Source organism: Pecten maximus, unplaced genomic scaffold, assembly GCF_902652985.1.
Source record: "Pecten maximus unplaced genomic scaffold, xPecMax1.1, whole genome shotgun sequence".
Taxonomy (NCBI): domain Eukaryota; kingdom Metazoa; phylum Mollusca; class Bivalvia; order Pectinida; family Pectinidae; genus Pecten; species Pecten maximus.
Genome location: NW_022982135.1, coordinates 699136 through 843314, shown reverse-complemented (window position 1 = coordinate 843314; position 144179 = coordinate 699136). Strand labels below are relative to the sequence as shown.

Sequence of the window (144179 nt, the reverse complement as noted above, 5' to 3'; positions counted from 1 at the left end):
AATCCATGAGACTATGCCATGAGAATGTTGTAGGTTCCAACACTGGTTTTCATACGGGAGAGATTTAGTCTATTTTCGATTATGATGATACTATATAATATATCATTTTTTGAATAAAGTAAGTGTCATTCATGACTAAAAGCGGATTTCGTATAGAATATAATGCATAAGTTGAATGTACGTGTGTATCGTTTTGTCTCATAAACCATAGTATCCAGAACTGTTGGTATGTTTATTTGAATACTAATATGTGAATAAAATGGCACATTCTTTTATAAAAAAAAGTGTTGATGCTGTGTTTCTTTTAACAGTATTAAAGTAATGAGTAAAAAATGGTAAACACATACCGTAACTAATATACATTTATTGGTGATTGACTGATTATTGGATTATTGCCAATGTGCAATCAATATTATGTGTATATATATATATATATATGCATATTGATGTACATGAAACATGACGGTATAGGTTAAGTCATATGACATAAAAATCTTAAATTCTTACTTTACATGCTTTAATCATATAAGGATCAAGCCAAACCACATGAGAATGGTCGTAATGATGAGGTAAATTGACGTTAATAAGTGGTCTTTGGGACTGTCCAAAGTGGTTGATATACAGAATAGCGGGGTGATCATGTAATATATAGTAAGACAAATGACGAGGACATAAAATTTTCATGAGTCGTGCCCCAACAGGGTCTCAACTCATGATCCCTTTAGAACCGGAACAAGGACGTTTAGTCCCATCAATCAAACTAATAACACATGCTATGCTTATATTACACATGTTTTGCTATACGTTATGCATTGTAAAAATAAATAGAATAAAATCGAACGAGCATCGACTTTGTGATCTGTTTATTTCGTTTAAAACAATTTATTATCAAGTAAAACATGTATATACACTTACATAAAGATATAATTAAATGGCTTATCATTTACTGGTCCTTTCCAAGAAATCTGGTTATCTGATTGTTGTAAAAGAAAAGAAACAATGAGGAATAGAAAGATATGTATTACATAGTATTGTGATACACATTGATTTGATTGTTATTTCATTAGGCCGGGTATCAGTCATTTCATGCGCGAATACTGCGATATGGAACAATTATTATGCATAGAATTCATTCTATTTCTATCACGGGTTCATTGTTTGCAGTTAACATTATCATTTGAAGACCAATATGAATAATTGCAAAGTCTGTACTATCTTGAAAACGACACATTTTATGATATTACTACTTCCGCATTGCCAATGTGCAATCAATATGATGTATGTATTATATATATCGATGTACATGAAATATGACGGTATAAGTGAAGTCATACGATTAGATAGTGAAGAGTATACAACATTGATTTTGAGCAATTTTTTGAAGTTATAGAATCATAATCCAGTTATAATTTTTACTTGTGGTAAGGCAGCGTCACTGAAAAGCGCGCATGCCGAGATGACCCCTGTTTCCCTAGGCACTGATCTGAGATAGGTCATCACGCATGACTGCTGTCCAGGTAAAGTAGGAGGCAGCGCGTATGGCTGGCTGTGCTGGCGTTGCTGGTCGATAGATTAACCCGAGGCTAACAAAACTACACCCCCAAAAACTGAATGGTGGGTCATGAAAACTTTATGGTGTTGCCAAAACTGAACGATATGCCAAAAACTGAACGGTGGGTCGCAAGAACTGAAAGATTTCGTAAGACTGAATACTCGAATTCAAAACTCAGCGATAGACCTGCAAACAGAACAGCATCCGCGAGGTATACACCGTTCCTTCACACGAGAACGCTGTCCATGAAAAATAGATACTTTCTGAATACTGAACGGTACAACTTGAAGACTGATCGGTAGAATGTTAAATGAACAATGCACCGGGAGGGGTGAACACTGATTTGAAGAATTAACAGTAGATTGCTAGATTGACGGCAGACACGAACTATGAACGGTACATTGTCATAAATTAACAATTTTCTACAACAGGACGTTTTTTTAACGTAATAGAACGGTCTAGGGCCCTCAGTGTATAAGTGGCAGACAACAAGTCTTGCCTCCTTATATCGTCAGAACTGGAGACACATATCTGCTCTTTGATATGTACCTGTCTTCTGATCGTTAATGTCATCTGTATGCTAATTTTCACTTTTGTTAAATATCATAACTTCTCCCTCACACTACTTTATATACAGTTTTGTACTGTAAATGGTAAATTTAGTTTATAAAATAATTATTATTATCAAGAAAGTGAGGGGGTAGTTAAAATGATTGTTTTCCATTAGAAAAAAAAAGAAAAAGGAAAAAAAACCTGGCACGACTTATTCCAGGTGTGTCTTGACACGGACGACCCCGTGACCTGTTCTCGTGCGTTGCCAATCAGACCAAACGTTCGTCGGCTAGTCAATTTTTGTCAAAAGTGTTTTGGCATTTTCTGATCAACACCAGTCAATTATATACGTTTTTATGATTTTGTTACTATATTTGATGATATTGAATATTGATGTTGGCGTAATATGGGGAGTACAAGTGTCATTATCCACCTTAAGTACATGTACCAAATGTTTCCAAACACTGACAAGGTCAATGGAAACACGTGTAAAAGACACATTATCTACATGTGTGTTCCGACATCCAATTATAGATACGAATTCATTACACAATACGACAATCACGTGAACAACTTTATAATACAATTTTACAATATAATTAATCACTTGCGTGTAGCTAGGGCACGTGACTCGTTTTTCTACGAATAAACTACTTTCTAAATGAACTATTTTCTGCAATTTTTGAGGAAAGTCCCTTGCGGAATGTGGCTTTACTTCAAATGTCAGAAAACAGGTTAAAATCTGTTGATATAGGTCATTAAACTGGTCCAGGTGGATGGTCGGTGACCAGGTAGCGCAATTTGAGAGCATAATTCGGCTAGTGTTCAAAGGTCCGTGGTGCGAACCCTGGTCTGGCCGTATATATCTCCTCTCGTGTTACATTTGGCACTCAACTAAATACCCACGGAGGTGGAATAGGGTCAAAGACTTGGTTGAAGGAGGGAGGAATGTAGTGGGACTGGACTGGGTTGATCACCAGCATCTGGCTAGTGTTCGGAGGTCCCGGGTTCAAACCTCGGTATGGCCGTGCATGTTTCCTTTCCTATTACATAAACATACATGTACAATAAATATTTTAACACCGCCACCAAATGGGGACTAAAAGTGTTTCAGGGTAAATACCAAGGTAATACCATATTTATAACTTTAATACTTGTTTGAAAGAATTTTCAATTGCACATGTTAACTACACAGGCCAGGATTCGAACCTGGATCCCTCAGTCTGAGAACTCTTCATTGAGCTACCTGTGTATCAAGTTCAAATGATTACACAATTGATAATTTCGTTTGTCTCAATTTAACGTTATGCTATTCAAACATCAATTTTATTGTGATTAAACAGGATTAAAAGGCTAAACAAAAAACTAAAACAATTTGAATGACAATGAGATTATTTTGTGTTGAAGCAAAACCAAACAATCGGGGTACAGATATTCGCTCTACTTCAAGGAGATGAACTAAAAGTGGAACGGTATAAATATCATTAAAATCTTTTAAAACACCTCTCGTAAAGATCAGCGATGTTTTTATACCGACCAGATCTACAGACGTCAACCAAACCGTCCTGACAGACAGGTGTCGAGGTGAACCGGTAAGACAGGTGTCGAGGTGAACCGGTAAGACAGGTGTCGAGGTGAACCAGTAAGACAGGTGTTGAGGTGAACCAGACAGACAGGTGTCAAGGTGAACCGGTAAGACAAGTGTCGAGGTGAACCAGTAAGACAGACGTCGAGGTAAACCGGTAAGACAGGTGTCGAGTTGAACCAGTAAGACAGGTGTTGAGGTGAACCGGTAAGACAAGTGTCGAGGTAAACCGGTAAGACAGGTGTCAAGGTGAACCGGTAAGTCAGGTGTCGAGTTGAACCAGTAAGTCAGGTGTTGAGGTGAACCAGTAAGTCAGGTGTTGAAATGAACCAGTAAGTCAGGTGTCGAGTTGAACCAGTAAGTCAGGTGTTGAGGTGAACCAGTAAGTCAGGTATTGAAATGAACCAGTAAGTCAGGTGTCGAGGTGAACCGGTAAGTCAGGTGTCGAGTTGAACCAGTAAGTCAGGTGTTGAGGTGAACCAGTAAGTCAGGTGTTGAAATGAACCAGTAAGTCAGGTGTCGAGGTGAACCAGTAAGTCAGGTGTCGAGGTGAACCAGTAAGACGGGTTTTGAAGTGCACCAGTAAGACAGGTGTCGAGGTAAACCGGTAAGACAGGTGTCGAGGCCATCCCGACAGACAGATGTCGAGATGAACCAGTTAGACAGGTGTCATGATGAACCAGTAAGACAGATGTCGAAGTGAACCAGTGTCGAGGTGAACCAGTAAGACAGGTGTCGAGGTGAACCAGTAAGACAGATGTCGAGGTGAACCAGTAAGACAGGTGTCTGGTGAACCAGTAAGACAGGTGTCGAGGTAAACCAGTAAGTTAGGTGTCGAGGTGAACCAGTAAGTCAGGTGTCGAGGTGAACCAGTAAGACATGTGTCGAGGTAAACCAGTAAGACAGGTGTCGAGGTGAACCAGTAAGACAGGTGTCGAGGTGTCGAGATGAACCAGTAAGACAGATGTCGAGGTGAACCAGTAAGACAGGTGTCGAGGTGAACCAGTAAAACAGGTGTCGAGATGAACCAGTAAGACAAATGTCGAGGTGAACCAGTAAGACAGGTGTCGAGGTGAACCAGTAAGACAGATGTCGAGGTGAACCAGTAAGACAGATGTGAAGGCCATCCCGACAGACAGGTGTCGAGGTGAACCTGTAAGACAGGTGTCAAGGTGAACCAGTAAGACAGGTGTCGAGGTGAACCTGTAAGACAGGTGTCAAGGAGAACATGTAAGACAGGTGTCGAAGCCAACCTAATGGACATGTGTCCAAGCCGACAAGTTAGATGGACATCGAGGCTGACCAGTTAGACAGGTGTCTATTCGACAAGTCAGACAGATGTCGAGGCCAACAAATTAGACAGCCAGATGGACAGGTGTACAGGCGTATCTTGGATGTTGTGATGATGAGACATCTGGTCTATTGCTAAAAAGAACATTTTTGTAGCTAGGATGTTGTGATGATCACATAAGTCTATTGCTAAAGAGAACATTTCTGTAGCTGGCATGCCTACATTCATAACATCCAGAACATCATTTGAAAGCCCCGAGACTCTGCTAATGCTGTTCGGGTCCTATACAACAGCTTAATGTCCTGGGTTTCTGATCATCCAGGAAGGGATTTGTCAAGGGGTAACAGTGATAGTATGCGTGAGTATGTAAGAGTGTGGCAGGGTATTTCATAGTATGTTTAGCGCATGTCAGAGTATGACAGAGTATGTCAGAGTATGGCAGATTATGGCAGAGTTTGGCAGTGTATGGCAGGGTATGTCAGAGAATGGCAGAGTATGGCAGTGTATGGTAGATTATGGCAGTGTATGTCAGAGTATGGCAGAGAATGGCAGTGTATGTCAGAGTATGTCAGAGTATGGCAAAGTATGTCAGAGTATGGCAAAGTATGTCAGAGTACGGCAGGGTATGGCAGTGTATGCCAGAGTTTGTCAGGCAGAGCTACTAGTATGTCACAGTATGGGAGGTTGGGGTTATGGTAAAATTATGGCAGAGTATTTTCAGGTATCCCGAGGGCTTGGAAGTTTTTCAAGTATGGGAGAAATTTTGGCAGTGTATGGGAGGGATGGAGGTATGGGAGATTATGGCAGAGTATGGCAGGGGATCCTTATAGGAAAGGCGGTAGGGGAGTGTATGGTAGATTTGGCGAGTTTTGGTTTAGAGGGATGTCGGGGTAGGCGGTATGTAGGGTAGCAGAGTATGGCAAGGGATGGGCCAGAGGCGGTAGGGGATTCAGGGGTATGGAGTTAAAGGGCCCGGTTTTGGCCGGTAGGGGAGTGTATGGGAGATTTTTCGGGGTATGGGGTAGGCAAATTAGGTTTGATTTTGGGGCAGAGTAAAATTCCCGGTATGGGAGGGGTATTAAGAGGGCAAGTTTTTAATATGCAGGTATGGGAAGGTTTGGGAGGGGTTATGGAGTTATGGCAGATTGGAAAGATTCAAGTAAAGGGAGGTTTTGGGAAGGGTTTGGAGATTTCCCGAGTATGGCCGTTTTAATTTCTGGAGGGTATGTCCGGGATATTTCCCCCCTTTTCAAAATGGAATTTTTTGATAACAAATTAATGGTTCGTAATGGGACCGGATCATGATGCCAAATAGGCCGTTGATGCCCGGGGGGTCAATTAATTTTGGGATCCCGGATGCCATTATCAAGTAACCCCATTTTATTTCCCATTCAGGGGATTTTCGAAAAACAAGAAATGAGATTAAAATTGTTCCTTTTTTAAAGGGGTTTTTCATGTTTTTTAACAAACAAAGGGCCCCTTATCAGAATATTTTTGGCAAAGTTGGGAAATTCAGGTTTTAACAAATATCCAAAATGTCCCCGAGTAAAACCCCTATTTAGCATGTAGCTAGGGCAAAAACACTTCCTTTCAACTGTAATTTTAAACAAAATTTCTAATTCCCCAAAACCCCCCTTAAACCCCATACCCACGGGGTGAACCTTTTATTTCCCCCAAACAACATACCTACAAAATGTACCCCACCTCAGTCAAACAAACACTACCTTTTTTACAAAATGTTACCCACCTCAGTCAAACAAACACTACCTACAAAAAATGTTACCCACCTCAGCAATCAAAACCACCTCTACCTACAAAATAAACTACACCACTAACTCCCTATACCTTTACATCCACTTTCCCCTACTTTCTCCACTCACTTTGACCCACCTCAGTCAAACAACACTACCTACAGAACATTACCACGCAGTCAAACAACCCTACCTACAAAATGTACCCACCTCAGTCAAACAAACACTACATACAAGAATGTATACCCACTCAGTCAAACAACACTACTACAAAAATTTACCCACCTCAGTCAAACACCTACCTACAGAAGTAACATCAGTCAAACAACACTACCTACAGAAGTACCCACCTCAGTTCAACAACACTACCTACAGAGAATGTACCCACCTCAGTCAAACAAACACTACCTACATAATGTACCCACCTCAGTCAAACAACACTACCTTACAGAATGTACCCAGCTCAGTCAAACAACACTACCTCACAGAATGTACCCACCTCAGTCAAACAACACTACCTACAAAATGTACCCACCTCAGTCAAACAACACTACCTACAAAATGTACCCACCTCAGTCAAACAACACTACCTACAAAATGTACCCACCTCAGTCAAACAACACTACCTACAAAATGTACCCACCTCAGTCAAACAACACTACCTACAAAATGTACCCACCTCAGTCAAACAACACTACCTACAAAATGTACCCACCTCAGTCAAACAACACTACCTACAGAATGTACCCACCTCAGTCAAACAACACTACCTACAAATGTACCCACCTCAGTCAAACAACACTACCTACAGAATGTACCCACCTCAGTCAAACAACACTACCTACAGAATGTACCCACCTCAGTCAAACAACACTACCTACAAAATGTACCCACCTCAGTCAAACAACACTACCTACAGAAATGTACCCACCTCAGTCAAACAACACTACCTACAAAATGTACCCACCTCAGTCAAACAACACTACCTACAAAATGTACCCACCTCAGTCAAACAACACTACCTACAGAATGTACCCACCTCAGTCAAACAACACTACCTACAAAATGTACCCACCTCAGTCAAACAACACTACCTACAAAATGTACCCACCTCAGTCAAACAACACTACCTACAAAATGTACCCACCTCAGTCAAACAACACTACCTACAAAATGTACCCACCTCAGTCAACAACACTACCTACAAAATGTACCCACCTCAGTCAAACAACACTACCTACAAAATGTACCCACCTCAGTCAAACAACACTACCTACAAAATGTACCCACCTCAGTCAAACAACACTACCTACAAAATGTACCCACCTCAGTCAAACAACACTACCTACAAAATGTACCCACCTCAGTCAAACAACACTACCTACATAATGTACCCACCTCAGTCAAACAACACTACCTACAAAATGTACCCACCTCAGTCAAACAACACTACCTACAGAATGTACCCACCTCAGTCAAACAACACTACCTACAGAATGTACCCACCTCAGTCAAACAACACTACCTACAGAATGTACCCACCTCAGTCAAACAACACTACCTACAAAATGTACCCACCTCAGTCAAACAACACTACCTACAAATGTACCCACCTCAGTCAAACAACACTACCTACAAATGTACCCACCTCAGTCAAACAACACTACCTACAGAATGTACCCACCTCAGTCAAACAACACTACCTACAGAATGTACCCACCTCAGTCAAACAACACTACCTACAAAATGTACCCATCCTCAGTCAAACAACACTACCTACAAAATGTACCCACCTCAGTCAAACAACTACCTACCACCTCAGTCAACAACACTTCCTACAAATGTACCCACCTCAGTCAAACAACACTACCTACAAAATGTACCCACCTCAGTCAAACAACACTACCTACAAATGTACCCACCACAGTCAAACAACACTACCTACAGAATGTACCCACCTCAGTCAAACAACACTACCTACAAAATGTACCCACCTCAGTCAAACAACACTACCTACAAAATGTACCCACCTCAGTCAAACAACACTACCTACAAAATGTACCCACCTCAGTCAAACAACACTACCTACAAAATGTACCCACCTCAGTCAAACAACATTTATACATCGTACAAATTTTGATCAATTTTGGCAGTGTAGGGTAAAACTTAGGTAACATATACTGCCACAAGCTGGCCAGCAACATTTCGTCAGTTTATAAAAGCAACAAGTATTAACAAATAGCCAAGGTTAACTGCAGTGTATAATTATACTATACACACATATACAACTGGTATTATATCATTTTTACAGTGTATAATTATACTATACACACATACACAACTGGTATTATATCATTTTACAGTATAATAACATACATGTATATATTAGTCATGTATACCATCTACAGTTTGGTTTGGTTTGTTTTGTTTAACGTCTTATTAACAGCCAGGGTCATTTAAGGACGTGCCAGGTTTTGTAGGTGGAGGAAAGTCGGAGTACCCGGAGAAAAACCACCGGCATACGGTCAGTACCTGGCAACTGCCCCACGTAGGTTTCGAACTCGCAACCCAGTGGTGGAGGGCTAGTGGTAAAGTGTGGGGACACCTTAACCACTCGGCCACCGCGGCCCATCTACAGTGTACACAGTACACAATAGAAGTGAAAACACAATGATTGGAACGATACTGTTGAACAACTAATTATCACTTACCTTGTTCAGGTGTGTTGTGATACAAGGGAGACAATTAGTTTTTTTTTTAAATTCCTTAGTTGTCTCCCTTAGAATCTTACATTTCCATATTAGGTTGATGTGTACATGCTTGTATAATCTACAAATATTTTCTTTTTAAATTGTTAGAATCAATTTTCAAGTACACAAACAGAAAATTTCCAGAGGACATTCAATGCCAACCTGAATGGATATACATGTACTTTTAATTTGTTAAATATTTTGGAATCAGGGGTGGGGACATAACCTCATTTACAGAACAGGATTAGAACCTATGGCACACCCTGAAAAGTTGTAACTTCATAGGTCACTGGCTTGTCACATTCCGGTGAACTACCAGCATTATAAATTCACATATTACAGTAAAAGCATGGAACACATTCCACATGTAATGTACTTAACAAAATGAATTTAAATACAACAGAATACGTATACTTCTCTGTTATTTTAACATGACACGTACACCATCCCTCAGAACCCTATCACAAGTTTTCCTATATCAATCTCTCTACTCTGTATAGAATTGACTATAGTTTGTGTATAATAGGTTCATAGCAATTCTGCAACACGGCTCTACCACAGTGCTAATGAATTTGATCTTGTATGATGGCTTGGCCATGATAAAGATGTATCATCTCCTGGTCCTAGGCCACAGTGACAGTCCGTGAGATGATATCTCTAGTGACATCACCTGGTCCTAGGTCACAGTGACATTCTGTGAGATGACATCACTAGTGACAGACTGGGCCACAGTGACATTCTGTGAGATGACATCACTAGTGACATCACCTGGTCCTAGGCCACAGTGACAGTCCGTGAGATGACATCACTAGTGACATCACCTGGTCCTGGGCCACAGTGACATTCTGTGAGATGACATCACTAGTGACAGACTGGGCCACAGTGACATTCTGTGAGATGACATCACTAGTGACATCACCTGGTCCTAGGCCACAGTGACATTCTGTGAAATGACCTCACTAGTGACAGACTAGGCCACAGTGACATTCTGTTAGATGTCATCACTAGTGACAGACTGGGCCACAGTGACATTCTGTGAGATGACATCACTTTAATAAGTGACAGACTAGGCCACATTGACATTCTGTGAGATGACATCACTAGTGACAGACTAGGCCACATTGACATTCTGTGAGATGTCATCACTAGTGACAGACTAGGCCACAGTGACATTCTGTGAGATGTCATCACTAGTGACAGACTGGGCCACAGTGGCATTCTGTGAGATGACATCACTAGTGACATCTCCTGGTCCTAGGCCACAGTGACATTCTGTGAGATGACAACACTTTAATAAGTGACAGACTGGGCCACAGTGACATTCTGTGAGATGTCATCACTAGTGACAGACAGGGCCACAGTGACAGTCCGCGGGATGACATCACTAGTGACACCTCCTGGTCCTAGGCCACAGTGACAGTCCGTGAGATTAGATCACTAGTGACATCACCTGGTCCTGGGCCACAGTTTCATTCTGTGAGATGACATCACTATAAGTGACAGACTGGGCCACAGTGACATTCTGTGAGATGACATCACTAGTGACATCTCCTGGTCCTAGGCCACAGTGACATTCTGTGAGATGACAACACTTTAATAAGTGACAGACTGGGCCACAGTGACATTCTGTGAGATGACATCACTAGTGACACCTCCTGGTCCTAGGCCACAGTGACAGTCCGTGAGATTAGATCACTAGTGACATCACCTGGTTCTCCCTTACAAAAATACATGCTGGTCACTAGCTAGAAACAAGCTAGAGACTAGCTAGTTTGAAGCTATCAAGCTCGCAATTAGCTCGAAATATGTGCATGGTATGGTAGTACTAGCTTGCAAAGATTTCAGCGATCATTTTGCGAGCTTGTCTCATTCTGCAATGAGCTAGTCACGAGCTTGCGCGAGCTAGTTGCAAGCTAGTCACTTTTCTGTTTATTCACAAATAGCTAGTCATTTTCTGGTATGCTCGCAACAAGCTAATTTGTTATCACTAAATTTGAAGGTTTTCATTCTTACAAAACTTGGATGTATAGTTTACCAATTATATATATTCAACATGAGCATGCCTAAAACTTCCTTCTAATATTCTGTCTGTAAAATAAACATCTCTAGAAAGGTAAACTATTAAACCATCTTTCAATTCCTCTTTTGTAATTATAACACTTTTGAAAGAGGCAGCAAATTGCCAAATAAAAACTACTACTTAGAATAAGATTAACTGTTAAATTTATTCAACATTTGTTTAATTCATGTAACTGAAAAGCAAGTTACAATAATATACTCAAGTATATATAAGCTTATACATGTATCATGGATGTCAGCTCATTCAAATTCACTAAAAAAGTTTTCAATAGATCATTTAAAAAATTGGTACCAAAATCAATTTCAGACCTCCTGTAAGAAAACTGCATCATGTTCGATGTGATCAATTGTACAAAACTCCTTTCTGTTATATACCGTTAATAACTGAACTAATGCATCTGACAAAAGTCAAGTGTTTTTTTCACGTAAATTTACAGCAAAAAAATAAATAATAAATAAAAAATAAAATTACAAAACAGTGGAAATAAAAATATCAAAAAAAATATCTGCAACTGATTTAACTCATTTAATTGACATATAGTATAATACAAACCCGTCCGATCAGATTAAACAACTATCAACACGTTACGTAATCATTATCGTAATGTGAACAGTCCACGTGTGTTAAAACATTACAATGCCGTAAAGTCTAGATGTATGTGTCCGCGTGCTAAAAACAAAATACTTCGCATCAGGAGCGTTCATTAATTAGCAACAGTCGAATGATATATATATATCGTATGACCATGCTTGATTGCATTACCTGTGTACGTAGGCGAGTCTCGCCTGTACACAGCTGATGTGCAAAATAAATGGCATAAGCGGCCCGATTGGACTTTAGGGCCGCTTAGGAAAATACGTTTGTAACGTTATGCATATTGTGGCTTGTACAAGCATGTTATGTTCATATGTTTGTAGAAGTAATCTTTTAAAAAAATAAGGCAATTAAATAAAACAACAAAATCGAGAATATTAAACACGAATAACATCGACTGGATTTAGATTTTGAACAGATTCCGTATAAGCTTACCGGAAGCGAGATTTTAGCGGGAACTTCGGGAAGAAACCGAGGACTAGAAGACGGTAGGCCTATTTTGCGTTTTAAACAAATCACGTTTTAGACTGAACATGTTGTGCTGAAGAAGATCGACTAATGGAAAAACAATTTCACCGTTCTTGATGTTTATGGTGTGCAATTATCAAAGGAAATCTTTGTGCAGTAAGTTTACAATATTCTATTTGAAATTGAATTTTGTCGTCGGCTGTCAGTGTCACCTGTCAGTAGGCCTACTGAGTATATAGCTACATACCATTCGATCCTGTTACACCATTTAATTATGAGTATTTATATTAACTTCATAGGAGTGGTCTTTATTGTTTTTGAGTTTTAGTCATGTATTCACCGGTAATCACAGGCCATGCACGTACAGCCGATCTAGATTCACTTGCACATATACCGACAGCGAGTACGGTGTTTGTTGACACACATAAGGGGTCAAATTAAATTAAGGACGCATTTATATGTGCATCCATTTCACATTCTGGCGTGACGTAGTTTATTTCTGAATTCAAAATCATTGATTTAGATTAAAAACCTGTAGGATGATCATGTGGCCTAGATCGTTTTTGTGCGCGTTTTTTCCCCCATATTTCTACTAAATGAGTTCATCGGTATCTATATTAAGATCTTAATAATTAAGATACTGCTTTAAGTTTTCATTCACACCTGATCATGTTTTGTCAAGATGATTTAATCAATATTAGATAATTGTTGTTCAATTATTATAATTGTATTCTTTTGCAATCTCATTATCACACTTACACCAGTTGATGCTAGCCTAATACAGGGCATCCAGTTGACCCCTGAGGGTATGTTTTTGACTCCCAAAATTGAGATCTGACTCTTGAGTTTGAAGGGACATGTCTATTTGACATACGTTTTGACCCTTCAGATTGTTCAGAAATTGTGATTTGACTTCTGAAATTGCAAGAAGTCAAGGGTCAACTGGATGCCCTGCTAATACAAATTGTTATATCATAGAATTTCATGTATTTTCAGGTTTCTTTGTCCAGTCTACATACGTTTTCATCGTATACTAGAGGAGTCTGACCAGTTTTATGGCTTAAAAGCTAGCAAGTCCAACAGTCAAAGACAAATGAAGTGAACTGAAAGACACAGGGACTGATTATTAAAAGTACTGATGTACAGAGGTCTAACTTGCTGTCAAATAACTGTTGATGATAATGTAGAAACATTATTATGAATCTTGAAGATGAAGTGTGTGTGCATGGCTAGGATGCCAGAAGTATACCGTATATATATCATATTTTTGACAAAGGCAGATATATTACACAAGGAAATCGCTGGATAACAGGTCCCCAATTATGTGATAATAAACTTTGACCAAACTTGTGATCATATAGTAGACATTTCCTCGAAGGTTTTAATTTATGGAACATCTTCAAGAATTTATGGTCCACTTTACTGTTAAAGATCATATATTACATAGAATAAATAAAGATAAATCAATTGTGGATGTCATCTCCTTGTTTTAATTATGTACAAAATATGAAGTAAGCATTCTGCTTTTTTATTTTAATTTCTGTATCAGAAAAGGTACTCTTCAGCTCAGTCTTGTGTTGAATTTGGAATGTGCTGTATCCAACTATAAATTGGAATGCCAGTGGTAAAATCTGTCTGTATTCAACTGGTAAAGGCATTGGGGTACTCAAATGAAATATAAATCTTACATGAATATTATAGAATCAGCATGTTGCTTTTGTTTTCTGTTTGATTATGGATAGATTTGTGTGTTTACAGAATTAGTGTTTTATTACAACATGCATTCACTTGTGCATTTACATATTTTTTGCAATCAATTAAATTAAAACCAGTCTGGATTAGTCTAGAATTGTCTTCACTAATCCAGATTAATCCATTGTATAAGTCTTGTAATATCCATAGATATCTGTGAGGATTTCTCTGGATTTTACAAGATTTAAGGAACAGGATATCTTGGAATATCCAGGGAAATCCAGACTTTCCTCATCTCTGTTGAGTCCAGACTAATCTCTGGATAACCCATGACGGTATTGGAACTGGAAATCTTGGAATATCCAGGAAAAAATCCAGACTCTCCACCCTGGATTTTTCCCTAGATATTCCTAGATATCCTGTTCCAATACCGTTGTGGGTTATCCAGAGATTAAATCTTGTGAAATCCAGAGAAATCCTTACAGATATTCTATGGATATCACAAGACTTGGATTACTGTTGATTATCCGGGGATATCCTTGCATATTTTCGCAGGGTAAGGAGGCATGTGTTACATCAGGACTCATGCAGGTTAATGTATGTGTGCTGAGAGCTAATGCCACATGCTAGTCGCGAGCTTGTCACTAGCTAGTCTCGAGCTTGTCACTAGCTAGTCTCTAGCTAGTTGCGAGCTAATTGGTAATAATCATCATGCAGTGTTTTAGTTCGCAAGCTAGTTTTAAGCGCGTAAAAAGGTTCCAAATATTTGCTAGTTACTAGGTAGTGAAAGCAGCGTGCGACTAGCTTGCTGCGAGCTATTTTGACGAGCAAGTAAATAGCTAGTTTTTTCTGTTTGGGCTGGGCCACAGTTTCATTCTGTGAGATGACATCACTAGTGACAGACTGGGCCACAGTGACATTCTGTGAGATGACATCACTAGTGACATCTCCTGGTCCTAGGCCACAGTGATATTCTGTGAGATGACAACACTTTAATAAGTGACAGACTGGGCCACAGTGACATTCTGTGAGATGACATCACTAGTGACATCTCCTGGTCCAAGGCCACAGTGACAGTCCGTGAGATTAGATCACTAGTGACATCACCTGGTCCTGGGCCACAGTGACATTCTGTGAGATGACATCACTAGTGACAGACTGGGCCACAGTGACATTCTGTGAGATGACATCACTAGTGACATCTCCTGGTCCAAGGCCACAGTGACAGTCCGTGAGATTAGATCACTAGTGACATCACCTGGTCCTGGGCCACAGTGACATTCTGTGAGATGACATCACTAGTGACAGACTAGGCCACAGTGACATTCTGTGAGATGTCATCACTAGTGACAGACTGGGCCACAGTGACATTCTGTGAGATGACATCACTAGTGACATCACCTGGTCTTAGGCCACAGTGACATTCTGTGAAATGACATCACTAGTGACAGACTAGGCCACAGTGACATTCTGTGAGATGTCATCACTAGTGACATCACCTGGTCCTAGGCCACAGTGACATTCTGTGAAATGACATCACTAGTTTCATCACCTGGTCCTAGGCCACAGTGACATTCTGTGAAATGACATCACTAGTGACAGACTAGGCCACAGTGACATTCTGTGAGATGACATCACTAGTTTCATCACCTGGTCCTAGGCCACAGTGACATTCTGTGAAATGACATCACTAGTGACAGACTAGGCCACAGTGACATTCTGTTAGATGTCATCACTAGTGACAGACTGGGCCACAGTGACATTCTGTGAGATGACATCACTAGTGACATCACCTGGTCCTAGGCCACAGTAACATTCTGTGAAATGACATCACTAGTGACAGACTAGGCCACAGTGACATTCTGTGAGATGTCATCACTAGTGACAGACTGGGCCACAGTGACATTCTGTGAGATGACATCACTTTAATAAGTGACAGACTAGGCCACATTGACATTCTGTGAGATGACATCACTAGTGACAGACTAGGCCACATTGACATTCTGTGAGATGACATCACTAGTGACAGACTAGGCCCGGTGACGTTCTGTGAGATGACATCACTAGTGACAGACTAGGCCACAGTGACATTCTGTGAGATGTCATCACTAGTGACAGACTGGGCCACAGTGACATTCTGTGAGATGACATCACTAGTGACATCTCCTGGTCCTAGGCCACAGTGACAGTCCGTGAGATTAGATCACTAGTGACATCACCTGGTCCTGGGCCACAGTTTCATTCTGTGAGATGACAACACTTTAATAAGTGACAGACTGGGCCACAGTGACATTTTGTGAGATGACATCACTAGTGACATCTCCTGGTCCTAGGCCACAGTGACAGTCCGTGAGATTAGATCACTAGTGACATAACCTGGTCCTGGGCCAAAGTGACATTCTGTGAGATGACATCACTAGTGACAAATAGCGCCACAGTGACAGTCCGTGAGATGACATCACTAGTGACAGACTGGGCCACAGTGACATTCCGTGAGATGACATCACTAGTGACATCTCCTGGTCCTAGGCCACAGTGACATTCTGTGAGATGACAACACTTTAATAAGTGACAGACTGGGCCACAGTGACATTTTGTGAGATGACATCACTAGTGACATCTCCTGGTCCTAGGCCACAGTGACAGTCCGTGAGATTAGATCACTAGTGACATCACCTGGTCCTGGGCCAAAGTGACATTCTGTGAGATGACATCACTAGTGACAAATAGCGCCACAGTGACAGTCCGTGAGATGACATCACTAGTGACAGACTGGCATGATTCTACCTTATGCCAGCTGTGGCCTCTTCTCCACTAACAGCCATTTCAGGTGAAACCTTTAGGATAGACCGTCACTTTTTTCCCGGATCCACAAACTTAGAATTGTGTAGCTGCTCTGAACGATTTAGCGTCCTCTATTATTAATTTATGCCTCTGAAGTTGAAGTGACTTGTTCCAATGGAGCTTGATCTGTGAATAATTATAGTATATCTGGTCCCAACAAGTTACCACTGGACAGGTCGACATATTCTCTGTCGAGGCTGGACAAACATCATTATCAGCTTCTCTCTCTCCTGGGGCGGAACCATTATGTCAAGTACATCCATACTGTAGTCTCTCTTTAATATCAATCTGCCAAAAATAACAAATGGCTTTAAACAGGTCAGATTCGAACTCATAACCTTATTCTATCTATAAACGGATACGATACCAAATATACAAATAAGTTCTGTTATAAGCTGGTAAGCTTCTATTTGTGTATTGTGGTCATGTTGTAGGTGTACAACTTCTACACATTTAGATAAATAATCCCCTTCCAGTAATTCCATATTCTGTCGTCTCTAATGTCCCAGAATGTCTATTGCTATGCGGTCTAATTGAGCTTCTACTGGAACAGATGGAGACACTGAGGAGCTCAACCCTTTATGGACCAGCTTTTTTTGCCAGGAATCGGGCATTACACCAATTTTTGATATCCTCCACTAGTCCAGGCCTGGCTTAGAAGACACAACTGGTTATGGGAGTCTATAACTTGGTCAATTAACCCTGGATGCTAGACACCTGGATACCCTGAAATTTCATGTGCATATAAACAAAGATCAGCCTTCCATTAGAAATAGATTTATATTATTATTCAATGAAAGCATCAAACATTTGTAACTTAAATGTAGCACTGGTAAAATGGTATGTTCAGCCTGTATGATTTAAAAGGAACTTCAGTTATACTATAAGAATGAAAATGAACATTAACTACCAAGCAATGAAATGTTCAAGTCAACTATAGGTCTGATATTACCTGGTAAATTTGTAAACTAAAGAGTGGAAAACATACATGTATCCATTCCAGGAACACCAGTTATGTTTAAGATGTAATACGCCACACTTCTAATACTGTCATCAGGATCTAGCTTTCCACATATGAACCCCACAAGCAATGGATCTGGAAAATATAAATCAATTGCTTTAGATGAACAAAGATCCTATGTATGTGTACATCCATTGCCTATATGTGATATATGATTTCTAATCTATCCAACAATCCAACAATCCAATACATTATTATTGTCTCTATGATAGTAGTGATGGACAAACACTCGGATAATGAGGAATTTAATGATGTATATGTAGGTCATTTGGAGGAAGTGGTCGAAATCTTAAGGCAATTAAGTTACAGCTTATTCTCCATCAAAAGACTGACTATGTCCATATTCAGGGCATTCTTTTTCATTCGCGAGTGGCTAGGGTGAAATAAACAAGGACTTCATCTCATTATTGACTTGTAATTACCAAATTCATTAATACACGAAGTTTTACAACTGTTTCATGACTCCTCCCTTTACAGGTCAATGTGGTACCGTAAACGTGGTTATTTTCGCAGGGGGTTCATTTCACGATTTCGATATGCAAACTACAGTGAATATGCGTGGGGTTAATTTTCGCGATCAATCCACCCGGGCCCATGTGTATTTCGAGATTACGCCAATTGATATCCTGATAATATGTGTGGGGGAAATTTTCGCGATCAATAGGACTCCGTGTAATTGGCATCAATTTCTCCCTCACGTAAATCTCCACTATGCAGTGTACATGATACTACTGATTGCTTGTAAGAACAAGATTACTTTCCTCGACACACAACAATCTACTATCTCTGGTGTCTACTGAATCAGAAGTGTTGTCCTGTTGGTAAATACTATAACAATTGGTTCTACATTACCCAACACATTGTTCCTGCTTTGAGAGCATGACATTCTACAATGGTACATTTTTATCTCTGTTTGTCGTTACCAGATTGTCTTTGTCAGATGTAACCAGAGACAACTTCCTATTACCAGATTGTGTGTGTCAATTCCAAATTCTCAAACAAATTCAAAAATATAATTCCTGCAATTAGTTTCCATGTATACAATTATGGTAGAAAACTGAGTAAAAAAAAACAGGATTCAGTCAATATGGATTATGAGATAACCCATCAGTTATTTTGAGTTTGCTGTATAACATCAAACAATTATCAATTAACACTAATTCACTGAATATTATGTTTATAACCCACCTTTAAAATATGAAACAGATAAGTGAGTTATCTCCCTTGGATCATCCAATAATGACAAGATAGGTGTGTGACAAGTTTGATATTGTTTTGATTTGGTTTTGAGCAATAAAGAATGTAATTCAAACTTATAATCAAGCATCAAAAATACATTGATAAGGTAGCAGTGTACAGTAAAATTGCTCATTAAAATAATGTATATGTGGCAATTAAGACAGTCATACATTTGTATACAGACTTTGGTTGAACCTGAACAATGCTAAATAGTTAGTAGTCTAGACAAGATTTTGTGTATGACAGAGTGACACCAGTAAACCTCTGTTTGCTGTGGAGGCCATAATTAGGACCAGTTCTAAGTCACAATGTTCTTATCTTCGTACTACGTATACCTGAGGGGGTGTTATCCAAGTATTGTTGGCGATGTCCCTAATTAAGTCAACCCAGTCTTTGGGCAGATACCTTCAGCCATGACCTGTGACAGACAGCAGCTGTGGTAGAATGTTTGGCTGTTTTAGGAAGTTTGCTGTGTCCAAGTTTTGTTGAGGTTGTTCCTTGGTGAACCCGTCTTTGGGGAGCGGAGGCGTCGTCAGACTGTTACAGCAACTGTACATGTGGTAAAAATCATGTTCTGTTTTAGAAAGTTGTTAGTGTCCATGAGATGGAATTCTCCAAGCTAGCTAGTCCTTGGTGAGGTCGTTTCAGAATATATATTATAAGCTCTGTTCTACACTCAATCTATCAAAAATAAACATACATGTATATTGTTAGATTATCATTAAATTACACATAGTATTGTGTACATGAATTGAAATACTTGATCTGCAGTGGTTTCACCAAAAAATACTCAATCAATTACTTGTTATATAACATCAAATATTATTTGTTTAACACTAATCACTGAATATCATGACTGTAAACAGATAGGTAAGTTATCACCATTCAATCATCCTATCAAGATAGTTTGGTTTGGTTTGATTTTGTTTAACTTCCTATTAACAGCCAGTGTCATTTAAGGATGTGCCAGGTTTTGGAGGTGGAGGAAAGCTGGAGTACCCAGAGAAAAACTACTGGCCTACGGTCAGTACCTGGCAACTGCCCAACGTAGATTTCGAACTCACAACCCAGAGGTGAAGGGCTAGTGATAAAGTGTCGAGACACCTTAACCGGGCACTCCGTCAAGGTTTGAACAATAATGAAACGAGGAATTAAATGATTAAAATGAACTCAACTAAGCATGATCAAGTACATTTTTCATTTGTTTTCAATCCCTTATAAGGATGTTTCTGGCCAAATTTGGTCAAAATCCAATAAGAACTTTTTGACTAGTAGCGATTTGAAGCAAGGACGGACGACGGGCGCCCCGCGATGGCATAAGCTTACCGGACCTTCGGTTCAGGTGAGCTAAAAATCAAAAATGTGATTTCTCTATATAAACTATAGTTTCATTTACCCCCTCCCCAGGGGTAAACGTGAGACCCCAGGGTTATGAAATTCACAATTTTGGTAAAGCACCTTAAGACCCTTCCATCTATGTCTTCACCATATCCGAGAGAAGAGAAGAAGAATTTTGAAATTTTAGTCATTTTGACCCTTTTTGGCCCTGTCCCTCAGGCCCCTGGGGGTGGGGACCATATAATTCACTATTTTGGTTGACCTTCAGCCATAGAAACTTTCTGCCAAATTTCATTGAATTTGGTTAAGCAGTTTTTGAGAAGAAGTCGAAAATGTAAATTATTTACAGATTCATGACGCACGACGGACGACGACAGACAAAAGGCAATTTAATTTTTGAGAATAGGTCACTTGAGACTTCTGAAAAAGCCAGAATTATTACCCAACAATTGCAGAAATCCAAGATTCCTGGAGCTGGTGCTGTTGCCTTCCTCTATTCTGCTAAAACAAAGAATTCAAGGAAAAGAATTCCTCAATAACTCACTTTCTTTGCCTTTAAAATATCTATTTTTCTAAGTCGGAAAATGTTACCAAGTCACTAAATCCTGTTGGGTTGGACAATTCAAAATACACTTTTTTATAGGTCTGAAGAATTCACTAAACTCTTTCTGGCCTGAACGTCAAAAGTATCCACGTAAAACTCACCCTAGTATTTTTGCACAGTCATCATAATACTTTATGGAGTTTTTCACGAGGCTGAATCTGTTAACATCACAGACATAAGATTTGCTGCTAGCCCTGAAGTCAAATCCACACATTTTCCTGTAACAGAAAAAATTCCCCGTGTTAGCGTCATCATTGATTTATCTAGTTGTGGTCATTACTGACTTCTAAACATTAAACAAGGACTGAATTCCAACCTATACACTCAACTCAAAAAAACCTTGGACAGTTTAATCTCCCTTAAGTTTCTGAGTGGATCATAATTGTTTGTTGTGAAATTTACTGCACAACAATGAATTAGAGTCATAACTACCAAGGCATTGGGATACTAGACCAAACATCACAATCCTAAGATGAAAGGCTGCGCATTGGCATAAGCAGGAAAGAAAACACCACAGGTCTTATTACCCAATACACAGGTGTATATACCAACTGTACAGGTATGTCTTATTACCCAACACACAGGTGTATCTACCTACAGTACAGGTATGTCTTATTACTCAATACACAGGTATATCTACCCACAGTTCAGGTATGTCTTATTACCCAACACACAGGTGTATCTACCCGCCGTACAGGTATGTCTTATTACCCAATACACAGGTATATCTACCCACAGTACAGGTATGTCTTATTACCCAACACACAGGTGTATCTACCTACAGTACAGGTATGTCTTATTACCCAACACTCAGGTATATCTACCCACACCACAGTACAGGTATGTCTTATTACCCAACACACAGATTTATCAACCACCCAATACAACATTTAGGAAGAACAGACATATGTACAAATCATTACCCAATACACATACCTAACAGACATATGTACAAATCATTACCCAATACACATACCTAACAGACATATGTACAAATCATTACCCAATACACATACCTAACAGACATATGTACAAATCATTACCCAATACACATACCTAACAGACATATGTACATATTATTACTCAATACACAACCTAACAGACATATGTACATATTATTACTCAATACACAACCTAACAGACATATGTACATATTATTACCTAATACACAACCTAACAGACATATGTACATATTATTACCCAATACACAACCTAACAGACATATATATGTACATATTATTACTCAATACACAACCTAATAGACATATGTACATATTATTACCTAATACACAACCTAACAGACATATGTACATATTATTACCTAATACATAACCTAACAGGCATATGTACATATTATTACCCAATACACAACCTAACAGACATATGTACATATTATTACCCAATACACAACCTAACAGACATATGTACATATTATTACCCAATACACATACCTAACAGACATATGTACATATTATTACCCAATACACATACCTAACAGACATATGTACATATTATTACCCAATACACAAACCTAACAGACATATGTACATATTATTACCCAATACACAACCTAACAGACATATGTACATATGTACATATTATTACCCTATACACATACCTAACAGACATATTACATATTATTACCCAATACACATACCTAACAGACATATGTACATATTATTACCAAATCACATACCTAACAGACATATGTACATATTATTACCAAATCACATACCTAACATACACATGTACATATTATTACCAAATCACATACCTAACAGACATATGTACATATTATTACCCAATACACATACCTAACCGACATGTGTACATATTATTACACAATACACAACCTAACAGACATATGTACATATTATTACCCAATACACAACCTAACAGACATATGTACATATTATTACACAATACACAACCTAACAGACATATGTACATATTATTACCCAATACACATACCTAACAGACATATGTACATATTATTACTCAATACACATACCTAACAGACATATGTACATATTATTACCCAACACACATACCTAACAGACATATGTACATATTATTACCCAATACACATACCTAACAGACATATGTACATATTATTACCCAATACACATACCTTACAGACATATGTACATATTATTACCCAATACACATACCTAACAGACATATGTACATATTATTACCCAATACACATACCTAACAGACATATGTACATATTATTACCCAATACACATACCTAACATACATATGTACATATTATTACCCAATACACATACCTAACAGACATATGTACATATTATTACCCAATACACATACCTAACAGACATATGTACATATTATTACCCAATACATATACCTAAAATACATATGTACATATTATTACCAAATACACAACCTAACAGACATATGTACATATTATTACCCAATACACATACCTAACAGACATATGTACATATTATTACTCAATACACAACCTAACAGACATATGTACATATTATTACCCAATACACAACCTAACAGACATATGTACATATTATTACTCAATACACAACCTAACAGACATATGTACATATTATTACTCAATACACAACCTAACAGACATATGTACATATTATTGCCCAATACACATACCTAACAGACATATGTACATATTATTACACAATACACATACCTAACAGACATATGTACATATTATTACCCAATACATATACCTAAAATACATATGTACATATTATTACCAAATACACATACCTAACAGACATATGTACATATTATTACCCAATACACATACCTAACATACATATGTACATATTATTACCTAATACACATACCTAACAGGCATATGTACATATTATTACCTAATACACAACCTATCAGACATATGATATTACAAAATACACATACCTAACAGACATGTGTACATATTATTACCCAATACACATACCTAACAGACATATGTACATATTATTACCCAATACACATACCTAACAGACATGTGTACATATTATTACCCAATACACATACCTAACATACATATGTACATATTATTACCTAATACACATACCTAACAGGCATATGTACATATTATTACCCAATACACAACCTATCAGACATATGATATTACAAAATACACATACCTAACAGACATGTGTACATATTATTACCCAATACACATACCTAACAGACATGTGTACATATTATTACCCAATACACATACCTAACAGACATATGTACATATTATTACCCAATACACATACCTAACAGACATATGTACATATTATTACCCAATACACATACCTAACAGACATATGTACATATTATTACACATACAATACACATAGGGATTAGAAAAGTGGAAATTCGCTCGCCAAAGTGGAAATTCCTTCCACTTTTGGCTTAACCTACCGGAGTTTTTTTTTTTATTTCCACTTTTTTTTTTGTATTTCCGCAAAATGTTTCCTATTACCACTGCTTTAATAGTCTTTCCACGGATTTATCATTCTTACCACTAGCTGCTTATTCTTTCCAGTACAATTTAGTAATTACCACTAATTATATATAATTTGGTTTAATTGGTAAAAGTAGACCGCTAGTAACTATAAATCGTTCATCTGTTTCAGAATACTTGCCGATGGCCTCGTCACGGCTGAGCGTGTGTCAAACGTGCCCCGTGACGATGGCAAGTAAAGGCTTCATACAGTGAACTCGCTGTAAGTTTAGCTGAACCATAGCTCTTGACCATGGAATTATTAAATGTATATGAACCAACTGATTTATGGTTGTTTTGTTTTCATTTCCATCCACTATTTTTACAGTTGAAATCAAAATCATTTGATGATACAGCGCTGCGTTTGCTGCGTACATATCTGACGGTAGGTATCTAGATGTGCTGCTAAGTGAATTAAAATCACCTTGTAAAACCATATGACTATCTTCTGAGAGATGTATTTACCGAAATTATTAAAATGTCCCACACAAAGTTGTATTACGGTGTTTGTTTTCACTTTCAACGGAGAGATCTCGACATATGTGTCTGTGTGTTGATAGCAGATCGAGAGCACCAACACTGTTACGTAGGTGTGACACGTGGGAACACACTGTAAGTTTAGCTGAACCATAGCTCTTGACGACCATGGAATTATTAAATGTATATGAACCAACTGATTTATGGTTGTTTTGTTTTCATTTCCATCCATTATTTTTATAGTTGAAATCAAAATCCTTTGATGTGCAGCCGGGGACGTCGTCCCCGATTCAGCGCTGCGTTTGCTGCGTACATATCGGTAGGTACTAGATGTGCTGCTAAGTGAATTAAAACCACCTTTAAAACCATATGACTATCTTCTGAGAGATGTATTTACCGGAATTATTAAAATGTCCCACACAAAGTTGTATTACGGTGTTTGTTTTCACTTACAACGGAGAGATCTCGACATATGTGCCTGTGTATTGATAGCAGATCGAGAGCACCAAAACTGTTACGTAGGTGCAGAGACCTATATACTAGGGATTCGCAACAAGCTCATTGGCTTACCAAACGTCACCGCCGAGCGGAAGTTCGGGTGATTTATCCCAGAGTGCATTGCTGCTCCTACTGTTTAGACGCCATATTGAAAGTACGCCTGAAACACGGTCAGCTTTATCACAGCTCATAGAAGACTATTGTCCGATAACAAATCACGGGAATCAAACGTAAGTGCATTTTTTTTATGTAAACTAGTGTTTCAAACGTATTCCGTCGTACTTTATGTTCGGAAGACTGCACATGTGACCGTTCAACTTCTTTTCACGGCGATTACCGCGCTGGTTAGCTTATGTCGGGCCGCTTAAATGTCTGGTGTTAAGGACAGTGCTACATGGTTTCAGTTTAACTCCTTTTTTATTTATTGACCAATTTTAAAACGGTTTTCAAATAATTGTTGCTCCATAGTTACTTTATCGCGTTTAGTCAAATTTGTTGTGTAATTCATTGTGAATATTTAGTTAATGCCCAGTGAAAATAAGTAAACAAAACAAATTATGGTTATAAATCGTGAATGGCTGGTGTACATGTTAAGGACAGTGCTACATGGTTTCAGTTTAACTCCTTTTTTATTTATTGACCAATTTCAAAATGGTTTTCAAATAATTGTTGCTCGATAGTTACTCTATCGCGTTTAGTCAAATTTGTTGTGTAATTCATTGTGAATATTTAGTTATTGCCCGGTGAAAATTGGTTAACAAAACAAGAGAAAAAGATGGCTGGTATACTATCGTCTATTTTGTTTTTAACTGGAAGGTGTATATAATTTAAACTATCCATTAATTATATTCAATTCAACTTTAATATCATATTTATGATTAGATTAGTGATTTGATAGCTATAATCTGTAGAATTTTATATAGTATAATCATGACTTCTGTTAACATTGATCTCATGAATAATTAAGCCATTATTGAAAGAAATGCATTAATTGAAACTAATCGAAAAAAGCATAAATCAGTCTAATGTAAATAAAATAAAATATTATACTTTTTGTAAATTATTTAGTGTTTCAAAACAGATATTTGATACAGAATTGCAGGGATTGATCGAGGAATGAGTGTGTTGGAATATAATAGCTATGATATCTTTTGCACATAGCAAAACATTAAATACTGCGGTATATATTTTATTGTATTGTGTGGGAAATTAATAAAATCAAAATGTTATATATTTTTTCCCCATTATGACCGATATATATCCCCCCCCCCCCCCCCCCCCCAACCTTTGGGGCATTGATCACACACCTCACCTTTGATAAAAACATTAACACCTAGTCATGGGGCATCTCCTAATAAACTCAAAGGGGGTCCATTCAGAATATATGTAGAGCATGTACCTGTATGTACCTGTACTTCTGGGTCTACAGAAAAAAATATTGTCATGGTGATCACCTGGGCTCCCCCAATCCATCCAAACCATAAGGACATTGGCCACACCTTTATTACCTTTGAGATATACATCAATCAACAGGTGTGTCTCATTGTCAACACCTGCCCTGAGGCTGGCCATGTCCATCTCCCCAAAATACTAGAGTTCACTAAAGGCATGCTGTGCAGTATACAATCTAAATATTTACCTGTACTCTGGAAGACAAAAATCCCTCAGGTGTGTCCTCATTTCCTAATTAAACTTAAATGGGTCCATTCATATTTAGATATATATGTTTTTAGGTTAATTTTGAATGTACGAATCTGTTTAATCAACATTTGGGGTATATGAATTTACTGCAGGGTATTTGAAATTTGAATGTTTCAATTTTAAATCTTACCATATACCATAATGTATCAATACTTATTAAACTTTATTTTTTTTCAGAATGCCAAAGAAGAAAAGATCTACCATTGGTACATGACCTAAGTACTATCAAAGTTTTCAATACTAAATAATAAAATATTATCAATCATCAAACATGACAGTGTTGTTGTTTTTTTTTTTTCATTTTACTTAAGACTTTTGCTATAGCATTTGTCTAATAAACAAGAAATATCTCTAAAAAAAAGATAAAAGGCATAGTTTTAATGCTGGTTTTTATACTGTAAAACTGCTGGTGAAATAAATCAACGAATCACTGGTCTAGTGGTGGGTGCAGATGAGCTCTAAGGCCTATAGGTATACAAGATATATAACATTAAACAACTACAGATGTGTACAGGAGAGTGTTACATAAACTGTACATGTACATGAAAACTGTTCAATATAAAATTATCTACACTAATAAATTTTGTCTTTTGCAAGCCAAGTATAGATAATAACCTAAATTTGACAACTCTCTAACATTAATTAAATATTATTAACAGATAATAGTTGGATTAATTTAAAAACAGAATGTCTTTTGTAGTAATATTGTTTTATACATTTTACCCTCAGACCTGTATATAATGGACATATCAAAATAAAATGAAACTCATCCTCAATGTCGCCCAAATCACAATTGTTACAGGTTCTATTTCTTTGGGTAATATTATTATGTCTATCTATTTCTATATTTAATTTGTGTGAGGATGCTCCACATACATTTATATTTAGTTTCTATAGGTTTAAAACTGTACACAGTGGCTATCTATCAGATATCGATATATAATATACCTTTCGACGAACTAGATATCTGTTAACATGTTTTGTTTTGAAACATCAGTCAATATCTGCTCAATGCTTTTAAAAGCATAGTCTACTGGTGAATACGAATAAAACATGTACTCAATACCTAAAGCAGCAAATTCATTCTTAATGTCACATATCCACACATCATTCTCATTTACCATTTCATCAAGACATGTTTTCAATACCAGATTATCCGACTGTTTCACCAATATTTGAACACTCTTAATTTTCTCATAATAGTTAATGGTAATCTACCCAATTCACAGTAAACGAAGTCATTGCAAGTTGATTTAGGCACCTTATTAAGTTAAGTATTTTTTTACAGAATTTCTAATGTACGCTTTCGACATCCGGTGCTTTATGAAATCCCCATATTTCCGATGCATAACGTAAAATACTATTTACATACGAATCAAAATTAGAACAATAAGTTTCTACATTCAAGCTATGATTTCTAAGAGAAGTCAGAGAAAATAAAGCTTTTCTGCCTTGTTCTGCAAAATGTTTTTGTGTTTTGTAAAACTTCCCATTGTAGTTGAACAGCATACCTAATAATTCAAAACTGTCAACAATTTCTATATTGTCATTATTATTCATTATTATATTTCCATGGCTCATTATTTCTTATTTGTCCACAATTTCTAAACACCATGATTTTAGTTATATCAACATTGACCTCCAGATTCCATTTTATGGTATATGCATATACAGAATCCAACATAATTTGTAAATCTTCTGGGCAGTTAACAAATAAAGCCATGTCGTCGGTATATATACATTAGCAAGAAAAGATCAAGCATCTGTAATTCAATACTTGGACAGTTGTCATTAATAAAGCGTATTTAGATACAAAGAAAATAACAGGTGATTATATTTCCCCTTGTGAGAGTCCGGTATAATTAGGGAAGCACTGACTGAAGTCAGTATCACTATCGAAAATATAAGAATCGTCGTCAGTATATTTCTCTATACATCTAAATTTAGATCATCGGCTAATGGCAGAAAATCGAACGACATTTATATGAATCTTTAACGGAAAATGGTGCTTTTTTCGGCGGACACTACGTTAAATATCGTTGTTCACATCTGCCGATATACATTACAGTGAATAGGTATAACTATCGCCAGTGTGAAGTTATCTCAGACACACAGTCGTCCGTCGCCATCTCTTGGCACGGCACATGTCACTAATATAAACAACTCCGATATCCACCTATTGCGCAGCCGCAGCGCTTGGTCTCGCTAGATCTCGTGCTAAATATACTTCCGGTCATGAGAACAAAAGGTGAGGTCGTGACTCTGCGAGAAAAGCGGTTGTTGCGAGTCCCTAGTATATAGGTCTCTGGTAGGTGTGACACGTGAATCGCGGCCGAGTTGTGGGCGCTAGACTTTATATTTTGCTGAAACTGTAATAGATTCTACTGGATTATTCGATTTAAAACGACAATACATTGTAGATATCATTTTACTGTTTTGCATGACTTCTGCATGTACGGACTATCCGCGTTGTCTTGGATGACCTTTCACCTTCAATAGATGGCGCTGTGTTTGGGAACGTTTGAGTGCTTTTTTCTCGAGTTATATTTGGTGAAATAGTGCGGTAGCGCGATATTGTATTGAAATTTGTTTGGTACAACAATCAGACTACTACATTATAACGGTATTGTAAACAATTCCATGATAAAAGTGGACTAGATTCTACGTCCCGGATTGAGGTACAATGTGGTTAGCAGTAACTACAGATTGGTACTTTTATTGTAGGTTAGTCTACATCATCCTGTCGGATACAATGAAGTGTACGGGTAATAGGATTATCTGCGACCGACATGCAATCCAATGATTATTGGTAGTTTCTTTATTATTATCTTGAATGAAATATGTCAACGGGAAAAAAAGGTACGGTTGATAATCAGAAGTATCATAGATTTTACTTCAGGAACTGGAAATTGGATGACGACGGGTCCATAGTTTCATTTTATTTTGGTATGTCCATTATATACAGATCTGAGGGTAAAATATATAAAGCAATGTTACTACAAAAGACCGCCGGTTTTATTAAAGAGGCTTGCCCGCAGAGAGATCAGAAAAATTGGCTAATAGAAAAGGATTTTTTACACATGACAGATTGTTGGAATTGTTGAGTTTTTCATTTTATTTTCCTTATAAAACGCTGAAAAGTGATATTAAAACCTCATTTTTAAATATTTTTTATTTAATCGCAACCCGCAATAAGTCTAATTTGATTGACACATCAAAGAAACAAGCACGTGCACAGTGCCGCACAGTGATAACTTCAAAGTCAAAGGCAGCGATGATTTATAAAGAAGATTTGCCGTTATATTCCATACATTTCCCTCTCAGGTTGAGTTTTAAAACGTTTTTTAAATACATATTCTGTAATTGTTTTCAAGAAATAAAGTCGGAAAGCCTCTAATTTTGTCACATAGAAACGTGTACTGAAGTTTATTTAGTGATCGGAGATGTGCCGTTTACCGGTCCGTCTGCGGGTAAGCATCTTTAATTAATCCAACTCTTATCTGTTAATAATGTTAGAGAGTTGTCAAAAGGTAAATATCTATACTTGGCTAGCAAAAGACAAAATTGATTAGTGTTGATTATATACCGAACAATTTTCATGTACATGTATGCAACACTCTCCTGTACACCTCAGTATTTGTTTAATGTTATACATCTTGTATACCTGTAGGCCTTAGGGCTTTTGGTAAATAAAAAAACGGGACGGCACCATCCGCATTCAAAAAGACAATTGTTTTATAGATCATTCGATTGGGAATTTTAACTGGTCGGATTGGGAAAAATATCCAATTTTACCATGGGAAATGGGGCCAAAATTCTGCCCCAAATCGGCCCCCAAAAACATGTTAGTGTGTTACTGTCGTGGGAGGGCGATCAGGGCTAAGAAGATCAACAAGATGTAGTATAGAAATATATTTTGTGCATATTAAAAAAAAAAAAAAAAGGAGTGAGAGAAAAAAAAAATGTGTAAACAGTTTAATTTCTGTTGGTGTATGTGTTGATATGTGTTCCTATGGTTGTCCGTTTACTGCCCCGGGTCTAAGCAACCGGTTACACTGGACATTCAGTAGTTCCCACGAGGTACAGTATAAGTATTTGTAAGGTTTTGTCGGAAGCTTTGACCGTCCGGGGTGTCTCTATGGTGTGTGCTACTTCATGTATTGTCCAATAGTGTACATGTATTAATACAGTGATAGAGAGTGAAAAACCAAAAATACAAAAAAAAAAACACTTTATTCACAAGATGTTATGTCAGATATAGATTAATTTGCAAAAGAAGTTGACAAAATTCAGGTTTTGTAACAAGTATGCGTTAAAAACGTATCAAGATTCTAGTTAAAATATCTTCATTAAGAGTATCATTTCATCCGCACGTCCAGATTAAAAATTACCTGTACCCAGCTCTGAAAGGCTCCATGCAACTGAAATGTCATACGAGAGGCCCCTGTTGTATACCCCAATAGGAGGAGCTACTAAATAAAAAAACACTTTCCCTTTTGACTTTCATGCTAAGTTATCGTGTGAATAAAATCAATGGATCCCATTTTACCACTATTTTCAATAAGGGTACAGTGGACCCGCGATAATCCGGACGCCGATAGTCCGGAAAACTCACAGTCCGGACGGAATAGCACGGGAACGGATTTCCGTAACGTTATTTGTACTCACCAGTCTGGAAATTCGGATTCCGTTTCCGGAACCCTACATTGGGAATGGAACGTACTTTTCATTAGTAAATTCACCCAATCCGGACGATTTTTTCAACACGTGCAGAGAAAAATGCCCGGTTAATAAGTCAACCGTGTCGACAGCTGTACAGACTATCGCTTGACACTGTGCGTAGTCATAGCGACCGCTGCCAGGTCATAGCCCCGGGTGTTTACCTTTGTTACAATGTTAGCTCTCAACTTCTATAACGGTAGAGCTTTTCTTTACCGGGTCTTTTATTTCAGGTTTTTAACTTACGTAAGAATCATAAAATCATGGACTGATCGTAAGAACGTGTCTTTTTATTTCAGGTTTTAAACTAATGTAAACAAAATCAACAACAAAAAACGAAAAAAAACACGGACTGCTTCGGTGACAAATACAACGAGTATCATCTTACTAATTTCTTATCATAACAGGTTGTTTATAACTTGTAACATTTGATTCTACCATGTTTGCTATGCAACGCCAGTTTTGATTCGTTTAAAACCATGTTTTATTTTCCAATAATACAAGCTCGTAAGTCAAGGCTGTAATATTCACCCAATTGGTAATACCAGAGACCTATATACTAGTATACTGAAACGAAAAAGAAACGCAACTTCAAATTGTAGGTTTAATAAAATAATACTTGTGAGCATTATGTTTAAATTTCATATGTAATAGTTAATATTGAATATTGATGTAACATCCTTTAAATGTTTAGAGATTTTTAAGAACAGGTCACTTTGCTAGAAGGTCATGATTGGTAGTACCCTACGTGAATCCAAGTTGAAATGGCAGCAGTTTTGAAACCGTGCCCTAATATCGTGTGTGTCCTCCTCGAACAGTTATCACATCTCTAATTCTTTGTTGCATTGAGTTCATCAGGGCATTGACTTTCCGTATTGGAATGTTATTCCATTCTTGGACGAGTGCATTTGCTAACTGAGGGAGGGTATTTGGGGGGTTACGGCGATTTCGAATTCTTCTGTCTAATTCATCCCACAAATGCTCGATTGGGGACAGGTCGGGGCTATATGGAGGCCAATCTATAGGAACAATGTTCTGTGTCGCAAGAAAGTCTCTACAGACTCTTGCAACGTGTGGTCTCGCGTTATCTTGCTGAAAGGTTAGATGATGCTGCCTAACAAACGGCACAACATGGGGCCTAAGGATCTCATCCCGATAGCGTACGGCCGTTAAATTCCCATTGACTATCACCAAAGGCGTCTTCAAACCATGGGAGATTCCCGCCCAAACCATAACTGATCCACCCCCAAATCGGTCGTGTTCCAAAACACAGGCGTCAGCAAAACGTTCGCCTCGACGCCGGTACACACGTTGACGGCCATCTGCTCGAAATAACGTGAATCGAGATTCATCGGTGAAGAGCATAGACCTCCAACGTCTCATAGGAAAACGTCTGGGCATATGTGCCGTTGCCCATTGCATACGACGTGCTCGACGTTGCGGTGTTAGTGGTAAACCAACGTACTGTCGCCTTGCACGCAAATTAGCCTCACGCAGTCTGTTGATCACTGTTTGGGGATGAATTCGACGGTTATGATTACCAATCGTATTCCTTGCCGTTTCAGCGGCCGTTAATCTCCTGTTACGCAAGTGTGCCAACCTAAGAACCCGGTCTTGACGTCGCGACGTTACGCGTGGACGTCCTGATCTCGGCTGGTCATCGACTCTTCCTGTTGCGTTAAGACGTGAAACTAATCGACTAATAGTCGATTTGTGAACTCTGAATTGTCGAGCGACGTGAAGTTGCGTGTTCCCTGCCAGAAGCATCGCTATAGCACGTCCTCTATCAACCTTTGATAACCGTGGCATAATTGTAAAAGGAATTATTGTTTGCAAAAGTATTGGCGATGATGTGGCTCAATGTTAGTGATGAATTGATACTGGTTTGAATGAAAAAAGAACGCATATGTTTGTACAGGCACGGTTTTTGATGTTTTTACCGCGCCGGAAGTGCATAGGTCTCTAGTCACACTTGGGTGATTTTGAAGATTGGTATGGGTGTTAGGCAGGGTGCATGTTTATTTCCGCGATTTTTATACAGATATGTATATTTAATACAAAATTAATCACAATTTTCCATGTTGCGTTTCTTTTTCGTTTCAGTATATATAGGTCTCTGGTAATACGGTTACTTTAGCTGAGTGGGCTAACGGGTTAGTCTCTCAATGACTTTTTATCAAGAAGTGTATGATAGATGTTCTTGATCATGGTACTGTAGTGTCTGTACAAAGACATGTATATGTTATAAAAAAAAAAGAAAAAAAATGCGTTTGATTTCAACAACCTGAAAGTGAATTCCCTATAGTATAAACGCAATTCTTAACAGAATTCAAGTTCAATTAACGCACAACCTGTAAAAGCATATTTCGGAATTTTTTGAAGTGCACGGAAACCAAACGCGTCAACTCACAAGTAATTATCGGCGCGTGCCGATTAGAACGCCAGAAATCACAGACACCTGTGGTGAAGAGACAGGTGTGACGCGCGTAATCTCACACCTGGCAATTGTTTCTCTGAGCTATTTGTTTATTTATTAAAGTCCTGTTGACTTGCGACACACGAATTGAAAGTAAAATTACAAGGATCTCAATCAATTCACGATTATTACACTATTACAAAAAGTCATACACTTAACCATTGCGAATTCATAGGTTATGTCTTTCTCAAGCACCGTGACATGTAAAATAAGGGATAAAATCTGTATAATTATGTAGAAGTTTGTTGGAGGCTTCAACACGGGTTTTCATTCGGGAGAGATTTAGTCTATTGTAGATCATGATCTATACAATATATTACTTTCTGAATGAGGTATCCTTCATGACTAAAAGAGGGTTTTATATAGAATACAACGCATATGTTTACTGTACCTGTGTATATCGTCTTTTCTCACAAACCAGAGTATCCAGAACTGTTGTATTTTTGTTGGTATGTTTATTTGAATATTAATATGCGAATAAAATAGCACATTATTTTATTAAAAGATATATTGATGTCGTGTTCCTTTTATAGTAACGAGGAAGAAATGGTAAACACATAACTAATATACCTTTATTGGTGATTGACCGATTATTGGGTCGTGTATGACATCTGTTTGCCCCTGGTATAATACATTTGTCTTTGTTACCCAAGCGGTCATTTTGAGAGTCCATTTCAGTAAAATCGTCTTCTTCTTTTTGAACGCTCAAACTGATATTGTTGGATTTCGACTTCTTGTCGGCAATATTCGCCAAAATCATCAACCTCAAATCTCGTGTCCAGATCGTATTCAGACATGCTGTGTTGTTACTGTTCACACTGTCGTCTATACTGCTGGCCACCATTTCAGTTACTGTTAAACCTGTGGCGTCATAGACTTCAAAATCAGCGTGACTGACCGATACGCTGATTAGCAGTCGACCGACAGCGCTGTAATAAACAAATGAACTAACAACTGAAGGCAATCGTCATTTTAATGGCCACGTGTTTCATTGACAATCATTCATCCTTCTGATATCAACCTAGGAGGTTCTTAAAAGAATTTTTTTTTCTTTCTCAAATTAATCCACCGCAACTGAGGGACCTAGTCCTACATAAGTTGCGATGTCGTAGCTGAAGACGACGGGTGCATGCTTAGTGCAAGGATATAAGTACTTCAATGTAATTTGGCTATCTAGGATATGAATCATTTGATAAATCTTTCTGCCATTATTGCATCACAATGAATGGTACAATATATTAAAATTGCGAAATGCGCTGATAAATGACCTACACGCGACGTTATGGACACGTTTACGTTTCTGGGCATGACGATATGACAACTGAATGTAGTTTTTTAATATATGCTGGAGTATTAATCACGTACCCGTCCTTCTAGTACATGTTTTGTTTTAAGTACAGCATTTTAAATGTTGCTACAAAATGACAGTTTAGAACAAAAACAAAAAACAAAAAAAACAAAACTGATAAACACATGGGACCAATTCAAATCCGATCATTCAAGCCTTTCCAGTAGAAACAATATAGGTCAAATCATCTTACCTTAGTTGGTCACCGAACAATTCTTTGCTTGCAAATAATTGATAAAAGTGGGTACCAATGATGATCAGCCTCTTGATTATCCCATTTTGATTGCGGACTCTGTCTTTCGTTGTAATTCATTGTGATTAGACGTTCCTTCTGGAGATCTTTTTATTAACAGGTGACGGTGGGTCCACGCGAGATTTGTATACTGGTCATAGTATAAGTTGTTGAAATCGGCAGGCGTTAAACAAGTGAATACATTTCTACGTCTATGGACCTGGTACAAATGATGGTGTTTACCTTTAAAGTTAAATGAATGTTAATAAAACCAAAAATATCAATTCCAGCGGTATTAACAAATCAGTGTCACTTCAGTTCATTTAATTTCGTAGACCTATCGGCCCACAAGTCGCTACTTTCACTGTACTTGAAGAAATGTATCGAATGTCGCCACCAGACATTTTGTGGTAACAGAAAGGTAAGAACTCATTGTTATCTTTCGTGGGATGATGAAAATGACTGACGTCGCCATTTTTTGTACCCTATAATGGTAAGTAATAACATCATGAAATTACTAGAAAAGTTCCGTTGCGTTAATAGATCGTTTATGTATACCCTGGTACCAGGGACCTATATATTGTTACCGGACAGATGACACAAAGGCAATCTTCTGAAGGCATGTTTTATTCGTCGCTGGAAGGCTTCCAGAGTTCCCAAGTACAGGTTACATAGATGCTGAGTACTGACCGGAGCCTGCGGACCGGAGATGTTACTCGGTCGGCGATGTTCTACAGACTAGAGCTCAACTCTCAGACAGTTCTATTTATACATAACAATTAAGAACCATCTGGAATAACAACATCTGGCTCATTAAAGTAATAAAATATTTCTCCCCATTAACGATCATTATTTAGCCATTCTTAAACACTTGACTCCGCTCAAACTTCCGGATGTGATCCATTAATATGCTAATTACAAATGACCACATGTACTCGCCATCGTTATTCCCCATAAGTGATATTAATCCCCCATTTTTATTGGAATCAAATTAGGGAGCGAAAATTATATTCATTTGTCATTATAAAACTCCAACCAGACCCCCATTCCTCTATTAACTGCCACCTAATCAACAAATATGAATTTTGTCTTGACCAGTAATTTCTCTACACCAACCACGTACGTAGCAGTATTCAAACTAATATTTCAATATTTTTAACATTGTCAATATCCATAGTATAACATAGGTCTCTGCTGGTACTGTACATTAAATCCAATGGAGAGATCATTTTTAAACAAATGATAAAATTTAAGACGATGCATTTTGAAAAAAAAAAAAAAAAAACAACTGAAATCCACTAAAGCAGCCGACTCTTTTTAAATGGCGGGGACCTTGCAATATAACGTGGACAACAGAATGCAGGTGTTGGGATATCTGATTTCCTAGGTGTGTAATGTGATTTAAATCGTGTTTTTATTTTTTGACGAATTTATGGTCACTGGGTTATTTCGGTGAATCCAAGTTTCAACAATCAAATTATTTTGTCACATGTAAAAAGATTGCAATAATACTGTCTTTGAAAATATGTCTGTCAACCCACCGTAATAGTTAATTTGATAGACTTACGAATCTTGGTTCATAACGGACTATCACACGTTTATCAGTTAACTTGATTGACAGCTGACGCTTTTATAAGACGAGTCCGTACCCGACCGAGCAAGGTACGTGTGTAATAGGACTATAGCAGGGTTATACCAGGGACATAGATATAGAGTACTTCTGGAGAAAACTTGCTAAAAACCGACTATACATTATTTGATACAACATTTATTTCAAATATTTAATGAGTGAATGAGGAATGTATTCCGCTTTTTACATAGTTAAAACGCTAAAAGAGAACAAACAATAATCGTTTTGTTATTAAAACAAAAAACTGTCTTGATGATAACTTGTAACCCATCTTGAAAATCGAGTCGCCGCGGGTAAACTTTCAGACGCCTACTTTTACCAAAATCATGTGATATAGGACCTATATACACTTTAGGTCCGACACCCATATGATCTACGAAATGACTTAACCCATGGATGTAATGAAGACAAACTATTGTTTTCACTTATTTGACCATAGACGTGCATATCAGTTAATCACGTGTAATAACAGGTCTCTGGTTTGACGATCCTTCTGAAATGAATTGAGAACAAATATCGTAAGATATCCCATCCTCGCTGTCGCTGGCCGTATTTTTCAAGGACTAAATACCAAGTACGTGGTTGGAGGCCTAGCAGTCTGATTGCTCTAATCTACAAATATCAAAAAACAAAAGCTTGCCTTTTAAACGTGACCGTTGTGTAGACTTCCTGAAGTTATTAAACACAGCGCCGTCTATTGAAGGTGAAAGGTCATCCAAGACAACGCGGATAGTCCGTACATGCAGAAGTCATGCAAAACAGTAAAAACATATCTACAATGTATTGTCGTTTTAAATCGAATAATCCAGTAGAATCTATTACAGTGTCAGCAAAATCTAAAGTCTAGCGCACACAACTCGGCCGCGATTCACGTGTCACACCTACGTAACAGTTTTGGTGCTCTCGATCTGCTATCAATACACAGGCACATATGTCGAGATCTCTCCGTTGTAAGTGAAAACAAACACCGTAATACAACTTTGTGTGGGACATTTTAATAATTCCGGTAAATACATCTCTCAGAAGATGGTCATATGTATGGTGGCATATTTCTGCCATCGTGTTATTTTAGGTCGCGTTACGGTAACACGACTTGTCGAGATAAATACGTGGACACGTCGTGTTACTAACACAGTAAGTCGTGTTATTATGACGACCTGTCGCGATAATTTATCACGACCGGTCAAGTTAGGTTATCGCGGATCTCGACCTAAAAAGTGTTTTTGCGCAGATATGCCATCTACTTACGTTGTCGAGATAGGTTATAAATACTAATTAAAACTTGTTTTAATGTAATTTATGCAGGCAAACTAATAGTAGACTATTATAAATCAAGTTGATCATATTGATATGGAAGGACGCATGTTTGAGGGATGTGTGAAGAGGTCAAGCTTCATCAGTGTCGCGCATTAATTTGTCGCTATTTTTAGACTGCTATATATATAAACCGATGACGCAGTTGTTTACACACAGAAGCTGAAGAAAACATGGCGGAACAAGGTGCGTACGGTCAAGGCCAACCTATTTTATTGTACTTTTGCACCAAGTATTTTAACTACTTTGACTAAGTTCTATTTTGTATGTTACCGTTAGTGAAATGGCTTCTGTTTTGGTTCTGGGTCACAGTTTTGTTAGACGTTTAGATGATACATTGTCGGGTTCATGGACGAATCTTGGATTCGACCCGGACAAAGTTCAGATAACTTGTGTTGGAAAAAGTGGAGGTAGACTTCGTCACATGTATGCTAGATGGATATCTAACATTATACAGGACGTTAAACCTTCAGTAGTGTTACTCCAGATTGGAGGAAACGACCTAGATCGTTTTGACTTTGATACGGTGAAGGACACAATAGTGACCGACCTAATTTCTATAGCCGAGTGGTTGTTGGCGGGATTCAGAGTACAACAAGTTGGCTTTATGCAGTTGTTTTATAGACAGTCTACAAGATCTATGCCGGTACATATTTATAATGAACATGTTGACTTTGTTAATAATGCTCTGAAACAGCGGTGTGTTGGTTCGACTGACTATTTTTATTGGAGACACAAAGGTCTAAAAGATGGCGTGTTCGAAGATTTGTGTAGAGATGGTGTTCATTTATCTGCTAATGGTATGCGCAAGTACAGTTACTCTGTGCGGGGAGCCGCCCTGCAGGGCCTACGATTGGCTGCTGCTTCCACGTGATACACTTCCATTTCCCGATAAGGTAATGTCATGCATATTCATTACTTAGTGTCGGGGCTGAATATTATGGGATTAACAGTATTGTTGTCTTGCCCATGCGCAGAATCATGTTTTGTATTTCCGCCCAACTTGAGGCTGGCTACACGTGTGTTAATTGAAGACCGTGTGTTTATACTTTGGCTCTTTTCTTATATAAGCTGTCTTCCAAATGTAAGTCTTAATGACTTTCCTTTTCGTTGATGCAGTATTATTTTCATTTCATTTTGTCTGGCACATGATCTTATTTACGATTATAGTGTTTTTGTTGTTATGACACGTGTGTACATGTAACATGAGACACGCCACGACACGTGGATAATCGCTGTAATGGAACAGTTGAATTCCTATAATATGTACACTGTCGTCTGTTACCTTACTTTCTAAGTAAGTGTGTTGGGTTTATTTATAGATAATGCACAGCTATGTCCAACATCCCGACTTTTGTCTGGGTTTTGTACATGTTTCAATGTTTTGTACACTAGTAAATATAGGCCTATATCTAGGTCACGTTTGTTTACATGTGAGTTCACATGTTTTGTGTTGACACTAAGTCTATGTTCAAATTGTTGACGCGTGTTTTGTGTACAAGTGAGTTCACTTGTGTTTTGACTCTGTTCCGTTATGGTTTTTTGCGTGTTACGCAAATTCCTACACATGTGAGTTCACATGATTGTTGACAGAGTCGACGCCTGTGATAACAGGCACACGCACAGTGTTATACATGATGTATTCAAGTTTTCTTGGTCAGAAGGTTAGCCTTTTTCCTATTTTCAAAAAATTGTAGCTTGGCTAGCCAGGGTCTGTTGTAATGTTAATTGATTTGAAGACAGAACTTTTACTAGTAGTGTTGTGGTTGTATCCGGAAATATAACCCGGTGGCAGGCTTCGGCTTATACACTACCTGACGACTTCCGGTAGGGTAAGTTGTTGTTTAAACCCCAAACGGTACGGACGTGTTCCCCCATCCAGAGGTGCGACAACAGCTTCACAGGGCCGTCTCGGCCTAGACAGGACAGGCCTGACATACAGGTAATCCAACCCACAACATTTGGTGTCGGAAGTGTATTTATTTGTTCTATTTTTCTATATTGCCGGTTGTTTATATAGGGAACTGTAGTCGAGATCTACTCACAGTCGGCGCCATATTTGAAATTGTTTTTTGGTTTCGTCGGGCATATAGTTAGGTGGGGTTTATCTCATCAACTATCGTGCGACGAATGTATGTTTGTGATAAAGACTGCTGCTCATATTTGATCTTTCTATGAAATCATTACAACAAATTCGTGAGTTTATTCGTCGGGAACGAAATAGTTTTTCTCCAACGAGTGTGCCGATCCTGGTATCGGATAGCAAGGGGTTTTCACTTAGAAGACACTACCCAGATATTAAAAATGAACGGTTTCCGTTGGAATTATGGTGTATCTCTGGAGCAGGTAGCTCAGATCTCGTCGACCTGATTAATTCAAGGATAGAGAAAGCTTTGAGGCGTCACAAACGGATAACAATTTATTTTTGGGCAGGCACATGTGACATTACACAGAAGAATGGTAAGTTTATAAATATTAGGGACTCAACTGAGAACAGGACAGTGACAAATATTGTTTCGGAATTTAAAAGAGCTGTAGACATTGTAGGGAAATATATTGGTACAGCAACAATTAAATTTATTGAAATACCTACTATTTCAACGGCTAACTGGAACAAGATTAAGGGTCATAAAAACCCAGAAGTGTTCCATAATGATGATCAATGTATAACTGGCCAAGTTGATTTGCTGAACAGCGAGGTGAGGAAGATAAATTCTCAGCTTGGACATAACACGTTGAGATTCGGTAGTTTCTTGATTAGGAACAGGAAATCTCGTACTAAAACAACGGCGAGGTATTCCCATAAACTGTCATTATTATCTGATGGTGTACATCCGGGACAGTACCTATGCTTGGCATGGATAGAGTGTCTGCTGGAGGACATAAACAAGATTCCTGCAGAGATTAACAACAACGAGGAGGACATACTGGACATAACAGTGGACAGACAGGAGATGTTGGAGCTGCTGTAATGCAGGTAAGCACATCTATAGTTAGTGATTAGGTGAGGTGTCTCATCAGTCATTGACATTAGCTGCTTATATTATACTCTACTGAGTAGATATATTGTATTAAACAAATACCCTCCAATAAAGTTGTTAACCCTTCCTGTAACAGTGGTTTGTAAGATTTGCTAGGTGAGGTTACTCATCAGCAGTTATAAGTTAAAATGACGACACCGGGCGCTATGGCGGCTGCCATAAATATGAACACGGCCACCATAGAAGAATTGAAAGGAATCCCCAAGATACAAGAAGCTCGTGCTACTGCCATTGTACAGAAAAGGAAAGAACTGGGACGGCTGACGTTAGAAGACCTTAAGCGGATTACCAACGTACCTAGTAATATTTGGGACCCTCTTGTCAAACAAGGAGTTGTGGTATTCGATGAGCCAGAATCAAATATTGACGATACATCGAATCCAGAAGAACATGATGCAGAGGCAGTTACTGCAAGGTATGAGGCGACACTTGCTAGACTGGAGAACGAGATGAAAGAACGAGAACATCATCATCGACTGCGGATGGACAGATTGAGGCATGAATTTGAAGAGAAGATAAGGAAGCAGCAGGCTATGCATCTGGAGGAAGTAGCTGCGTTACCAAAGGAAGAGGTGGGTGCTGACATCAAACCCCCAACAGGAGAGGGGGCGGTGAGTATTGGTGACATGGTGGAGAAAATAGCTCCTGGAGGATTCTATAGGAGGGGCCGGCAATCAAATGAGGGAGCTATTCCCAGAAACGCTGGGAGGACAAGAGAATCTCAAAATGAGTCGACCAGAGTAACTGGGAAGTGGGAAGGTCCCCCACCACCGAAAATGGCACTTTATGATGGAAAGTGTGACTGGCGACCATATTTCCTCCAGTTTTCTCATATCGCGGATCGGTATAACTGGTCAACAGTACAGCGACTGGACAAGCTCATAGAATGCTTGAGAGGGAGTGCACTAAAATTCTTTACCACTCGACCACGCCCTACTCAGCTGGATTATAAACTGGTGTGCAAAAAGATGGAAGACCGGTTTAGTACTAGGGATCCACCAAATTTGGTAAGAAGACAATTACAGGATGTAAAGCAGGAAGGGGAAGAGAACTTACAAGAGTTTGCTGAGAGAATACAGGAGTTAGTCCTTGATGGCTACCCTACAGCGCCAGAAGACTTTGTTCAACTCCTTGGTGTGGACGCATTCCTGAGGGGTTGTGCAGATAAGCGAGCAGCTCTTTCCGCTATGGACAAAGATCCTGAGAATCTAGACCAAGCTGTAAAGATGGTGAAGTTGGCTTTAACCAATCAGCGTCTCATCCTCGGGTCCAAGAAGTCAGAGGTAAGAAGGGTGACCTTTGAGGGTGAAGACTGCCAAGGCCAAGTACGAGCCACGACATTGACTGATTCTTCTATGGGTAAATTTGAAATGAGGCTTAACAGGACAGAGAAGGCTGTAGAGGAGACTAAGGCGTCTATTGAACAGATTTTGGGCATCCTTAAAGAGCGAAGGTCTTCTTCAGGCAGGTATTCCTCTCCGCAAAGGCCCATTAGCCCTAATAGGAGCACTAAGTGTTTCCAATGTGGTAAGGAGGGTCATTTTGCTAGAGATTGTTTGGCCAGATCCCCACAGCGAGACCGTGCACGGTCACCATCGCCAGTACGAGAGGGGTCTTTAAACACCACCGGGGTAAGGCAGTAGGCCAACCTTCACCCCAGGAAGAAGACACTGGCCGACCCCCTCCAGAATGTAAATTGTCTGAGGTTGTCCTATATGAGGAAGCCGACAGGAATATTAGGCCAACAGTATATGCTTCAGTTATTCTGGGCGATCAAGGTAACGTTGAAGTCCCGGCAGTGGTGGATACGGCAGCACAGGTTTCCGTGATGAATTTGGCAACCAGCCAGCAATTAGGGATTGGGCATTCCCTTAAGGAAAAAATTGTACTTCAGGGAGCAGGAAAGGAGTCGAGACTGGTTGCTTACTGGGCTCGGAAGGTGCCAATTAAATTCGGACTAAAGAGCATGCTATGGGATTTTGTGGTGGCGGACATTAGCGATCAGGTTCTTGTTGGTATTGACCTACTGGAACATGGGAAGGCTGTTATTGATTTATCAGCTATGGTGTTGACCCTCAGTTCGCAGTCATTACCGTTATCCTTCGGGGATGGGAGGTCATCTGTTCCCCCTTGGGGAATTTACAGGCTTGGATCGGCACAGAAGAATATAATTCCCCCCTTCTCTGGGAAGTTCCTGGAAGTGCAGTTTTCAGGTGACAAGACGGGTGCAGACATCGTGTTTCAGCCAAAGGTTAGTGACACCTCCCTAATATCCCCTAACCAATTACTGGACCCAGGAGGAACAATGTTGGTGTTGGTGCGTAATCCCTCTCCTAATTTTGTTACGGTTGATAGGGGGACATATCTGGGAAGTGGTGTGGAGCTAGCGGATATAGTAAGGGATTCTGTGCCAGAGAGGGACGTCCGCAGGTTGTCAACTCTGCAAGGACAGTCAGAATTGCCAAACCACCTTCAGGCGTTGTATGGTCGGTCGGTAAATGAACTTTCTCCAGAGGAAGCTGAAAAGCTGAAATGCTTGTTGAGTGAATTCGAGGACATTTTTGCGAAGGATGATCTCGATCTCGGAAGGTTCACTGGAAACATCAGGCATAGGATTGATACTGGAGATGCCAAACCCATACGTCAGCCTTTGAGGAGGACACCTCTTGGTTTTGAGAAAGAGGAGGAAAACCACATTAAACAAATGTTGGATAGAGAGGTAATCCAGCCTTCCGCCTCTGACTGGGCTTCTGCTCACGTATTGGTCAGGAAGAAGGATGGAGGGCTTCGCTACTGTGTGGATTTTCGAGCTCTGAACAATGTCACGGTAAAGGATGCCTTCCCCCTTCCTAATATCTCGGATTGCATTGACACACTCCGGGGGACAGTCTTCATGAGCACCTTGGATATGGCCTCGGGATACTGGCAGGTGGAAATCGAAGCGGAGGATCGCCATAAGACAGCGTTCATAACCAAATATGGGTTGTTTGAACATAAGCGGCTTCCGTTCGGCCTCTGTAACAGTCCTGCCACTTTCAGTAGAGTAGTTCAACTCATGTTGTCTGGCCTGTCTTGGAAGGAGTGTTTATCTTATCTAGATGACATAATGGTACTTGGTTCAGATTTTGATGATCATCTGTCAAATTTGGTGAAGATCTTCCAAAGGCTCAGACTATATAACCAGAAAATCAAGCCTTCCAAGTGTCATCTATTCCAGCGGGAAGTGAAGTTTCTGGGCAAGGTTGTTTCGGCGGAAGGTGTGGCGGTAAATCCCGAACAAATAGAGGCTGTGAAAGAGTGGCCAACTCCCAAGAACAAGAAGCAGCTGGAGTCCTTTTTAGGCTTCATCAACTACCATCGGGATCATTTAAAACATCTGGCAGAGTTGGCATGGCCCCTTCATCAGCTGACCGCTAAGAAGAGAGAATGGATCTGAGCTGACGAACATCAACAGGCTTTTGATGAACTCAAGAGTGCTCTTTGCAACACGGTGGTTCTAGCCTTCCCACAACTGGAGGGAGTATTCATACTCGACACTGATGCGTCGGATAGATCTTTAGGTGCTGAGTTAAGTCAGATACAGGATGGACAGGAGAGGCTAGTATGTTTTGCCAGTAAGACACTAACGCCTCCTCAAAGGAAGTACTGTACCACTAGGAAGGAACTGCTGGCTATTGTAACTTTCACTAGACAATTCCGGCATTATCTCCTTGGGCGGCCTTTCATTGTCAGAACCGATCACAACAGCTTGACCTGGCTACTTAACTTCAAACATATTGAAGGGCAGCTCTCGCGTTGGATAGAAGAGTTGTCGCAGTACAACATGACCATTCAACATCGGCCAGGGAGAGCGCACGGAAATGCTGATGGGTTATCCCGTATCCCTGATGATTTACCATCTTGTGATCATTACTCCCCGGTAGTCCCTTTGAGCGCACTGCCCTGTGGAGGTTGTCCGTATTGCTCCAGAGCTCGCAAGCAATGGCAGGTTTTTGAAGAGGACGTCGATTATGTCGTACCATTAACTGTGAGGCGGGTTGAAATCTCCGGGGTTGGCGGTCAGGAGTCTGGTGGAAATTGGTTGAGCAATGACACACCTCAGGAATTGAGGATTAAGCAAAGGGGAGACCCTACTCTTTCCAAACTGGTGAGTTGGATGGAGTCTGGTGTTGTGCCCACTAAACAGGAGCTTAGGCTTTCCGGGCCAGCGGTTCGTCATTGGTGGTCTTGCAGATCCCAACTGGAGTTAAGGAAAGGGGTAATGTACTACCGTTGGGAGGATCCTCTGGACAAAAAATTACTGTTCATGGTGCCATCCGCAATGAGGGATCGAGCATTTCAACAGTGTCACGATGTGGAGTTGGCGGGGCATTTAGGTCGTACCAAGACACTGGAGAGACTGAAGAATTCAGTCATATGGTATGGGATGACAGAGGATTGCAGGCGGTATGTAAAAATGTGTGGAGTGTGCAATCGAGCCAAGAAGCCAAGCACAAGGCCAAGAGCTGCTCTAGGAGCTTATCATGCCGGATTTCCAATGGAAAGATTGCACATGGACATTGTAGGACCATTGCCAGTGACAAGGCATGGAAATAAATACATACTGGTGATCATAGACCAATTCACCAAGTGGATAGAATGTTACGCTCTCCCCAACCAGGAAGCAGATTCTGTGGCTAGGAAGTTAGCCGAGGAGTTCATTCTGAGGTTTGGCTGTCCCTTGGAGCTGCACACAGATCAGGGGAGAAATGTGGATGGAAACGTTATCCGAAGCTTGTGTGAGGCGCTGCAAATTGCCAAAACGAGGACCACCCCATACAGGCCCTGTTCCAATGGGCAGGTGGAGCGATATAATCGGCTGATTCTGCAGATGTTGAGGTGTTATACTGGCAATAAACAGAATACTTGGGATGAGCATCTCGGGCATTGTGCTTCGGCTATCCGAGCAACCCGCCACCGGCAAACTGGCTTTACCCCAAATCTCCTGATGTTAGGTAGGGAAGTTACGCAGCCAGTAGACATTATGTTTGGGACAGTGGTCAGAGAGGACAAAGGGGAGACGGGATATACTCAAGATCTTGTAGAGAAGCTTGCAGAGGCTCATTCTCTGGCGAGGGAGAACATCGGGGAAGCACAGGTGAGGCAGAAGAGAGCATATGATTTGAACCTCAATTCGAGTCGATACCAGGTTGGGGATGCTGTCTTGAAATTGGATACCTCCAGAAAAGTGGGGCAGAGCCCGAAACTCAAATCACCATGGGTGGGACCCTACCTGGTGGTACAATGTTTGTCCCCGGCTCTATATCGCCTTCGCAACCGGAAGTCAGTACAAGTGATGCATCACGATCGGTTAAAAATATGCAGCGACCGGGAATTGCCTGTCTGGCTGTTGAGAATGAGGGGCAGTCTGGGTGATACTTCATTACGCTGGGATGAAGAGGAGGAGGTGGCGCTGACGGAAAGCGATGACCAAGATGCCTCAACGCCTCAGAAGGGAGGAGAGGAGGAGATGACAGTCCGATTGCAGGATGACCCAGAGGATGAGGACGAGAATGAAACGATCGTTCCCCTGCCTCTAGCGAGGAGTCGGAGACCACCAGTTTGGTTATCCGACTATGTTGCTGAGTAAAGCGACCTTTATGGCGCTAACTGTATATATGTAAATAGTCCGAGAATGTCAGAACCCTTATGTTTGTTTTAATTTGCACCTGTGGGAACAGTGTGGGGAGGTTCCTCATTTCTGAAAAAAGGGAAGAGTGTTGTGGTTGTATCCGGAAATATAACCCGGTGGCAGGCTTCGGCTTATACACTACCTGACGACTTCCGGTAGGGTAAGTTGTTGTTTAAACCCCAAACGGTACGGACGTGTTCCCCCATCCAGAGGTGCGACAACAGCTTCACAGGGCCGTCTCGGCCTAGACAGGACAGGCCTGACATACAGGTAATCCAACCCACAACAGTAGTTTAATTGTGTTACATAGTAGCTATATGGTGTGATGGATAATTTCTAATTCAGAATTGTATGGCTATTGTGTCTTGAGTTCTAGGCACTAAATTTCTTTACCTTTAGCAATACATCAGTATAATTTGATATACATTTTGTATATCATTCGCATATATATTCACATTAACAGATTGGATATGTTAGTTTCACACCATTTTTATAGCAGTCTACAAAAAAGGACCAATCCGCAGAACCCGGAGAAGGGCTGCATTACAACATAGTCTCGTGGGCAGTAGGACAAGACATACAGAATCGTCTGCTCCTCCTGTCCAAATTTTGCCAACCGCAAATGAAAATGCTCAGGATGTTTCAATGGTGACAGGCCATGTTAACCCGTCGCCCAACAATACAACACAGACAGAGGCTAATTTGGCTAATGCCTTGCCAGTTCAACCTCCCACACCGGTCAACATGTCCTCTGCCTTGCCCTCAACACAGGCGATTGCTGCAGAACTTTTTCGGCAGATGAAGGAAGAGGGTTACATGATGAGGGTCCCTACCGGGGACAATGTAGCTTCTCAAGCAGACATATTAAATAACAGACTGTCAACAGGATATGTCCCCGCTGCAGCTGCAGGGGGTCCATCAAGTGTACCCACAGACCCCATCAGAATGGCAATGCAACAAGAGGGATCAATGCATATGGACAGTTCCAGTTTTCAGAGTGACACACAACAGAGAAGGCCTGGACAATTTCGGTCAGACAATCAATTTCAAATGCCAATTTCTGCAGCTCTAGCAAATATAACTGGTGAGGGAGCATCTACCTATACTAATAGCAGCATTTCCCGGCCTCTTGACCTTCACGTTGATACTAAAATTAAAGCAAAAATACTTGCCGATGAATTTGTAGATTTTGGAATTCTACTCAACAAATCCTCTGAAAGTGAACAATTCAAGATCCAATTGAATGGGTCGGAATTGGCCATTGTGCCAAAACAAAAGAGTTTTAGTATCAAAACAATTGAGCAGTGATTATCTGCATTCCATGTTTTTGTCTTTATTTATGTAGAAAACCATGTTCAGGCTATTTCATCGCTGATGAAATATGCTGACATAGTGCAGACGTTAAACAGGAGGTCGGGACTTGCTGCTGCTATGTACTATGATAGCCATTTTCGCCGCTGGCATCAACTTTACCCTTTTATGTCATGGGGGGATATGCACTCAGAATTTTATTTGGAGGCGACAGCCATTGGGTTGAAACAAGCTACACGATCGCCCCAGTTGCAGCAGCCCTTTCTTGCTAAAGGAAATACCTTCCCAAAAGGAATTTGTTGGCCATTCAACAAAACGGGAAATTGTAAAAAGGGCTCCCGCTGCAAATTCCCTCATGTCTGCTCCAATTGTGGAGGAGGGCATCCCGTCAAACAGTGCAAGTCGCCGTCCTCGGCCACTTCAGACTCCTCCAAAGGTAGTCCAAACGGGCAGGGCAATGCCAACCCCAATCAGCGTACACAAACTAAACCTCCCAACAAGCAGTAACCTTCCAACTCCCATTGATGTCCCACAGTTTTTTGCTCATTTAAAAGGTTATCCAGATGAACAATTTCAATTTTTATATTCAGGTTTCACATATGGTTTTTCATTACAATATCAAGGGCTGCGTTCTTTTCGGCTTTCAAAAAATCTTAAATCTGCACTTGACAATATCCCAGTTCTAAAACAAAAAAATGATAGTGAAAAGGCGCAGGGCCGTATTCAGGGCCCATTTGATAATCCACCCTTTCCAAATCTCCAGGTTTCTCCATTGGGTTTGGTCCCCAAAAAAGAACCAAATGAATTCCGGGTTATACACCACTTGTCATATCCTGAGGGATCATCCATCAATGATGGTATTGACCCAGACGACTCTACTGTTTCTTACCAAACTATTGATAATGCGATAGCCCTCATAAAAAAATTTGGGTCTGGAGCTTTACTAGCGAAATCTGATATCGAGTCAGCTTTTAGGCTGATCCCTATCCATCCCAATGACTATGAGTTGTTAGGTTTCCAGATTGATGGAAAATTTTATTTTGATAAAGTATTACCAATGGGTTGTTCGATTTCTTGTCGATTATTTGAAGCTTTCAGCTCAGCAATACACTGGATAATGGAAACTAAGTATCAGGTGGCAGGTATGGTGCATATTTTAGATGATTTTCTGTTCGTTGGTCCACCAGCAGGAAATACTAAATGTATGGAAGATATTTCAAATTTTCTAAAATTTTGTAGTCAGACCAACATTCCCATCAAACAAAGTAAAACGGTTCACCCTTGTACTCTATTAACTTTTTTAGGAATAGAGGTAGACAGTGTTAACATGGAAGCCAGACTTCCTATGGAAAAAGTTATCAAAGCTCGGCAATTATTACAGAAGTTTAGGTGTCGACATAAAGTAACTTTAAGAGAACTACAATCCCTGATTGGAGTGCTTAACTTTGCTTGTAAGGTAGTATCTCCTGGCCGTACATTTTTACGGCGTCTGATCAATTTGACTAGAGGTCTCCAGAAGCCCCATCACCATATTCGTTTGAATAAGGAAGCAAAAGCTGATTTGGCAGCTTGGAAACTTTTCATTGACTCATTCAATGGTGTTTCCATGTTTTTGGACGATCAAAGGGTCGCATCAACACATTTACAATTTTTTACTGACGCCAGCGATCTGGGTTTTGGGGCCCTTTACCAAAAATCTTGGTTTTACGGGTCATGGCCTTCATCTTTTACTTCTTATCATATTACAGTAAAAGAGTTTTTCGCCATTGTTTTGGCAATTGAAATATGGGGCCCATCATTACGCAATGGATGTGTTGTTTTGCACTGTGACAATATGGCTGTAGTTGATATCATCAACAAACAAACTAGCAAAGATCATATTTTGATGATCTTGACGCGTCGTTTTGTAGTAGCTGCATTGCGTTTGAACATTCTTTTCTCTGCAAAACACATTCCTGGAAAAAAGAATATTTTGGCTGACCATCTGTCTCGTTTACAGGTGGACTTATTCCTGCAGGTGGCTCCTTACATGGAACAACACCCAACACCAATTCCGGGTCACCTTCTGAAAATTTGAGCAGGTCGTTGGTACATCTGTTGTCAAAATCATCATCACCACAAACAAGGCGTACATACAACAGAGCGTACCAGTTGTTACAACAGTTCCTGGTAAATACCAATCAAGCTATTCCCATTATACCTACTAATGTTGGTACATTAGCCTATTTTGTCACCCATTTATATGAAATCGGTCTAGCCTCTTCTACGATTTCTACTTACATGGCTGCTATAGGATATCTGAATAAGCTTGCTGATGGTTCTGATCCTACTCAGTCATTCATCATTAAAAAGCTACTAACGGGGGTACAACGTGTCTCATCACGGTCTGACAGTCGTCTACCTATTACCCCAGGCATTTTATCTAAGTTAGTGGCATCACTGCCACATGTTTGTCAAACAAATTATCAAATACACCTCCTTAGGGCTATGTTCCTCCTGGCATTCCATGCATTGCTTCGCGTTGGGGAAATGACCTTAAATAAGTCAGCATCTCATGTAATCCAGTTGCAGGATGCTAAGTTCTTATATAATCCCAATGGCTGTCCCTCCGAACTTGAAATTACGTTTCGATCATTTAAAGGACACTATAACATCCGTCCTATTACACTATCGATACAATGTAAACCAGCTAATGCTGCCACTTGCCCAGTCGTTGCTCTTCATGAATATTTAAAGCTCCGTGGTCAGGCGGAAGGGCCACTGTGTACCAGTCACATACTCTTACTTTAGTAATTGTCTGCAGAGCTCTCTAGCTTGGGCTGGCTTAGCCCATCTTCCTTATTCCAGCCACAGTTTTAGAATAGGGGCAGCCAGTTATGCTGCTGCTATGGATGGGGGGGGGGGGGGGGGGGGGGGGGGGGGGGGGGGGGGGGGATGATTTCTGTAACACCAATATTACAGGTTTATGTACATGTGTTTACAGAAATCATTGTGGCGGGTTTTGACCCCCATCTAAGACTTTTAAGGAAAGAATTGTTATCTATGATGTTATATTCTTAACATCCGTCGTTTAATATAATAAACGGCCATTTTCAATTCAACATTAATTGTCTTTGTTCTTATTTAATTTGCTTGTAAAAGTCTTACAAGCTTGCCTTGATGGTTGCCCTGTATAAATGGACACCAACCGTTTCGGAACGTCTCGGGCTTTACACCGAGACATGGGTATATCAGCTCAATTATTTGGTTTAAAAGTATTGATAATAATATTTCAGATCTGATTATTGTCAAAAACAACATTGGACAGAGCACACATTATGTTTAATAAATAATTCTAAAACGCATTCAATCATAACTAAATTATCCATCAATTTTATTTCCTTACTGTACAGTATCTAAATATACTCACAGTCTGATTATTTATCCCAAATGGTGACCTGTATGATTTCATTTATTTTTTTTAAAGCAAATCTGAAAGGTATGGAAAGAAATTACAAAACACATTGGAATAAAATTAAAACAAAAGTTAAAGTTCAATAAAATTTAAATTCCAATCAAAATCTGAAGAAACAGAATTCAAACCAAAAAATGAACCATATAATGTGTTCTACGTAGGAATGTTATCATTGATCAAATGTTGCATACCAGCCTATATATATATATATTTATATAGTTAAATACCTGTGGAAATCAATAACTTGTCAATAACTTGTTAATAGTTTTGAAAAAAACCTGAAAGTCATCAGTATCAATTCAAAGCTATTTTTAGCTCACCTGCCCGAAGGGCAAGTGAGCTTATGCCGTGGCGCGGCGTCCGTCGTCCGTCCGTCGTCCGTCCGGCCGTCCGGCCGTCCGTCCGGCGTCAACTTTCCATTCAAGCAACTTCTTCTCAATAACCAAAAGGCCTAGAGACCTAATATTGGGCCTGTAGCATGCTGGGGTGAAGGGCTACCAAGTTTGTTCAAGTGAATGACCTTGACCTTCATTCAAGGTCACAGGAGTCAAAAAGGCTAAAATCTTCAAACGACTTCTTCTCAACAACCAACAGTCCCAGGGAGTTGATATTGGGTCTGTAGCATGCTGGGGTAAAGGGCTACCAAGTTTGTTCAAATGAATGACCTTGACTTTTATTCAAGGTCACAGGAGTCAAAAAGTCTAAAAAAAATTTAGACGACTTCTTCTAAATAGCCAAAAGACCCAGGGACTTGATATTGGGCCTGTAGCATGCTGGGGTGAAGGGCTACCAAGTTTGTTCAAATGAATGACCTTGACCTTCATTCAAGGTCACAGGAGTCAAAAAGGCTAAAATCTTTAAACGACTTCTTCTCAATAACCAAGAGTCCCAGGGACTTGATATTGGGTCTGTAGCATGCTCGGGTGAAGGGCTACCAAGTTTGTTCAAATGAATGACCTTGACTTTCATTCAAGGTCACAGGGGTCAAAAAGGCTAAAATCTTTAAACGACTTCTTCTCAATAACCAAGAGTCCCAGGGAGTTGATATTGGGTCTGTAGCATGCTGGGGTGAAGGGCTACCAAGTTTGTTCAAATGAATGACCTTGACCGTCATTCAAGGTCACAGGAGTCAAAAAGGCTAAAATGTTTAAACGACTTCTTCTCAATAACCAAGAGTCCCAGAGGCCTAATATTTGGCCTGTAGCATGCTGGGGTGAAAGGCTCCCAAGTTTGTTCAAATGAATGACCTTGACTTTCATTCAAGGTCACAGGAGTCAAAAAGGCTAAAATCTTTTAAACGACTTCTTCTCAATAACCAAGAGTCCCAGGGAGTTGATATTGGGTCTGTAGCATGCTGGGGTGAAGGGCTACCAAGTTTGTTCAAATGAATGACCTTGACCTTCATTCAAGGTCACAGGAGTCCAAAGGCTAAAATCTTTAAACGACTTCTTCTCAATAACCAAGAGTCCCAGAGACCTAATATTTGGCCTGTAGCATGCTGGGGTGAAGGGCTACCAAGTTTGTTCAAATGAATGACCTTGACCTTCATTCAAGGTCACAGGGGTCAAAAAGGCTAAAATCTTCAAACGACTTCTTCTCAATAACCAACAGTCCCAGGGAGTTGATATTGGGTCTGTAGCATGCTGGGATGAAGGGCTACCTAGTTTGTTCAAATGAATGGCCTTGACCTTCATTCAAGGTCACAGGGGCCAAAAAGGCTAAAATCTTTAAACGACTTCTTCTCGATAACCAACAGTCCCAGAGACCTAATATTTGGCCTGTAGCATGCTGGGGTAAAGAGCTACCAAGTTTGTTCAAATGAATGACCTTGACTTTCATTCAAGGTCACAGGAGTCAAAAAGGCTAAAATCTTTAAACGACTTCTTCTCAATAACCAAGAGTCCCAGAGACCTAATATTTGGCCTGTAGCATGCTGGGGTGAAGGGCTACCAAGTTTGTTCAAATGAATGACCTTGACTTTCATTCAAGGTCACAGGAGTCAAAAAGGCTAAAATCTTTAAACGACTTCTTCTCAATAACCAAGAGTCCCAGAGAGTTGATATTGGGTCTGTAGCATGCTGGGGTGAAGGGCTACCAAGTTTGTTCAAATGAATGACCTTGACCTTCATTCAAGGTCACGTCGATCAAGTATGCTTAAATCTTTAAATGACTTTTAGTGAAAAGCCAAAGTGCAGAGAGACATTATATTGGTCCTGTAGCATGCTTTCAAATAACTGCAGGATCCATATATGAAAAGATCACTGCATTGCAGGTGAGCGATTTGGGCCCATTGGGCCCTTGTTAACCATTAAAATATATATGGAGTATCTGCGAATAAATCACACAAATTTGTTTGTGTCGGTTATATCTAAAATATCTTAAGCCCGAGACGGCTGGGTGTCCATTTATAACCTATCTCGACAACATAAGTAGATGGCACATCTGGGCAAAAGCATATTTTAGGTCGAGATCCGTGATAACCTAACTTGACCGGTCGTGATAAATCATCGCGACAGGTCGTCATAATAACACGACTTGTCGACATAATTATCTCGACAAGTCGTGTTACCGTAACGCGACCTAAAATAACACGATGGCAGAAATATGCCACCATACATACGGTTTTACAAGGTGATTTTAATTCACTTAGCAGCACATCTAGATACCTACCGATATGTACGCAGCAAACGCAGCGCTGAATCGGGGACGACGTCCCCGGCTGTACATCAAAGGATTTTGATTTCAACTATAAAAATAATGGATGGAAATGAAAACAAAACAACCATAAATCAGTTGGTTCATATACATTTAATAATTCCATGGTCGTCAAGAGCTATGGTTCAGCTAAACTTAGAGTGTGTTCACTGTATGAAGCCTTTACTTGCCATCGTCACGGGGCACGTTTGACACACAGGTGAACGCGCTCAGCCGTGACAAGGCCATCGGCAAGTATTCTGAAACAGATGAACGATATATAGTTACTAGCGGTCTACTTTTACCAATTAAACCAAATTATATATAATTAGTGGTAATTACTAAATTGTACTGGAAAGAATAAACATCTAGTGGTAAGAATGATAAACCCGTGGTAAGACTGTTAAACCAGTGGTAATGGGAAACATTTTGCGGAAATATAAAAAAAAAAATGTGAAAATAAAAAAAAAACTCTGGTAGGTTAAGTCAAAAGTGGAAGGAATTTCCTCCCACTTTTAATAAGCGAGCGAATTTCCACTTTTCTAATCCCTAGTGTAATCTAAGCCAATATCGGAATTGCTAAGATACACTATGAAGGATACAATGGTAAATTTGAGATACTGTAGATCTAATATTTGATACATTTTGACATTTCAGATTGAGTCGGATATTAAATGAACAAGAGTGATTATTTCTGCGATGTCACTAGCAGCAAATTCAGATATTTGTTTCCGTTTGTCTGTTTCAGTTTGAGAATGAAAACAAGGATCGAGTGGAAGATTTTATAGATGGCGCTGCAGACTATGTACAAATGTCACCCCCTCGATCACCGTCAGGAGTCGAGAGTCAGTCAGATATGTCTGTGTCTCCAGCAGATCAAGTTGTCCCACAATTCAACTTCCTTCTGGAGGAATGTCAAAGAGAGGCTTTCATCAGCACATTCAACCTAGCCAAGAAGAGAAATAATGGCGTGGGATTCGATATCTAGTCAAGTATAAACATTTCCTGGGGTCATTTACTGTTGGACTGGTGAAGAGGAGAAATCAGGGCCTGTAATTTACCTGCCTGGTGAAGAAGGGCCAAGAAAATGATGACTGTATGATACTGTTAGACTTCTCTTGAGGTCATTACTGTAATTTATCAACCTGGCCTGGTGAAGAAGGGCCTGGGATTTGATTACTGTATAATACTTTTATAGACTTCCCTTGAGGTCATTACTGTAATTTATCAACCTGGCCTGGTGAAGAAGGACCTGGGATTTGATGACTGTATAATACTGTTATAGACCTCCCTTGAGGTCATTACTGTAATTTATTAACATGGCCTGGTGAAGAAGGGCCAAGGATATGATGACTGTATAATACTGTTATAGACTTTCCCTTGAGGTCATTACTGTAATTTATTAACCTGGCCTGCTAAAGAAGGGCCAAGGATATGATGACTGTATAATACTGTTATAGACTTCCCTTGAGGTCATTACTGTAATTTATTAACCTGGCCTGGTGAAGAAGGGCCAGGGATTTGATGACTGTATAATACTGTTATAGACTTCCCTTGAGGTTAATACTGTAATTTATTAACCTGGCCTGCTGAAGATGGGCCTGGGATTTGATGACTGTATAATACTGTTATAGACTTCCCTTGAGGTCATTACTGTAATTTATCAACCTGGCCTGGTGAAGAAGGGCCAAGGATATGATGACTATAATACTGTTATAGACTTCCCTTGAGGTCATTACTGTATTTTATCAACCTGGCCTGCTGAAGAAGGGCCTTGAATTTGATACTGCTACATACTTCACTGTGATCATGTCAGGGTATCGGGCCGACCATCACTATGATCATGTCAGGGTATCTGGCCGACCATCACTATGATCATGTCAGGGTATCGGGCCGACCATCACCGTACGTGATCATGTAAGGGTATCAGGCAGACCAACACTATGATCATGTCAGGGTATCAGGCAGACCAACACTATGATCATGTCAGGGTATCGGGCCGACCATCACTTTGACCATGTCAGGATAACGCGCCGACCATCACCGTACGTGATCATGTCATGGTATCGGGCCGACCATCACTTTGATCATGTCAGGGTATCGGCCGACCATCACTATGATCATGTCAGGGTATCGGGCAGACCAACACTTTGACCATGTCAGGGTATCGGCCGACCATCACTATGATCATGTCAGGGTATCGGGCCGACCATCACCATGATCATGTCAGGGTATCGGGCCGACCATCACTGTGATCATGTCAGGGTATCGGGCCGACCATGACTATGATCATGTCAGGGTATCGGGCCGACCATCACTGTGATCATGTCAGGGTATCGGGCCGACCATCACCGTGATCATGTCAGGGTATCGGGCCGACCATCACTGTGATCATGTCATGGTATCGGGCCGACCATCACTGCATGTGATCATGTCAGGGTATCGGGCCGACCATCACTGTGATCATGTCATGGTATCGGGCCGACCATCACTATGATCATGTCAGGGTATTGGCCCGACCATCACTGTGATCATGTCAGGGTATCGGGCCGACCAACACTATGATCATGTCAGGGTATCGGCCGACCATCACTATGATCATGTCAGGGTATCAGGCCGACCATCACTATGATCATGTCAGGTTATCGGGCCGACCATCACTGTGGTCATGTCAGGGTATCGGGCCGACCAACACTATGATCATGTCAGGGTATCGGGCCAACCAACCCTATGATCATGTCAGGGTATCGGGCCGACCATCACCGTGATCATGTCAGGGTATTGGGCCGACCATTGCAATGACCATGTCAGGGTATCGGTCGACCATCACTATGATCATGTCAGGGTATCAGGCCGACCATCACTATGATCATGTCAGGTTATCGGGCCGACCATCACTGTGGTCATGTCAGGGTATTGGCCCGACCATCACTATGATCATGTCAGGGTATGGGCCGACCATCACTGTGATCATGTCAGGGTATCGGGCCGACCATCACTATGATCATGTCAGGGTATCGGGCCGACCATCACTATGATCATGTCAGGGTATCGGGCCGACCATCACTGTGGTCATGTCAGGGTATTGGCCCGACCATCACTATGATCATGTCAGGGTATCGGGCCGACCATCACTGTGATCATGTCAGGGTATCGGGCCGACCATCACTATGATCATGTCAGGGTATCGGCCGACCATCACTGTGATCATGTCAGAGAATCGGACTGTTGTTTCTGTGGTGTGAAACTTAATCACCTCATAAGGATGTCACCTTATTGCTGTGGAGGAAGCCATTTTGGATTTGCTGAGTAAGGACATTTACATCCAGCTCTTTTCCTTCCTGAAGTACTTTATTATTTGTTTTTATAGATGATGATGTTTGAAATAGGTATGAACGATTTCAATGGGGAGGAAGTTTTGTTATAAATTTGTATACTTTATGTTGGATATACATGTATAACAGTAATATCAGAGTAATTGTGTTACCATTATTTATCTGGGTACCGAATGGTGATTAAACTTGAATTATTACAATATAATACAGTGTTTGTCTTGTCTTCTCATCGAACATGATCTAATTTTACAATTATTGGAACTCTACGCCTTGAAACTTCAAAAAGTACACTAATACATTCATTTGAACAACTATGGTAGCCCACCATACCACCAGCACAATATTAACTGTGCCTTTTGGTCATTGAGAAGTCGTTTAAAGGGAAAAGTTATGATGACAGACTTCACATCACGACATAAGCTCACTCCGCTAGGTATATACAAGATAGATTAATGTGTGTACTACATATATATGACAGGCAATAGAGGGTCTAAATAGGGCTGGTAGCAATCACTTTTCCAGTCGCCCTGATAATTAAACAAGAGGCCCAGAGGGCCTGTATTGCTCACCTGGTTTCATGAGATATGAAACAAGAACTATGCTGAAGTATATTTGTCACTGGTATTGCTATGTCAATATATCATAAGCATTTTATATGGGTACATGAACATGGGTTTGATTGTAATTCTCAAAATGTCAATTTAGCCAAGTTGATCCCTTTTGGCCCGGCCCCTCAACCCCACCATTTGTACAATTTTGAATCCTGGCCCCAAGGGGATGCTACCAGGCAAATATGAGCAATATCCATTGCTTGGTTTCAGAGGAGAAGTCGTTTTTAGCTCACCTGCCCGAAGGGCAAGTGAGCTTATGCCATGGTGCGGCGTCCGTCGTCCGTCCGTCTGTCCGGCCGTCCGGCGTCAACTTTTTCATTTAAACAACTTCTTCTCAATAACCAAGAGGCCCAGGAACTTCATATTGGGCCTGTAGCATACTGGGATGAAGGGCTACCAAGTTTGTTCAAATAAATGACGTTGACCTTCATTCAAGGTCACATGGGTCAAATAGGCTATAATCTTCAAACGACTTCTTCTCAATAACCAAGAGGCCCAGGGACTTGATATTGGGCCTGTAGCATGCTGGGATGAAGGGCTACCAAGTTTGTTCAAATAAATGACGTTGACCTTCATTCAAGGTCACATGGGTCAAATAGGCTATAATCTTCAAACGACTTCTTCTCAATAACCAAGAGGCCCAGGGACTTGATATTGGGCCTGTAGCATGCTGTGATGAAGGGCTACCAAGTTTGTTCAAATAAATGACGTTGACCTTCATTCAAGGTCACATGGGTCAAATAGGCTATAATCTTCAAACGACTTCTTCTCAATAACCAAGAGGCCCAGGGACTTGATATTGGGGCTGTAGCATACTGGGATGAAGGGCTACCAAGTTTGTTCAAATAAATGACGTTGACCTTCATTCAAGGTCACATGGGTCAAATAGGCTATAATCTTCAAACGACTTCTTCTCAATAACCAAGAGGCCCAGGGACTTGATATTGGGCCTGTAGCATGCTAGGATGAAGGGCTACCAAGTTTGTTCAAATAAATGACGTTGACCTTCATTCAAGGTCACATGGGTCAAATAGGCTATAATCTTCAAACGACTTCTTCTCAATAACCAAGAGGCCCAGGGACTTGATATTGGGCCTGTAGCATGCTGTGATGAAGGGCTACCAAGTTTGTTCAAATAAATGACGTTGACCTTCATTCAAGGTCACATGGGTCAAATAGGCTATAATCTTCAAACGACTTCTTCTCAATAACCAAGAGGCCCAGGGACTTGATATTGGGGCTGTAGCATGCTGGGATGAAGGGCTACAAAGTTTGTTCAAATAAATGACATTGACCTTCATTCAAGGTCACATGGGTCAAATAGGCTATAATCTTCAAACGACTTCTTCTCAATAACCAAGAGACCCAGGGACTTGATATTGGGCCTGTAGCATGCTGGGGTGAAGGGCAACAAAGTTTGTTCAAATAAATGACCTTGACCTTCATTCAAGGTCGAATGGGTCAAATAGGCTATACTCTTCAAACAACTTCTTCTCAATAACTAAGAGGCCAAGGGACTTGATATTGGGCCTGTAGCATGCTGGGATGAAGGGCTACCAAGTTTGTTCAAATAAATGACGTTGACCTTCATTCAAGGTCACATGGGTCAAATAGGCTATAATCTTCAAACGACTTCTTCTCAATAACCAAGAGGCCCAGGGACTTGATATTGGGCCTGTAGCATGCTGGGGTGAAGGGCTACAAAGTTTGTTCAAATAAATGACGTTGACCTTCATTCAAGGTCACATGGGTCAAATAGGCTATAATCTTCAAACGACTTCTTCTCAATAACCAAGAGACCCAGGGACTTGATATTGGGCCTGTAGCATGCTGGGGTGAAGGGCTACAAAGTTTGTTAAAATAAATGACTGTGACCTTCATTCAAGGTCACATGGGTCAAATAGGCTATAATCTTCAAACGACTTCTTCTCAATAACCAAGAGACCCAGGGACTTGATATTTGGCCTGTAGCATGCTGGGGTGAAGGGCAACAAAGTTTGTTCAAATAAATGACCTTGACCTTCATTCAAGGTCGAATGGGTCAAATAGGCTATACTCTTCAAACAACTTCTTCTCAATAACCAAGAGGCCAAGGGACTTGATATTGGGCCTGTAGCATGCTAGGGTAAAGGGCTACAAAGTTTGTTCAAATAAATGACGTTGACCTTCATTCAAGGTCACATTGGTCAAATAGGCTATAATCTTCAAATGTCTTCTTCTCAATAACCAAGAGGCCCAGGGACTTGATATTGGACCTGTAGCATGCTTGGGTGAAGGGCTACAAAGTTTGTTTAAATAAATGACCTTGACCTTCATTCAAGGTCACATGGGTCAAATAGGCTATACTCTTCAAACAACTTCTTCTCAATAACCAAGAGGCCAGGGACTTGATATTGGGCCTGTAGCATGCTAGGGTAAAAGGCTACAAAGTTTGTTCAAATAAATGACCTTGACCTTCATTCAAGGTCATATTGGTCAAATAGGCTATATTCTTCAAATGACTTCTTCTTAATAACCAAAAGGCCCAGGGACTTGATATTGGGCCTGTAGCATGCTGGGGTGAAGGGCTACAAAGTTTGTTCAAATTAATGACCCTTGACCTACATTTAAGGTCACAGGGGTGAAATCGGCTTAAATCTGTAAACAATAATTTTGTGATAGCCAAGAGCCTCCTAGACCAGATATTAGGCCAATAAAATGCTGGAATGAAGGACTAGAAAATTTATTAATATGAATAAACCTAGCTTACTATGATAATCAGCATAGTATCTGTAGAAATGACCTCAATCAACTTCAAAGTTGCTGTAGAGCCAGGTGAGCGATACAGGCCCATTGGGCCTCTTGTTATCAATTTAGCTAAACAGGTCCTTTTTGGCCACGCCCCTTAGACTCCCGGGGGGTCAGCCCCACCATTTGTACAATTTTGAATTCCTACCCCATAGTGATGCTACCAAGGAAATATGAGTGATATCCATTGCTTGGTTTCAGAGAAGAAGTCGTTTATATCAATATAGCTAAATTAACCCCTTTTGGCCCCGCTCCAGAGGCCCCCAGGGGATCAGCCCCATCATTTTTACAATTTTGAGTCCCTTACCCATAGGGATGTTTCTGACAAAATTTGGTGAAATTCCCATCAGCGGTCATGAAGAAGTCAAATAAGTTAATTGTTGACGGACGGACGACAGACGCCACGGTATGGCATAAGCTCACCTTGGTCCTTCGGACCAGGACCAGGTGAGCTAAAAAATCAATAGGGTGACATTATACTCCATCCAACTGGTTCTGAAGAAGTTGTTAACAAATTTTATTGACAAGGAGAACAGTATTTCAGTTTTAATTCTTTATTTTTTCTCTCAAATACAATTTATTTGTTCTCTCATATACACAGTCAACAAATATTATACAGGAGGAAGTAAACACACCAGTAACTTATATAACTGGACATCAATGTCACAATTTTATGCTGAAACACAATATGAAGAAGTATTTTAAGTCCACACTTTCATCAATTTGACCCCTGGAGACCCCCAGTTTTACTTACTATATATAAAAGAATGTGACTATAAATGTATCATTTTTCTCAACCTTTGACCTATGTGACCCTCAAAGAAAGTCAAAGTTAACATTTTAACAACATTTGTAGCCCTCCACTCTAACATGCTCCTGGTCCAAAATCATGAACACGAGTGACACTGAATTATCAGAAGATTTTTATACATTTGACCCCTTTCACCTTAAAAACAAGAGGCTCAATGGACCTGTATCGCTCACCTAGCTCTACAGCAACATTGAATTAGATTGGGGTAATTTCTACAGATACTATGCTGATTACCAGTTTATTTAAATATCAGAGAAGGCTAGGTTTATTCATATCAATAAATTTTCTAGTCCTTTCCAGCATACTATTGGCCTAATATCAGGTCTCAGAGACTCTTGCGTATTGCAAAATTTCACCCCTGAACAAACTTGGGAGCCCTTCACCCCGACATGCTACAAGCCAAATAAAAAGTCCACAGGCAACTTGGTCATTGAGAAGAAGTCATTTGAAGATTATAGCCTATTTGACCCATGTGACCTTGAATGAAGATCAATGTTATTGGAACACACTTGGTAGCCCTTCACCCCAGCATGCTACAGGCCCCAAAATCAAGTCCCTTGCCCCCTTGGTTATTGAGAAGAAGTCAGTTGAAGATTATAGCCTATTTCACCCATGTGACCTTGAATGAAGGTCAAGGTCATCCATCTGAACATACTTGGTTGCCCTCACCCAAGCATGCTACAGGACAAATATCAAGTCACTTGGCCCTTTGGTTATCAGGGGCTAGAAGTCGTTCAAAGATTTTGGCATATTTGACCACTGTGACAACAGATTAAATATCAGGTCTCTGGGCCGGTTGGTAATTGAGAAGAAGTTGAAAACGTAAATTGTTTATGACGCACACCACACGATGCACGACAATGGACAAAAGGCTATCACAATAGGTCAACTTCGTCTCAAACAATCCCTTTGAAATCGATAGCATCTTTTCTCTAAAAATTAATACGCCACTATAACAGCCAATCAAAAGCGACGTTACAAAAGGCGATGTCATTTCATTTATGTTGTGAGCTGATCACATGCATTTTGAAACACATACAATCACTTTCATTCCTTTCAGTCATATCTAGTCTAACAACTATTTATACAAACAATAGTAACACAAAACTTCATTCTATACAATCACTTTCTCTTCAGTCAGGTCTAGAAACTATTTATACAAACAAAAGGCAACTAACAACAATATTACATAATATACAACAAACTAAACTTACATATAAATATGTATCAAAGTTTTCTGTCAATCAACACACTGTAAATACAAACCCATTCTCATTGCTCTGTTCCTGGTATCACAGTGATTTATAGTAAAACCAGTACCAGGTACCAATATTGATGTTATAACTCAGTCTCATTGCTCTGTTCCTGGTATCACAGTGATTTATAGTAAAACCAGTACCAGGTACCAATATTGATGTTATAACTCAGTCTCATTGCTCTGTTCCTGGTATCAGTGATTTATAGTAAAACCAGTACCAGGTACCAATATTGATGTTATAAAATAATTATGGTTGTTATTTTTTAACAAATATCTTAAATATTGATACCACACAAACAAAAATAAACAAATTACCAGGATTTTAAAACAATTGTATCAGCAATTATAACAACAACAATACACTTCATATTGTATTACATGAGATTTTCACCAGATAGAATAAAAAAAATACATGCATTGGCAATCTGACTTACAAAATGTAATTTACACAATGTATGTACTATTACACATGAAAAATTATAACATCTGACTGCTGGAACGGATAATCAATGTTTCCCCTGCCAGATCATATTAAGGTTGTTTTGTTTATAAATATTCTACCATACGTTGCAAACTGTACAAATGATACCAGTGTAAAATTGTTGACAGAGAGGGACATACCGAAGTTGTTACAACTTGTGTTCACTTCCTGTTGAATATTTCAAATAAAATGTTAAAACTCAACATAAGTTTGAGATCGCATTTGTACATTTTCTTTCCTTTCTGAAAATCAAACAAAAATAAATTGTGTATCACTTTGAAATGCCAATAAAAATTCTCCATCAAATAATTCTAAGATATTTCTTAGAAACTTATCTCTAAAACTTAAACTCACTTTACATTAATTTAAAACATTTCAATGGAAGAACAAAAATGCAAATAAGCCAGTACAAGATACCAATATTGATATTGTAAAACAATTTGTAGTTGGATCAGGTTTTCTAAACATAGAATGTATGTTAAATATAGAAACCAAAACAAACAAAGATAACTAAAATACTAGGAATGTACAAAAAACAAACTTCAGGATTTTTTTTTCTTAGTTTATAAAAGTTTTGAGATTTCATTCAAAATCTTTTTGTTAAGAAAACCAAACATCTTCCTTATCTATTACTTTGAAAAAATAGTTAAAGAAACAATTTTAAGATTAGAATAAATACATTTAAACAGAAATCTCTCTCATAACTTAAATCAACATTTTATCTATATATTAATTGGCAAAAAACTCCAAATAATAATAATTAAAAAAAAAAAAAATGAAATAAATAAGATTTAAAAAAAACCTCTACATAAATGAACCAGACATAGCAGTCTATAAAATACCTGAAAATGATGTCTTTAGTTGTGTGAACTATTAAACTATTTACAGTCTTAAAATTCTAATGATGTGGTTGATAACAAAAAATATTTAACAAATGGTTTAATATTTACATTTAACTAATGATTCAATATTTACATTATAATATTTCCCTGCCCCGCCCGCCCTGCCCTGCCCTGCCCTGGCCCTACCCTCCAGTCTGTGTTGGGCCCTACCCTACCCTCCCCTCCAGTCTGTATTGGGCCCTACCCTACCCTCCAGTCTGTGTTGGGCCCTACCGTACCCTCCAGTCTGTGTTGGGCCCTACACTACCCTCCAGTCTGTGTTGGGCTCTACCCTACCCTCCAGTCCGTGTTGGGCCCTACCCTACCCTTCAGTCTGTGTTGGGCCCTACCCTACCCTCCAGTCTGTGTTGGGCCCTACCCTACCCTCCAGTCTGTGTTGGGCCCTACCCTACCCTCCAGTCTGTGTTGGGCCCTACACTACCCTCCAGTCCGTGTTGGGCCCTACCCTACCCTCCAGTCTGTCTTGGGCCCTACCCTACCCTCCAGTCTGTGTTGGGCCGTACCCTACCCTACCCTCCAGTCTGTATTGGGCTATACCCTACCCTCCAGTCTGTGTTGGGCTCTACCCTACCCTCCAGTCTGTGTTTGGCCCTACCCTACCCTCCAGTCTGTGTTGGGCTCTACCCTACCCTCCAGTCTGTGTTTGGCCCTACCCTACCCTCCAGTCTGTGTTTGGCCCTACCCTACCCTACCCTCCAGTCTGTATTGGGCCCTACCCTACCCTCCAGTCTGTATTGGGCTATACCCTACCCTCCAGTCTGTGTTGGGCTCTACCCTACCCTCCAGTCTGTGTTGGGCCCTACCCTACCCTCCAGTCTGTATTGGGCCCTACCCTACCCTCCAGTCTGTATTGGGCTATACCCTACCCTCCAGTCTGTGTTGGGCTCTACCCTACCCTCCAGTCCGTGTTGGGCCCTACCCTACCCTCCAGTCTGTGTTGGGCTCTACCCTACCCTCCAGTCCGTGTTGGGCCCTACCCTACCCTCCAGTCTGTGTTGGGCCCTACCCTACCCTCCAGTCTGTGTTGGGCCGTTCCAGGCGATTATTAGTATTACGCCGTAGGACCTGAACCACACCAGAAAACGGATATATACATGTTTATGTATAAATATATATTTTAAACGCACAATTAAATGGAAAAATATGTTAAGCGTCTGAAGATATAATGCAAATGCTTATTTACAAATATATTATGGATTTTAGTATGTTAATTAAAAAGCATCTATTCTTGGAAACCATATATATTTCTTCTTACATTTATCCTTTGCAAGGATTTTACCTCACTTATATTTTTATATATTTGTATGCAGATACAAATAAGTGAAGTAAGATCCTTGCAAAGGATTAATGTTAGAAAAATAATCTTTAATTAACATCCTAAATATATATCTTCCCCTATAATGAGTACATAGTATGTTCATAAATTATAAATGAGATGTAACTGTGAACACTGGTTAGCAAAATACATGTATAAATTAAAAAATTAACACATTATTTGACCACTCTCATTCATAATGAAAAACAATGTTCACAAATTGTTCAACATGATAGGACTGAGTGTATAGGTGAACAGTGTTAAGTCATTAATACCTTTAATTATTTGAATAATATTAAGACACACACTGCACAGGTAAAGGTATATATACTGAAACGAAAAAGAAACGCAACATGGAAAATTGTGATTAATTTTGTATTAAATATACATATCTGTATAAAAATCGCGGAAATAAACATGCACCCTGCCTAACACCCATACCAATCTTCAAAATCACCCAAGTGTGACTAGAGACCTATGCACTTCCGGCGCGGTAAAAACATCAAAAACCGTGCCTGTACAAACATATGCGTTCTTTTTTCATTCAAACCAGTATCAATTCATCACTAACATTGAGCCACATCATCGCCAATACTTTTGCAAACAATAATTCCTTTTACAATTATGCCACGGTTATCAAAGGTTGATAGAGGACGTGCTATAGCGATGCTTCTGGCAGGGAACACGCAACTTCACGTCGCTCGACAATTCAGAGTTCACAAATCGACTATTAGTCGATTAGTTTCACGTCTTAATGCAACAGGAAGAGTCGATGACCAGCCGAGATCAGGACGTCCACGCGTAACGTCGCGACGTCAAGACCGGGTTCTTAGGTTGGCACACCTGCGTAACAGGAGATTAACGGCCGCTGAAACGGCAAGGAATACGATTGGTAATCATAACCGTCGAATTCATCCCCAAACAGTGATCAACAGACTGCGTGAGGCTAATTTGCGTGCAAGGCGACAGTACGTTGGTTTACCACTAACACCGCAACGTCGAGCACGTCGTATGCAATGGGCAACGGCACATATGCCCAGACGTTTTCCTATGAGACGTTGGAGGTCTATGCTCTTCACCGATGAATCTCGATTCACGTTATTTCGAGCAGATGGCCGTCAACGTGTGTACCGGCGTCGAGGCGAACGTTTTGCTGACGCCTGTGTTTTGGAACACGACCGATTTGGGGGTGGATCAGTTATGGTTTGGGCGGGAATCTCCCATGGTTTGAAGACGCCTTTGGTGATAGTCAATGGGAATTTAACGGCCGTACGCTATCGGGATGAGATCCTTAGGCCCCATGTTGTGCCGTTTGTTAGGCAGCATCATCTAACCTTTCAGCAAGATAACGCGAGACCACACGTTGCAAGAGTCTGTAGAGACTTTCTTGCGACACAGAACATTGTTCCTATAGATTGGCCTCCATATAGCCCCGACCTGTCCCCAATCGAGCATTTGTGGGATGAATTAGACAGAAGAATTCGAAATCGCCGTAACCCCCCAAATACCCTCCCTCAGTTAGCAAATGCACTCGTCCAAGAATGGAATAACATTCCAATACGGAAAGTCAATGCCCTGATGAACTCAATGCAACAAAGAATTAGAGATGTGATAACTGTTCGAGGAGGACACACACGATATTAGGGCACGGTTTCAAAACTGCTGCCATTTCAACTTGGATTCACGTAGGGTACTACCAATCATGACCTTCTAGCAAAGTGACCTGTTCTTAAAAATCTCTAAACATTTAAAGGATGTTACATCAATATTCAATATTAACTATTACATATGAAATTTAAACATAATGCTCACAAGTATTATTTTATTAAACCTACAATTTGAAGTTGCGTTTCTTTTTCGTTTCAGTATATATCCTTGAAACAACAAATACCTGTGCCCAGTGTTGTGAATGGTTCTATAAACACTAGTCAGCTGGATAGGTGTTCAGGTGATCCTGTATATTGTCACCTCATTATAGTCAATTAGTGTCAGCTTGGGTATATCACTCAATACAGCAGCCCTGTAGTTTGTATATAAACTGTGTATAGTTTCACTGCAGACATAGCCACTCATAGTCTCTGCTTTACTAGTGCTTTACTGTTAATCTTGTATATAATAATTCATCATTTTTAATACTTATTGTTAGACTAGATATTTTTCCTACATTTCAACAGATAATTTTACCAAGTAATTGTGTAGTGCTAATAGTGTTGTTAGTTTATTTTCATGATGGCCACCTTAGTGTTTGGCAATTCTCAGATTAGGTATTTTTACCAACATTTTGAAAATGGAAATGAATGTGACATACATGTTATTTCCAAAAGTGGATTAACATTTCAAAACGCTTGGAATCAGTTGAAGAACTTGGTAACAACATTTTGGTCCTCCACTTGGGTTATGATGAATTGGCTAAAAGGGAAACTGATGAAGAAGTTCTTTCAAAGTACCAAACTCTTGTAGAAAATATCTGGAAAATCAATCCAACAATACATATAGTGATTTCAGCAATACCACCAAGAGGTGACAATAAATTCAGCAACATTCTTGTGAAATATTCCTATATTAGGTCAATCAATGAAGAGGCTATGTCAGTTAATCAGGGACTTTCTGCTGTTTCAGCACTTATTGATCAGCTACATTTTACAGGGCATGGCTATTTCATGACAAATGGTTGTCTAGACAGGTCACTTTTAGGTAGGGATGGTGTTCATTTCAGCATGTCAGGTGTTAAGACAGTTTTTAAATCAATCCTAAGTTGTGTTAGATATGTATCTGGACAGTTTATGAAAAGCAAGCAGAGTGATAGGTCAGGCAAAGATACTAGTGTAGGTAAAGATGTCTGTATCTGATGTTGATACTCCCAGTAGTAGTGATAGGTCAGACAAAGATGTATGTACTGTATCTGATGTTGATACTCCCAGTAGTAGTGATAGGTCAGACAAAGATGTATGTACTGTATATCTGATACCCCCAGTAGTAGTGATAGGTCAGACAAAGATGTATGTACTGTATCTGATACCCCCAGTAGTAGTGATAGGTCAGACAAAGATGTATGTACTGTATCTGATACCCCCAGTAGTAGTGATAGGTCAGACAAAGATGTATGTACTGTATCTGATACCCCCAGTAGTAGTGATAGGTCAGACAAAGATGTATGTACTGTATCTGATACCCCCAGTAGTAGTGATAGGTCAGACAAAGATACCAGTGTAGGTGAAGCGAAGATTTGTGATCGTCAACATGGTGGTGGAGTCGAACCATATATGGTGAGAAATAATGAGCTGCATGTAAGTGAAATTATTGACATCTTACAAAATTGGTAAGTACTCCAGCAGTTAAACCGTCAGGTGGGGAAGCTTTTATGATTCAAGGGAAACATGTTGATGATAGATATTCATTAGTGCTTTAAATAATAAATAGGTTTTCATCTGCAGCCCGCCTTGTGCGTATAAATGCTCGGATGTAAATCATTAATTAGTGGTGTTTTTTAGATATTTATTTAGATGTTTACTAGTGCTTTTGTATAATATGTTTTATGTTATTAGGGCTAGACTGCAAGAGTGCAATTATGGGGACTGCTCTGCGTACCTTTGGACATTGTCCACACCCTTGTGGCTAGTTCACATAACTTTATAGGATATATACTATTTAATTGTGTAATTTAGAAATAAAATAAATTAATTCTGAGAGTCTCATTTTTTCATTACACTGATTGAAACACATATTCACATATATTTTCTTGTCACTTGATCGGTACTCAAAATATTTTCTATAATAAAATTATATGGACTCATTATAGAACCACGTCCTCGTCGTTGAGTCTGGAAACATTTCAAATGGCCAAGAGTTCTACATCATTCTAATTTGTTTTTTCAAATGAAAATGGTGTTTCGACATGTAATAACACCCATTCTTGCATAAAACACCGAGAAATAACACATTAATAATCAATAAACACCTTTAAAACCCATTCAGGTCCAGATTCAGGTCCTTTCAGGTCCATTCATGTCTTTAGGAGGACCCGTATTACCACCTTCCTTTCACTCGCACCTACCTGAGGACACCCCCTATCGTCGAAGAAAATTTCTAAAACTGGCGACTTTTGTTTGTTTTTGTGAACAATGATGAAAATAAATTGTTTCTTCAACTTAATCTTTGTTTAATTATACACCATGTTATACAAGTTAATGTATAGAAGGTTAAGAAGTATGTGTGAATATTTCTAAGTACTTTTATTTACAAATAAACTTGACAAGATGATCCTACAAAAGGTTTCCACAGTGTTCTGTTCGTTGCTGTTTATTTTGTCATTATGTTACACAAGTAAATGTATAGAAGTGTGAATATTTAATACATTTACTTATTATAAACACTTCGACAAGATGGTCATACAATGGGTTGTTATCTAACTTCCTCCTCTCTGTCCATTCCTTTGCCAGGTCTAAAACAGATTGCCTGTATTTAGTAAGTATGGTCGTGATGTCATACTTACCTCCTGTTTTCTCTACGTTCTGTTTTACGTGACGTTCACAATCAGTGAACATGTCTACATCTGATGTCCACATGGCTATGTAATGTAGACAATTATACCCGTCGTTAGTTACAGCTGTAGTTAGTGCTGGGTATAACTTACACAGCTCTAAACTAAGCTCCCTGTGTCCCTGACCACAACTCTCATGTAATATTGTACACCCGCCGTTATCTACAGCTGTAGTTAGTGCTGGGTATAACTTACACAGCTCTAAACTAAGCTCCCTGTGTCCCTGACCACAACTCCAATGTAATATTGTACACCCGTCGTTATCTACAGCTGTAGTTAGTGCTGGGTATAACTTACACAGCTCTAAACTAAGCTCCCTGTGTCCCTGACCACAACTCTCATGTAATATTGTACACCCGCCGTTATCTACAGCTGTAGTTAGTGCTGGGTATAACTTACACAGCTCTAAACTAAGCTCCCTGTGTCCCTGACTACAACTCTCATGTAATATTGTACACCCGCCGTTATCTACAGCTGTAGTTAGTGCTGGGTATAACTTACACAGCTCTAAACTAAGCTCCCTGTGTCCCCGACTACAACTAACATGTAATATTGTAGACCCACGGTTAGTTACAGCTGTAGTTAGTGCTGGGTATAACTTACACAGCTCTAAACTAAGCTCCCTGTGTCCCTGACCACAACTCTCATGTAATATTGTACACCCGTAGTTATCTACAGCTGTAGTTAGTGCTGGGTATAACTTACACAGGTATAAACTAAGCTCCCTGTGTCCATGATAACAACTAAGATGTAATATTGTAAACCCGTTGTTAGTTACAGCTGTAGTTAGTGCTGGGTATAACTTACACAGGTATAAACTAAGCTCCCTGTGTCCATGATAACAACTAAGATGTAATATTGTATACCCGTTGTTAGTTACAGCTGTAGTTAGTGCTGGGTATAACTTACACAGCTCTAAACTAAGCTCCTTGTGTCCATACATACAACTAAGATGTAATATTGTATACCCAAGTTTATCTACAGCTGTAGTTAGTGCTGGGTATAACTTACACAGGTATAAACTAAGCTCCCTGTGTCCCTGACCACAACTCTCATGTAATATTGTATACCCGTAGTTATCTACAGCTGTAGTTAGTGCTGGGTATAACTTACACAGGTATAAACTAAGCTCCCTGTGTCCCTGACCACAACTCTCATGTAATATTGTACACCCGTCGTTATTTACAGCTGTAGTTAGTGCTGGGTATAACGTACACAGCTCTAAACTAAGCTCCCTGTGTCCCTGACTACAACTACGATGTAATATTGTAAACCCTTCCCAGTCCACTAACTGTGACATGTACTGTCCACACACACAACTCCTATGTACAACACGACCATCTTCTGTCTCACACTTATGTTGTACATCCTCAACTCTACACAATGACTTAAGTATCATTCTCTCCACTGTCTGAAATATACCAACGTTTCCTGTCTGTGCCACAAGATGGAGCATGCTTTGTCTCTCGTCATCAGTCTCATGTACCAAGTCTGGGTAAGTGTCACACAACATGGTCACCATCTCTTCTCTCTCAAACAAACACGCCTCGTGTAGGACATTGATATTCTCAGTATAATATGATGATCGTGACCTGCGTGCCCTCGCTGTAGGAATGACGTCATTCATTAGTATTTCCGTCAGTAGTCGTACATTCCCACCCTTCACTACACAAAACGGTGTATCGTTGTCGGTTGTGGCACCCACAGAAAGGAGATACGAGAAATGATCTTCTAAACCAATAGAGCAAGCTCCATTTAACAAGGCACCTTTTATCAGTTGGTGTAAGTTTTTGTCATCATTCTGACCACTTAGCCATCTGATAAATCCCTGTAGAAACAGTGTGTCTGTCCATACATCTAATGTAGCTAAATAGTCATACTCACTCAAATACAAGTCACTTTTAGGATCAACAGATTGAAACTCTGTCACTATACGTTTATACATGGCATTGGTTTGATTATCAGATGATATAACTCTCCTGTTTGGGGTGTTTTTTGTTGTAGTTACATAACTGAGGAACTTTCTGGGACAATTCAGCATGTAGCCAATGGGAGTTTCCTCTCCATACAGAAGTGCCACTGTTTCCTCAATGGAGTCGTGGTTGAATTTGAAACAAGGATAATATTCTCCATTTTTTTTTTTTTGTATAGAATCTTTTTTCACCAGCCAACCCAAAAGGCATTTTAATGACTTCTTTACAAATTCAGCTTTCTTTTTCTCTATTTTGTGAATAAGCTCAGGTGTTAGGTTAACTTCTACTACATCAAAAGCAAATGCTGCTTTCATTTTCTCACTTTCCTCAATATTTTCAATGGAAGGGTCTAAATCATGTTCTACAACTGAGCCGCCATTGAGGAACAGATACAGCAGACCATGAAATTTCCCGTCTTCTAATTTAGATAAAGAGGATTTAAAATAATGCAGAGGTCTTTCAAAGAATTTGACTCTCTCTGTTTGTAAACTAGGTGTGTCCCTAAATAATCTACAACACTGTGGAAACCCAATGTCTGGGGCCGAGGCCACAATCTGTTTCTCCTCATCATCTGTCCATTTAACAAATTCAGTTTTTGGTTGATACAACCTTAACAATGCAAGTTTTTCTTTTTCTTCTTTGTACTGGCTAAGGTCAACAATGTTTTCTTTAGTAAATAATTTTCCAAGGCCACTTAAAGAATTAAAAATTCCACTACGAATTGTAATGACCAGATAATTGGACTCAGATTCATTTCCACAAAGTTTTGCATTAATTTCTTTTTCTCGTTTCTCCCATTCTTTCACATCTTCCTGACACACAACATTCTTTCCAAAGATGTCATCAAAATAAATAACTAATTGTGATTTTGGTGCCACCCAATCCATGTCTTTTATGTCGTGTAGTTGTAGTGGTTGTCGACATCGTTTATGTTGCCCCTCCTCTTCATTACAGCACAGCAAACGGAGAAGTTCAAGTGCAGTAGATGATTTCCCGTCCCCCGAGTTTCCCTGGATTATAACGATCTTGTTCTCTAGAAGTTTTTGATGGGCATCTTGGAGACTTTTGGTAGGAAAAAACTGGTTGTTTTCTTTTTCTGTCTGAATTGTAGACTTTGTTGTATCTGCAAGGAAAGAAGATTAAACTTATAAGAACAAACATCAGCATGACAAAGCCAAAATTTATGAGTTCCCTGGGAGCATGAGACAATATTTTTTTACATAAAAAATGACAGACCCCCTACCACGAAAAAAAGGAATAACAAATAACTACAATACAATGTATATAGATACGTATAACTTGTCACATATTACTGAACCTAATATTACATCATGTACATGAAAGGTTTCTCTATCAGAAATACATGTACATTTTTCCTGATATGGTTTATGATTATTTTAAATTTCCTTATTTTAATGGATACAACCTGAAATCTTGTGATGTTAAATCACTCAAGGGGATTTGGGTGCCAACCAAATCATGATCTTGTTGGTTCTGTGAAAGACTGATCATTTCTTTACTTTCGCTTCATTCCTATTTCAAATCCAAGTACTTCTCAAGAATAAGCAAGAACAAATTGAAAATGTCAAAATATCCTTTGTATACTGTCAGCCATATTGATTTCCTTATCAGTCTCAATATCAAATCGGACAGAACTAGGGTCTATGGGACCTACATTTTAGTTGAGAATTACTGCTTTAGTAGCTTTCCAATATTTCTCAAGAAACTTCAAGCTATAAAAATCAAAGAATTAAAGATGGCTGCTGTTTGCTGTTTTGTTTTTCCAATTAGGCTCTCTTTGGAATGGGCATATTTAAGAACCTCCATGAAAAGTTTACAAAAGATCCGTGCCCTATTCCCCAGGAAATCACAATTACAAGGATTTTATGGACGGACAACGAACCACAGAATAGGTCTATTTGAATTGTCATTTTTGAAATACAGTTAATTTGACCCCATTTTGCTCCAACCCTCAGGCCCTGGGAGGTGAGGACCATATAATTTACACTGTTGGTTGACTTTGACCATAGAAGTTTCTCCAAAATTTCATTAAAATTGGTTCAGGGATTTCTGAGACGGCAAAAATGTGAATTGTTAATGGACAGACGACACCTACTGCACAACAATGAACAAAAGGAATTAAAATGGATGACTTCAGACTTCGACTCAGGTGACCTAAAATTTGACAGACGACAGAAGCTGGCCCTGACAATAAGACAACCTGTTTCCATCAGTCAGCCACAATGACTATGTGACGTATCAGATAACATGTGGCCTTGACCTTTGATGGATAATTTCATCAACAGTAATTGTTATATCAAAATCAAGTATTTTGTGTGTTCTTTAAACATGTAAACATCCAATGTTTCAAATGTTTCAGTAGCTGTCGTCCCTGATGAAGTTTGGTCCATATGGGTGTTATGTTGTATCCCTCCAATCTCAAGACTCACCTATCATAGCCGTCAACTTAGGATCCCTCCCTGTAAAATAAAATGATCCATGTCATGAGATATTTCACATAACTATGATTTACAAATTTACAAAGACAACAAATAGAAAATAGTTTTGATATGTGAATCACAGGAAATTGAACTCCCTTTATGTGGAATGGTGGATAAATTGCGTTTTTATTCAGTCAAATGTTAGACAGAGATTTATTGGTAAGGTACAGATTAGCACACATAATTATAAGTTATGACATAAGAACATTGTCCCCGGGGCCAACATGTGTGGGACACTGTGACTCCTCCGGGTAATCCCTTCTTGTCCAGCATTGTTTATGATTATAGGGTGAGGATCTTATCTTTCCCAAGATATGGAACATGAAGTAGATTACCAGGGACTGGACTAGACTTTTGGTCAATCCTGACAATGAACTAAATTACCAGGGGCTGGACTAGACTTTGGGTCAATCCTGACAATGAACTAAATTCCCAGGGACCAGACTAGACTTTGGGTCAATCCTGACAATGAACTAAATTACCAGGGGCTGGACTAGACTTTGGGTCGATCCTGACAGTGAACTAAATTACCAGGGGCTGGACTAGACTTTGGGTCAATCCTGACAGTGAACTAAATTACCAGGGGCTGGACTAGACTTTGGGTCAATCCTGACAGTGAACTACTGAAAGACTGTTGGCTACCGCAAAATAATTTTTTGCAGATTATAGCATATTTGACCCAAGTGACCTTGAATGAAGGTCAAGGTCATCCATTTTAACATACTTGATAGCAATTCACCCCAGCATGCTACAGGCCAAATATCAAGTCCATGGGCATCTTGGTTATTGAAAAGAAGTTGTTTGGAGATTATAGCCTATTTGACCCATGTGACCTTGAATGAAGGTCACCTTGACTTCAATGGGTCAAGGTCACATTGATTTGAACAGACTTGATAGTCCTTCATCCCATCATCCTATAGCGCCAATATCAAGTCTCTGGGCCTTTTGGCTATTAACAGGCTGTTTAAAGATTTCAGCATATTAAACCCCTGTGACCTTGAATGAAGGTCAAGGTTATTTGTTTGAACAAACTTGGTACCCTTTATCACACCATGACACATGATCAATATCAGGTTTCTAGGCCTCTTGGATTTTGAGAATAAGTTGTTTGAAGGGAAAAGTTGAAGCAGGTGAGCTAAAAACAATATACAATGTAGTGCATTTGTGAAAGTTATTATGCATATATACAAAAAGAAAGGTTTTTCCAATGACGTCACACAGTTAAAAAGTAGTCCCGGACATGAGGTCACACGGTGCATCTATTTGGGATTGCGATATTCCATATGAGTGTTCCACATGGGGACAAATGTATCTTACATATGCAAGGGTGTGGGAAATATATATCATACATAATTGTCTGTTATACCTCCATTTTGGGCTGAAGTTTGTCTCATGTCACTGACATCTTTCTTCACAGCATCAACGTCTTCACTCACAGCAACAACAGTGCCTTAAAAATAAATCTTTTAGGTTATCTATGTCTGTTGTCACACATGTACAATCATTTCATCTTAGAACATCCTACATATCCTACCTCTTAGGTTATCTATGTCTGTTGTCAAGTTTACAAGCATTTTATGTTAGAACATCCTACATATCATACCTCTTAGGTTATATATGTCTGTTGTCACACGTGTACGATCATTTTGTTAGAACATCCTACATATCCTACCTCTTAGGTTATCTATGTCTGTTGTCACACCTGTACAATCATTTTATGCTAGAACATCCTACATATCATACCTCTTAGGTTATCTATGTCTGTTGTCACATGTGTACAATCATTTTATGTTAGAACATCCTACATATCATACCTCTTAGGTTATCTATGTCTGTTGTCACACCTGCACAATCATTTTATGTTAGAACATCCTACATATCCTACCTCTTAGGTTATCTATGTCTGTTGTCATGTGTGTACAATCATTTTATGTTAGAACATCCTACATATCATACCTCTTAGGTTATATGTCTGTTGTCATCTTAGAACATCCTACATATCATACCTCTTAGGTTATCTATGTCTGTTGTCACACATGTCAATCATTTCATCTTAGAACATTCATTGAGTGATCTTTATTTGGTCTTATATGTTAAGACTGGTTTTTCTACTGATTCAATCCTTCCTTTTTGCCTTTTGATCATTAAGCATTAAGTACCTACTGACCAAACATCATGGAAAATTTCAAAAGAAGATTTTTGAAGTTCTTCCCATCTCATATTTACCAACACACTTTCGACTGTCTGTTATACCTTCAATTGTCGATGAAAAATGTTTCAGGGCACTGACATCTTCCTTCACAGCACCAACTTCATCACTCACATTATCAACAGTTCCTGTCAAAATGTTAAATAAAAACAGTTTTATTAATATTTCTATTACCTACATGTACCTGTAATTGTCCTCTCCTGTAAACAGTATTTCTTAATCAAAATACAGTAAAACTCGGATAAGTCGATGTTGACGGGACCGAGAAAAATATTTGACTTATCCGATGGTTCGACTTCTCCGTGTCCGTTTGTATACGGAGACAAAACACCCGACTTTCATCGTTTGTATGCATGCAGAACTGGCGCTTGATAACATAGTAAACAAGAGATCCCCGAGGGATCTTGGCGCCCACCATTGAATGATCTTTATAGGTTCCATGTCAGATTGATCTTTTCCCTACTTTTCCCTTCCTCTAAGTCTTACTTATCTGTGTAAATTCAGAAACAGCCCTCTAGTACTTTTCAAACAAGGGGAACCTATATACAGAATTTAAGATTTAGCTATAATGGCTGTCTGTCGGCCATGTTGTTTTCGTATTGGTCCCAATATGCAAAACTAGGCACTGAGGGGAACCTACATATGAAATTTGAAAAAGATCCCTTCAGTACTTTCACAGAAATAGCGATAACAAACTTCAATTGTCAAAATCCGAGATGGCTGCCTGTCGGCCATGTTGTTTTCTGATTGGTCTCAAAATGCAATATGCATAACTAGGCACTGAGGGGAACCTGCATATGAAATTTCAGAAAGATCCCTTCATTACTTTCTGAGAAATAGTGAAAACAAATTTCAATTGTCAAAATCAAAGATGGCTGCCTGTCGGCCATGTTGTTTTCCGATTGGTCTCAAAATGCAATATGCATAACTACGCACTGAGGGGAACCTACATATAAATTTTGAGAAAGATCCCTTCAGTACTTCCTCAGAAATAGAGATAACAAACTTCGATTGTCAAAATCCAAGATGGCTGCCTGTCGGCCATGTTGTTTTCCGATCGGTCCCAAAATGCAATATGCACAACTATGCACCAAGGGGAACCCACATATGAAATTTGAGAAAGATCCCTTCAACACTTTCTCAGAAATAGAGATAACAAACTTTGATTGTCAAAATCCAAGATGGCTGCCTGTCGGCCATGTTGTTTTCAGATCGGTCCCAAAATGCAATATGCATAACTAGGCACCAAGGGGAACCTACATATGAAATTTGAGAAAGATCCCTTCAATCCTTTCTCAGAAATAGAGATAACAAACTTCAATTGTCAAAATCCAAGATGGCTGCCTGTCGGCCATGTTGTTTTCCGATCGGTCCCAAAATGCAATATGCATAACTAGGCACAAAGGGGAACCTACATATGAAATTTGAGAAAGATCCCTTCAGTACTTTCTCAGAAATAGAGATAACAATCTTCGATTGTCAAAATCCAAGATGGCTGCCTGTCGGCCATGTTGTTTTTCGATCGGTCCCAAAATGCAATATGCATAACTAGGCACCAAGGGGAACCTACATATGAAATTTGAGAAAGATCCCTTCAATACTTTCTCAGATATAGAGATAACAAACTTCGATTGTCAAAATCCAAGATGGCTGCCTGTCGGCCATGTTGTTTTCTTATTAGTCTCAAAATGCAATATGCATAACCAGGCACAAAGAGGAACCTGCATATGAAATTTGAGAAAGATCCCTTCAATACTTTCACAGAAATAGCGATAACAAACTTCAATTGTCAAAATCCAAGATGGCTGCCTGTCGGCCATTTTGTTTTCCGATTGGTCCCAAAATGCAATATGCATAACTAGGCACAAAGGGGAACCTACATATGAAATTTGAGAAAGATCCCTTCAGTACTTTCTCAGAAATAGAGATAACAATCTTCGATTGTCAAAATCCAAGATGGCTGCCTGTCGGCCATGTTGTTTTTCGATCGGTCCCAAAATGCAATATGCATAACTAGGCACCAAGGGGAACCTACATATGAAATTTGAGAAAGATCCCTTCAATACTTTCTCAGATATAGAGATAACAAACTTCGATTGTCAAAATCCAAGATGGCTGCCTGTCGGCCATGTTGTTTTCCGATTGGTCTCGGAATATGCAATATGCAATTATGCAATATGCATAACTAGGCACCAAGGGGAGCCTACATATGAAATTTGAGAAAGATCCCTTCAGTACTTTCTCAGAAATAGCGATAACAAACTCCAATTGTCAAAATCCAAGATGGCTGCCTGTCGGCCATGTTGTTTTCCGATGGTCTCAAAATGCAATATGCATAACTAAGCACCAAGGGGAACCTACATATGAAATTTGAGAAAGATCCCTTCAGCACTTCCTCAGAAATAGCGATAACAAACTCCAATTGTCAAAATCCAAGATGGCTGCCTGTCGGCCATGTTGTTTTCCGATTGGTCTCAAAATGCAATATGCATAACTAAGCGCCAAGGGAAGCCTACATATGAAATTTGAGAAAGATCCCTTCAGTACTTTCTCAGAAATAGCGATAACAAACTTCAATTGTCAAAATCCAAGATGGCTGCCTGTCGGCCATGTTGTTTTCCGATCGGTCCCAAAATGCAATATGCATAACTAGGCACCAAGGGGAACCTACATATGAAATTTGAGAAAGATCCCTTCAACACTTGTTCAGAAATAGAGATAACTAACTTTGATTGTCAAAATCCAAGATGGCCGCCTGTCGGCCATGTTGTTTTCCGATCGGTCCCAAAATGCAATATGCACAACTATGCACCAAGGGGAACCCACATATGAAATTTGAGAAAGATCCCTTCAATACTTTCTCAGAAATAGAGATAACAAACTTTGATTGTCAAAATCCAAGATGGCTGCCTGTCGGCCATGTTGTTTTCAGATCGGTCCCAAAATGCAATATGCATAACTAGGCACCAAGGGGAACCTACATATGAAATTTGAGAAAGATCCCTTCAATACTTTCTCAGAAATAGAGATAACAAACTTCAATTGTCAAAATCCAAGATGGCTGCCTGTCGGCCATGTTGTTTTCCGATCGGTCCCAAAATGCAATATGCATAACTAGGCACAAAGGGGAACCTACATATGAAATTTGAGAAAGATCCCTTCAGTACTTTCTCAGAAATAGAGATAACAATCTTCGATTGTCAAAATCCAAGATGGCTGCCTGTCGGCCATGTTGTTTTTCGATCGGTCCCAAAATGCAATATGCATAACTAGGCACCAAGGGGAACCTACATATGAAATTTGAGAAAGATCCCTTCAATACTTTCTCAGATATAGAGATAACAAACTTCGATTGTCAAAATCCAAGATGGCTGCCTGTCGGCCATGTTGTTTTCTTATTAGTCTCAAAATGCAATATGCATAACCAGGCACAAAGAGGAACCTGCATATGAAATTTGAGAAAGATCCCTTCAATACTTTCACAGAAATAGCGATAACAAACTTCAATTGTCAAAATCCAAGATGGCTGCCTGTCGGCCATTTTGTTTTCCGATTGGTCCCAAAATGCAATATGCATAACTAGGCACCAAAGGGAACCTACATATTAAAATTTGAGAAAGATCCCTTCAGTACTTCCTCAGAAATAGCGATAACAAACTCCAATTGTCAAAATCCAAGATGGCTGCCTGTCGGCCATGTTGTTTTCCGATTGGTCTCAAAATGCAATATGCATAACTAGGCACCAAGGGGAGCCTACATATGAAATTTGAGAAAGATCCCTTCAGTACTTTCTCAGAAATAGCGATAACAAACTTCAATTGTCAAATTCCAAGATGGCTGCCTGTCGGCCATGTTGTTTTCCGATTGGTCTCAAAATGCAATATGCATAACTAGGCACCAAGGGGAGCCTACATATGAAATTTGAGAAAGATCCCTTCAGTACTTTCTCAGAAATAGCGATAACAAACTTCAATTGTCAAAATCCAAGATGGCTGCCTGTCGGCCATGTTGTTTTCCGATTGGTCTCAAAATGCAATATGCATAACTAGGCACCAAGGGGAACCTACATATGAAATTTGAGAAAGATCCCTTCAGCACTTCCTCAGAAATAGCGATAACAAACTCCAATTGTCAAAATCCAAGATGGCTGCCTGTCGGCCATGTTGTTTTCCGATTGGTCTCAAAATGCAATATGCATAACTAGGCACCAAGGGGAGCCTACATATGAAATTTGAGAAAGATCCCTTCAGTACTTTCTCAGAAATAGCGATAACAAACTTCAATTGTCAAAATCCAAGATGGCTGCCTGTCGGCCATGTTGTTTTCCGATTGGTCTCAAAATGCAATATGCATAACTAGGCACCAAGGGGAACCCACATATGAAATTTGAGAAAGATCCCTTCAGTACTTTCTGAGGATTAGCGATAACAAGAATTGTTTACGGAGGGACGGAGGGACGGACGGACGGACGGACGACGGACCACGGACGCAGGGCGATTTGAATAGCCCACCATCTGATGATGGTGGGCTAAAAATAAGCAATAAATAATAACAAAGAAATTAATCAATTGTACATAATACTTATTACTTTATCTAATAAACAATATTGTGCACAGTTACGTATCAATACAAAGTTCATGCGTAAAAGTAGTAGAAGACAATTTTAAGCGACTAGGTACAACATGTATATGAACATTTTTGCTATGTGTTAACTGTACATATGGTTAAAAAATCATTAAAGGGTTCTTATTGAATTGATGCCAGACTCGTCTTCATTCCACTTTTCTCATCTTTTCTCTTTTTCTCTTACATCATTTGAAAACAAGATTAACCTACAAATAAAATCTGAGAGAGATCCATCAAGAACTCTGTCAAAAATGGTGATAATTGAAACTTTAACGGATAAAATCTAAGATGGATGTCTATTTTCTTGTTTATTTCAAAACTTACCATTGTCTTAACCACAGCATTGGATATCAGTAAAGCTTAATGGGGGTCAATACATAATAAAATCTGGGTCAGATCACCAGTCTGAGATACCATGTATTACGTACCTCTAGATACATTAGTCATGTACATTAGGTTTGGTATACAATCTGGGTCAGATCACCAGTCTCAGATACCATGTATTAAGTACCTCTATATAATATACATAAGTCATCAAAATCTAATCTGTGTTATAGATACCTTTGAGATTATCCAAGTTTGTTGCCATCTCCTCTTGCCTCTCTTTGATGTCACTGATTTCCCCTGAATAGAAAAGTATATCTCATTGTAGAGACTCAAGTACAGTGTATAGTCTTGAAGTATATCTAATAAAAGTACAGAGTATCTGATCAAAGTACAATGTATCTAACAAGAGATCCCAGAGGGATCTTGGCACCCACCATTGAATGATCTTCATAGGTTCCATGTCAGATTGATCTTTTCTCTACTTTTCCCTTCATTTTACTAATCTGTGCAAATTGAGACATCCCTCCAGTACTTTTCAAACAAGGGAATCCTAGCTATATAAGAAATTTGAGATTTAACGATAATGGCTGTTTGTTTGCCAGGTTGTTTTCAGGACAGACTGGTCCAAAAATGCAATCCAAGGGACCAAGGGGAACCTACTTATGAAATTTGAGAAAGATCCATTCAGTACTATGAGAAAAAAAGATAACAAACTTCAATTGTCAAAATCCAAGATGGCGGCCTGTCGGCCATATTGTTTTCCAATTGATCTCAAAATGCAATAAGCATAACGATCAACCAAGGGGAACCTCCATATGAAATTTGAGAAAGATCCATTCAGTACTTTCTCAGAAATAGTGATAACAAACTTCAATTGTCAAAATCCAAGATGGCTGCCTGTCGGCCATGTTGTTTTCTGATTGGTCTCAAAACGCAATATGCATAACTAGGCACCAAGGGAAACCTACATATGAAATTTCAGAAAGATCCATTCAGTACTTTGTCAGAAATAGTGATAACAAACTTAAATTGCCAAAATCCAAGATGGCTGCCTGTCGGCCATGTTGTTTTCAGATTGGTCCCAAAACGCAATATGCATAACTAGGCACCAAGGAAAACTTACATATGAAATTTGAGAAAGATCCCTTAAATACTTTCTCAGAAATAGTGATAACAAACTTCAATTGTCAAAATCCAAGATGGCTGCCTGTCGGCCATGTTGTTTTCAGATTGGTCTAAAACCCAATATGCATAACTAGGCACCAAGGGAAACTTACATATGAAATTTGAGAAAGATCCCTTAAATACTTTCTCAGAAATAGTGATAACAAACTTCAATTGTCAAAATCCAAGATGGCTGCCTGTCGGCCATGTTGTTTTCAGATTGGTCTCAAAACACAATATGCATAACTAAGCACCAAGGGAAACCTACATATGAAATTTCAGAAAGATCCATTCAGTACATTCTCAGAAATAGCGATAACAAACTTCAATTGTCAAAATCCAAGATGGCTGCCTGTCGGCCATGTTGTTTTCGAATTCGTCTTAAAACGCAATATGCATAACTAGGCACCAAGGGAAACCTACATATGAAATTTCAGAAAGATCCATTCAGTACTTTCTCAGAAATAGTGATAACAAACTTCAATTGTCAAAATCCAAGATGGCTGTCTGTCGGCCATGTTGTTTTCCGATTGGTCTCAAATCGCAATATGCATAACTAGGCACCAAGGGGAACCTACATATGAAATTTGAGAAAGATCCCCTCAGTACTTTCTCAGAAATAGCGATAACAAGAATTGTTTACGGACGGAGGGACGGACGGACCACGGACCACGGACCACGGACGCAGTGCGATTTGAATAGCCCACCATCTGATGATGGTGGGCTAATAAAAGAACAATGTATCTAATCAAAGTACAGTGTATCTGATCAAAGTACAGAGTATCGGATCAAAATACAATGTATCTATAAAAGTACAATGTATCTGATCAAAGTACACTATATCTGATAAATATACAGTTTATCTGATCAAAGTACAATGTATCTGATCAAAGTACACTATATCTGATCAATATACAGTGTATATCATCAAAGTTCAATTTATATAATCAATATACAGTGTATCTAATCAAAATACATTGTATTTGATAAAAATACAATGTACACTGTGGATAATCAATATACATGTACAGTGTATCTTATCAAAATACATTGTATTTGATCACAGTACAGTGTATCTAATGAAAGCACAATGTATTTATACCACTCTGCCCTGGGTACCTGCTGCCAAAATATCAAGCCTTTCAGATTTCTGGATCTCTAGAAAAAGATTCTGGAAGTCATTAACATATTTGATTCATATGACCTTGAAAATAGGACAAGGTCTTTGGTGTGAGGAAATTTAATATCACTCCATAGCAGGAACCTACTGACAAAGGATGACTGGCCTGGGTCTTTTAGAACTTGAGAGGAAGATTCATAAAGGAGTTTTAACTATTCAGTCTCTGGGACCTTATATATAGGTCAAGGTCATTTATATGAGGAAACTTTATACCACTCTGGCCTAGGTACTTGCTGGCAAAATATCATCCCTCTGGGCCTTCTGGAACTTCACAAAAAAAGTCTTGGAAATTTTTAACAAACTTGACTTAATAGTTTTTAGCAGTTCAAATTTGACGGAAAGATTGAAAACGGACACCCACTCATGTACTGTACCATAAGCTCACTGACACTTTGTGCCATGTGAAATATCAATTTTTCAGTGATGTAATCATATTCTTTATGCAGTTTACCTTCTATCTTCTTTACAAGAGTTATGTACTTCCTCTCTACATCTGGGTCCATGGTCATGGTCAGTATACTATCCACGGCTTGTACAAACATCCCTGTCTTCAGATCGCTGTTCTGTATGTCCTCAACACTTTGACGGATGTCGGCCCACCTCGTCCTAAAGTCACTATTAGAAAGATATGCAATGTTGGCATGCACTATCTCATTTCTGTGTATCCGTAGACGATCAATGTTTGCTGACAGACAACGGTCTGCAGCATCTGGAACATTACCCCAACCCTTTCCATGAGGAGTGATGTTCCCTAGATTCCTTAGAAGGATATAAAGTAAAGAAACATCCATATCCTTCTCAGAACCTTGGAACACTCCACCTGAGGGGTAAAGCATTTTCTTCTGTTGTTTATTTAACTGGGAGATAATCTGACCCTTTTGACTGGAAAGTACATAAGGGAGTCCAGATGGCAGTCGAGTGACGAGTAATTCTCTGAAGACGTCAGGGAAGACATCAATGACCAGTCTACATATCCGGGCATAGTTAGTCGTTTCTTTGGTGGAAGTATACTTGGCAGACATCCTTATAGTTGGTTTCAGGACAGAAGATAATGTTGATGCTGGAAAATATAAGGAAGTAACAGGACTATTGAGCCTTTAACTGTCACCTGAAATCTGATGTAACAAGTGAAAATACTGCATTAGTACAACCTTATATTCTCTACTTAAACTTTACTTAACATAAGAATCTATATCATTTCTTAATAAACCATTTCTCAATATACCTTGTCTCATATAATCTGAAGTAAAATGACCTTATGTATAGGTTATTGAATGGCTTTTTAAGTGATAAGAACCAGTACTTAAACATTTTTGGTATTTTCTCCTGAAGCAGCCACTCATATGAGACAACATGCAGATTGATGCGTGCAGTTTCAACAAAAAGATTTAAAGGTCAATATTCGAATTCTATTAGATACTTGAATGATTCAATGACTGTTATATACATATTTTCATATCATAAGGGAATAAAACTAGAATTGTTGTTCGGGCCAACTCATAACAACAATAACAACTCTACCCCACCATCGCCACCAATGAGGTCTTTTGTAGTTTAATGAAACCAATTGTGGTCTTGTAACACAGGGTCGGGGGCAATTTAGCTTTCCAAAACGGGAAGGTAAACTTTACCTCTTATACTACATCTACAACATCTACAATTCTGTTGAAATACAGGTGATTTAAAAGAATTAGACAATTTCTATTGATATAAAGAACACATTCTATAAGAAAAACTCAGTCGGAATTGTAATTTATCAAAATCTAAAAATTGATAAATTTGAGATACGGCCCTTTACTTCTAAGCACCCCATGTTGGAGATACGTCCTTGTTCCCCTAAACAATCGATATATATAAAATATAGAAAGATGGCAATTTAAATTTAATTACAGTTCAGTATCTGTTGACTCTCGGACAGTTCTAAGGCTAAACTTGAGGATGTAGTCAACAAATGCCGCTGAAAATTTGACCAAATAAGGAATTTTGATAACCCATGCCAAACTAGAACTGTCGCCAGGATGGCTGACTAATACCCCCGCAATCTGCATGAGTCAATGGTGAATTGGAACTGTTAATTAGAGGCTAACTAAGATAATCCAGTAATATAGTGACCAGTTGCCATAGCTACCATAATTTTGAAAAAAAACAAGAGGCCCAGGGGCCTTAACAGTCATCTGACTCTAAATTAAAACCCTTATATTATTGAAGTATGTATTCTTTGTAGCAAGTATACAGTGGCACTGTTGGCCATGGTGGCCATCTTGGATTTCTGACCGACCCAATAAATAACAACACTTGGTAAGGACCCTTCAGGTCAGATGACCGAAAAAAAAGAAAATGGCATGCACATCTACACATGGTCCCCTATATTTGTGTGAAGTTTCATTGAAATCGGCCCTTCGGTTTAGGAGGAGTTGTCCGGAAAAACTTAAAGTTATGGTTCTTATCAGAAAACCTGTTTATAGTGACTAGTTGCCATAGCAACTATAATTTTGAAAGAAAAGAAAGTGGTATGCACATCTACACATGGTCCTCTTTATTTCTGTGAAGTTTCATTGAAATTGGCCATTTAGTTTAGGAGGAGTTGTCCGGACAAACTTAAAGTTATGGTTCTTATCGGAAAACCTGTTTATAGTGACCAGTTGCCATAGCAACCATAATATTGAGAAAAATAAAGAGGCATGCACATCTACACATGATCATTAATATTTGTGTGAAGTTTCATCGGAATTGGCCCATTGGTTTAGGAGGAGTTGTCCGGACAAAATGCGTCTACAGACAGACGGATGGACGGACAGACAACCTGATTCCAGTATACCCCCCTAACTTCGTTGCGGGGGTATAAATATAACAATTCTAGACTTATCTAATAATATATATGTTGCACTGCGGACAGGTCAGTAGCCCCGACACCAAGTTCCAGAGTTATTACAGCTGTACCCTTTGCAAACTTACCTTGGCACTCAAACATTTAATCCCCGCAACCATTAGCAAGTATACGTGCTTGTTTGGTGACTCAATCATCGGGATTTTCAATGCGTTTACTTCCCCACAAATTGTTTAATTTCTCAATACTCTAATCACATGAACACCTTGATTACTGTCTGATTGTGAAACAAACATGTTATTAGACTGTTTTGCGAGACACTTCTGTAAACCAGGACGAAATCTATAAATACCTGAATCTCACAACAGAACAAAGAAGCCTAGCATGGCCCCGCCTTCAGCAATAACATGAGTACACGACAGACATTACAAGAGGCCTAAATCACCTGTATCGCTCATTTGGTTGATTTGATCAAACTACAAAGTAATGTTCATGTTCAATTTGTTAACAACTTTATTTGTTGATGTCTAACAATGCTATTATGGTTATGAGGTATGGATCTCAACTGTTTCAAAGATATAACAAAGAATCCAAGTCCCTAGGGGTAAGGAATGACCCCAGGGCCTATTTTTACAACATGATTGTGTTTATCTCTTCATGCCAAACAATGCTATATATGGTTATAGGGTGGGGATCTCAATGGTTTCAAAGATATAACAAAAGAACTAAGTCCCTAGGGGTGGGGAGAGACCCCTGGACACCTTTTTAACAATATGGTTGTGTTTATCACTTGATGGCCAACAATGCTATACATGGTCATGGGATGGGGATCTCAACAGTTTCTAAAATACATGAGGTCTTTTTTAGCAATACAGCCAAATTGCTCCCTTTTGCCCAACCACTCAGGCCCCTTGAAGGGTCAGCCCTATCATTTGTATAAATTTGAATCCCAGCCACATAGGGATGTTACCACGGAAATATCAATGTCATGCATTGCTTAGTACAAGAGAAAAAGTCATTTTAAATATCAATATTGCCAAATGGACCTCTTTTGGCATTTCCCCTCAGGCCTCGGGGAGTCAGCCCCATCATTTGTACAATTTTGAATCTGCACCCAACAGTCATGCTACCAAGCAAATATAAGCAATATTCATTTCTCCGTTTCGGAGAAGTGGCTTATATCAATCTAGTCATATTGAACACTTTTGGCCCTGCCCCTCAGTCCCCGGGGTGGTCAGTCCAACTATTTGTACAATTTTGAATCTCCATTTCACAGTAATGCTACCAGGCAAAAATGACCAATATCAACTGCTTGGTTTCAGAAGTCGTTTATATCAATAGAAAAATTAACCCCTTTTGATCCTGCCCATCTGGCCTCAGGGGGTTAGGTCCCCACATTCCTCGGTTTCAGAAAAGAAGTCATTTATATCAATATAACCAAATTGACCCCTTTTGGCACCGCCCTAGAGGCCCCCTGGGAGTCAGCCCCATCATTTGTACGATTTTGAGTCCCTTACTTAATATGTTCAAATTCTGATCGGCGGTTATGAACATGAAGTCAAATAAGTCAATTGTTGACGGATTGACGGACGGGCGTATGACGGACGCCACCGTATGGCATAAGCTCACCTTGGTCCTTTGGACCATGTGAGCTAATAAACTAGTGATAAAGTACATCATAACATTGTAACAAAGGCTGACAACATAAGATGATTACCTGGTGTTGTATTAGATCCAAAACCGAGTCTTTGAGTTAGGTATACATGCTTTGGCTCGTCTCTATCTGTGAAGACATCTAGGCACTTCTCACCAGTGTCCGACAATGCTCTTCGACTTGTATCTTTATGAATTCCCCAGAGAAGTTTGACTACTCCACTGACAAGGTTGACTTGTTTCACTGGGCTGTCTCAAGGAGCAGTTACCTGTCAGACAAAATTTACCAGTTATTTTTGTACACATTAAAACGTGAAATTACTCCATCTTCAGAATTCGTATAACTGACTTTTTGCTTCTCCTTTCAATTCTATAGCAATTACCATTTAATATTTATTTCTCAGAATATGGACAAACATTATCACCGCCCCTCAGAATATGGACAAACATTATCACTGCCCCTCAGAATATGGACAAACATTATCACCGACTCTCAGAATATGGACAAACAGTACCACCGCCCCTCAGAATATGGACAAACAGTACCACCGCCCCTCAGAATATTGACAAACAGTACCACCGCCCCTCAGAATATCGACAAACATTATCACTGCCCCTCAGGATACAGACAACCATTATCACCACCCCTCAGGATACACAAACATTATCACCGCCCCTCAGGATACACAAACATTATCACTGCCCCTCAGAATATTGACAAACATTATCAGCGCCCCTCAGAATATCGACCAACATTATCACTGCCCCTCAGAATATCGACAAACATTATCACTGCCCCTCAGAATATGGACAAACATTATCACCGCCCCTCAGAATATTAACAGACAGTACCACCGCCCCTCAGAATATTGACAAACAGTACCACCGCCCCTCAGAATATTGACAAACAGTACCACCGCCCCTCAGAATATTGACAAACAGTACCACCTCCCCTCAGAATATTGACAAACAGTACCACCGCCCCTCAGAATATTGACAAACAGTACCACCGCCCCTCAGAATATTGACAAACATTATCACCACCCCTCAGAATATTGAAAAACAGTACCACCGCCCATCAGAATATGTTGACTGGCCTGGCTATGGGGATGCGGTGGCCGATCGCGAGTGGTTATAACATAAATAGGTGTCCCGACACTGTATCAATAGCCCTAGGCCAAGCCTCCACCACTGGGTTGTGAGTTCCAAACCCTGGCTTTTTTCACGGTACTACGGCTTTTCTCCATCTCTGAAACCTGGCACGTCCTTAAATGACCATGGCTGTTAATAGGATGTTAAAATAAACTAAACTCCATGGCTTACACCAAGCTCCCTGGCTTGTACACGTACACCGGGCGGTAGAGTGCAGGGTACGCAATTTTGCACACTTTCGGTATGTATGATACCTAAATACATTTCCATCAAATTAATTTCAAATCGAGAATGTATACCTAACATTAGATGTACAAATCATTCGTAACATACCTGAGTGTGGGCCTAATCTGATATGAACAAATGTGTCACTGCGCATGGGAGCTGTTGTTAATTGGTGTTAATTGCTGGGTTTACAGTACATAACGACATAAGATACTTACCTGGTGTTACATTAACACTTGATCTTTGACTTGACCTATCTCAATCATCTTAGGGAAGATGCACTGTTCCGCTGACAAAGTTAAGTTGTTTGTCCGTGTCACCTCGTCTGATTTCTGTGTTAAGACAAAATTTACTCATTATGATTAAAGGGTTTTTGACACAAAAAGGTTTAAGTCTATATATTGGTTTTCTGAAAAGGCGGTCAAACACCCCACATTTCTGGGGTTGTGTATATACAGGCTGAGATAAAGGGCACGGCATTGGTCCATCTGGGCAGCTGACCTATATGCAAAATTTCATTGTGATAACGAGGTAGGTCAGCATCATACATCACAGGTTCACCGCTGCTGAGACTGATAGTATAACAAACGTTACAAATGCCCAAATGTGTCACATTAAATCACTATGTCTCACTATGTCACATTAAATCACTATGTCACATTAAATCACTATGTCTCACTATGTCACATTAAATCACTATGTCACATTAAATCACTATGTCTCACTATGTCATATTAAATTACTATGTCATATTAAATCACTATGTCACATTAAATCACTATGTCACATTAAATGACTATGTCATATTTAATCACAATGTTGCATTTAATCACTGTGTCACATTAAATCACTATGTCACATTAAATCACTATGTCACATTAAATCACTATGTCATATTAACTCACTATGTCATATTAAATCAATATGTCATATTAAATCAATATGTCACATTAAATTACTGTCATATTAAATCACTATGTCATATTAAATCACAATGTCACATTAAATCACAATGTCACATTTAATCACTGTGTCATATTAAATCACTATGTCACATTAAATCACTATGTCACATTCAATCACTATGTCATATTAAATCACTATGTCATATTAAATCACTATGTCAAATTAAATCACTATGTCATATTAAATCAATATGTCATATTAAATCACTATGTCATATTAAATCACTGTCATATTAAATTACTATGTCATATTAAATCACTATGTAATATTAAATCACTGTCATATTAAATTACTATATCATATTAAATTACTATGTCATATTAATTCACTATGTCATATTAAATCACTACTGTATACCTGGTAATTTTTGCCCCCATTTAATTACGCCATTTTCGCCCTTTGAAGATAGGGCGAATTTAAGATGAAGGCAAACATTTCAAGCTGAATTGAAGGATTAATAAACCACAGTAAAAATTAATTGGCTAATTGTAGTGGGAACACAAACATACCCTATTACTTTTCAACTGTAATATCACGTACAAGACTTAGCATTTTCAATTAAAACACGATACTAAGTTATTTTCAAAATTCAGTAATTTTTCAGCATAGCCGTCTAATTTTGTTTGGCCCCAGATATGACGCGACAGGTTGCGTTTCTGTCAAGATGAAGTACATGATTGGTCAATGTAGCGGTCAATTCAAAATGCAGTTATACAGTTTAAAACGAAACAAAGTTAAAGGGACCTCACGGTAAACCAATATATATTTTGAATTTTCTATCTGAACAATAACCATTCGAATTTGATGATGTATGGACATAAAAACATCAATTATCAATTATTAAAAGGTTATCACTCGGAATATGCAAATTTTGTGACATATACGATAAACGCATGCGCACAACAAACTAAAACACAGGGAAACAAAAATGGCTTCCATTGCGAATCGACTGCGGTTGGAAACGATAACAGCTTCCGCAATGAAGAGAATAATAGGGAAATGGGTTAAACACAATCCTAGAATTAAAATTGGGAAGCAGTACAATAGATTGTAACAGTTCAAACATGAAAACAGCAGTAATACGGACGCCGCTCGTATTCTGCTTGATTGTTTGATAGTAGGTCATGACAATCTCTGTAATATTTACACAAACTCGGTAATATTAACACAAACTCGGTAATATTAACACAAACTCGGTAATATTTACACAGTCTGTACCAGTACTTCGCTACTGTCACTATACTATATGAACAGTGTTTACACTTATTTACACATAAATATGTGTGCTGTAATATATACAGAACGTGTTATTTAACATTTAAACCACTGTATAATATCGTTATCCAATTAACCCAGACGGAATATAGTAAACTATCGTCTGTTTGTGTTGCCACGATTTCAAAACAGTCACATAATAATTTTAAAATAATTTCCACGCTAAATTAAGAGGGGGGATTCCCAATTAAATTGAGTGGTCAAGCTGGACATAAGGATTGACTGTGAACATTGGGACAGCACAGAAACATAACTGGAAAGGAGCAAAACGCGTACATTCAGTGAAAATTGCAACGTTTATCATGATGTCCCTTTTAAATTGAATGCAAGCTGAATAAGTGGATGCATCTATTCAAATGACACATTTGCAGTCCTATTATCCCCAACAAGAGGCCAAGAGGGCCTGTATCGCTCACCTGGTTTCATGAGATATGAAACAAGAATGATGCTTCAGTATAATTGTCGCTGGTATTGCTATGTCAATATATATATCATAAGCATTTTATATGGGTACATGTACATTGGTTTTATTTTAATACTAAAAATGCCAAAAAGTGCATTAATCCATGAAATGAAATTGACTTTTGCAGCGACCCAATAGGGATGCTACCACACAAATGTGAGTGATATCCATTGTTTAGTTTCAGAGAAGATCTTGTAAGACTAATTTAGACCCCTTTTAACCCTGCACTCTGCCCCCTGGGGGGTCAGCTCCTTCCCTTATACAATTTTGAATTTCTACCCCTATAGGATGCTACCAGTCAAACCATTGCTAAGTTTCAGAGAATAATTTGTTTAAATCAATTTGGCCAAGCGTACCCATAGGGATGCTTCTGACCAAATTTGATCAAATTCTGATCAGCGGTTATGAAGAAGAAGTCAATTGTTGACGAACGGACGGACGATGGGCCTCACGGTATGGCATAAGCTCACCTTGGTCCTTCGGACCAGGTGAGCTAAAAATGATTCAAACTGATATGATTTTGTTATCCGTGCTGAAACTGCGTATTTATTAATTAAAATGTAGTTCATTAATTTATTTCATCAGTAGTTTTACATTATAACCACCAGCATTAAAACTATGCCATTTATCTTTTTTAAAGATATTTCTTGTTTAAAATTATATAGTCCGGGTCATGATAAAATTGAAATACAGAGTGGCATCTAATTCCTGCCATGGACACGACTAATTTGATGTGTTCACCGTCGCTTAATTGTGGCTTCCATTCATGTAACACTGGTCAGCCATTAGCCAAGGCGCAGTGAACTTACCGTTGATCATGTTTACTTAAAATCATTCATGACTACTTGAATCAATAGGGACTAAAAAAAAATCCGAGCACAGGTAAACGTTCTTTATTATGACACCCGATTACATTTCACATCTCATGATGGTAAGACAATTGGGGAACTTGATAAGTCCCGAGCGGTCCGAGTGCAACTGTATAAAGAATTATGATATCCATTGCTTAGTTTCAGAAAAGATGTTGTTTAAACCAATTGACCCCTTTTGACCCCGCCCTCTGCACCCCGGGGGGAGTGGGGGTCAGTTCCTTCCTTTATAAAATTTTGAATCCCTACCCAAAAGGATGCTACTAGGCAAAATATGAGCAATATCCCTTGCTTAGTTTCAGACAAGAAGTTGTTAATATCAATTCAGCCAAACTGACCCCTCTTGGCCCCGCCCCTTAGGCCCCTGTGGGGTCAGCCTCACCATTTGCACAATTTTGAAAGCCCACTCAACAGTGATGCTACCAGGCAAATATGAGCAATATCCATCGCTTGGTTTCAAAGTAGTTTATATTAAAAATATCATTATGTCATATTAAATCACTATTTACACACGATCTACCATTGCAACGGTTTTGTAAGGTGGGAATACTTTACATTAATATATTGGATTACTTGGGTCACAACAGTGAACAAGGAGCCGCAAAGCTTGGCATTATCCCCCCGCCCCGCAGTTGGTATGAAAACCCAAATACATGTATATATCAAGCTCAAAGTAAGAGTTATCAAGAAACAGTAATTTGGTATTTTTGATTAATTTCCATGGTGACAGAAAAAATACCGAAAATGGAAGGTCCGCAATAGCAAAAGGCACAAGTAGGGAACTTAATATATATAGTATAATATATACAGAAAGTTTCAAGGAGCTGCGTTGAACGGTTATGCGCAAATGCGTTTCACAGGGGATAAAAATGTGATTTCCCTATAACTATAGTAAAGTTTATCCCCTCCCATGGGGCAAATGTGAGACCCCAGGGCAAGGAAATTCAAAATTATGGTAACAGCACCTTAAGCCCCTTCCATCTGTGAAAAGTATTTGATTCTACCTTATTTGGTTTGTAAGAAGAAGATTTTTGAAATTTCAGTCAATTTGACCCTTTTTGGCCCCGTCCACCAGCCCCTGGGGGTCAACCAGGGCCAACATGTACATACCATCAAACCGTCATCCTATGCTGATAATTTGAACCAAATTAGAATGAATTCCAATACAAATCCAACAAATAATAGTCAAAAATGTGATTTCCCTATATAAACTATAGTAAAGTTTACCCCCTCCCCAGGGGCAAACGGGAGACCCCAGGGTCATGAAATTCACACTTTTGGTAAAGCACCTTAAGACCATTCCATCTTTGAAGAGTATTTGATACTACCATATATGATCATGAGAGTAGAGAAGAAGATTTTTTTTAATTTCAGTCAATTCGACCCTTTTTGGCCCCGCCCCTCAGGCCCCTGGGGGATGGGGACCATAAATATATAATTCATAATTTTAGTTGACCTTTTAGCCATAGAAGCTCCCTGCCAAATTTCATTGAATTTGGTTCAGTGGTTTTGGAGAAGAAGTTGAAAATGTAAATTGTTTACGGACGGACGACGCACGACAACGGACAAAAGGCGATAAGAATAGGTCACTTGAGACTTTGTCTCAGATGGCCTAAAAATTTGATCAAAAAAATCTTTCCTGCATTTATTTGCTTGTGATCATTATTTTCCTAAATTGTTAAGTTATTTCATATTTTCTACTTTGAGTAACTTAATAAGTTTAAATAAACTAGGTATTTAAAATGATATGGTTTTATCAAATTAATACGAATGTCTGCGCAACATTTTCACCACATACAAGAGGCCCAGGGGCCTTAACAGTCATCTGACTCTAAATTAAAGACCCTTATACTATTACATGTAGTATGCATAATATATAGTGGCACTGTGGGCCATGGTGGCCATCTTGGAATTTGGATCATTCCGAAAAATAACAACAACACTTGATCAAGACTATCTCAGGATCATTTCTGGTAAGTAAGAGCTGAATCCCACCGGTGTAATTTGAGAAGAAGTTTGAAATAGGTGTTGTTAAGAAGAACCATGATTGCGCAATCATGTTACAAAATGGCCGACATGGCTACCATGTCAAAGTTTTTACGAAGTCGAAAAATAACAACACTATGTTGGCTCGCCTTCCTTAACATCCTCACCCATTTCCAGCTCAATGGCACAAGTGGAACTGGAGAAGAAGTTTTAATGTGTTTTTCAAGATGGTTGCCATGGCGACCATCTTTGATTTCTGACCGACCTGAAAAATAACAATACTTCCTCAGGACCATCAAGGAAAATCCTCCGAGTTAAATGTATGAATCGTCTTAGAAAAATTTTACTTTGTGTTAACGTACTGTCTAATTAAATTAAATCACGGTGTGACAACAGTATTTCACACTACTACATTTTTATCAAGTCTTTATCTTGCAAAATTAAGAAATGGATATATTTATTCTAATATGTGAGGAAAGGGTTACAACATGTCCTTAAAAGTGTATAAAATTTTATAAAAATATGCCCCAAAAAAAATTGGTCAGAAAGGCTAGAAAAAAAAATTGATAGCGCAAGTAAGATTATTTTGTCACCTCACTGTATAGTAGACCAGAGATGTATCTATCACATATGTGATGTTTACGTCTCTGAGTAGAACTATAGTGTATATGCCATTGTTTGAGCTTTTAAAATTAGGACGTTTGGAAAGATGACATGTTATAATAGTGTAGCGGGACTGGACTGAGTTGATCATCGGTGACCAGGTAGCTAAATTGGTAGAGCATCTGGCTAGTGTTCGGAGGTCCTGGGTTCGAGCCCCGGTCTGGCCGCTATGTTTTCTCCTCTCCTGTTACAAAATTGGCGCCCAACTAAAATACCCACGCTGGTGGTTGATACAGTGGAACTTCGTTAACTCGAAGTCGACGGGACCACGAAAAAACTTCGAGTTATCCGAGTGTTCGAATTAAGCGAGTTATCGTTTTTGGTGAAAAGTTTGGTCAATATTTGTCAACATTATATAATCATTATAACTTCGCTCTGTCGCTGATCAGTTTAGTGTGAAGACTGGTCAATACATGTAAATATATATGTAATGTTTCGTTATGTCACTTGTAATTTGGTGTAATTTTGCCGATATACAGTCACGATAAAGTTTCTTTCACTTAGTCACTTCAATAACGATCTGATGTGCAAGTCATGTTTGCAAAAGGTAAACGATAAAACGGAATTCGACAAAATAACAAGTTATTAATGTCAAAACAAATAACCGTTTAAGTTTAACACAGATTGCATACAAAACGTAACAGAACCATTACCTTTTATTGGACATATATAAAATACTGTTTGATCGGCCTTCTTACTTTTTATTGATAACCACGCCATTTCCATGTGTATTAGCACCGGAAGTTGGGCTGCGCATGTGCGTATAAAATGTTACTGTAACTGAGTTGGCGTTTTATCCGATTTAATAGACAGCACTGACCGTTACAGTTGTACTCTGAACACCTCGGCAGTAATTACGCTATTGTTTCAGCAGTTTAAAGATTTAATAGGCGCCGGTTACTGTGTCATTTCTACACCTGTAAAAACATCAGCCGGGTAGATCTACCGGTGTGTCAGAGATTAGTTCCGCTTGAGCGAACGGGTAGATGAGTTGTTGACTATCGTGTGTACTGATATCGGCGACCGCCTTGGGGAAATTACCTGATGTAAGTAAAGCAGTACTTTTTATCACCAAGACTTGTTGTTATAAGATTCAACCGACAATTTCTTTTATGAATTTATGAAACACTTATAATAGCATGTAGGTAAGTAGTGCCGATATGTTCAGTATTACAAACGGAATTTAGCTCTTAAAAAATGTCGGCGTTTGCCACCGATCGACGAAAATTATACTTCGAGTTATTCGAACATTTCAAGTAGGATTTTTTTTGTTGGGACCAAATTTTTACTTCGTATTATCCGAGTTTTTCGAGTTATCCGAATTCGAATTTTCCGAGTTTTTTTTACTAAGATAAAGAGAGAATTCGGCCGGGACCGGCGAGGTACTTCGAGTTAAGCGGGGTATTCGAGTTATCCGAGTTCGAGTTAACGAAGTTCCACTGTATATCACTTCGCGTTTTGTTCGTCACTTAGTGTTTCAGCTGAGGCTGAAGCCCTGAGGACTAGTCACAATACCACGGGACTAGTACCTAAACATTTTACTAGTCCTTTGGACTCCCTTATGAATTTGCAGCATGATCACAGCATAGATGCAGTATGAATGCAGCATGGAATTGCAGCATGAATGAAGCATGATGCCTAATTTACCTCACTATATATTCTTACTAGTTAAAGCATGATTGCAGCATGTTTCAATTATGCAAATTATGCTGAGATCATGCTGCATTTATGCTTTAAGGAAGCATGGCCGCAGCATGATCCCAGCATGGTCTGTGAAGCATGATCCCAGCATGGTCTGCAGCATGATCCCAGCATGGTCTGCAGCATGATCCCAGCATGGTCTGCAGCATGATCCGAGCATGTTTCAATTATGCAAATTATGCTGGGATCATGCTTCAAGGCAGCATGGTTTACAAAATCAATGAAAATCATGCAATAAAAACTTGAAGAATAATTTTGTATTACATTTTATTTGGTAATTAACATGGTATAAAACTTTTCATACAGGCTGTTTTTTCTAGTTCGAACATTTGAAACTTATCAATGAAATGAGAATGTGACAAAATAAATTTTAATTCTAATTTACCCATGATACTTATTTTATTTGCCTCTTATATTCTTTTTCTCAAAACTTCCATCACATACACAACACAGCTATCTTTTTCTAGTACAATTTTCAAATACAACTAATATCAATTCATCCTAGCTAGAAGTGGTTTGTTTCAACAAAAATAGTCAGCAAGATATACAAGTTCAATGTCAGTACATACTACAGTCTGTATTTATAATTCTGTTTTTTTTCCCTAAAATAGTAGGAAAATAGTACAAAATAATATTTTCCAGCAGAGTTATAGTAGGATATGTATACATTTTGTCACCGACGCACAAGACTGATTTCAGACAGTATACGTAGTTTCCTCGAAGTAGCCCAGATGTACTGGAAACTGATTTCATGTGTGTCTGTGAACTTAAAATAAACAAAAACAAGCAACAGTCGAAGACTACTTCTATCAAATTTAACATTATTTCTAATAAACTGTGAAAAGATTATCATAATTTTGGAATCAATTCTAAATACTGACTAAATGAAATGTTGATTGACAATTTGAACAATGGTGTGTTGTTTGATGTAGCACGTACTGTAGTGATATATCTCTGTCACTGTCCCCGGGGATTTCAATGCAACCAAGCTTGAGACGACTATATTATATTTTTTGCTAGTACAACAAATAACTAACAAGGATTTTTAGATTATATACATGTTTTTTTTTTGTATATATATTAATGTTTACACTTTTATTATGAAAGGAAATGTTGTATACCTCGACAGATAACATATCTCGAATAATCTTAATTAATGTGAAACATAAACTTCTTAATTTCTCTTCATTCCTTTCTGCTTTGTGTTAAGTCAATGCCATCAATTTGGACCACAATGCATGCGGTGTTCCTCATTCCAGAATGTACTGCATGAAGACTCAGTCTCTGTTGGAAGAAAGAAAGACTTTTAGAATATTCTTTTATTTCAAAATTAGAATAATTGTCAAGTTTTTGAAGATAATGTATGTATTTAACTTATGTACTTTTCATGATCACTTTGCTATCATGTTCATTATGTTTGCTTTGGAAGCCTTTTTATCAAGAAAATTTAAGCCAGCCACACAAAGCTACAAAATAAAACTTGCCAGGATGACTTAATTATTAATTAAATCAAGCTACTCCCGAATTCTCCATCAGTTCATATCAATGTGAAACTGCAATATACTATACATAAAACAATGTTACTTACTTATAATTCATCTTAATTCACCTATTTCATTTAATCGTTTCAATTTGATGCAATAATCTGCAAACATCGATCCTCAAAAGAATGTGGAGGTAAAGATCTTTCACGGAAGGTTTCATTATCCAAAACACAAATTTTCCTCACCATTGTTTGTGAATACCTATGTACGTCATAATCATAACAAGGGTTGTGTGAGTTGGGAAAAAATGCAATTTAAGTCGGGCCGAAGATCGTTAATAATAAATAAATAAAATTGAAAACTTACGATTGTAACACATGGATCGGTTCTGCGTTTCCTTCGGCCGTGTAATCTGTGATAAATTAATCATCAAAACCCTGAAAAATAAATAATTAGGTATTATTGATATGAATAGATCTATATCAAATTCATCGTCGTATAATGTGAAACGATGTCAGAACGTGAAGAAGATTATATAATTAAAACTGGGTCTCACTAGTTACCGACAAGAGCCGACAAGAAACTAGATTTACCGACAAGAGCCGACAAGAAGTTAGAATTACCGACAAGAAAGGAAATGAGAGATAAAATAGTTTTTATTTATTAATACAATGTAAGATTTGTTGATTTTTTTATTTAGGAATATTTTGTGGTCTGAAATAATGGTTGTGACAGGTAATATTGAGCCGACAAGAAGAATAGATCTACCGACAAGAGGCTTGAATTAAACGACAAGAAGCCGATAAGATAGAAAATGAAATACAAAATAGTTGCTTTTTTAATTTATTTATTAATACAATGTTTGATATGCTTTTTTTCTTTTTTCTCTCTTTCTTTTCTTTTTTTGATTGTTTTGTGGTGTCTGATACAATGGTGGTGACAGGGAAAATTGAGCCGACAAGAAAAATAGATCTACCGACAAGAGGATGGAATTACCGACAAGAAAGATAATAAAAGATATAAAACGCATTTTATTTACCAATACTATGTTTGATTTGGTTATTTATTAGTTATTTATTATCTATTTGGATTGTTTTGCAGTGGCGTAGGAAGTCGTCAAAAAGTGAGGGGGCAAAATTTTTTTTAACCTTAAATTTTACGCACTAAACAAATCGTATGCCATCTCCGCAAAAATAGCGAATAATTATCATTTCAACATCCCATGATAATTTTGATAATTTATGTAGTACAAAATAAGTTATTTACGCAAATCAGAATATATATATTAAATATAGCAAAACATGAATCACCAGGCCCGGCCAGGATTTTCGAAAGGGCGGGGGGGGTCCAGTTATTTATTAATAATGCGAGCGCCGTAGGCGCGAGCCGATTTTTCTTGCGGGGTCCGAGGGGTTGCCCAGCTGGTCCAGGGCAGCGCCCTGATATGGGGTTCAAGGGGGTCTAAGCCCTCCGCGGAAAATGAATATAGCACATTTCCAATAATTCGGGATCAGGCGCGGAACCAGGAGTTTTCGAAAGGAGGGTCCAGTAATTAAGTGATCAAGCCAGCGCCGTAGGCACGAGCCGTTTTTTTTTTTCCTTTTTGCGAGAGGTCTGGGGGCCGCCCAGCGGGTACAGGGTGGCAAAGCCCCCCCTGTATATCTGCAATCGAAAGGGGGGGCAGTAATTTAGTGATAAAGCGAGCGCCGTAGGCGCGAGCCGATTTTTTTTTTTTTTATTTCCTCGTACCTGTCGGTAATTAATATCACTCTATTCACGTTAAAACCGCGCATTCTTCTTCATGTTGTGTTTCTGTCTTTTTCTCATTATGAACTCAATTGACTTCACAAATTATCATCAACTTATTGAATCTATGTGATGAAGTTAAGCAAAATTACGTATTATGATATAAATATTGACTTACCAGGCTATTGCAGACGACCGACACACAGGTCTAAGGATTGATATACTAGTATAAAAGTTGGAATGTTCTGGATGTACAAGATAAAGTTTTTATCGTTGCCTTCAAGAAAACATTATCGGTTTGGAAATATACAGATATTTATCGAAATGAATATATAAATTCGCGTTTTATCCCCTTTTTAGATTTTGGATGTCAAAAAGTGGGGGGGCAAAAAGATATGTTTGCCCCCCCCCACTGAAAAAAGTGGGGGGCAATTGCCCCCCCTGCCCCCCCGCTTCCTACGCCACTGTTTTGTGGTCTAATGTAATCTAATGTTGGCGACAGGTAATTGAGCCGAAAAGAAAAACTGATTTACCGACAAGAGGCTGGAATTACCGACAAGAAGCCGATAGGAAAGAAAATGAAATACAAAATAGTTGCTTTTTAATTTATTTATTATCACAATGTTTGATTTGTTTATATTTTTTATTTTGGATTGTTTTGTGGTCTAATGCAATGTTGGCAACAGGTAATATTGAGCCAACAAGAAAAATAGATCTACCGACAAGAGGCTGGAATTACCGACAAGATGACGATAAGAGACAAAGTATGTATATATTATTCTTTATTTCTTAGTTGTTTTTTTTTTTGTTTTCATGTATTTGTTTTGCATTCGAAGTTAAACATATTCTGTTGGTGAATGTTTTTGGTCTCAACAGTTAAATATTCCACCACTGACGGTCCCACCAGACTCACTGAAGTTTTATTTTTTTAAGCAATAGAGTTTTTGCATTTATTGTGCGTTTTCTTTGCCCAGGTTTACGTGCCAAAGATTGAGTTTGTGGGATTGTGAGACTACCATCCGTTGACTTAGGAATCTTTGCAGTGTGATTTAGAACATTGGAGGCTGCTTACTGGTGGACTTAACTCGAAGTCCCCATGGCCGTATAATGCACCATGTATTAAACTTTCTTGTACATACAGACGAAAAACATGTATATAAACATTTTGTCATGTCTAATATTTTGTCGCGGTTCTTCAAAGATATTCAGTTCGGGTGCTGGTATTATGTGTTTTCACTGCATAGGAAGCCAGCCAGTTAAGTGTATGTTGTCATTGTGTAAGATTTCGCTGGTCATTATTACTCTTGGCAGAAATTTGTGTATACAAGTTACCCGTGGACGCGTGTGTCCCCTAAGGTCAATCGGCACGTGGCTCATAGGTGAAGGTATGATAGTATAATTTCTAAATATGGGCCCGCCCACATAGCCAATTACTATTTTTCATTATCTGGTAGTTGGTGTCAGAATTAATTCATTCCAACAATTTCTAATAATCAATCTACACGAACTTATATAAAATAAAAATAAATTGTGATTTACCTTTTTAAAATTAGTACGAAATTTGGAATATATCATGGGTAGTTTTGTAATCAATACAAAATTAACATTGAAGTTATTCCATTATCATATCATTTAATAAATTTTCTTTTAAATATATACATATTATTAAATTGTTAATTGTTCAATATATTCCAGTACATATAATTAAATTAGTATGTACGAAGAAATAACCTTTCTATTCTTTCTTGTCGGCTTCTTGTCGGTAATTCTAACTTCTTGTCGGTTCCCGTTCAATGCAGTGAAATTATTAGAAACGAAGATACAGAAACAATTGTATCAATCATTTTCTGGTAATGCAATCATTGTCGATATATACATGTATTACTACATTGTACGTGTAATTAAATTAGTATAAATCAAGAAATAAAAAAGATCGTATTGTTCATTTTCTTGTCGGCTTGTCGGTAGACTAATTATAACCTCTTGTCGGTAAATCATATTTTTTTCTTGTCGGCTCAATTAACTGTCACCAACATTACATTAGACAACAAAACAATCCAAATAGATAATAAATAACTAATAAATGAACAAATCAAACATAGTTTTGATAAATAAAACGTGTTTTATCTTTTATTTTCTTTCTTGTCGGTAATTGCAGCCTCTTGTCGGTAGATCTATTTTTCTTGTCGGCTCAATATTAACTGTCGCCAACATTACATTAGACAACAAAACAATCCAAATAGATAATAAATAACTAATACATGAACAAATCAAACATAGTTTTGATAAATAAAATGTGTTTTATCTTTTATTTTCTTTCTTGTCGGTGATTCAAGCCTCTTGTCGGTAGATCTATTTTTCTTGTCGGCTCAATATTACCTGTCACAACCATCTATATCAGACCACAAAATATTCCTAAATAAAAAAAATCAACAAATCATAGATTGTTTTAATAAATAAAAACTATTTTATCTCTCATTTTCTTTCTTGTAGGCTTCTTGTCGGTAATTCTAACTTCTTGTCGGCTCTTGTCGGTAAATCTAGTTTCTTGTCGGCTCTTGTCGGTAACTAGTGAGACCGTTAAAACTTACCGTCTCGTAACGATGTTTGTCGGTAAAAATATGCATCGGTCGTCAAAAACAACGAGAAAGCTGATATTCATTCGTCGGTAACTTGAAGTAAGTCGATCTTCTTCAGTAAGACGGGAAACAAACTTCGTTTTTAGGCTATCGTCGTGTTTGTTTATACTTTTCTTCTGGAAATAAACATCCGGTGAATTCAAACATGGCTATCAGACTTCCCGCTAAACTCGTGTGTGTTGCATCATGGGATAAATATTTTACTGCCAGAGATTAACACGATTCATTTTTACTTGTGCGTGTTTTTTATTCTAAATCATAAACTTCTATTGTGTCATACTTTTAAGATAAATATTACAGTATTTAATACTTGCATCGTGCACATTTAGATCGCACGAGCTCGAGGAGCACTCTCGTCACATCTCGGGAGCAAGGTAAACAAATGAGGTCATAGGTGAACCGAACGATAAACATGTAATCTGACCAGAGGTTTTGGCCTCGTCTGTCATACGCCTATTGTTTAATATGGATGTATTTTCAGACGAGGAACCGACCAATGCACGTTTTCTTTTTATGTTCACGATTTCAAATAATTCAGATTAAAGTACGGGAATATCGTCTGTTGTTAGTAAACTCATGTCGAGGTCGAGATCATCACAGCGCTTAACTTCAATGTACGTTTTATAAGGAAGCGTCCGAGTGACAACATAAGTTCGACACATGTTTATTGGAGTTTATAGCGATGAATGTTGTGTCAAACACGACGTGATTTCGTATGCTATTATCAGATGTAATCTTAACACCGCATATATCCAGAAAGTATGCGATACAAAGACAAAGAGCAGGTGATTTTAATCTTATTTGATTGAATTAAAAGCGATATTCCAAGCACATGTGTAACTGTTGGTAGAGTGACCCCAATTTTGTTTTGGCGAACATGTTACATGTATGGCTACCTGGTAGTAAGCTGGTGCATGGTAAATGGCAACGTCTTGGTTTATGTCAGTGTTTGGATAAAGTGACTGATTCTATCTCCGATAAAAAGTGTATAATCGAAGCAAATGTCAATATACTGGTTCTTCAAAAAACGATCTAAACTCTGAAAATTTGAATGAAATTTTTATAGGGATGAGTTTTAAGTCGTCACACGAATGTACTAACTTGCAACATTCATCAATGTTTAAGTTAATTCCTTCTGAGATAGAACTACAAGTGAAAGCTGACAAAATATCACATTTAAAAGCTGTGAACCGTTATACTAACAAAGAACATACTTATAAATGAAATACTTAATTAAAATAATTGTTATTGAATTTTAAATAAATATGTATGGTACTGATCAAGTATAAAAAGGAAATTCTGCAACACAAACATGTTTTTAAAAATTATTTTGTTATCACCATTGATACCTGGAAATTTTCTATATTTTATTTAAAATTAAAAAAAAAAGATACTAAAATATCTAATACCAACTTTTGTTAATTTTCTGTATCTTATTTTATTAATTAATAATTGTTTAGGTTAATCTTTTTACCTGGGAAATTTGGTCCTAGATTTTGGATCCTCGCTTGGACCTACATTTCACCCACAGAAATGTTGTGATGTCCGAACAAAGGAATGCCCTTTTAAGCTAATACAGAATGGCCAAGCATATACACATTTCAACTTAAACAATTCATGTTAATACATGAAAGAATGGTGCAGTTCATTAAATTAACTAAGTTAATACAGCATAATTGCAGCATGGTACAGTTTGTATCTAAAATGGCAAAGTTAATACAGCATGGTTGCAGCATGGTACAGATCCTATCTAAAATGCCAAAGTTATTGCAGCATGGTTGCAGCATGATGCATTTCATATGATAAATTTACTAAGTCCACACCGCATGATTGCGGCATGATATAATTCGATATCCAAACTGGCAAAGTTATTGCAGCATGGTTGCAGCATGGTACATATCCTGTCTAAAATGACAAAGTTATTGCAGCATGGTTGCAGCATGATACAGTGCATATGATAAATTAACTAAGTCGACAAAGCATGATTGCAGCATGATAGAGTTCAGATATTCAATTACCTCAATTTTTAAATCATGGTTGCAGTGCATGCTGTACAGAAGCATGGTACCATGCTGCTATGCAGCACATGCTGCAATCATGCTGTGAAACTAGCAGCATGATGCCAGCATAAAAGCAGCATGATTGCAGCATATGCTGCATTGCAGTCCATGCTGCAAATTGATAAGGGCTAATATATTGAAACAGTTAGTTTCTAAGCCTGACGACCATGTGTGTAGTTTATACGCAGCACACGTTGTTATAGCCTCGTCCTCGGCTCCGTGCCACATCTCGCGATAAATATAAATGAGGCGAGTTATTTTTATACACTGATGTTTCAAGGACTCCCCCGGTCAAGCATCCAGGCCAGTGGTCATTTTAATGTTAGGAGAGCATCAATGAGCATATTTGATTGTTATTAATACATGTGTGCAACTAGAATTTTAGGTTGTTTGGGAGCATTTGGCTTTAAGGAAAACTGGAAATTTCAAGATTTAAAAAAGATTTTTGAATACATTAGTGAATAACTTTTTTATATGATATGATTTTTGAATACATTTAAGGATTAACATCAATTATTTGTTTCTGTTATACAGTCATAACAGAAAAAACTGGAGTGTACTCTAAATAAACCGTGAAGTGGTTAATGAAGAGAGTACACTCCAGTTTTTTATGTTATGACTACATGTATAACAGAAGAATAATTAATATTAATTCTTATAATTTAATTTTGTCTTATACACACCAAGATATTTCACTTTCTTTGGCGAACTCTTTTCTGTGATAAATTATTACGCAACGTCATCAGCCAATCAAAAATGACGTTACATTTCGCAACATCAAAAAATTTGTTATGGAGGTATAACAAAATTATTTCAGCCAATGGAAATGCGTGTTTCATACAAAATTAAATTATTAGTGAATAATATGAATGAAGGCAAAGCCTTAGAAGAGTGCAGCTTTAATCACCTGACTCACCGTTAATCAAGAAGGAAACACAGGGACATGAGAATAACAGTCTAAGAACATGTACCATATTTTCTTTTATTTATTTATTTATTTATTTTGGGGGGGGGGGGGGTTGATTTAAAAAATGACACAACGCGTCTGCAAAATATGCTACAAACTAAAACAAGGCAAATATTAAGTCCTAATCCAATACAATGTCATATATGTCACCACGAGGATTATGGGGTGTGTGTGTTCCTTGTGTGGGGTGGTGATGTTACTCTGGGGTTTGTGTCCTTCAGGATGTGGCTACACAGTTATTGGTTTGGGGAATTAGCAATGGTAGAATAAGCCACACCCTGATGAAACCCCTTTCGTATAAACCCCGTGGTGAACTGTAATTTCCTTTGAAACAATATGGAGACAGTCTCTTCTTCTTAGATATTTATTTTATTCACTGGAATCAATATTTCACTAAGGTTCAACCAATACAGAAGTTCTTTATAACTTGTCCACTCTGGTGCTGACCCCTACTTCAAAATTGGTCAGAGTCTACGGGTCCTTGTAAAAGGCCAGCACCCTCACACTCACTTGGGTCCTAATCTAGCTCTCTCCTTCTGCACTAGTACTCCTCTCTCTCTAAAAACTATTTATGTATACTTTTTACAAAACAGTCAAAACTATAACATTCAATTTCATTGGTTAATAAAATAGTAAGAGGTGGAGTTTAATTATTAGATGGTGCCTATAGTAATTAAGATATGTTGACACCAGTTACCTAACAGCTATGGTCAGTAGTAAAACATACAAAGTCCTATTCTGTCTCAAAGTGTTTATCTTACAATTACTTTAATTGAGCCTGTTGAGTGACCACCTGTCAGCTGGAGGGTTCACAGGTAGATATGTGTCAACTCAATTAAGGCTAATCCAGTTTACCTGGCTGAGTAATAAAAACATCAAAGCATCTAAAATACAATAATTATATAAGATACTAATAAAACTGACTGCCAAGCTAATTCAAATGTCTAGTAATAAAATATAACAATATAAATTCCATAGTCTCATGTTGAAATATTCCTACAATTTACCTATACTTGAAATATCACTAATTATTAAAATGACCATTTTTGTACTATGATATATAGACTGTTAATTATACACCCCCCATTAAAAAAATAACAACATGTAAACACCTTTTAAAATTAACGATGTATTACATCAATTCGTATATCACCTGAAATTCTTATTGTTTGTCCCGATGTAACTGTCATTGTCTTAAGTTTCCAAATTCCAAATGATCGTACATGTCATATCCCGTCCATGATGACATGTGCACTGAATAATGGCATCACTATTCTACTGCCACATTTCATATGCTACTAACAACGTAAAAGGGCAGACGATACAACAAGATTTTCATATATAACGGGAAAGCGAATATATGGTCTCCACAGGGGATCGAACCTGCGACTCTCTGCTTACTGGTCCGACGCTCTATCGGCTGAGCTAAAGGGAAATCCCCCACTAGAAATCGCTATGTACACAATTTAAAACTAAAAATTGCCTCACTACTCACTTTTCAAACGTGTTCAACCCGAACGCACATTAACCCAGTTTTTATCCCCAACGAAGCCTCTCATTTTCATATAGCTTGCACTTGGAGTGGTTAACTGATGTAACAGAAAAGCAAGTAATGTGCCTCCACCGTCATCGAACCGCGACCACGGTTTTACTGGACAGTTGCTTTACCGACTGAGCTAAAGGGGACTAACGCGATGCTAGAAGGCAATCGTATCACTATAAACTATACTTACAATTAAAACTAGCGACGTTTATCTATATCTTTCATTTTATGCACGTGTAGGGGTTTGGTATTTGTTTTGTTTTTATTGAAGCAAGGGCATATATTAGCATATCAAAGTAAATGGTTGTAGCAACAAGAAGCAAAATCACTCGCTTTAACTATTATTTAAGATATATTATAAACATGAATGTTTTTATTTAAATCTGAAGGTGAGTGGGCTTCATTTTCCACATAAAGAACCAAATTACAAAGTCTGTTTTCTCCTGTGAATGTTTGGTATACTTAATGTCCTCACTGTATACTTATACCATGAGAACTATAATGTGGAAGTTTGTAATTGAACATCACATAGATTTTGGAAAGTTAGACTAATACAAACAGAATGGAAACTCCTCATTCACATAAATGCTTTGATACACACTGTACATTGTACAATGATAACTTATCCTTTCCTTTTTACGATGCCTTGTTAATCATAATATCCAGCAATTCAAGTTCAAGGTGTAAAGACATCGACACAGTAAAATATTTTTAAAATTATGAACTGTATTTTATTACATATGTATTTGAATACAAGTTTTGATAAGGTTTTATGACAAAAATTTGCAGCAACTACTGCAGTTAATACAGTCTATACACACTAAGAAAATACAGAAGATATTGAATTGGTTCCCTTAAATTATCACATATTTCAGACATATGGAAGACGAAAAACTCTTAAAATATATGCGCTGAGAAAGCGCAGGAATCCTTGGCATAATCTTTGATGTTGAATTCTTATGACGTCACGCTTAACGACAGCACCATTCTGAATGGGATGTTCAACTCAGTAATATTTCAGGGTTTTCGGTTGTAACCTGGAAAGTTGAGCTTATAATGTTGTTATCCAATGATAATACAATTGAAAACTGTTCTATATCATGCACATATGCAGCAAAATAAACCCTTATTCTACTCTCGCATCCAATATTTGATCAGCACCGAACGTGGGAAGGTCCTGATTTAGGAAACCAACGATATCATGATCTCAAGTCAATCAAATTCGCAAAATACATTTACCTCGTCAGACAATAGGAAAATTGAAATGGTAACTTTTAAGTGATTTGAACTATCTTTCAGTTACTTGTTTCGACAAGAGAGAAAAAATCATTAAGATCTCGTCGTGTAGGGAACGAGATTTCAAACATGGCCGCCTCTACTGGAGGTGCGAGACTTTTCCCGCGGGACACGATTTCAAAGTTGAAGGATATAGAATTTATTGGAAATATAGCTTATACATGTGTTGTCTTAAAGAGAGCTTCGCTCTCGCGCCCTTTGGGCGCGATGAGCTGCGCTCTTATTAGTATGTCTAACTTTTTTATTCTGAAAGTTTTTAGAAGAAATAATTACATGGACACATTTGGAGGTCACTTATTTAGTAGTAATCAGGTAATTATAGTGGTCAAGTGGTCAAGGGTCCCCTGGAGGTACAGTGATGTGGAAATCTAGAGTATCAAAGAGATTGGTTTGGTTTGGTTTATTTTGTTTAACGTCCTATTAACAGCTAAGGTCATTTACGGACGGCCTCCCGTGCATGCGACATGCATGCGTGTGGTGAGTGTGTATGTGTGTTTTGGGAAGCTGCGGTATGATCAAAGAGAGTTAAACATGTACACTGTACTGACACCAAGCAATGTGACTGAGTTTGAATGTTAAGTAGAACGACCCAGAAGTATAAGTGTGGTCTGAGGCCATGTAGAGTACATATGGTGTGTAGTTTGTCAGTCCTGTAAACATAATTAGCTACTTTGGAGTGATATTACACATTAGGTTCACAAGGCGGTAAAGTACAATACATTGTTACAACGAGGCTAACACCATATCAGATAATTACCTTACGTTAAATTAACACTTGGTCTTTGACTTGATGCTTCTAAATGTTATGACATTCTTGGGAAAGATTCACTGTTCCGATGACAAGCTCGATTGGCTTGTCTGTGCCACCTCGGCTGTTTTCTCTGTTATAAAAACCCATTACGTCATCGGAATTTCCATCTTTTTACTTCCTCTTTTGTTTTTCGTAAAATTACGATTGATTTCTCAGTAATTCCTTTTAATCACAGCATTGTCTTGACCATTGCCAGGTTGTATGACAAAAACTGTTTGAGGAGACAATTCTGTTAACCAGGACCAAATACAATTAAATGTAAAACAAACACTTAAAACGATGTAATCATACAAACTGTACCGCCCCCTCACTCACTCAGTCACTGGTCTCGGAATATATCATTATATGGACAGACATTATAAACTAGCCGTGTACTTTTATAACATCATTACAACAAGGATAACGACATAAAATAATTACCTGGTGTTATATCAACTTGACCTTTAACTTCGCCCTTCTCAAACTTTTGCAATTCTCAAGTAAAGACTGGTTCCATTGCGCTGTCTCCACCTTCGATGAGTAGGGTGATCATCGGGATTTCCACTTTTTATTACTTCCGCTTTCGTTTCTATCACAATTACCATTAATTTCGCGATGTTTCTTTCAAGTCACATCGATGTCTTGATTATTATCTGATTGTGAAACAAAAACATAACTTGACAGTTAATGAGACAATTCTGTCGCAAACGATCATAGCCTACTTCTCAGCAGACGACAACTCCGAACTCCGGGCTGGACTATTTACAGGATTCGGCATAGCAGGATCGGGCAGAAATGGACAGGAACTCGTAGTGCAGGATAGGTCTGAAATGAACAGGATCGAATCGGGCAGGATCGGGAAAGAATCGGGCCCTTTTAAAATTGTTTATTATTTGTTTTTATTGTAACTTGTATTCTTTAAATTATTACAACATAACTCAGTGGCGAAGGAAGTCGTCAATAAGTGTGTGTGTGTGTGTGTGTGTGTGTGGTGGTGGTGGTGGGGGGGGGGGGATATATTTTTTAACTTAAATTTTATACACTAAACAAATCGTCCGCAAAATCAGCCAATACTTATCATTTCAACATCCCCATGATATTTTATGTAGTACAAAATAAGTTAGTTACGCAAATCAGGATATATTATTTAAAGTAAAACATGAATTACCAGGCCTGGATCCAGAATATTCCTTTTAACAGCCAGGGTCATATAGTGGCAAATTTGCACAAATATGCAACACTGTACAGTTTGTCATCATTCTGTTAACTTATTTTGTAATGAAAATATAATATAAAGATGAATTTTGAAAGAAAAGAAAACTAATGTTAGAATAAGTAGCCTCTTAATGTCCCGGTTAGCTCAGTTGGTTGAGTCGAAGTGTTCCACCGTGGAGGCCGGGTTTCAATTCCCGGCAGCTTCTTTTTTATATATGTATACAATTATAATTTGTTCTATCCAGGAACTGTGAATCTGTGTCTGAAGTTAACATTTTTTATGAATTAATGTCCACCCCACCTGAGGTGTTATGCAATGTAATACACATGTCAAAGTAGTCCACACAGGTGTCCAAACACCCACCCCAGGCTATGGTTCCGCTAGAGTAGTCACAAGTCCGGTACATGTACATCTGTACACTAATTTTTTTTACCTGTATATCACCGAGGTTATCTGCTGGTGTAACCCAGACACTGTTTAGTTTTAGTTGTCATGGTGATTAAATATTTCTGTAGACTTGCCATATATTAAGCAAATCATTTTTGACGCTGCACGACAAGACATGTTCGCAATATTGGAGAATTCCTCAAAATGTAATTTGTATAGACTTGTAGTAGATGATATATCATGATCACTACAACATTATTTAAGTAAATATATAACAAAACGCAATAGAATTGCTTTTGTTGTGAAATCGAGTGGTGTAACATGGCAGGATTGAGTGATCGTATCTGCATGACGATATTGTCAGACAGAACAGAAACGACAGGAATCAACGTCTGTATTGCTCTGAGGTCTAACCGATATAACTGAGGGCTAAAACATAGGTAATATAAAGTTACGAGGCCTTCCGGAGGATAACTACCCGGAATCCTTGGAACCGTACGTAAATACAATGCTGTTTCACAACATTCCTCCCCGTTTACTAAGAGTGCGATACGTTATAAAAGACAAAAGGTCAAAATGAATTCTATACAATAAAACTTGCACTCTGAGGAGGCTACTGAGAGGTGACCATAGCAGATGATAACATCGTGTCGTTTTTAAAGTGTATATAAAAACTATGATTCATCATAGCTAAACTCTTAAAAAAATCAAAGTACTGAAAGTACTGAGGGAGGCGTTAATCAGATGAAAAGGTGATATTTGAAACAAAGCAAAGAAGAATGATTAAACTGATATCAACATGATTGTCGATAGATACATGCAAGAGTGAGGTTTTAAGTACTTAAACGTTTCTTCTCAAGAGTTTAAAGCCAATTAGATGAGATGGTTTTCAATCCTGATGGACACACAGTGTAATGGTTTAACTGTCTTGATGTACACAATGGTTTTAACCATATTGAAGTTTCAAACAAACTTCTACTAAAGTATTTAAACATATCCACTTAAATCTTTAAAGTCAACACTTTTAGTTAGGTTGTTGTCTAACATTTCTACTTATTGTTTAAACAAGCTTCCACTTAAATAGTTAAACATTTCTACATAAGTGTTTCAAACAAATTTCTGTTTTAGTAGTTAACATTCATACTTAGGTGTTTAAACCGCCCTGATGAACATAATGCTTTTAACCATCCTGATGACAGTCTTAACTGTCCAATGTAAGCTTCAAACTTCCACTTGTCCAGTTCACAGAGACTAGTACTATTGAATTGCATTATCAAAGACTATTATACTGATCTACAAACAACTGTCAATTATACGGTTGTGTATTATAATAGTATTGGTATTCACATGGTTCTATTAATATTGTTTAACATGATAGTTATTTTTTAATAAACATTTACAATGTATTTTTACATTTAAGAATTAATCTGTGCACTTAAGTATACATGTAATTCAATTAGAAACAGAAATAACAAGAACACATATAATTGTTGATATGTTGAATACATGACAGCACCTAGTCATAGTTACAACTTTTGAGTATGAATTAAATGAACAATGGAAATACCAAATACAAACAATGTTCTTTCAACGAAAAAATAGAGCTATACAATTATAATTATGATGATTTAATTATATTGTGTTTTCTGTATTATGAACCGCCTGTCAAAGGATCATATTTTGTTAATCCTGTACATACTGTATTATAATAACATTGTCAGCATAAATGTGTGTGTATATATATATATATGTGTTCCATCTCTACAATGTGAGAAGTTTTACAGTTTTGAACAATACCTTTGACAGACACATTGTACGCTGAATGTCTGCATACATAACAGGATTTAGCTTCCGACATAAATTCAAATGTTCTAAAACGTTTTCGAGAGTTGGCTAAAACATTTTTGTCCATTTGTTAGCCCGCCATCATCAGATTATTTATCTAACAATCATTTTTTTGTGACGTTGGTCCTTCCCTGCCCCCTGTGATAAATATTATAAACAGAGCACATGCTTAATGAAATTTAAATCACTGCATCCGCTAGGGTCGGAAGCCGGGGGCTCTGGCTAACTAGTCTTACACTCAACCAATTCAGCTAAAGAGAAGATCTCTCTAGCTGAGTGGTATATTTATTTATTCATTCATTCATTCATTCATTTACTTTTAGCATCTGTACACCACCTAAGATGTTTCCTAATTAGTCATAATAGGCCCTTGGTGAATTACGTATCGGCCAAGGGGGATCATTTTTACAACATTACAATATTTTTTTTGTTTATACCTACTATATTTGTTTAATTGTTCCATATTCTATGTCTATATTAGTGGTGTTCCGATTAATCGAGTTCGTCGAGTATCACTTGTTTGAGAAGTTTGATCAATTAATCGAGTAAGAAATCTGTAATCGAGTTTCGTCGTAAGTGCCCTACATCAGGTTTTATGAAAATATATTAGCCGGATTTCAGATAAACATACGCAAATTCAGCTTGACAATGTCTACAACACAGTCGCTTGCGGGAAATGGTTATGCTTGTATCATACAAAATCAAGCGTCACATTAACTTGTACAGTGTAGTAAAAATACAGGGAATGCAAACGTACCGATGACCAAGATTTCTTTTGTGAGAACATAAGGGTCTAGCTATGTAAGCAATGTTAACGTATACGATCTTTCTTCATGGTAAACGCACATGGTCTGTTTTATGGAAACATTTTGTTTTTTAATGAAAACAAGAAGCAGAAGGTCCGTTGAGTATACTGATACTTTAAATACGACGAAAACTATTTGTAAAATGTGCAGAAAGTCGTATTCCTTCAATGGTAAGTCACAGTTCTACTTTTGGTTTCAAAGTATATTAGACTTTTGATAACGGATGGATTAAAGCATTTTACGGCCCGTGCAAAAAATTTCAATTAGCTAAATACTCCAATAAACAATCCTTTTGTTGCTTTTTCACGTGTTGAATAAAGTTACTAAAAAAAAACAATTTTGGTTCATTTTTATCCATGTAATGAACAAATGAACACACAGGAAGATAGTATACATGTAGGTGTAGTGAAAACGGACTCAAGCGCGCCGGTGACACGGGTCAGCGAGCGCGAGCGGCTCACGTGCGCACTGAAAAAGAAGAGACTAGAAATTAGACAACGCAATCTACACCACGAGGTAAATTCGTAAACAGAAAAGCTTATCTAGCAAGACATCCCGGTAAAACGGTGCATACGTCGCTGGAACCCCCCTACCCACGGTTAACCCCGGTATAGGAAGTAGGGAACTGACCACCTGTAACAAGGTAAACGGTAAGCTGCCCTCGTGAACCACGCGTTGACACTTCAATGGCGACGAGGTAAAACTCGACTGACGGGGCCACTCTCCATCTCGGAAGTTCTGTCAGCAGGCGTGCAGGATTAGAAACCCTGTCATACGCTAAGTTTAATTGTTGTGATTTTAGTATTGGATTTGTATATCTTTTAAGAACTTTGGGGATAGTTTTTATAACCCTATCACTATTTTTTGTTTGTTTCTTCAGCGAACTTTGTCGATATTTTTTTTTTTTAGGGGTAGCTGCGTGCGCCACGTATGTGACGTCATATCCCCTGCAGCATTGTCTTCCGGTTTTTCGGCAGATATGTAAACAAACATCCCCACGTGTTTCTAAATTGATACTTAGGTTTGATTTGTTGGTTTAATATATCAACCTGATTTTGTGAGCAGCTCTCATCGGAAGACACTGTGTGTTACATTGTTTGTGTGTTCATTTATTAATTTTGTGGCCGGTTGCTGGCTAGAATTTTGATACATCATTTCAATACACAGGTGTCAACTGTGTGTTACATTGTTTGTGTGTTCATTTATTAATTTTGTAGCCGGTTGCTGGCTAGAATTTTGATACATTATTTTAATACACAGGTGTCAACTGTGTGTTACATTGTTGACCGGTCTCGGTTTACAATTTATGTACCAAGATAATATCTTACCAAGATTTAATATTGTTTTCCGGTTTTCGGAGATATTTAATGTTGACCCAATTACATGTCCAGGTTCTTGGATATGTGTTATGTTGATGCTGTTATAATTATTTGGGGATTTAATTCATTTCTACTTGCCTCACGTCTGCATCTCCAATAATATTAAGATTCCCAGCTGCATTTACGTTTCCTTCAGTACCTTACCTTATTTGCCCTGGTCCAGCAAATATGGCTCTTAAGATCAATTGGTGTAAGGAACGTGAATTACTTTCATTGCCGGATGTTGGAAAGAAAGTAGCTGCCAATATCATGGACTACCGGTATACATACGGTAATATTACCAGCCATAATATTGGGGATATACCTAGAATCCGTCTCACGGACAGGTTAATGGAAGCGATTGATTTGGCCCCCAATCCACATTTGTCCAATGACCAGGATTCAGGTCAACCATCAAGTAATGTAGGGAGGGATCCGTGCAAGACTGTTGAGCAGCAGCCTGCAGACCAAGCGGCATGTACTCAGGAAGCTATTAAGGAAGTGCTTCGGCTGATAGAGGAACGACAAGGTGCCCTCTTACCTGAGTCATTCCGAGCGCAGGGAGCTAGTGCTCAACCGGATTACAGGAAGTCAGAGGAGGAATGTGTTACTCCACGCCGGTCAATGAGGAAAACTGAGCCCAAACATAGGTACGGTACACGGTCCCGAGGTCGCCTTAGTGAGGATTCAGATGAGGACTATGCCCACACCCGGCGAAGGCGTGGCAGGCAATCCCGACCCCCAAGTAAACACCGTAAATACTTTCGCGATGAGGAAAGTGACGACGATTTGTCATTTACTGCCCCATTACGAAGCAGCAAGGGGAGACCACCCATCCTGCCCAAACATCTGGAGTTTGATGGTCGGTCAAACTGGTCCCTTTTTAAGCAAAAATTTACACGGTATGCTGATGCGGCGGGCTGGACGATTGAGGAACGAAGAGATGCCTTATGCTGGGGGTTGACAGGGAAGGCTGGTGATTTCTACCACCTGTTGACGGAGATGAATTCCTCAATGTCCTATCGCAAACTGATTGCTGAGTTCGACAAGCGCTTCCAGGCCTCAGAGCTTCAGGAAACTTTGCAAGCCAAGTTTCAAATGGCTAACCAGGACCTGGATGAGACACTGCACGATTGGGCAGACCGGGTACTCGGTCTAGCTGTCAAGGCTTACAAGGACTTACCAGAATCCTGGATTAGGAAGCATGCCATAATGCGGTTTTGTCTGGGCTGTAAGGAGAGGGAAGCCGGAAAGCATGCCTGCATGCAAAAACACAAAACCCTTGAAGATGCTATTGAAGAGATCGAGTGGTATAGGTGTATCCATCATCCACAAGATTCTAAAAAGAAGTCCCGCTCGGAAGCACTACCAATATATAGGACGCAGCATTATGAAGACTCGTCAGGGTCATCGGATGAGGAAATAGATGTACGGGAGGTGCGCCGGTTTGCGGGTGCACCACGTAAGGAGAAGAGGACTCCCTCACAGACAAAAACGCCTCCGATCTCTTCCATCTTGAAGAAATCAAGCAATTCTCCTACGCTGGAGCAGAGGGTAGCTTCTTTGGAGGGAGGTGTTTCATCCTTGCAGTCTCAACTATCCCAGCTCACCCTCAGGATGGATGCACAAAACAAGGACATTGGAAGCAAGTTTGACATGCTTCTCACGGAATTCAAATCCCGGGGACGGAGTCGTAGCCCATCACCTAAGCATAGCAATTGCTTCAAGTGCAATCAACCTGGGCATTATATGCGAGACTGTCCAGAGGCTAAGAAGGAGGTTACCTTTAAAGAGGAGGGATCTTTAAACATTGTGGGGTTGGAGAAGAAGGACGATTCCTCAACCCAATAAAGCACCAAAGTCCTTCCAGCACTGTCCCAACTCAACAGCCAGATACAACAGTCTCTTGGGCTCAGGAGAATCTACCCATACAAGGGGTGCAGTCCATGGAGTCAGCTGTCTCATCGGATAAAGAGGACAACGGCAGAGATGAAGATTTGGATGTCATGAGAATAAACAAGGTTAAGTCCAATTCCCTGTACCATACCACAGTGCGGGTAGGAAATGTGACGGTGGATGCTATTGTGGATACAGCAGCAGAGTCAACCATCCTTTCAGACAGGATTTATCAAATGATGGACCCCAAGCCTCCAACACTGTGCAAAATGAAATTCCTCACGGCAGCGCGGGATATGTCTATGACAGGACTTAAGATAGGACCGGTAAAACTCCAGATTGGGGCTTCTGTGTATAATGAGGTCATTCACGTTGCTCCTATTGAGGATGATATGCTCCTAGGGTTTGACTTTCTAATTCGTCAAGGAGCTCATATTGACATGGAGAATCATTTGTTAAAGGTTGGTTCCACCACTACCTCTCTCAGGGTTGGTAACAGCGAGGGTTTACCCAGAGTGAGTAGGGTCTCTGTAGCAAAGAGACGTATGATACCCCCACGTTCAGTGGCACGGATAAAATGCCAGCTGGATAAGGTCCTCCCAGATTATGTTGTGGAGGCAGAGGAAAATCCCCGATGGGTTATTCCCAGGTCAGTGCACCGGAGCTCGGATAGCCCAACAATCTGTGTGGTTAACTTCTCGGATAAATTTACTGTGCTCAAGAAGGGTAAAGTAGTCGGAATGGCTACAGGAGTAGATATTCTCCCGGAATATGACGCGGAGAAACCCACTCTGGACATTAGTGAGGTGGAGGACCCTAAAGGCCATGATGACAAAGCAATTCCGGAGCATGTGAAGGATATGTTGACCCGGTCGCGGGAAAACTTATCTGAGGAGCAATGTCAGAAATTGACATCGGTAATCTGCGAGTTCCAGGATGTGTTCGCTTCCCACATGTTCGACATAGGGACCTTTAAGGAAATTGAACATCGAATCGATACCCAGGGAGCACCGTCGGTGAAACAGCGGATGAGGAGGACCCCTATCCACTTTGTGAAAGAGGAGGAGGAGGAGTTAAACAAGATGCTGCAGGCAGGGGTTATCCAACCATCTGTCTCTGAATGGGCGTCAGCTCCAGTCTTAGTCCGGAAACGTGATGGGTCGGTTCGGTATTGCATCGACTACAGAGCTCTAAATAATTTGACGTTGAAAGATGTATACCCTTTGCCTCTAGTTGAAGACTGTGTGGATACACTATCCGGAAATCGGTGGTTCTCCAAGCTCGATGCAGTATGGGGCTATTGGCAAGTGAAAATTGCAGAGGAAGACCGAAAGAAAACTGCCTTTATTACCAAATATGGACTGTTTGAATTTGTGAAGATGCCATTCGGTCTATGTAACTCACCAGCAACTTTCTCTAGAGTCATCAACTTAGTGCTGTGTGGCCTTAATTGGAAGACTGCCCTGGCCTTTCTAGATGACATAGTGATTCTAGGCAAAGATTTCGGAGATCATCTTAAGAATTTGGTAGAGGCTTTGAGCAGGTTCCGGTATTACGGAATAAAACTCAAACCCAAGAAGTGTGTCTTCTGTCAGAGAAAGGTGGAATTTCTTGGCCGGATTGTTGGGGAGGACACCTTAGCCATGTCTGAGAGCGACATAGAGGCCATTAAGAACTGGCCAGTACCCTCTACTACCAAAGAAGTAGAGAGATTTCTGGGTTTGGCGAATTACCACCGGTTGTTTATACAGAGTTTCGCAGCGGTTGCTATTCCCTTGTATAACATAACGGGAAAGAAGCCTTTCAGATGGGAGAGGGAACAACAGCAGGCATTCGAGACGCTAAAGGCTAAGCTAATGCAACCACCAGTACTAGCCTTGCCCAACCAGAATGATGATTTCGTATTGGATACCGATGCATCGGACGAGGCTATAGGAGGGGAACTTCTGCAAATAGTAGATGGGGAGGAAAGAGTGATAGCATATGCCAGCTTTGCTTTAACCCCGGAACAGAAGCGGTACTGTACTACACGGAAAGAGCTGCTGGCCATTGTCCGGTTAACACGGCAATTTCGACATTACCTCTTAGGCAGACCTTTTAAGGTAAGAACCGATCATACTAGTCTTACTTGGCTGTTACGGTTTAAGCAGCCTCAGGGTCAGTTGGCACGATGGATAGAGGAGTTGAGCCAGTACAACATGGTTCTGGAACACAGAAAAGGTAGTTTGCACACAAATGCAGATGCATTGTCCAGGATGTCTGCAGAGGTCAGCCATTACATCCATGGGTCCCGGCTTGAGGATCTGCCTTGTGGTGGTTGCCTTTATTGCCAACGAGCTCATGATCGATGGGGCGAATTTATAGAAAATGTGGATGATGTGGTCCCCATTGCAGCAAAGGGTCCGGTAAATCAAGGCCAGGAAAAGATTTCCCCGTCAAAGACCTGGGACCCTGGTGGAACAGAAGATAAAACTCCCATATACATTGAGGTGTGCTCACGGTTGTGTCAGGTGCACACACTGACCGAAGAGGGGGAGGTGGTGTCCTTTGTGCAATCCGCGGAGGATAGAGAGATGTGCTGGGGTTTTTCCCGAGAGGAAATCAGACGGGAACAAAGCACGGATCCTGATTTGACGCTGGTGCTGAATTGGATCCTAAAACAGGCGACACCGGCTAACGAAGAGCTATTTCTTTCGAGCCCTGCGTCCAAGTTTTATTGGATAAACAAGGAACGATTGAGAGTGAGGGAAGACATCTTATTTTTGAAAGAAAAGGATTGCGGGATCCAGAAGCTTGTAGTGCCAAAAGGTCTGCGGGGTACTGTGCTGCATCTTCACCATGATCTGCCATCTGCCGGGCACCAAGGTATCACACGGACACGAGAAAGAGTGAAGGAGAAGTTCGCCTGGTATGGTCTTAGTCAGGATGTTGAGAGGTTTGTTACTACCTGTGAGGTCTGTAATAGGAGTAAGAAGCCAAATCGACATGGCCGATATCCTCTAGTGAGACACCATGCGGGAGCTCCGATGGAAAGGGTTCATATCGACTTCCTGGGGCCGTTACCAAGAACAGAAAATGGGAACGAGAACATTTTGATGATGGTGGACCAGTTTACGAAATGGGTGGAAATTATTCCTACGTCCTCTCAGACAGCTGAAGTCACAGCCAAAGCGGCGGTAAACTCTTTCTTCTCAAGGTTTGGGATGCCATTCCAGTTGTTTTCTGACCAAGGACGAAATTTCGAAAGTGATCTTTTTACTGCCATATGCGATATTCTGCGCATCCATAAGGCCCGAACCACTCCATATCGACCATCCTCCAACGGACAAGTCGAACGTTACAATCGGACTCTGATGGACGCAGTCAGGTGTTTCGTTGGTAACCGACAAAAAGACTGGGACGTCTTACTTCCTCAGCTTGCGGGAGCAATGAGATCGACAGTAAACCGGAGCACGGGGCAGACACCAAATATGATGATGTTGGGCAGGGAGGTTAATCTCCCAGCAGATCTTATGTTCGAGTCCTGTAATACTCCCCTTCAACAGGGGGTTGCACCCTATATTCATCGATTAGTAGGCGCTTTGCAGGAAGCTCATCATATAGCTAGACAGAAATTGAAGGAGACACAGCGCCGGATGAAGAGGAACTATGACCTCAGGGTATTGAAGCGGTCTTATCAGAAAGGAGATATTGTCTACATCCTGGATAGTGGGGCAACTAAAGGCAGATGCAAGAAGTTGTGCCCTCCCTGGAAAGGGCCCGGTATAATTGTGGAAAAGATCACACCATACTTGTTTCGGGTTCAGCTTAACAACAAGGTCTTGGTCTTAAACCACGATAAGCTCAAGCCTTGCAGGGACCGCCAAATGCCTGCATGGATAAACAATTTCACATCCAATCTTCTGGTGGGTAACGAGGCAGAGGGTGAAGTTGATACGGAGGCAGATGATGAGGCTTATTGTATTTGTAGAAAGCCATGGAATGGTCAATTTATGATACAGTGCGACTACTGCGGGGAATGGTACCATGGGTCATGCATCAATATAGCCCCTTCCGATGCCCTGGATATTGACCGGTTCAAGTGTTCTTCTTGTAAGAACAATGTGGTCACTCAAGCATAGTTTCTCTCTTTCTGTTCTTCACAGGTGAAGGCATGGCGTACGGAGGCAGATGGACTGAGGTGATGTCTAAACACCTCAAGACAGTAGAGGATGCCACCCGAAAAGGTGACACCCTGGACCCTCGAGATGTCATGAGCCACCTGTATAGGACCAACATCTCCGATCGTAGGATGAAGGAAGCGGTAATGGGGCAGGTCAAGATCGCCATCAAGAAAGGCAGGCGGGGTTGGCTAAGGCGCATGGCAGAGGAGGCTCGCAGCGCTGGATTGTTTACAGACGAATGGATTGAAGGTAACATCTTCAAATTACAGGGTCGCCATCATCGTCGTGACAATCGCCGAGAATCCATCGCGGAGCAGGCGGTGTTCGAGCCTGTGAGGGACTATCGGCTTCAACAGGACCCGACACTCCCAAAATATGTTGAAGAGGTTAGCGCTCAAGATGGCCCGACTAGGTTGGATCAGCGCTCCTACAGAGATGCCTTAATGGACTGCCCTAGAGAAGAGAAGAGATCGTCTCCGGAAAAGTATTCGTCGGACGTGTCCAATCATTCGGGAGGGGAATACCAGGAGGAGTTGGCCGGCGAATCTTCAAGGGAGGACCTTTATGTTGACAATCAGTCAACAACCGGTGAGGGTCAGGATTCCCAGTTACGGGGAGGAAGCTCGGAAGGCAAGGATTCCCGGTTCTCGGGAAACACAGACACGCAACGTGTCGTTGTATTAATGCCTGCAGAGAGGGACATGCCGGATCAGGGCAAGTCGCAGAGGGGTAGCCCCCGTTATCAGCGACAGTCTAGCTCACGGCTGAGGGGCTCGGATTCGAGCAGGGGGAGGAGTATGGCACGTTTCTCACAAAAACGGAGACCCTCCCCGAGGAGTTATCAACGGAACAAAGGAACCTATTCTACAAGAGAGGCAAGGTCTCCGACCCCACGTATACAGAGTACGAGGGGAGCCGGACCAAAGGTTCATTCAGTCCGGGTACGGACAGATCATCAGCAAAGTTCGGGGGTTGGACAAGTACCAGTACGAACTAGGGAAATATGGAATTCGTCTTATTCCCGTAAGAAGGAGTCTTCCAAGCCGGAAGAACAGCCCACTCCAACAAGGCACCGGAAACGGAAAGCTAAGTTGCAAGGTCAGGAGGGTCAGCCACCTGAGAAGAAGTCTCACAGAGGTCATCGGAAGGGGGAGATTTGCAAGATAGGCGGTTGTGGCAAGGAAACTTGGTATCCCAAGCGTCATCTAGTCGAGGCTCACCTCCCCAATGTCTTAGAAGAGCGTCATCCGTTGACAGTGGACCTACACCGGACCCGGTATTCGTGTCTGGCCATGTTTGCTGTATGCACTGTGGGGCCAACAGCAGGGCTGCAAGACCTCTGTGATTGGATCAACCGATACAGGTTCATTGAGCCAGGTTGGAAGATCACCGATAGACAGAGGGAGTTGATGGTAGGACTGTGTGAGGAGCAAGGCTGGGAAGTTCCACAGGATTTCAGCTTGTCCCCAATAAACTCTCCCGCTGCACTCCTGCATTGGAGGTGCCTGAAAGCTATTGCCAATCAGATAGCTAGGGGGACGATGAACGAGCTGAGGGAAAGGTTCACCTTTACCTCTGAACAGGTTCTTGTGGAGCCGGAAGCTGAGGTCCAGGATACGGCTGGTGTCGACGTGAAGGATCCGATAGAGGCCATGGAGACGTCATCAGGACTTCGGGTATCCACCGGTAGATCGGCAGAGGACCCGGGGTTAGAGCATCAGAATCCTGCTGGGGATTCGTTGGAGGACATATCAGTACCAGAGTCCAAGCGAATGGAGGAGTCCAAACCGGTGATGAGCGCTTTCGATAGCCATTTCCATCTGGATAGGATACGAAGGTACCTGAAGCTTCACCATGATGCGTCAGTGCATGATGTACTAGCAGCGGTGCCAACAACACCAGGGGAGTACCAGCTAGAAGTCTCGGGAGGTGTCGCGGTATACTGCGACCCCGAAACCTACCCATCAGTCGACGAAATATCTCGATTAGTGGAGGAAGGCTTTAAGGCGGTGATTGGAGTCCATCCTAAGCACTGCATTTCCAAGGTTGACAAACAACGCCTGGTGGACTTGCTGGTGGTACCTGGAGTGGCTGGACTCGGTGAGGTCGGTCTCGATCACACCTGTCGGCCTGATACTTGGTATCCTCAGGAGCAGCTACTCAAGGATCTCCTGTCCTATCTGTGTCCAGGCATGGTACTGGTGCTGCACATCAGGGGAATGAAGAGGGATGCTGCAGGAGTGGAGGCCTTCATGCGCTGCCTGGATATCCTGCAATTGCAGGGAGTATCATCACGCCAGAAGATTCAACTCCACTGTTTCTCCGGTACAGCGAGAGTAGTGGAAAGTTGGTTGGAAGTCTATCCAAACACCTACTTTAGTGTGTCGGGCCTGGTGTTTCACTTCAATGATGCCCAGAGAAAGGCTATCAAGTCAATTCCCCTAGATCGGCTCCTTTTAGAGACAGATGCCCCTTACTTTCCGGTAAGTGCGGAAAGTTCGTGCAGTGCCCCCCACTTAATTGATATCACAGCCAGGAAAGTGGCAGAGATACGGGGAGGCATTACCGTCAGAGAGGTCCTTGGAGCCACAGAGGAGAACGCCCGGACCTTCTTCTGTTAAGCTTGAGTGTGGACCGGTAGCAGGGCCCCCATCTTGATTAGGCCATGCCGGTGTGAGGGTTAGTGCCCGTTCGGAGATGGCTATGGACTTTCCCAAAAAGAAAACGGGGGGGAATGTAGTGAAAACGGACTCAAGCGCGCCGGTGACACGGGTCAGCGAGCGCGAGCGGCTCACGTGCGCACTGAAAAAGAAGAGACTAGAAATTAGACAACGCAATCTACACCACGAGGTAAATTCGTAAACAGAAAAGCTTATCTAGCAAGACATCCCGGTAAAACGGTGCATACGTCGCTGGAACCCCCCTACCCACGGTTAACCCCGGTATAGGAAGTAGGGAACTGACCACCTGTAACAAGGTAAACGGTAAGCTGCCCTCGTGAACCACGCGTTGACACTTCATAGGTATAAAAATAGTATACATAGGTATAAGAGTTTATTAGTTACTGAAATTGTTGTTGAAAGCATTTCACAAAATATCGAGACATAAATTTATAAAAAAAATACATTTGGAAATTAATCGATTATAATCGATCATCGATTGGTTACACACAAGTGATGATCGATCACAAAAAATCAACCGATTCCCAACACTAGTCTATATGTGATCGTATGTAATTTACATGTGTCGTGATAAAGGGGCAGATTGCCTAGAAAATTCGATAGTTTACTTGTCTGTACTGTCGTTATTACTACTTGACATATGTCTATTTCTAGTAATACGCATCCAACATTTGTTTGTTAGGATCCAGTACCTATATTGGTTTATACCGTCATTATTACTTACTAGACCCTATATATATATATATATACAATGTACTTCAAAAAGTAGTATATGGTATGCAATTGGTAAACATTTTGATTAAATCTGAAATTATTTTTCATTTTATCAATTAGCCCAATTTTACTCTGGCCCTGTCACCACCGGAATCGGAACGCAATGGACCGAAAGGACCACATATGCTTTATTGTGTTTTTCTTCTTGCATAGTTCAAAGCAAGAAATACGGACGAAATAAAACACCTAGATGGGATTAAATGGGTGTTCTTGGGTAAATGAATATATGATTTATCCATATGTAAGGTAGGTGTAATGTCACATCTGATTTTATTGTATTTGCACCAAATTCTTCGCGACACTAAACGGTGTCGGATATAATTCCACGTTTTCATATACCTGGTAGTAGCGCGCTCCGGCCCTACACCAGACATGGTGACAGGGCCAGAGAAAACTCGGGCTATTTATCAATATAACACAGAAGTTTTACAGCTCTGTGTACATTACATAAAATAATTTGAAAAGGTTACATTATAGCTGAAGATTAAGACAAGCTGGTTAAATCATCAGTTGTAAAAATTGTCATGAAATGCCTTTCCAGTTGGGGTACTCCCTAATGATGGACCATTTAGATATGAAAATATTCCAATTGTAATTAGTTATGAGAACTGAATGTAGATGTCTATGATATGAGTCTTAATTATTGATACTATAACTAACTGCAGTTAGTATTATTCCAAAAATTCTTTCTTGAAAAATTGTCGGAAAACAACGAAAATTTCACGGTAACTGGTCGCGACCCAGTAAACATCGCGAATGTCAGAATGACCACTACGACTAACAGATACGATAGTTTTGTTAGCTTTATAAGATAAACGATCGGATTTCAGCATACTATCACTGACCCATGATGCATGTTTTTTTATGAAATATTAGCTGCGATAACGTACATGTAGATCTGGACGACAATATGTCTGTCTCAGGACAATATAGGAAGGGTATGACTTCGTTCTGATGATGCAGTCTGATCAGGCTCTGAATCCCTAACGTTAATCGTAAACAAAGTTTAGTCCTAAGTAATTAAAGAAAAAATAAGGTAAGCATGTGAACAAACAGATTAACAACTTGTATGCAACTTGCCTTTAATTCGTGTTGATAAATACTCTAGCTATATATATAGTGACAAACATCACACTACAGAGTTTCGGATGAAGCCCGTATCCAAAAGGCGCTCCCATTTTGACCGATTGATCATGTGATCAGACGTGAACAGACGGATCACATGATCATTGATTTAATTACATATTTTGATACAAAAATATGAAATATGACATCTAAAGAGACAATTAAATCTTTAGTTATTGATTTCTGATTTCGACTTTTCAACACACACAACAAAAATGAGACATGGATACGAAACTACAAGTAAAGCTAGGATAGATGTTTACATAGAAAATAGGGATAAAGCTGCGACATCATTTTAGTAAGTGATTGAAACAACTGAACAAAATAACTGTTTTGTCGAATTTTTAAGTCATATTTTAATGTTTTTATTCTTGCAAATACCGGTATTTTGTTAAACGAATGTCGGTACGGTTCTTGTACCGAGTATACCGGTTGCCAACCCTTCTCGCACTTGGAACTCTGCGAAGAATTTTTGATAACATGCTACCACCAGACGTCTCAAATATATACATTTTTCTTGTCTAGCACTTTATTTGAAGTCTTGAAATTTTTCATAAATGCATATCTTGTTTAACTACATCATATATGAACCAAAAGAAACTGAAAAAAAAAACCCAACTGTGAATGGTAATATAATGAAAGCGAGAGGTTTTGACGTCACATCTCGTAGGTGATTGTAACATGGCAGGCGTAAACGTCCCTATAAAAATATAAACACATGGCGGTTGAAATATTGTCTCTTCAATAAAAATCCATCTTTATCTATTTATTTTCTCATTCATACAGGTTGTTGGTTTTTACTTACAATCAGATACGCGTAAAATATTCGACCGTCTGTAACCTGCGTACTAGCTGGCCTACTAACTGACCCGAGTACTTGTGTACCTACTATGTGTAGATACAGAGACTTGACAAGTCTCTGGTAGATATAATGTTTTTGTTATAATAAATAGGCTCTGGTGGCATTCAAAGTCGATGTAAAATGAAATATATTTCTTTTGGGGGATTTTATGAGAATTATAATAAACAATTACAACATTCAAAGTATAGATCTACTATCGCAGTATCAAGATAAATTGGTTGTGTATTGTGTCGGTATGTACGAGTTGTCTCCCGTGATTACGGAGATAGCCGCTTGAGGTACCAAACGATTGGTTCCGCAATGAAATCCTATAGCTGATGCTATAATGTGAGGCACGCCTCCCATAAAAACATAATTTCAAAGATGGCGATCATGGCAGCCATCTTGAATTTTATTTTCACTTAATGAATACAAATATCTAGTCAGGACCTTCTAACTAAACATTCAATACGAATTTCAACACTCTCGGTTAAAAAAAGTTAACGCACGACGCACGATGGACGACAAACGCCGGATGATACCCCATAGCAAAAGCTCACATGAGCCTTCGGCTCAGGTGAGCTAAAAAACACCATAAAGAATATCTAATTCTAATACCTATCTATCTCACAATTGAGTTAGTATTTGTTGTTTTTTAAATAATGTTTTACACAACATTTTATATGCTTAATTTCAATTCAAGGCATTATTACAATATTACTATTTTTAATGTACGGCAAATGTTTACGTAAGATTAGAAGGAAGTTTAAATCTGCAAAACTTGTTAATTGTGACACCAGATCAACATGTAACCTGTTCACTATCAACAAAACCTCCAATATCAACCTTGCCATTTGAAGACTTTCCTGAATGTATACCAACATAACCTGGTGAAGTTCCTGGAGAAATTTCATCATCATATCAACTTCCGTAGAAGAGAAGACCTCACGTGGTTCAACACGGAGTGAATTTGTAATTTGTTTCTACTTCTACGTGTGAAGAGACATGATTGTCACTTATATTTATATATTTATTAAGAGTTTAGCTCACATGGTTTTACATGGAGTGAACATTTTTATGATTTACGTGACATTTGTATGAAGAGTTTACCTCACGTGGTTATAACACGGAGTGATAATTGTAATTTAAACTCTCATTATATATCGTCATGTTGTTGCACTGTGATGCATATCCGATGCAGTTTTATGCCGGAAATACCCATGAAGTTTTGTATACAGCTCCAACTCAACTGTATTTTATAATTTTACATGGAACATTTTCCAGTGTCATCTACATATATTTTACAAGGAACTTTTCCAGTTATTTTCATGTTATGTTCAGAAAGATTTTCCACTAACGTCTTCATCAAAGGATACTTCGCACCTGGAGGTCAGCAAAATACTTGTGCCTATATACACTATCAGAACTTTACAAATGACTTTGAAAACCAACTCGAAGAATTTTTGACATTTTACAGAGAATTTAATTGATGAACTTGACATTATTTTATGTTATTACCAATACACTTAGATTGCATTTATGATGTAATGCAAATATATTGTAAAGCATATTAAGCACTTTTAATTATCATTTTATAAATCAATATCATTCAAAGCTTAATTCACATAGCGATGTGAACTTTTCTATCCTTTAGTATATTGTATAATGATAGCATTTTTGTCTTGTTTACAATATGCATTACAATTATTTAAGTTCTATCCTTTAGTATATTGTATAATGATAGCATTTTTGTCTTGTTTACAATGCATTACAATTATTTAAGTTTTATAACTTTTTGCCATCAATCTTTACAGAGGGGCGAATGTACCGAAACATGTTTCAGACAAAAATATTGGTCAATTATACATGTGTATATATATAGTCAGACAGCCAAACATTTACCAGACATGTAGTAAGCTAGGTTACCTAATCTATATTGACCACATGTCTGTTGACCAGGGCTTAAGATTAAATACCTGGCGTTATTATGTATTATCTAACTTTATTATGTAAATGTTTTTTTTTTTGGAACTTTTTTATTTTCCAGATATATTCAATATGTATACATGTATCATTATAATAATATCTTTCTCACTCTTATCAACTTCAATTCTCACCTTCATCATCATCATCATCATCATCATCATGTCCAATTCTCACCTTCATCCATCATCATCATCATCATCATCATGTCAAATTCTCACATTCATCCATCATATGATCATCATCACCATATGATCACCATCATCATCAATAAATTATTTTCATAAATCAATCACCATTCATCATCATCATCATCATCTTCATTAAATCATCAAAATCATCTTTATAAATATAAGTCACTCATTATCATCATCATTTTCATTAATCAACTATCAGTCATTGATTCAGCATCATCCATCTGTAATTCATTCCCATCACACCCATCAATTACTCATTAACATCATCACCACCACATCCTTAGAAATAATCATTATCATATATATATATATACAGGATACGGCTGGTGTCGACGTGAAGGATCCGATAGAGGCCATGGAGACGTCATCAGGACTTCGGGTATCCACCGGTAGATCGGCAGAGGACCCGGGGTTAGAGCCTGCTGGGGATTCGTTGGAGGACATATCAGTACCAGAGTCCAAGCGAATGGAGGAGTCCAAACCGGTGATGAGCGCTTTCGATAGCCATTTCCATCTGGATAGGATACGAAGGTACCTGAAGCTTCACCATGATGCGTCAGTGCATGATGTACTAGCAGCGGTGCCAACAACACCAGGGGAGTACCAGCTAGAAGTCTCGGGAGGTGTCGCGGTATACTGCGACCCCGAAACTTACCCATCAGTGTCGGTGTGAGGGTTAGTGCCCGTTCGGAGATGGCTATGGACTTTCCCAAAAAGAAAACGGGGGGGGGGGGGGGGGGGGGGAATGTAGTGAAAACGGACTTAAGCGCGCCGGTGACACGGGTCAGGCTCACGTGCGCACTTAGAAAGAAGAGACTAGAAATTAGACAACGCAATCTACACCACGAGGTAAATTCGTAAACAGAAAAGCTTATCTAGCAAGACATCCCGGTAAAACGGTGCATACGTCGCTAGAACCCCCCTACCCACGGTTAACCCCGGTATAGGAAGTAGGGAACTGACCACCTGTAACAAGGTAAACGGTAAGCTGTCCTCGTGAACCACGCGTTGACACTTCACAATCATGGCGATCGCAACCTGCCTCAGCGAGTGTTCAAGTGCACAGAACACAGGTTTGGATCGATGCTATAATAAATAAACAAATCTCATCAAAAGATGAGACATATCAATATTTTATTCATTAATTCTTCTTCACAATGCTACTGATATGGTCTGGATAATAACTAAATGTCGATATCGATGCATCGAACATAACCTGTTTTGACGAAGTGGGAACCAATGATTAGATAACGTTGTACATCGTGTCGAATCAATATGTAAGTTAAAAACACTTTTCATAAAACTTTTATTACGGGAAAATCACAAAAATACCCTAAAATCAATTAAAATTTTTCGATTTTTTGGAATTTTTATATGCATATAAGCGGGAGTCGGTGTTTTAGTCGATGCAAATACACGGGATTAAAATACAAAGATAAAGAAGAAGAAAATCGGGACCTCAGAATTTTATGCAAATAAGCGGGATATTCAAATAACCGATATGCAAATAAGTGGGCTCCTCTGTATATATATATATATAGGGTCTAGTAAGTAATAACGACCGTATAAACCAATATAGGTACTGGATCCTGACAAACATATGTAATTGACCTGTGTCTTGATAAAGGGGCAGATTGCCTCGAAAATTTGACAATTTACTTGTCTGTACTGTCGTTATTACTACTTGACATATATATATGTATATATATATATATATGGGGCAAAGAAGTAATTCAAACAGTGTGAACAATGAGGCATGTTAAATTTTCGAGGCAATCTGCCCCTTTATCAAAACACAAAAAATTACAAATACAATCACATAATATATATAAGAAGTACTGGAAATACAATAAAATACACTAAGAATAATGTTTTAGTAACTAGAGAAACCACAATGAACCCTTCGGCAAACGTGGGCCGAAGGCAGATGCTAGCGTGACTGCATCATGTTCAATCACTAGAACGCTATGCGACCAACGGCAGAGATATTTTGAATTCCCCCGCACGTGAAAGTACATCGAAGAGTTCAAAGACGATTCGTCCCTAAACACTGCTAGTGGACGATATTGCATTTATATAAAAAATGTTGCATTATCGTCTCTACAGTGATTGATTAAATATCGTGTACAAAGCCTGAAAAACTTTAGAAAAATATGTGTTAGATCATTAGAATTATAGTACAAATATTTATCAAGACTGAAAATATAAGACTTACGAATGCCGAAGTGTCCCTACAGGACGCTACGGGAAACAGACGATTCGGACCAACTCGGACCAAGATGCTGTTGCATGATGGCGGGAGGTGACTAAATGTGAGTCTCAAATAGCAACAATGAATAGATGCCCCAAAAAGTACAGCAATTATGAAAAATTTAACAAATTGAATAATTGACTACATGAATAGTCAGATATAATGGTCAGATCCACCATTCTAAGCCCTCCTTCATTATATTCTTTTACAATAATATCTCTTCTTACCTTGTCAACTTTACTGTTCCAAAGAAAATTATAAAGTTCCGAATTTAATTTTTTAATGAAGGATATATCAGGGTTTGGCAATGATATGAATAAGTGGTTGAGTTGTGAAACCAATAACGACTTTATAACTTGTATTTTACCAATAGGTGTAAGAATCCGCTTTTTCCAGTTACTCAGGAGTGATTTAAGTTTTACTAGTTTTTTGTCAAAATTATCATGTAAATGTTTATATCACCATGCCACGTGGACTACTGGACATGTGTATCTTTTGTATTTTAGGACCACATATTAAGTGGTTCGGGGCAGTAGTCGGGAGGCGGCCGGTCAACGGGCCACTCCAAGACAATGTCCTGGGCTGAAAGCCCAGGATAAGTCATTACACTACTGTGTTGAAACTATGTTTGTACGTTTACTTTGTATGTAAACCATAATAAAAAGGTTGGCCAACGAATGAGTCCACAGTTATGACTTTTACCATCTACAACACCAATGATGGAAGGACAAAAAAAAAAATTAAATATTATAAGGTACATGTATGTAACCGTCAGAAAGTTTTAACTCTGTTATCTACAACCAGTAAAATAAAACCCATATTTTGTATACTCTTAATTACTAGTGGGGTGACACCTAAAGGAGTGTCACAGAAAGAATGAAGTGTAGTGAGGGGCGATAACTCTATTCGAGCATGAAAGACAGATAAATACAAATAAATACCCTTCCTTTAGCATTAATACCTTCACTTGCACTGATTTTCCTCACTTCCACTAAATTTCCTCATTTGCACTTAATTGACACATGCGACATAATATCTAAGTTTAAAAATTCATACTGGCCTGAGGAAATTGAAAGTTATGGGGGTTACCAGTGCAATAATTCTCACACATTCTACAGTTTTTTGGAATATGACACTTTAATTGATTATGAGACATCAATTCGCATCTATCCATGCAAGCATAAGTTCAGGGTCTCTGGTGTGTTGTTCAATGAGGTAGTCACCTCTTATACCAATATATACCTCCGATACAGTGATATATCACTGGTACCTCCTATATATTAATTATTCTCAAAATTCTACAGTTTTCTAGAATATGACACTTTAATTGATTATAAGACATCAATATTGGCATCTATCCAAACATAAGTTCAGGGCCTTTTGTCTGTTGTTAATTAGGTAGTCACCAACTACTACAAGGAGACCCAGCCTCAAAATGATCCTGACTGAACCGTTGTGATAAAACAAACAAACCTACCTATGTTCAGCTTAGTAACAGATGTACTCGCGGTATTCTAATCCATAAATAGTGACATATGCAATCAAAGATTAAGAAATGTCATGCATATTATATAATATGATTTCAAAATCAGGGTTCTAGTGTGTCGTTCAATGAGGTAGTCACCAACTACTACAAGGAGACCAAGTCTCAAAATGATCTTGCATGACTGAACCATATGTGTGGTGATAAAACCAGCAGACAAACCAAACTAAGTTCAGCTAAGGAACAAATGCACTTGCAGTATTCTAAGTTTTAAAAATGTCATGCATCATTTGAGGTAAAAATAAGAGGCCCAATGGGCCTGTATCGCTCACCTGGCTCTACAGCAACTTTGAAGTTGATTGAGGTCATTTCTACAGATACTATGCTGATTATCATAGTAAGCTAGGTTTATTCATATTAATACATTTTCTAGTCCTTCATTCCAGCATTTTATTGGCCTAATATCTGGTCTAGGAGGCTCTTGGCTATCGCAAAATTATTTTTTACAGATTTAAGCCAATTTCACCCCTGTGACCTTAAATGTAGGTCAAGGGTCATTCATTTGAACAAACTTTGTAGCCCTTCACCAAAGCATGCTACAGGCCCAATATCAAGTCCCTGGGCCTCTTGGTTATTAAGAAGAAGCCATTTGAAGAATATAGCCTATTTGACCAATGTGACCTTAAGTGAAGGTCAACGTCATTTATTTGAACAAACTTAGTAGCCCTTCACCCCAGCATGCTACAGGCCCAATATCAAGTCCCTGGGCCTCTTGGTTATTGAGAAGAAGTCGTTTGAAGATTATAGCCTATTTGACAAATGTGACCTTGAATGAAGGTCAAGGTCATTTATTTGAACAAACTTTGTTGCCTTCACCCCAGCATGCTACAGGCCCAATACCAAGTCCCTGGGCCTCTTGGTTATTGAGAAGAAGTTGTTTGAAGATTATAGCCTATTTGACCCATGTGACCTTGAATGAAGGTCAAGGTCATTTATTTGAACAAACTTTGTAGCCCCTCACCCCAGCATGCTACAGGCCCAATATCAAGTCCCTGGGCCTCTTGGTTATTGAGAAGAAGTGTTTGAAGATTATAGCCTATTTGACCAATGTGACCTTGAATGAAGGTCAAGGTCATTTATTTGAACAAACTTTGTAGCCCTTCACCCAAACATGCTACAGGCCCAATATCAAGTTCCTGGGCCTCTTGGTTATTGAGAAGAAGTCGTTTGAAGATTATAGCCTATTTGACCCATGTGACCTTGAATGAAGGTCAAGGTCATTTATTTGAACAAACTTGGTAGTCCTTCACCCCAGCAAGCTACAGGCTCAATATCAAGTCCCTTGGCCTCTTGGTTATTGAGAAGAAGTCGTTTGAAGATTATAGCCTATTTGACCCATGTGACCTTGAATGAAGGTCACAGTCATTTATTTGAACAAACTTAGTAGCCCTTCATCCCAGCATGCTACAGACCCAATATCAAGTCCCTGGACCTCTTGGTTATTGAGAAGAAGTCGTTTGAAGATTATAGCCTATTTGACCCATGTGACCTTGAATGAAGGTCACAGTCATTTATTTGAACAAACTTAGTAGCCCTTCACCCCAGTATGCTACAGGCCCAATATGAAGTTCCTGGGCCTCTTGGTTATTGAGAAGAAGTTGTTTAAATGAAAAAGTTGACGACGGACGGCCGGACGGACGACGGACGCCGCACCATGGCATAAGCTCACTTGCCCTTCGGGCAGGTGAGCTAATCATCCAGATCAATAAGGGTAAAGTGGTTTTGCCCAAAGACACAACTACAACAGCACATACCGGCCTGATTGTCAGCTTCCCTTTTCTTCTGCAGGATAACTGTTCAAACTTTTCTATACTTCTATAAATATAATATTAATCAACTTGGTGTACTTGGTTTAACATCCTATTAACAACCCAGGTCATTTAAGGCAGTGCCAGGTTAAGAGGTGGAGGAAAGCTAGAGTACCAGGAGAAACATTACCGGCCTATGATCAGTACCAGTTAACTTCCCCACGTAGGTTTCGAACTAGCAACCCAGAGGTGGAGGGCTAGTGATAGTGTCATGATGACATATCTTAACAACTCGGCCACCGCGGCCCCTCAATAATAAATAATTAATTAACCATATTACAGTGAAAATTGTGAAAAATTTGTTTCTTAATATCTAAATGGCTTGAAATTGAGAGAATAGTTCTAAAAAATGAAATGAAAACCATATTTTAAGCAAAGTCTCAAAAACATTTTAATGATTTTTTTTTAAGTAGAACATAGAGGGTAATTATAATTAGTTGTGGTCTAAGGCTTGCAATTACACTATAACTGTTTAAAACTTTTTAATTCTTATTTGTCACAGTTGCAATTGTAAAAGATGTGAAAATTCAATAAAATGGTGTTATCCCAATATCAAAATATTTGATATTGAGAGAATAGTTCTACAATATGAAATTAAAACCAAATTTTATGTAAAGTTTCAAAATTCTGAATTTTTTTCTTCAGTAGAATATAGAAGGAAATTAACTGCGGTCTGTGGCCAACAATTTAGAACACCCTTTCCAATGTAAATATTTGCATATGGTGGTGTTGGCCTAAACAAAAGAGACATATAAACTGTTTACATGTTCACTAGTCCCTGTGTTACAGTATTCTACCTGTGTGGAGATGACATTATGAAGAAGACTATTTTGTAGAATGGTTATCATTAAAATTATGGCCATTGTTTGAATTTGTCGAATAATTTTCTATATTACCTTTATACAAGTAAAGTTTCAATTCAAAAGATATGAAACAAAAACTACATATGGTTCCCTAACATTGTGCAACACAATAAATACATAATAGTTCAGAATTGGTTTCTTGCACATTGCTTTCTTTGGTATATGTAAGTGAAAGGTTGAAATATGTTGGTATGGTATTAAAGCAAAGATATTTCAAAATTTACTAATTGCTACCTGTGGGCAGATGACATTTTGAAGAAAAACTATCTTACAAAATAGTGATAACAAAATATTGGTAATTCTTTAATAACTGATTAAAAATTTAAAGATAAAACAAAAATACAACATGGTTCCACACCCTTAATTAGTTAATTAACTATATATAATGTGATCATGATATAACAGTTGACATAATTTTAGTAAAATTTTGTGTGAACAGGTTTCTCGCACATGGTTTCTTTGGCACATGTAAGCAACGGGTTGAAATATGTTGAATATGTCAATTATGGAAGTGCATGATGATAAAGCAACTTAAAGATACATGTACTTGAAAATTTACTAATTCATGAAATTTCAAAGTCAACTATTTTGTAAAATTGTTATAGCTAAAACCTGGTAACTCTTTGATTTTATACTTTTTTTGTAATAAGTTGAAATTAACTTAATTTCAAAAGATAAAAAAAATGCATGACATCTTTCTATACACCAAAAACAACTGAATTTTACTTAATGTGACATAATAATTGACAATATTTTAGCTTCAAATTGTCAGAACAGTTTTTTTGCATGTTGTTTTCTTTTGTGCATAAAAGTGAAGAGTTTAAATCATTTGGAAATTTATTTCATTATATATATTAATGCAAAAGATGTTATAATTTGACACTGTCCTAAGAACCATCTCAATAAAGGGCAGGTCAGAGACTTCAAAATTTAAAGCATTAGAATATAGATATTTCATTAAAAATTAAAAAAAAAAAAAAAATCTATTACTGAAAAAGAATTGTTCAGTATACTGCTAGGGTGTACTGAAGTATATGTATAGTAGTTCCTTGAAAGTTCGTGTCATTGTAAGCTAATATGTATGAGATATGATTCTCGAAACGTCGTGGCTCCTCAACATAAACAAATATCAGCTGATCAAGACATCAAAGCATCAACTAACGACACAGTAATTTCATTAAACAAACAAACAATAAAGAAATTGAATATTACATATTTAAACGTCACCTGTCTCTTAAATGTTAATGAACACGCATACGTAGCTTTTACACTAGGCCTGCTGGCTGCTGCCAGCACTGGAAGTTGGAACGGAAGCCTACGACTAGAATCTAAGTACATTTGTACGTACGAGTTTAGATTTGTTATCGAACGCTGGTCTGGGTCGACGATGAATACTGATCCTGGAAAGCAACTAATATGGTCATAGTAGAACAACTATAACCTCCAATGTCACATTTAATATGATAGAATATCAAGAAGTCCTGGCCCTGACGGGAAAATGTAATACAACTCACTTAGACTGCAGCTAAAGCCTGAAGTTGAACGAGTAAGCGGCGTGAAGTCCCCGGTGTTGTTCCATCCGGACCTCCTCGGAGAATCATTTCAGAGATAATACCCGATGAGTTCAGGATGACTTTATTTTTATAGTCGTCCTTTATATATGCGGCCAAGCCGACCATTCCAAGTATGTTAATAATTTCTATTACATATAAACTTCATACGTCAATTTTAACGGACCTGTTGATGTTAATGCAGGCTTTAAAAGTCATCATCAAGATGATTCGCGCAAAACAAATATAACACCAGTTGATTCGTAATGATTTTAATGCTTATAACTGTGTATGCCGACCCGGTCTATCTGTTCCAACAATGCTAAACGGAAAGTCTATCGTCATCAAAACTGGCAGCCTATTTATAGGTAAAATACCCCAGTCGAGTGGAAAAATACTGAGAAGGTCGAAAATATAGGCCATTTTCAAAACAATCTTGTAATCGTTCTGCTGAAGATATCGAAAAACTAAACAGACAATTTTCTTCAGGAAACATTTATCTCTTTGTATGTGCATTGTATATATATATATGAATTTTTTTCTGAATTTTGAGGGCGATTTAAACAGAACCTCTTGGTCAAAATGTCGATTTTGGCATGTTTGACCCAAAATATCTCACAAAAACGATTTTCCACGGGGATACCAGATACATCCAGACCTAGATTGAGTCGAGTTTAACAATGGCTCTATGTATCAACCGAATTGTATGTGCCAATTTTTCTGTCCTCAAATCGCTATTATATCCGACAAAATAGGCGAATTAGCTCGTATTATCATTACGTTCCGTAAGGAACGATAACTCTAATGAGTTTTCACCCCTCACTACACTTCATTCTTTATTTTGAAGTGTGTAAACTTCTTTTACTAGAGGGTGACACCTGAAGGATGTCACAGATGGAATGAAGTGCAGTAAGGGGCGATAACTCTGTTCCAGCAGTTTTCATCAAAACCGCTCACTATCAAATTTCGACCAATAAGAAGACATTGTGTTGTGGGCCGCCGTAGCCGATTGGTTAAGGGGCCCAAACACTTTATCACTAGCCCTTCATCTCTGGGTTGCGAGTTCGGAACACATATAGGGCAGATGCCTTTTTATGACTGTAGGTCGGTGATTTTTCTCTGGGTACTCCAGCTTTCCTCCACCAACAAAACCAGTCACGTCCTTAAATGTTTGTTTTTTTTCAAAATACACCCCGGACGTGAATGGTTATTTGAAGAAACGTTTTGTCACGTGACAAATCATTTGGTAATGAAAATGGCTGCCACGCCACAAAAGGCTGTATTTCAGCAAGACACGCTGAATTCTTGCTGTTTTTGTTGTGTCACCATCAAACTAATTCCATTAAATACATGTTGAAGTTTGTTTGTTTCGTCTTTAAACTAATTGCATTGTCAAATTTAGATAAAGCGTTGTTAACACGTTGAAAAGTCTATGGGCGCTGCCATGTTTGCTTATAATGTACTCAGTACAACAACTTAAAATAATGAAAGATATTTCAATAAACAAATTTTAAACATGTGGAATGTCCAATTTGAACCTTAGAACCAGTAACTTTATTTAAAATGATTAAAAGAAATGTTTTACCTAAATCATGCGCGAACTCAATTGCCAGTTATTTTGCTCCGTCATTATTACGCGAAACCGCATTTCTCCAGGATCTGGGTAGATTACTGGACTATTAACGTTAGCGTCCGAGGGTAGGTATAGCAAACTCGAGGATGATCTGAATGTAAATGACCCTTCCTTTTTATATGACGTTAAAAACTTTATTTACATATTTCATTGAAATCAAACAATATGTAAATTCGAACCAATCAGAGGCTAGGAAATGGCGACCTTTTCGGTAAAATGTTAATAAAATAATAAATTGAGGTTACAAGAGTAAGCAGTGTCCCATGATGTACCTACATACCAAATTTAAATTTCATTGCAATCGGACAATAACTCAAATCTCCGAACATTAATACGTTCCGTTACTACACTTCATCCTTTATAATATTCTATCGTCAATTTATCGATCGGAATCCTGAGATATCATTACCACGATAATATGAAATAATTAACGAATTACGTTGCTAATGCTGCCATTCATTATAATACATTGTATTAGAATTAATTAAAGTATTTCTATAAGTATAAAATACCGCTTGAGTATTAATACTAAAAATAAATTCCACAAGTGTACACAAAATCCTTAACATCACTTCTGGTTATAACATCATATATTGGGACCGAGTTCACAATTAGCTTCGCTATATGTTACATTGTAATATTAAAATTCAGCATAAATTCCCAAAATTGCATTTACAACTTTCTATTTCACCTGGTCAAGAACAACATCTGAGAAACAAAATATAAAAGTTTCAACACAGCATGTTGGACATTATCAGGAGATATCTGTCAACAGCTGTCACCAAATACCGATTATATACATCCGGGTCTGGGGTAGAGGTCAAATCTACACCCAAAGTGTGTTAACAACTTGCGCAACACGACCGGCCGGCCAATCAGCTGGTGTTTCACCCCTATCCAAGTCCCTTTGGAGAATGCGTTTCTCTAGTATGTACCTGTTTTCCCGAGTAAATACATGTAACACATGAAACGGGTACTTTATATATGATACGAGGATAAAGAGTAGTATGTTGAGATTTAGAAGATCACAAATACACACTGTTACTGAAAATAGAATGACGTAGGTTTCTGGTGTAAAAAGGCGGGAATTCCCCAGGCGGGGGTTTCCCAGTGCAGTGTAAAATGTCTGGCTTACTGTCTTTCGATTATACGTACCCGTGTGACCTAAGCGGAAACTGTTGCATCACGGATACGACAGGAAAAAGAACTTAATGTACCATATATGAAGAAACAGGATTAATTATGTCTTTTAGATAGAGATGTTTGTGATAAATATGTAAAAAAAAAATTAAAAAAAAAAAAAAAAAAATTGTGGAGAATTGTGTCTTTCGTATTTTCTCTGATATTTCAACATTTTAAGAAATACTAGCAGTGACAGTGAAAATGCCAGCAGCTCACCGAGCGCTACAAGTTCAATCAGACAATCGGAACAGACTTGATAACGTCACTTGTGACGTACGTCCGTAATAGACTCTCCGGAATGTGAGGTCGCGGTACATAGTACCCATGTTCAAAAGCCTATTGTGGCCGTTCTGTGATAGATATAGAAAAACTAAAGATATCATTTTCTTTGGAATTATATGTACTTGTGATGTGTGAATTTTCAGTATGTTGGCATTATGCGTTAATTCTCAAGACCGAGTTGTGCAGAAACCAGCAGTCAAATAGTCGATTTTGGCGTGTTTGTACCCAAAATATCTCCATAACTAAAATTTCCCCATATATAAGGGAACTGCCAGAACATAGATCACACCGACTTTAGCAAGTGTGGAAAGTTTTATCAAAATGTAATGAGTCGTTTTTCAGTAAGCTCCGGCAAAGTAGTCAGAATTAGCTGCATGTACATTACGTTCCGTCCCCCAATACACTACATTCCACACATACTTGTGACGTCCCTCGTGACGTAACATCCGGAATCCTCCTCTGGTTTCCATGAGATCTCGCCAAAATACTACCCATTTTTAAAGCCCTATTGTGGCCGTTCTATGACAGATATCGAAAAACCAAACACGGCCTTTTCTTCGGAATTACCTCTACTTGCTACATTTGGAGTTTCAGTTCGTCTGCTTCAAGATTGAATTCTCCAGGTTGAGTTATACAGAAACCAGCAGTCAAAGTGTCGATTTTGGCGTGTTTGGCCCCAACTATCTCCATAACTAGATTTTTCCCAGACACACCGAATATGCCAGGACCTAGATCACGCCGAGTTTTACAACTGTGGAAAGTTCCATTAAGAAGTTACGGTCAGTTTTCTTTGCGCCCAAATCCCAGTTATCTGCGGCAAAATAGGCCGAAGTAGCCGTGTCTACATTCCGTTCCGTAAGGAACGATAACTCTGTTATCGCCTCCTTACTGCACTTCATTCCATACTAGAGGGTGACACCTGAAGGATGTCACAGATGGAATGAAGTGTAGTCAGGAGCGATAACTCTGTGTGAGCATGTTTTTTCAAAATCGCTCAATATCTAAGTTTTGACCAATAAAAACATTGTTGACTGTACGTGCTAGGGCAACAAAACCAATAAAGGTGAATTTGCAGTCCCTTATACTCTCAATTTATCAAATTTAACTGAAATCGAAAAATATCTACATTTCGACCAATCAGAGGCCAGGAATTGGCATCCCTTTTTGTTTAAATGTGAAATTGAGGCAACAAGAGGGACCAGTGTCCCATGATGTAGCTACATACCAAATTTCATCAAAATCAGATGATATCTGAATCCGGACCAATCAGAGGCCAAGAATTGGTGGCCATTTTGTTTAATTGTGAAATTGAGGCAACAGGAGGGACCGGTGTCCCATGATGTACCTACATACCAAATTTCATCAAAATTGGATGATATCTGAATCCGGACCAATCAGATGCCAAGAATTGGCGGCCATTTTGTTTAAACTTGAAATTGAGGTAACAAGATGGACCAGTGTCCCATGACCGCTGCTGTCCCATTATGTACCTACCTACCAAATTTCTTCAAAATCAGAGGATATCTGAATTTGGACCAATTTCCTAGAAATATAGGGAGTTACTCAAGCAGATGTAAATCTTCATGCTTTTAAGGGAATTACCTCACCACAATATTGATCTTGGCGGAAAAGTTGAAATTACCTCACCACAATATCGATCTTGGAGGAAAAGATGTTAGCCATTGGAACCAAAATACAAATGAGAGAAGGAAAATTGTTTTTTTTTTTTTTTGATAAACCATTTTTTTTAAATGCTATTTTGAGAATTTCCCTGAAGTTCAAAGTCATGATCAGTGTCAGTGGTCCATATCAAGCAAATCAGGAAATGTCTATTACATTTTTTTTATCTAAACATTTTGCAACTTTAATTCTTATAGTGTTTTGAATCCCTATAAAGTTCTTGATCGATCGATCATCATCAATTCTTAAACAATCCATGATCAGTTATTGATCGATCATGAATAGAAAGAGAAATAACAATAACTGTTACATTATAATTCATAATAAATTGATATTGACCAGATGACCGAGTTAATTCCCT

General features: G+C 38.9%; 3 protein-coding genes and 2 long non-coding RNA genes across 6 annotated transcripts in view; 2 read left to right on the top strand and 3 right to left on the bottom strand.

Moving 5' to 3' along the window:
- Positions 1–36294, bottom strand: part of LOC117320390 — a 58014-nt gene extending 21720 nt beyond the window's left edge. The window contains exons 1-2 of the long non-coding RNA XR_004531032.1: positions 36276–36294; positions 21463–21579 (exon numbers count right to left, since the gene is read on the bottom strand). This is a non-coding gene — a long non-coding RNA (uncharacterized LOC117320390). The remainder of the gene's footprint in view (positions 1–21462; positions 21580–36275) is intronic.
- Positions 16898–20095, bottom strand: LOC117320391. Of its 2 annotated transcripts, none has more exons than XR_004531035.1 (3): positions 19755–20095; positions 18148–18255; positions 16898–17885 (listed from the first exon to the last, which is right to left on the bottom strand). It is a non-coding gene; the product is annotated as an uncharacterized LOC117320391 (long non-coding RNA). The 2 variants fall into 2 exon arrangements; XR_004531034.1 differs by having other exon boundaries at positions 16898–17447.
- A 3247-nt stretch (positions 36295–39541) lies between the features above and the next one.
- On the top strand, positions 39542–40132 carry LOC117320400. The gene has a single exon (XM_033874999.1). The coding sequence runs from the start codon at positions 39542–39544 to the stop codon at positions 40130–40132; it is 591 nt and encodes a 196-aa protein (XP_033730890.1).
- A 24728-nt stretch (positions 40133–64860) lies between these two features.
- On the bottom strand, positions 64861–112187 carry LOC117320399. The gene is made up of 8 exons (XM_033874998.1): positions 111722–112187; positions 89994–90198; positions 85901–86509; positions 83340–83402; positions 78197–78280; positions 75893–75922; positions 72514–74565; positions 64861–64880 (listed from the first exon to the last, which is right to left on the bottom strand). Exons 3-8 carry the CDS (start codon positions 86469–86471, stop codon positions 64861–64863), a joined length of 2820 nt encoding a protein of 939 aa, XP_033730889.1. The 5' UTR covers positions 86472–86509; positions 89994–90198; positions 111722–112187.
- Positions 112188–123415: 11228 nt separating this feature from the next.
- LOC117320398 lies at positions 123416–126046 on the top strand. Its single transcript, XM_033874997.1, has one exon. It carries the CDS (start codon positions 123416–123418, stop codon positions 126044–126046), a length of 2631 nt encoding a protein of 876 aa, XP_033730888.1.
- Positions 126047–144179: the final 18133 nt, after the last annotated feature.

Bases quoted from the DNA above. Each gene is read 5' to 3' on its own strand.
- LOC117320400 (XM_033874999.1), top strand. From the start codon at position 39,542: ATGGCTTCTGTTTTGGTTCTGGGTCACAGTTTTGTTAGACGTTTAGAT.
- LOC117320399 (XM_033874998.1), bottom strand. From the start codon at position 86,471: ATGTCTGCCAAGTATACTTCCACCAAAGAAACGACTAACTATGCCCGG. The intron at 83,403-85,900 runs GTAAACTGCATA...TTTTCTATTCAG, and splicing joins TCTTGTAAAGAAGATAGAAG to GGGAAATCAGTGACATCAAA. The intron at 75,923-78,196 runs GTATAACAGACA...TTTATTTTACAG, and splicing joins TTTTTCATCGACAATTGAAG to GGAGGGATCCTAAGTTGACG.
- LOC117320398 (XM_033874997.1), top strand. From the start codon at position 123,416: ATGGCGTACGGAGGCAGATGGACTGAGGTGATGTCTAAACACCTCAAG.